The sequence below is a fragment of the Strix aluco genome, chromosome 1 (genome assembly GCF_031877795.1).
Source record: "Strix aluco isolate bStrAlu1 chromosome 1, bStrAlu1.hap1, whole genome shotgun sequence".
In the NCBI taxonomy this organism is placed as follows: domain Eukaryota; kingdom Metazoa; phylum Chordata; class Aves; order Strigiformes; family Strigidae; genus Strix; species Strix aluco.
This window is the reverse complement of record NC_133931.1, coordinates 12,892,618-13,014,513: the sequence shown is the minus strand read 5'-3', so window position 1 is coordinate 13,014,513 and position 121,896 is coordinate 12,892,618. Positions and strand designations below refer to the sequence as shown.

General features: G+C 42.9%; 4 protein-coding genes across 13 annotated transcripts in view; 1 reads left to right on the top strand and 3 right to left on the bottom strand.

Annotated features, from left to right (window-relative positions):
• Positions 1–1,947: 1,947 nt before the first annotated feature.
• Positions 1,948–30,075, bottom strand: ZHX1 (zinc fingers and homeoboxes 1). Of its 7 annotated transcripts, none has more exons than XR_012625893.1 (4): positions 29,812–30,075; positions 28,756–28,866; positions 9,271–12,648; positions 1,948–3,410 (listed from the first exon to the last, which is right to left on the bottom strand). XR_012625893.1 is itself a non-coding variant. In XM_074846346.1 (3 exons), the coding sequence occupies exon 3, from the start codon at positions 12,429–12,431 to the stop codon at positions 9,807–9,809; it is 2,625 nt and encodes an 874-aa protein (XP_074702447.1). In that variant the 5' UTR covers positions 12,432–12,648; positions 28,756–28,866; positions 29,812–30,075; the 3' UTR covers positions 1,948–9,806. The 7 variants fall into 7 exon arrangements, 5 of the variants coding, with proteins under 5 accessions (XP_074702447.1, XP_074702707.1, XP_074702620.1 ...); XR_012625913.1 differs by having other exon boundaries at positions 1,948–2,812; XM_074846346.1 differs by having other exon boundaries at positions 1,948–12,648.
• A 2,479-nt stretch (positions 30,076–32,554) lies between these two features.
• Positions 32,555–72,280, bottom strand: ATAD2 (ATPase family AAA domain containing 2). Its single transcript, XM_074845957.1, has 28 exons — positions 71,993–72,280; positions 65,764–65,906; positions 65,190–65,239; positions 62,671–62,824; positions 61,319–61,406; positions 60,031–60,115; positions 57,010–57,117; positions 56,433–56,532; positions 55,326–55,424; positions 54,348–54,456; positions 54,008–54,123; positions 52,573–52,747; positions 51,222–51,310; positions 50,723–50,882; positions 48,982–49,072; positions 48,232–48,546; positions 46,870–46,996; positions 45,297–45,480; positions 43,549–43,734; positions 42,130–42,262; positions 41,784–41,983; positions 40,377–40,536; positions 39,884–40,006; positions 39,640–39,789; positions 38,045–38,449; positions 36,505–36,629; positions 34,415–34,543; positions 32,555–32,935 (listed from the first exon to the last, which is right to left on the bottom strand). The coding sequence occupies exons 1-28, from the start codon at positions 72,209–72,211 to the stop codon at positions 32,885–32,887; spliced, it is 4,074 nt and encodes a 1,357-aa protein (XP_074702058.1). The 5' UTR covers positions 72,212–72,280; the 3' UTR covers positions 32,555–32,884.
• A 360-nt stretch (positions 72,281–72,640) lies between these two features.
• NTAQ1 (N-terminal glutamine amidase 1) lies at positions 72,641–84,787 on the top strand. Of its 3 annotated transcripts, XR_012625844.1 has the most exons (7): positions 72,641–72,968; positions 73,241–73,340; positions 73,899–73,949; positions 75,995–76,143; positions 76,482–76,606; positions 78,375–78,513; positions 84,492–84,609. XR_012625844.1 is itself a non-coding variant. In XM_074846090.1 (6 exons), exons 1-6 carry the CDS (start codon positions 72,895–72,897, stop codon positions 84,593–84,595), a joined length of 603 nt encoding a protein of 200 aa, XP_074702191.1. In that variant the 5' UTR covers positions 72,643–72,894; the 3' UTR covers positions 84,596–84,787. The 3 variants fall into 3 exon arrangements, 2 of the variants coding, with proteins under 2 accessions (XP_074702191.1, XP_074702317.1); XM_074846090.1 differs by lacking the exon at positions 78,375–78,513 and having other exon boundaries at positions 72,643–72,968; positions 84,492–84,787; XM_074846216.1 differs by lacking the exons at positions 72,641–72,968; positions 78,375–78,513 and adding an exon at positions 73,043–73,099 and having other exon boundaries at positions 84,492–84,787.
• Positions 84,788–97,674: 12,887 nt separating this feature from the next.
• The window catches only part of FBXO32 (F-box protein 32), a 25,725-nt gene continuing 1,503 nt past the window's right edge, over positions 97,675–121,896 (bottom strand). Inside the window, exons 2-10 of one of the 2 annotated variants that reach the window (XR_012625817.1) lie at positions 119,842–119,954; positions 118,084–118,133; positions 117,320–117,412; positions 109,716–109,809; positions 108,649–108,833; positions 104,866–105,048; positions 103,552–103,695; positions 102,632–102,862; positions 97,675–98,815 (exon numbers count right to left, since the gene is read on the bottom strand). Coding sequence is in view for 1 of the 2 variants with exons in the window: in XM_074845797.1 (XP_074701898.1) it covers positions 102,773–102,862; positions 103,552–103,695; positions 104,866–105,048; positions 108,649–108,833; positions 109,716–109,809; positions 117,320–117,412; positions 118,084–118,133; positions 119,842–119,954 (952 nt within the window). In the remaining variant the exon portion in view is untranslated. Of the gene's footprint in view, positions 102,863–103,551; positions 103,696–104,865; positions 105,049–108,648; positions 108,834–109,715; positions 109,810–117,319; positions 117,413–118,083; positions 118,134–119,841; positions 119,955–121,896 lie in introns of both variants that reach the window. The other variant, XM_074845797.1, reaches the window with a different exon arrangement.

The window sequence follows — 121,896 nt, the reverse complement described above, 5'->3', positions numbered from 1 at the left end:
ATTGATCCCTTCCCCAAATCATTGCAAGTGAATTTAGAGCAAAGAACACCACAAAACATACATTAGTGATGCCGTTTTTAACTTCATGCTGTCACTAAGAAAAATGATGAGCCACTTCCATTGCAGGGCTTCCGTGGGCCTCTGCTTCTGCACTTTGTGGGTGCTGGGTGCGATGCTTGCACAGAAATCCTTGCAGCTGGACTTCACCTGGAGGCTCTGGCCAGCTGCTGGAAAGAAACTGCAAGATTGAGAGCAGTTACTACTGCAGTATTATTTGTACCATGTCCTTCAGTTCAGAACACGTCATTATTAGAGTCTATTTTGTGGGCCCTCTTCCATGTTAGTCACTTAAGACAGGCTTCACTGCAATTATGTTTTTTCCTATTTGGCTTTCATTTAGGAAAACTGAAAATCACTAAGAGGAGAATTACTGCCAACACTGACCTTTATTTTCACCCAAAGACACAAATCAACTAGGTGTGACACACACTTTCATTCCCTTTTTCTATCTTTTCTTCCTTCTACCAAATAAGTATTTTAAGGTAACGAACATCAGCTCAGCACTGAGCCTGTAAAGAAACACACATGGGAGAGGAATTAGTCACAATGCTAATAATTCAACATTATAGCAGTAGAAACATATAATATTCAAAGGTTTCATTTTACAGTATATGAAGTGCAGCAAGTCATTTAACAACCAAAGATGTTAGAAACCACCATCCAACAGACTGAAGACCACCACCAGCAGCATTTCAAAGCAACGCCAAGACCACAGGGAGCAGTTTAACATCATTCTAGAGGGGACTTTCTGGCATAAAAAGAAAAATAAGGCAGTGCACAAAGTGGCTTGGTATTTTAAATTCTTAAAAATAGTAGTTGACAGTATTGTTATGAAAACAAATGGAAGATGGAAGGGGCTGGGAAGAGGAGGCTGGGAGAGGGGAAACAACCCACAAAGCCAGCTGGTCTCTTGTGAAAATATCGACTGAATTGCAGCATTTTGGAATTGCTGATAACACTGTAAACAAAAAAGGTAACTGTTTAAAAAAAGGTGACTGTGTGCATAATCCAGGGCTTTTCATAACTCCCTCATTAGCTGACGGATTCTTGAATAAGCATTCTTTCCCCCCCCCCCCCCCTTTTTTTTTTTCACCAAATAGAGTAAAACTATTTGGCCAAACACCAAGCTGTACTGGCTGCTAGTGCTCATCTCCAGGCCTGCGCATAGGTCGCTACTTCAGCTAGGGATGTAATTTTTCAGGACTGACATGAGCTACAGCACAGGAATGATTCTATCGCCTTAAATATCTTTTTCTCAGGCGGGGATAGGTCTGCAGGCACGATGCCGGATCCTGCAGGGAAGACTGGGTCTTGAGCCCTCCAGTTGCAGCCCAACAGTTGAAGTAGACAGGTGTGATGAGTCATGCTGATGCAAGATACAAGTACTGCCACTGGTGGGGAGCTTCTGTGGGTGACAGCAACTCAGGCTCACCAGAGATGCAGAGCTCAACAGAAAGTGCTCCTCTCAGACCCTTCTTCTCTGAGGAAAAGGCACATGTTAATGTTAAAAACAGCCATGAAGCATGATGTCCACCTGACAGGGACTTCAGCAGGGAGGTGGTTCCTACTCGCCCCTACTCTTCCCTCCCCCAAATATTTTAAATGCGATAAAGAGCATCTGCCTTAATGAGAAAAATCACGTGGAAGTCCCTGGCCTGCTGACACAGCAGAACAGTTCAGCAACAAGCAGCTGTACTGTCTCGCACATGAAGCTGACCTCACGCTGGCTGTTCAGCCAAGCCAGTTCTCCAAATTCAATGCATCTGAGGAATCAGGGAAATTCAGTTTTGTGAAACAGGAAAAAAGACATTTGAGAAGATCTGGTTTGTGACATTTTCATACTGACATGGTTCCTGGTTTCCACATCACCTCTTAAAACCACACGCACTCAGTAAAGAGACATTTATTCCATTATTTCTTTTTTCAAATTTTTGGTACAAAGTTTATTTTCAGAAGTTCCCACATGATCCTTTCTTCTACCAGCGTCTTTCAGGATTTTTCTATCTCCGATTTATTTTCTTTATCTGTTGAAGCAAAAGCAGTAATTGCTACAGAAAGCAATAATGGCAAATATTACAAATATTTTACAGCAGCATCCATTTGTCTCTTTGCCTCAAGAAAATAACAAAAATAAATCCAAAGACAAGATCCATACTGCCACAAAGGCTTAGGTTTGTAATATCCAGAAGTATGCTGCGTTCCCATATATGAGTTGTACAAGTCCAGCACAACTTTCCAAGTTTGTGCAGAGCCTGATAAATAAGACACAGAAATATCAGTTATGTTATACTGTTTCTAAGAACTTTTACTCTGTAAAATGTTTGGTCACTCAAAGCTATAAGCTTAATCACATATCAAAGAACACAGGCAATAAAGCCCATCTTACTAGAACATATAGTATTAGGCCAAACAAAATATAAGAGGACAAAATCTAGTGGTCACTGAAGCCTCTTCAAAAAAGGTCTAAAACAGAATGTTTCCATCATGTATCAGAATAAAAATGTACTGTATTAAAATTTGATTTTTTTTTTTTTTTACAAGCTTTTAATCAGTCTTCTATTTACAGTGCAGAACTTCTGCCAACTGCAGTAGTTTAACTTTGGCACAACACTAAGTTCCAATCCTTTTGAGTATTCAAGTCCTGTGTGTGTCCAAAAATTTTCTTGGTTTCACGAAAGATTAGGCCCATTCACAGTTAACCAGTTATCTTGAACTTTTTCAAGAATTGCTTCCCCTTCACCACACTGGGCAGCTACAAAGGAAAGACACTGTAAGCTATTGCATCATTCAAAAGAAACTCTTCATTCTAAACAGTGACAGTATTGTTGCTTCCTTTAACATCACATACACCAGACAGATCACACAGAGGGCTACATACTGGACACCTTCTAAAAACCTTGCTGGTCGTTAGTGAATCGTCTTCCTCGTACTTCAAATACATAACAATGCATTAACTTAATTTCATTTCACATGTCAAACAGGACATTTAAATATATTGCAATATATTATAGAAAATTGCAAAGCGCCATCATTTCTGTAAACGAGATCGACACCTGTTAACTCTCCTGTGCACACGAAGAGCAGTACCTAGTGCCACATTTTCTATACAATATAAAGCCTTCCCAGGTAGGGCAACTCATTTTAGTGCATTTCTGTACAGACTGTAAGCATACATGCAGATAGCCAACTATGCAAAATAGGAAACACTTTTGTAAGTTGGAACTGGAGGCGGGGGGAACATTTTGAAATCATAATGGAGCTCTTGCAGTTGATCATTTCATATCCCAGATGAAGACTTGAATCTTCTGTCATTCTAGCAGATTCTTTAGGGAAAGTTTCATGATAGGTATCTAGTATTGGATAAGCATAAGGAAATACTTTCATCAGCTGGGACACAAATATTATGTGTCTTAACACATTCTAAGTTATGCACCGTCCAATGTTCATATAGTAACCTTATCTCTAAAATACTTGAGAAACCCCAAATCATTTTTAGGCCACAGTATTATAACCAAGGATCAGTTACTTTATTCACCACTGTAGTGCTACCTGCTCTAGGAAAAAAAAAAAAAAGCAAAAAAGAAAAAACCAAAAAGGCCTCACACTTCCCAACAAGCATCAAGTCAGAAGCAGAGGTAAGTACCATTGCTAACCACAACACAAAGGGCTGCAATCCAGCCAGCACACTCCCAGGTGAAGATTCACCTCACCTAATTTCAGATGTCTGTAGTGTCTGTGTCTGCCTGCAAGCCACGTGTTAAGAGTCAACGGAGTTCAGGGTGCAGTTCATCTGACCAACTCCAGGCATGTAGGATAAGCAGGCTTGCATTTGTTAGGTATACTGACTAGCTATGGTGTCTTGCTCAGATGCAGACGAATCCCACCTTAATTCATGAAAAGTGCTACGGGATCCTCAGTTATCACTCTACATTTTACAATGTCATGTAAGTCAGTTTTGCAATGACTATCCACTGAAAAAGTGCAGATGCTCTTCACCACTGAAGGAGAAAAACTCCCAAGAGCTCCAACCGTTAAACTTGAAAATACTGGATGTTACCTGCCTGTGCTTCACAATCTCCCTTTTTAAAAGTGAGAAAACAATACAAAAATTTGAGCTATTGAGTGTGTATACGTAGCTATTGAGGGGATTTTTCACCTTGCTACAACTTTCATTTTAAAATCTTTTCCTACAGGATTTTAATACATCACCAAACCTCAAGTAACTTGACCTGGTAAGTTTGTGTCATGCTACTTGCTAAATCTAAATTACAAGTTTGATGGAGAGTACAGGTGTAATCCAGCACTGTTCAGTGCAGGGAACCAAGCCCTCTACTAGCCCTTCCCATCTCTAGTTTACGCGAGCATCCCAGGCATCATGAACAACTCTCAATAGTTTCACTGCTCTCTAATCATTGATACCATCTTTTCATTACTACTAAATGTAGACAAAATTATTTTCCAAGAAAAAAATAAATTAAATCAAAGAAAGTAGCTATATGTCATTGCACTCTATTTTTGTGCATTCAGGTTAGGGCAGGGATATTTAATATTACAGAAGCTTAAAGATTATCTTCTCTCCTTGGGAGATATGAATATAGACAGATACAGGATTCAGGTCGGGGATGCAAATCGATACTGTCATATTTACAGAAGCAAATACTGAAATCCAGCCTGGATACACAGTACTCCGTTAAGTGCAAAAGGGAAGATGCTCCCCACCTTAAACTACAGCTTGGTTACTCAGCAGCCAGAGACTAGTTGTCAGAGTTACTGCCGTGCTCTCATTTCAGAGGAAAACGGAGGAGGAAAAGTGTCTGCTTTCTGGCCTACGGGGACTGCATAAGGCCATGAATCACTTTGTATGGGCTCCAGAAATGCTTTCTCTGCTCTGTAGAGGAGAAGGGAGTGCATTTGCCTGCCTCAACAGTTCCTTGGCGAGCAGGAAGAAAATAGGCTTTTGCCCAAAGTCAGCAAATCATGCATTAGAAAAATTATTTCATGTCATGTGAGGACATTGCAAGTTTCCTTCCCAACAATCAAAGTTACAGCCAGACACCATATTGCATATAATGGCATGAAAAAACCAGTTTTTAAAATGGTACTGGACAAGGTTAAAAAAGGGAATGGCCTCATTTACTATACTGTATTAGAGATAATCCACTAAATTCTAATCATGAGGTACTAGATATCTTTCCTCTCCTTTGCTTTCAAAACAAGGCAGAGATTTCTATGTGTTAAAAATGAGTGATTGCAATACTTTACTTGTTCTGTCAGAACAAGAGTAAAATTTGCTTTTCTTATCAACTTCTAGGTAACTGAATTCGGCAGGGCAAGCAAAAGTCAAGAGCCTTCAAGCTTCTGCATCTTCCCTTCTTTCCACTTCTTACAAGCCAGCACTCTGTTAGTTCATTCAAGCCTCCAGGGAGGAATAGCTCTTTCTTTTTACAACAAACACTAACCATGGGGTCAGTGAGAGGTTGGTACTGGGAAGACAGCACTGTTTAAGATGGAACTGTGCTCTTTCATTGTACTCAGAAGCAAGAGCAAAACATGCCATGAAGCAGCGTGATACAGTGATGGTGGATGCCTCACCCGGTTGGGACACTGCTTGCTTTCTTTTAACCCTTCTTTCTTTCCATTCTGGCACAGGATTATCTTTATTCTCCCTTTAGCTGAATTCCAGAGACGGCAGTAACTAGCGTCATCAGATCAGGTACTCCTGGCAGAAACAGCAGACGGAGAGAAAAGCTCTACCTTAGCTCTAAAGGAACTGGTGCTCACAGCTGAACTCTGAAACAGTGCTCCCAACGAAGACTGACAACAAACCAGAGGTAAGGTCTGAGCAAGATCAGAGTTTCTTCATCTCACCATCAATGACAATCACTGAAGCCTGGTTCATAACTAGCTCAAACCTAAGAGGTGAAGCTCCACACAAATACAGAGAACATACCACAGGCTCATCTACACACAGTTCTTCACTGAGCAGGGAAATACACAAAACCCCACACTGGACACTCACCCCAGGGTAGACATATTTTCTTGCCCCTTCCCTCCCCACTGTCAACATAGCTCAGTCCAACTGGCTTCCAAAACACCCTGCGGGTGTGCATAAGCTACAGGAGGGAGCCAGGCTGCAGGGGCGTGCTGCTGATGAGCACAGCAGTGCTCAGGTTCATCGCAAAGACACTTGCCGATGTGCTTAAAAGTTCAGGAAGTTTCCTGTATGTAACTGGTAGAATGAGAAGGTGCCGTATCCTCTCCACCCACCAGGCGATTTCTTTCCTCTCAAGTGACTATACAGTGTGCCTTGGGCACCTAGGCAAGGAGCACAGCAGCCTAAGGTTGGCCGAGATGAATCTGAGCTAAACTACTGTTACCAGCAGCTTTGAGTTCCCACCAGCCACAACCACAATTCACAGAGACCAGCATGCTGATAGCTCTTTCCAATGCTTCTCTCCTGTCAGTCCTGACGCAGGAGGTCTCCGGAAGGAGCTTCCCTCTCTCCCAGTACACAGTGCAAATATACACATGCTGTAAACATGAAATAAACTGGTAATTGATGGACTCTGTTTGTTCAAACAGAAATAACAGACAGATTATGAGCAATAATGAATGCATTCAACTGCTTTCTTTAGGCTGAACTCACCCAGATTTTTCTCATCCTTGGCACAACTGAAAGGCTTACAACGTGCATGTAGCCCAAAGGAAATGTGGACACTCTGCATCTCTCATTAGCTGATCCACAGCACATGGTTTAATTTAAATTTTATACTCTGCAAAGAGATGATGATCCTCAATGGGCTGTAAATACTATTCTAACTACTGGAATACATGGAACTGTAATATTTACAGCAACCGAAAATCTGGCCCAGTATACATCAGTCACCATCTCTGACCATTTTACTGAAAGAAGACATCCAATCCAACTATATTTAGTCTGATAAACAATGTATTTCCTCTTCCTGTGTTTTTCAGACCAGATGTGCTAAGGCCTACCATTGTAGCCGAGTGTTATTTAACAGAACACTGCCAAAATGGAAAATTTCCCAGTTTAATCAGATCATTAACTTGGATCTTTATTTTTTCCCATCTTTTAAAGAAGGTTGGATTTAATGCTAACATAAACGCAGTCTCTGCTAACAAAAAATGGAGATATTATGGACAGGTTGCTTGGGTGGGTTTTAGTTTTGTTTTTTTAAAAAGAAAATTAATTCTGGGTCAACCTTAAGGATTAAGGCACTCCAGATTTTGCTTGCTAGAGGCATATTCCCAAGGATTTTAATGATCTGCTTTAGTATTTTTGGAAACTTAAAAATAGCATCTCTCTCCCTACTAGCTTTGTCCTTTCCCACTCAGCAACCACTGATTTTTGACCCCATATTCCCAGCGGAGCTTGAAGCTAATGTAAGTCTTTCTTCTATCTGCTGGCATCTACAACAGCCTCATCCATACCATTACCAGCCAAACAAGAATACCTCCCAACCACACGTAGCAGTCGATGCTGAAAGGGCCAGACCCTGATCTCTCTTACAGCATCTCACATCCAGTCATAAGGAGTCCAATGAAATATGCTGACAACATGTTTTTTCTCCTCCCCCATTCCAAAGTTAAACCAAGGGATTCTTGGCTAGTCCTCTCCAGCACCACTGGCCACTTTGTGCCTCACCAATTTGAGTCTTGGAAGCCAGGCAATAGTTTTATCATCAAATTCGTGACACACACCAAAAGCCATGGCCTTTTTCTTTCCAGCAATCTCAAATAGTCAGAAGAGCTCACCCCAGTAAATGGCTTTCACATACAACATCCTCCTGTAACTCAGGCAGCCTGTTCAACCTGGGAGCAGACGGACAGCTACAAGTGTCCAGAGAGAAAGGCGAGTTAATATTTTTTTCATCAGATGTTTCTTGCTTTGACCTGGGTTTCACCCACTATCAGGCATGAAAAACAGATCTAACATGGGCTCCTCTGTTTCAGAATATCATGACTAAAAGGCCTTTCTTGGTCTTTTGACAGTTATCACTGTGAGGAAGAAAGAGTAATTCCAGATTAGGTTCTTGGAAATGTGGAAACATTAGGACGTATTTTCTCTACACTAATCTGTCTCTCATTGGTCATCAGATGCAGAAGCCTACAGAGGAGATGCTGACAGATGTGCAAAAGGAGGTTGCTAGTATCCTTTCTGTTAGTGCCAATGTAAAAGCAGACAATGCTGGCAATAACAGCAGCACCAATTCATCATCATTATCTTTTGACATCTAAGTATAAAGTAACTTATCCCTAAAAAATACAGACTGATCGTAGCAAGAACACAATCTACTTGTCCTCAGAGTGGCAGTTCCTAGGATGCCAGACATCTGCCTAAACTAACTCCTGTGAATTTGGCCCATTGTTTTTAAGTTGCTAATTCAAACTCAGAGTTCTATGTCTTGAGACTAAATGGCTTTTTTTTCCCCCTCCCTCTGTTTTAAAGACACTTGTTCAAGATGTAAATTGTTCTGTATCAGATTAAACTACTTCTGGCGTTCAGTTCAGGTAGATCAAACCACCTCTAAAAATAAGTGTGTTTCCCCAGCAGCCCTAAGAACAATCAGCATAGTGGTGAGCTCAATCCATTAGGATGAATTTAGGTTAAACATGCACACAAATCATTCAACTGGGCTATCACTGAAGAACAAGTAAACACAAGCGTGTTTATCATTTGTAAGAATCTAAAAGCCATATAACCTCATTTTTTTTGAGAATTAAACATCATGTCATAGCCACAACTTGAAAATCTTTCTTACTAGCACCCGAAGACGCTTTTCGTCTCTGTATCTGTGTATTCTTACAGAACCCCAAGCAACTCTGAACAGCTTTTAGGCAGTTTCCGCCTCACGTTTACCTTAAAATTCAGTGTAAGATTTCAAGAAATTATTCTTTTCAGCTAGAAATATACGTACTTTTCTTACCATTTCCAACAAAGGAAAGAATGCACAAGCTAAAACCAAATGTTACTATCAACTGCATCAAGTCTGTCAGGCATTTAAATTAAATTGATGTAGGATACACTGATTAAATGTAACAAAAAGCATCTTCTAGCATTAGACTCATTCAGTCTAAATAATTATCAACAAGGAACATTTCAGCACAAGTTCTGTAAACCCAAAACACTCTGAAGATACACAAAAGGTGCCAATATCACCTCATTTTCTTAAACCAAGCAATCCTCACCCCTAGGTTCATTTGATTCCTTTGTCACACTTTTCCCCTTCTCTTTTGTTTTGAACTCTTTCCTTAAGAAATAAACCCAGGCCTTGAAACCTTTCAGGTGAAGCGATGTTTGCAAAAAGACATCTTAGGTTTTTGTATTTTCCTCCTTCATGAGCAGGCAATGTTCTCCTACATCAACGAAAAACATGTCTGTGTTTTTTTGGAATTAAACAACATAAGGCAATTAAATATTGAGAAGCAGTCACATGAATGATGAACATGAACCTTCCGACTGGTAATGTGGAAGAGGAGGAGCTGAACTGAATCTGATTTATAACCCCATGTCCTAGGCTAGGCCTAAGGATGTCCATCGCTTGTAGCAAGGAAGCAAACAGTTGTTGCCTGCACAGGTAGCATCTTGCCCGTGTTCTTTTATGTAGAAGGAAAATGCTAAGCAGGTGCTTGCTAAATTGAAGGCCATAGAAAATCATCTGGCTCTTCACCATAACATCAAACCTAATTCATTGGGTTTTGGCCCCCAAATCCCAAATTGCATGTCAATCTGATTTTGAAAGTTTACGCTTAACATGTCGGGGGGGTTCCCAAGTATCACTATCATCTGTTTCTTCCTCATCTTCCTGATCTTCCAGCATTTCATCTTCCTCCTCGTTCTCATCAAACAGCTCTATTCCAAGTTCTAATCTTCTTTGCCTTTCTGCAAACCACTCTCTGACCTGCTCATATCCCATGTGAGATTTGGCTACCAGTTCATCGAGGTCTTGCTCATTAAGGAATTTGTGCTTCATATAGTAGTCCTTTAGGATTGCGGTTCCAGTTTTGAATTTTATGACAGACACACCTCTGTCCCAGCAATTTAACCTCTTGCTTCCTCGAGGTCTCCCCCGAGGCCTCCCTCTCCCCCTCCCCTTTGGTCTTCCTCTTCCTCTCTTTCTCGCAAAGCCTTGGCCGTTCAGACTGTTTGCATTGGCGCTCTGGTAATAATAATACCATTTCAATCCTCCATTTTTCCAAGCATAGCGAGTATCTCCAAACCAGCTCACAATTTCTGATCTTGGGAGCCCAGTTTCTTCTGCCAGCTTGTTGTATTCTTGTGGAGATGGCCACTGAGTACGGACAAAGGAACTTTTAAGCATGTGCAACTGCTCTGGTGATTTTTTGCCTATTTTGCTTGAAGTGGAACACACTGATTTGGTTCCTGCTGCTCCATCTCCCACAGATGTTTCTCCAGTCTCTTCTTTTGAGCTGCCAGCATTGCTCTCATTCAAGTCAGCTCCCTCTTCCTTCAAGACATTTGATTTCCTTCTTTCTGTAAACCAGGCATCAATCTCTCTCCTGGTCAGTTTGGTTTGGGCTCTTAACCTATTCATCTCTTCATCAGTAAGGACAGGGTTATTAAGAAAACTTGCTTGGAGGACTTGCAGCTGTTCAGCAGTCTTCTCTTTGAATTTCTGCGGGTTGAAATCAGGAAAAGCGCTCCATGATGACTTGTTCTGTGGAGTGACTCCCGTTGGGGACTCATTCATTTCATCGCTTGAGTCAATAACAATGGTGGCACACGAATCACTGTTGAGATGAATCCCATGATTATTCTTTGAGTTTCTCTGATTGTAGCGTGTATCGCTGAACCACTTTTTGATCTCTCCTTTAGTCAGGCCCGTTATTTTCATAAGTCTTACAATTTCTGAATCTTGAGGAAACTGATTTTTAAGGTAGCTGACTTTCAATTCTGCCAGCTGTTCCTTAGTTTTTTTTGCTCGGATTCCAAAGGAGTCAGGATTCATCAGCGCGCATTCATTTTTGATAGGCTGAGGGGCTGGAACAGCAGCTACTTGTTTGGTTTCTGCAACAGGCTGAGCAGTGTGAATCTGACTCTTCTGTAACTGTGTTTGGTTTGGGACTCCTGCTACAGTCAAAGCTATTGGGGCTGTTACTGGTAATGTATTTGCACCTGCAACTTGGGTGAGAACAAGCCCTGGCTGACCAACTATTTGGCATGTCTGTAAAATTGAAGGTAAACCATTGCTAGCGGCAGAAATGTGTGCTGGAATAACAGTAATTGTCTGTGGCACAGTATGCACTGTGCCATTAAATTGTTTCCTCCTTGCTTCCTCCACTTCCTCTGGCGTCCAGCTCACACCGTGTTTCAGACGCTGCGCAGAAAACCATATTTTAATCTGTTCCTCTGTGTACTTAGCTTGAGTGGAAAGAACAGTGATTTCTGACATGGTTGGATATGGGAATTTGTTGTAGGTGTTAAGCAAAAGAGGATTGTTATCCAAAGCAGTATTATAGGCTGGAATGCTATTTACAGGTATTAGGACTTTTGGAATCAGGTTGGAGTTCTGTGGAGCTGTAACAGCTGTTATAACCTGTGCCACCCCAGGCTGAAGCACTGGTGCTGGAGTCACCACTGCACTAGCCACATCTGCTGCACTGCAAACAACTGAATGGCTCGCTTTTGACTCAGAAACTGCCGGTGGTGGGTTTTCTACTACTTCTTCAGAGTTTGGCTCATTTTCAGTTCCCTTTTCTTCACCAGCAATGTCATCAACTACATTGTGGAAAACAGCGATACGTTTAGTCTCAGTTTTGTTTTTCATCATTTTCATAATAGGAGTTTTGCTAATTGAGATCCCCGATGAGGGGACCTCAGAAGAGTCGGCCTGTTCAGCGTTTTCTTCTCTAACAAAACTCCCATCAAAAGTGAGATCGTTCACTGTTTGTTCAAAGATTGTCTGATTATTACGTTTCACCATGGTCAATTTAAAATTCTCTTCTCCAGGATGGTACTTCAAATTATGTTCTGAGAGAGCATCATATCTTTTGGTAAGAAAATTGCATTCTACACAAACATAGGATGAATTTAATACTACGTTGGGATGTTCTGAATCCACATGAAAAGTAAACATATTGAGATCTGGAGTTTGAAAAGTACAGTATTTACACTCGTAACCACCTTCTACTTTATTTGTATTTTTCTGATTGTCTGAATCCACATACTCATGAACATCCTCGTCACTTGTTACGCTCTCTGCTGTAGGGTTATCTGCTGGCGTGAGTAGAGGTGGTCCTTCCTCCAAGTCTGATACCATTTCTAGATCCGGATCCTGCTCGTTGGCTAAGACCATGCACGGTGTTGTTGATTTTCGTTTACTTGCCATGCCTGTTATGTGAGAATGATACTGACTGGTCAGGTACAGACCTAGCTTCAAGCTCTTCTTGATTAATAATAATGGCTTTTGGTACTTCAAGTCAGTTCTTGTAAAGTCTCAACATTTATCCCATTAGCAGCTTTCCTTTTGTAGTGCAATCAGTTTAAAAATAGATAGTTGAGGATGAAATGTTGAGAGACACTGTTTTAAAGTCCACATCCACCACCTGTAGCAAAGAAGAGACAGTGGAATTAGTTCAATTTAAAGAGTAATTTCTATTCTGCTACGTATTTTAGCTTAAGGTAATTCGGTCCTTTGTGGTTCAATCTGCCACTGTTCATCCCCTGAAAACAGCAGACCCATTCCAAAAAGAGTTACTTGAAGCTAGTTAAGAAAGGCAAAATCCAATCCACTTATTACAGGCTGAAATTTGTTTTAGTGCGTGTCAATGCACTGAAAGGCATAAAACACAGGATGGTGTAAAACAGGTAACTTTCTGACTGTTTCCCTTTCTTCAGAAGCCTTTTTCTTGGCATGTTGAGGTTAGTTGTCCTATATAACTTTTGCAGTCTTGCCTTTGAACTGCTTTGCCTAAACTATGACAACATTTCTCGACTGCCCTGTGAACTCAAGTCCTTCCTATCACAAACTCAACCCTAGTATGACATCTCTACTACTGACTCTGTCATGTCCTTCATGTCAGAGGTTGTGAAGGGTCCCAGAAAAGGCAGGCTTAAGAGTGTTTTTCTATTGCATTATATATGCAAACATAAGCAAGTGCAGGGCCTTTCTCCCAAGACTGAAAACAGGCAGAACAATGCCTTTTTAAGGCACTTTGACAGACAAAAGATGACTATCCTTTCTTCCTAGCTCCCCAAATGTCATTCTCCAATTGAAGACCAATCCCAAACCAATAAAAGTTGATTGCTAGCACATGGCAATTAACTGAAATCTGTTTTCATGCCTCTATGCATTAACAGGGACATGATTGATTGTGTGAACTGTACCAGAGGAAAAAAGCATTAAAGACTGATATAGCAAGCAGAAGCCAAACAAAATTATGTTTAGAATTCCTTGTCCATTTCTAAGAAATCGAAAGTACCACCAAATAAATTTGAGGCCTATAGAAATTCAGAGAATAAATGTAATCTTAAATAGCATAGACTTGAGAGAATTTTATCCCACAGGGACCAGAACTAGTCTGTTGGAAATGATGCACAAACTTCTGCAGAGGGTTATAAATTCTGTAGTAGTTTTCTTCTTGAAATAAAATCAGACACTGATTTCTCATAACAGTAATCCCATAGGTACATGAATTTTTAGACAGTGGAACATCATCTACTTCCCGAAGTGGGGGCATGCTCAACTTCAAGGGGAATACTCAGTAGCTGTTTCAGAAGGTTTAGAAAGGGAACAGCATGTAACAGGCTAAAAACAGAAGGCCAGCTTTGTTCATGACAAAGTCTTAAAGGAAAAAGAACAGTGTAAAAAGGAAGAAATGCAGTTACAAGAAATGGGAAGGGGAAAAGAAACACTGTTTTCACTGTACAGTAAGATGATTCTTTCTTTTTGATTATAGGAGGGCAGAACTTGTGGGTAGGAAAGAAGATAAATAATTCTTAGCTTCCCATTTTTTCTTCAGGCAAAAGACAAAACTGTTCATCCACAGCTGCCACTCAGTGCTGTTCCATAAGCTGTGTTTTTGAAACTGTATGCCTCACCTCACTTTTTCATAAAAATCCTTCCCAAATGTTTTTGACAGTCACCCTCTGCACTATTTCTGTGCTTACATCCAAAGTGCACAGTCTGACACGATAGGCTTTTTATGCCAAGGATATGGTTACATGGCATTAAGGACACCGACAATGCTCAATAAATTGCGGGTAATCATCATTCCAGGATGGCAATTATTTAATAGTACTGAAGTTGAAAGATACCCTTCTTCCACAAGTTAATGCTGACAGTCTGTAAAACTGCACAGAAGTGTAAAAGATATTTATTTTACTGTATATACAAAGTATGTATTGCACACCATCTCATTTATCTTTGCAGTGAAAGAACCATGAAGCAAAGCTAAATGGATCCATTTGTCTCAGTGTCCTGAGGGACAAGAGGTAGAGCATTACTAACCGTACTGCTTTTTTATGGGGCTAGAGGGCTCTTGACAAAAGAAAGACAACTGCCAAGACTCAATGTTGAGCAATGCTCTTGGGGAAGAACTGGGTGGTATTACCTAATCTTTCTGTGATCTTGAGTAAAATTTTAAAAATGCCAGAAATGCCTGTTTTCAAAAGCTACTTAACAGCTAGTTTTGCTGACTGAAGTTGAAGTCTGAAAAGTGACTGCAATACTCTGCAGTGCCTCATCCCTAGCGCAGCACGTAGGATCTACATGCAGGTCAGCATGAGTGATCATAAGGGCTTGCTAAGGGTCCTGTTCTGGGATGGCACAGAGCACAAGTGAAAGCAACATTTGACCTGACATGCAGTGTTGAAGCACGTTCAAGATAAGGATGGGGATAAATAAAATGGGAAACCTGTCCAACAAATCAATAATAAGTGTTTTTCTCCAGTCCCCTCATTTACCCAATAGCATTCACAGAGCCTCCGAGCCTACAGGTCCATATGCAATTGCAGCACTTGCAGCCGTCCAGCTAAACCTCTGTACCACCTATCTGCTGTGGTTCAGTTGTGCTCATCGTGCACAGGCAGATTATCCTATCCCTCCACTGTTTACCAACGGAGAAACACGTTTCTTTGATACAAGCACATCTCAGAAAAAGAAAGCTGCATCTATGCTCTTCTGACTATGCTATGTAAGACTTTTTTTTTAAAAGGATGTTGTGATTTCAAAACCCTGTTTAATTCAGAGCTTAATGAAGAGCTACAACAGCATTCACTGAAACCTCAACAAAGCGAGATGCTTACAACCCTCCCAGCCTTCTTTCCTCCACAGACTTTACAGAAACCTCTGTTCTCTTCTCCTTGGCGCGCTAATGGGATTATTCCATCTGTACCACCCTGCTCAACATGTTCTCTCAGTTTACCAGGGGATTATGAAAACTCGCACTCAAGTAGTTTATCAAATCAATTATGCATCAGCCTTGTACTTCCTCTAGAACACCTCTCCTGTACTGCTCACAAGAATGCCATGTGGGACCTTGCCATCTATCTTGACTTCAGTAAGGTCTGCAACACCCTGTTCCAGTAGGCTAATTACTCCAGCAAAAAATGAAACCAGATTGGCTTGACATAGTCTGGTTTTGACAAATCCACCTTTTTAAGAACGTTATCACAATTCTCTACAATCTTACACACTGATTTTTAGTAAATTCTTCCTGTATTGTGCTGGGAATGAAGATCCCGTTAACTGATCTGTGCTTCCCTACATGTTCTCCTCCTCTGCTCATGCCTCTCCCTCATTTAAGACTAGGTACTACGTTTGTCTGTCTCAAGTCCTCTGAGACCTTTCCCCATCCTCTATGAATTCCTGAAGATCATCACTAATGGGTCAGAGACTGCTTTGGCTTGTCCCTTACATACTTTAGGGTCAAACACATGACTAAATATTGTTTAAGATTTTCTATTTTCATCTGGACTGTATTTTTATCCCTCGCTGTTAATATTGACATTATATTGTGCATTTTGGTTTGTAATGAAATATTCCAGGTGTTTGCTTTACATTAGAAGCATAATTTTTCAGTGAAAGAATCTGAGGCAAAACTTTCAATTAGTTGCATTCTTGATCTCTCAAGATCAAAATAGATTTATTCTCCACAGTGGAATTCAACATTTAAAGTTGTCTCTATAACAGATTTGGATAAAGATTTATATAAATATTCTAAACGCAGGCAGAAACCTTCTGCCCCTTTTGATTATAGTTTGAGAAGGAAAAGACAAAGGGTTGATAGCAGAAAACACACATAAAAGAATCTGTTTCTAGCACAAATTTTTTACCTACCTCTTCCTTCTCCCAAACAGGAGTAGCCGATGCAGCAAGAAAACAAATGAGATTACAGAAAGTGTTCACTGTGTGTTCAGGTTGTATGCTTTATGAAAAGGCACTTCTCCCTGCTTGCTGTATGACACTTCCATCCAGCGTGCAGGAAAAGTGTGCCAACAAAAAATCCAAACCCAAATAATGTCATTTTAAGAATATGCACAGAGTGGCTCAGGAGAAGATGAAGCAATAGAAACTGTTTCTAACTTTTAAAATCACCTAGATTACAAATTGCCTACAATCTCTCTCAACACAGAAAACATTTTGTCTTCTTCTTATAGCATCTGATTAATCCATGACAACATGCAATTGTTGATCCTTTGTTTAGTCTCCTTCTAACTATTACCATTTATTCAGAGTAGATATATCCACGTCAAAAACTATTCTGCACAAAGCCCAGTGTAGGCTAATCTGCTCTGATCTGTACTGCCTCTCAGCGAGATGGGTGAAGGACTACATTTTATAGTGCCTTTTTCTTCAGTTGTTCATTATCTGCGAAGATCAGGGGACATTACTGCTTATGACTCCAAAATAAAGGCAAATCTCTACCTAAACCCTGCAATATTCACATCTGATCCCTGTTTTAAAATTAGTTCCAGTTCTAATTCAACATGGGAGCAAAACTTGTCAAACTGATTTCAGCAGGACTTCATGTGTTCTACAAAGATAAGGGCATGCTTAGGGTCCTTGTCACATTACAATTTGTAATGAGGGAGGCACGTCACAAAAGCGACTGTACTGCTTGCTCACGCACAGTTTCAGGGTATGCCAAAGCCAGACCCATGCCGGAGCACTGGGAAGACAACACAAAGCCCAACAGAGGCTGAAAGCAGTCTGCCACAGGACCTGCGACTAGGTTTTCTTGGATTCCCCCTATTGCTACTGGTTTTAACGGGTAATGAGCAGGTTCCACCGAAGTAACTTTCAGAATTTCAGGCCAGAAGTGACCACTAAATGACCTAGATTGTCTTTCTCTGTTACAAAATATCCCCCAGGTATCTCTCAACAAGCACAGTAACTTGTGCCACCGCTTTTGACACACAAAGCCATAACCAGTTTTTATGTTTGATCACATAAAAGCTACTGATCAAACGTGACAAGTACTTAACAATCATGGGTGCACTGATGAAGAAGTACCTTTAACATATATGGTGTGAGTCTCTGCTCCTCAGTCACATAAACATTTATTTTTCACATGATCTGGTCACCTTGGTAGCTAAACCTCATATAAGCAGGTTTTGTTTTTGTTTTTTTTTTTTACCACTGAAGTGTTCAATTCAAATTGTGAGCACTCGGTACTTTTAACATCAGACATGTCTCTACGATTATTCTTGAAAGCGAGTATCAGACTGCTTATCATACTTAACAAAATGGCAGCAGAGTTAGGAATACTTTTTTTGCATAGTTACAGCTCTGTTTTGTTTTGCTTGCTGTGCTGTTACATAGAAAAAGGAAAGGAGGAAGAAATAAAATTACTGACATGAAAAGATTTTTAAATGTGTTTTGGGTTGAATAAACATTTAATTCAACCCAGAAAATGTTTCATATTGGCTTTAAAAAAATAGAGCACTAAAAAAATTATTCATTTTAGGAATTGTTTATCAAAAAAGTTTATCCTTAAAACATCAAAACAAAAGGTTTTATTCTCCCGGGATTTTCTTCTTTAAAATGAAATGATCTGGCACAGACATGATTTCACAAAATGTTCCTTTCAACTTGAATCCGCATTTTTTTTTTCCCAGACAAAAAATTTCTAGAGACCTTCGTTTTCCCAGGCCCTAGTCTAGTGCTGGAAATACAAGATCTTCCTTTTACTTCCCAGAGTTTATGTCCCCAGACACCTTTCAGCTTCTTCACAGACCAAAGCAGCAGTCCTACAGATGGTCTCCTTTGCTAGACAGCCCTACTCATTCTCTAATCATCCCTCGTGCTACACAGGAACCCCCGCGCTTTTGAAGGTGACACAGCTCAGCACAAACTGTCTCCCTCTCCTCTCCCCCTCCTCCACTGATTGCAACTAACCACATGCGCCCTTCTCACATTGGAAACCAGATTTCAAATCGGCTGCTATCTACTTTCACTAATATTTGCCTGTCATCATAGCAAAATGGTATCTTCTCAACAGTAATTAAAGTGTTGGGAGCACTCTACCCTTAAACAAGTGGGACTAGGTCTCAGGGATTAGCAACTCCCAACACTTTTATACCTTGCTGCTAGACCAGTGGCATTTGCAAGTGTGCATGACAGGCATAAAGGCATGATCAAAAGCAGGTAACAAAAGATCCTGTGAATTCTACCTTGGATACAAAAATAATTCTGCCATTTTATTTATTTTTTTTTTAAACCGTGGAATGCATTTCTTAGACCTCAGGGCTAGATCCTTGCCAAATTTCAAGTTCCTATGTCAAGTTCCTCTGTCCCTGAGACACAGAGCTGTTCAGAAAAAGAATGGTAATACTGCTTTTACACTGAGATTACCTTTCCTTGCTTCACTCCTTGAAGTTGATTTTGCTCTTAAACCAGTTGAATGTTCCCCCAAAGCTCAATGAACAGAGAACAAAAGCAGTCTCCAAACAGAAACGGTGTGAGAAATTCTCATTTCAATGGTCATAAGAAACTGAAAACAAGGACTTACAATGGACTCACCAGGTGACACTAATACGCACTGCTACATGCTCCACATGTACATACAGACTTGTGTACACCAGGATACAGACCCGTAATTTATGTAACTTTGTTGTCTGGAGAGGTTGTGGAGATCTGCTGGGAACTTTTAAGGAATTTCCATCCTTGGAAATTTTCAAGACTTGGTAAGACCCCGAACAACTCTATCTTCACAGTTAACTCTGCTTTGAGCAGGAGGATGGACTAGATGATCTCCAGAAGTCCCTTCTACTCTTAATTTTTCTCCTCACCATTTCTGGATGTTTCAGCTTATAACTAGAAGGAAGGAGGGTAGCTCAAGCTGCCTACATAAACACTCTCTGCAGGTCTCATCTATCTAGTAAAATACCACTGTGTACCAAGCTAACCTTTTTGAAAAGCAAAGCATTTTTATTTGCAACAGTGACCTGACTCCACCCCCCCTGCTGAGTTCTGTACTGTACTCCATAGATGCTCCCACTGATTTCTGTGGGAGATAATGTCTTATTCTGTGTGCGACAAAGACGGATCCCCCCTCTCCCCCCCGCCATCACGCATTCACAGAGTGGATAAACAGTGTTTACTGCAAATCAGCCCAGTGACAAAAAGAGTAAAAGACAGGGGGCTATAGAGCCTTCCAACTATAACACATGGAAAAAAAAAAAGCTGCATCTCGAAGTATGGTCACCCGCAGAAGTCAGAGAGGTAACTGCGCACTCAAGTTACCACGGAGTAATGAAGGGTCTTAAAGAGTCAGCAGACCAGAACAACCTCAGCCCAGGGCACAGGGAGCCGGAGGTTTGCAGTTACTGTGTTTCACATGTTCTGCTTCACAAGCACTGTTGGATTAAGAGCCCAGCAGTAACGCTGTCCCCCACTGCTCCGGGCTCACCTAAACGAAGGCCTTCAATGCAGCAGCAAAGTAACTCAGTAAGAATCAAGTCTTTCACCAGACTGGTTCCCCACTTCATTGTTATCCAGGCTGACGCCCCAAACTTTGACTGTGAATCTCACCTCCGTGACTTACTTTCCACCAGATGTGGGACCCCTCTCCTAACTGCTCAGAGCCCTGCTGAGGAGGACAACCCCCAGTTTGGGAGCCACTGGCTGAGGTAAGCCAGAGGCTGCACCTTTTGCCCTGTTCTGCTGGAGCTGCCTGTCATGTGAGCAACTCTGCAGGAGAAACACAAACCTCCCATGTTCAGTCCTGGCTGGGAAGTGACAGAGAGGATCACCGAAAACAGACTACCCAGTTTCACTTTTTGTCTCTCACATGCTAGTATAATGGTGGAAAATTAGCACAACAGGATTTAAGTGGAAAGTATGTAGCTAACTAAAACACTGTGCTTAAAATTAATAGCTGTGGGGCTGCTTGCCTTTTTTTTTTTTTTTGCATTTGATTTAAACACCATCAAAAAATCAGATTAGTTCTGTTTTAAAATATAGAGGTCGTTCAAAGCTGCATAAATATCCTAGGGTCAAAATCATACTCTCACTGACTTAAGTGAGAATGGGCAGTAGAATTTTATTTCAAAATACTGTATGTGTTAATAAAAACACATTTAAGAAGCAACAGAAAAGCCTAAAAAAAAATTACACAGCACCAAACAGGATAGCATCAGAGTTGGGGGTGAAGGAAGAGAAAAATCAGTATTATGTTTAAACCTCCTATTATTTAGAGTAGGAAAATCAAAATCAGTTTTAGTTAGAAACACTTTGTTAATTTACACTAACGTGTCAAGAACACACTGAACACGTTCCCTGCTATGAGTAACACCTACCTAATTTACCAACATTAAACCAGTTATCCTCATTAAGAGCACCAATGACTGCCTGAAGTCCTGTTCTAACTGTAAAGAGGTAAGTCTTTATTAATGGGATAAAAGCACTGAGAAAAAAAAATCAGTATTAAAATGGACAGTTGTAGTTCATATAATTTTTTTTTTAGAAGCAAGTTGTCTTCGTTGGAAATTCTTAGTGAAAACACTGAATTAGTGACAGTCAAGGACTAACCTTACAGACAGACATTCACTTTGTAGACATCCACACTGAGCGAAGATACGAATTATTTTCTGAATGACAGAAGTGTCCTGCCTCAAAGCTGAAAAAGCAGGACAGGTTGTTTTCTGTGTAAAATCTCTAATTCAGGTTTGAGCATGAGCTTTGCCAGGGCTAAAACCTTAACAGACATGGATACAACATCACAGAAACAATACATTTCAACTAGTAAGTATGAAAAAGTATCATATTTTGTCTCATTAAAAAAATAGTCACGTTTAAATAAATGTATTCTTCGATATTCTACATACTTATAGAAGCTTAATTAACAATACAGACACGTTATGCTGTTTAGGGGAATTCTTAACTAAATTTTCATTTCCAACCAAATGCAGTTTGACATAAATTGAGAATTACACGAACTAACCATTATCTGAAGAAGAAGATATGCATAATTCCCTGTTTTATAAGAAACTGGCAAAAAGTAAAAATTAATACCCTGAATGTACGTTAAGGACAGATGAAATAAACACTTACCAATACAATTTCTCCCTTCGCAAAACAAAATTTTGCAGACCACCACAGTATCAAACAATGAGAATCATTCACCATTTATGAAAGTCATCAAAAGCGCATATGCAAATCAAGATTAGAAGAAATAATTTAAATCAAGGATCTCTACATGCAGATTTAAATTGTGATTAAATCACCTATTTTAAACCATTTTGAGTTCTATCAATTATGCCAGTTCCCATATATTAGGATTGGTTTTGAGTTAATGCATTAGTTCAATGATAACTGGGGGGAGATGGGAGAATACAAAGATTGGTAAGGAGAGGCAAGACGAACATGTTTAGTGTCATTCTTGAATCAACCAAATTAGAAGAGCCCAGGATACGATGACTGGGGTGTGGTACTCAAAGAGAATGTTTATGAGAGTGTCCAAGTTTAGCATAAGAGAATAGGCAGGCCTGGAAACCCCATGGGAATAAGATGCATCTGTTGTTGTAGGCGGCCCCAGCAAAATGTTACTGGTTCACTAGCCTGGGGCAAGCTTTTTTTTTTCCCCCCTTTCCCTTTTTTGACAGCCAAGTACAATATTAGCTTGCCTTTTTTTTTTTTTTTTTTGCCATCGTCAAGCTGAGGCCGGGTGAGAATATTTTGTGTCTAGACTAATAAATGTTTGAGAGGATTTTGCAAGACTGGTTTATGGGAACTGAATCCACTTTTTGTTTTTCTGCTGGAAAAAGCAGTATTAAAAGCAAATGAGCACCATCATGCATTTGTTTCAAATTGCATATTACAGCACTGCTATTTTGTGTGCAATCAATACATAATTTGGAAGAAAAATGCTTTTAAAATTCAAAGCTATCCCTGAGCAGCTAAGGTTCTCTTGGAAACTGAAGGAGGAGTCTGAAATTATTGTTCTTTTGTTTGCATCCCCCAGTGGGAAAGGCAGCACACAACTAGAAACCACTGTGCTTTGAGGCAGCATGAATCATTAAGAATAAAGATCACCCCCCCCCTTCATTTAAACATTAGATATTAAAACTGAATCTAGGACAAAGGTAAACTAAACACACTCTTTCCTTCCCAACCAGTTACTGGTTAAATAAAATATCAAAGGGACTATATAAATCTTGTAACTTCCTCTACTGAAATGAAAAAAGGTATTTTGCAAAACATGGCCTGTCTAGATCCCAATTACAAGCATCAATTTAATCAGTGGAAATTACTGGGATATGCATGGGCCAAACCCTACATTTTCTTTTTAGTATTTGTTTTGGAGGGCGGGGTATGTCAAGATGAAATGGCTGACTGAGCTTTTCATTTCGTTGTTTTGGGTGGAAATGGCTGAATCTTTCCACACAAGGTAGTGCAGAGAAGCTGCTCTGGTACAAAGCAGTCTTCAATTCCAACCCCCCAGCAAGCTCACACCTTCAGTCCATCTCTCCCAAGTCAGCTCTCTGCAGCATCCGGAATTAAACATTGCCTGGTAAGGAAGAGGGCTCCTGTTCACTAATTCACAGATAGTAACTTCATGAGGATTACATCCCAAAATAGGATATTCACTCATATAAAGGAGCATATATCCACAAATTCTGCCCTTAGAACCAGCTCATGCCCATATGCATCTGGCCTGAACTGCAGTGAAAGTATGGCTCACTCTTTGTCAGTAAGCACATGTGACCACAGAGTGTGGTGTTTGCACCGTCATCATCCACACAAATATTAATATACTGGAAAGCTTTCAAAGCAAAGGATTCTGAAGTAAAATTTCAGTGTATTCAGAAACATAAAACTTCTCCCTCTCTGAACATTATATACAATGATTAACATACGTATTTCTAAAGATGTGCGCATGTGACTAATTCTTTACTATGTATGGAAAGAGTAAACTTACTTTACTTCAATATTACTCTTTTTTCTCACCTCTTTCCTCCTTTCGCTGAAAGGAACAAACAGCTGATATTAACAAGGCCTTATTTTTCCCCTGCAGGAACCCACAAATTAGAGAATTAAAAAAAAAGTGCTACTTGTCAAGAATTAGATTTAAAGTTAATGTTTGTGGACTGTAAGATAAAACACCCAAAGCTGCAATCATTTCACAAAAAAAGTCTATCTTAAATTATTTCTTTTAATGAAATAGAAAAAATAGTTCTTTACTTACCCACAAACTGCAACAAATTTAAGGAAAACTTATTAAGAAGCCAAATTTGAAAAACACTCATAAGATACAAGGAGTAAAGTTGTGTGGGTTTGCATCATATTTTAACAGATAGCTACAGTGCCGGCAGGGATCTTGTACGGGCACCAATTCCTCAAAGTGATCCGTGCACAAAAAACTTGAACTGATGTGATGCTCTAGGTATGATGAACCTTTTGTCAGTCCGGACCCCCACTGAGAAGTCTGGAGGACAGAGAGCCGTAAGTATTCTCACTGCAAACAAGGCTGGACACTGTGCAGTGCTGAATGCTCCAAAAATTCCACCGAAGCTACAAATGTGTTTCACATTGCTGAGAATCCTACTGAGAAACAGAAACCCCTGAGTTTTCACACTTGCTCCACCTAGTTAGGTGGCAACTGCTGCCAGGTGCCTAACTACTCCTGATACAGCTCTGATTGGCAGAGCACCCTCAGCTCCAACTGATGTTGCTGAAGGCAGCTGAGCTAGGGATAAAAAGGCAGTATTCTACTTTGAAAGTACTCTAAAGATTAAACAGGAATCTGGACTTTTTCAAGAAGCACACAGCTGTACCTAAGGTTTAACTACCAGTCTTCTACAGCCCAGGTAGTAACAATTGTTCTTTCCTGACTCCTTCACCATTGTGTCCCCTCTTTTTAGGGCATACAATATTCCTAGATCTCATTTTGACTTAATTACCAAAACAGAGCCTTACACCAGTGCACAGAGCCAATAGCAGAGGCTTAAAATCAACAGCACTTTGACATAGGAAGCATGACCTTCCATTATAAAACAGGGAGGAAGGCAATCATGTTAGTACCATGTTTTGCTTAGGCTAATATATCTCAATTTTTAGGAAAGCCAAGCTTAGAGACCTCTACCAAGACTGCCTCCGACTATACAAACACGCATTTCCATCTATGAAGTTCTTAGCACCTTTGTAAGGTAAGACAATGCTAAAATAAGCGCACTCCTCACCTATAAACAAGGAATCAGCCCTTGAAACCTACACGATTGCCTAATTCACATTGTAAGCTATTTCCTATCCAATACATAGAATCATAGAATCATTTAGGTTGGAAAAGACCTTTAAGATCATCAAGTCCAACCGTTAACCTAACACTGCCAAGCCCACTGCTAAATCAGGTCCCTAAGCACCACATCTACATGTCTTTTAAACGCCTCCAGGGATGGTGACTCAACCACTTCCCTGGGCAGCCTGTCCCAGTGCTTGACAACCCTTTCAGTGAAGAAATTTTTCCTAATATCCAATCTATACCTCTCCTGGTGCAACGTGAGGCCGTTTCCTCTCATCCTATCACTTGTTACCTGGAAGAAAATGCCAACACCCACCTTGCTACAACCTCCTTTCATGTAGAGAGCGATAAGGTCTCCCCTGAGCCTCCTTTTCTCCAGGCTACATATCCCCAGTTCCCTCAGCTGCTCCTCACAGGACTTGTGCTCTAGACCCTTCAACAGCATCGTTGCCCTTCTTTAAACTCGCTCCAGAACCTCAATGTCCTTCGTGTAGCGAGGGGCCCAGAACTGAACACAGTAGTCAAGATGAAGCCTCACCAGTGTCGAGTACAGGGAGATGATCACTTCCCTAGTCCTGCTGGCCACACTATTTCTGATACAAGCCAGGATGCTACTGGCCTTCTTGGCCACCTGGGCACACATATGTGGTTCATAAGATGCTTTGAAGATTCAGAGTGCTGGATGTGTGGAACTTTTATCATAACCATTAGAAAGTTCAAAAGCTCATTTCTGTCCTTCTGTCTGGTGGGGTGAATTTGGAGCTCACAGAACGATGCTGGCCTTGCCAAAGAGCAAGGACAGGTGTTATGCATGCCTCATGACACAGTCCTGTCTGCCCACTGTTTAAACAAAACAGCCAGCCTTCAAGGCTTGCTTGAGCAATGACTTCAAATTGTGGGTCCCCTGGCAGCACGTTAAATTCCTTCAACTCCTAGTGAGACCGATGGATAAGGAGGGTGAGCAGCAGATTGCAAAATGTCACCGGGGAAGGCCAAGTTGCATGGAGTGAACCTAAAATACCAAACTCACTTTCTTAAATGGCTCCAAACACAAGTTGAAGCTGGTTCTTTGGAAGTAGAATGTACTGAGCTCCTTTATACTTGCTAGGCATAAGCAGAGGTCAAGCTGCTAAAGGATTTTTGCAATATTAAGTTCTTTGCTATCTTTGACATCATTTAAGGAGTGCAGAAAGTAGCATATTGAAAGTGCTTCACCATTTTTCCTAAACATTCTCCCATCTAGCCGCATTCATTCCTCTTTTAGTCATCGGCAATTTTCCTAGTTGCTGTGCTTTAGCGTGATACTGCCCTTTTTATATTTTTAACAATATAAATGCATGTGCTACTCTACATTCCAGTTCTTGCCCCTTTAGATCATACTCTTTTCACTTCATTCTACTGCACTTTAACGTCTACTATGATCTCAAAGCTCTTAAGGATAAAAGCGTGGTACACATCTTCCCACAAGCAACAGCAGCAGACTTGTGCTCAATTTAGGCCGTTTTCTGAAGCTGGTTTGAAAGGATCCACTGTAGTAGAGACACAGTTTTATGAAATACGTTACAGTTCATTGAACTCTGAAGATATGGAAAAGACTTGAGTGGACCTTCCGAAGTTCCTTCCAGTTCCTTGACAGAAAGGCAACAGAACTGGAAATGAACCATCAGTTAAAGTGATGCAAGGCACAGAATTGTGAAATGCCATCTGGCTGGTACAGGATAAGGAAATGTATCATTTTTGGTGGCTTCCACCTCCACAGAAAAAGAAACAACTGTTTATGCAGCAAAGGGCGTTGAATGTTTGGAAAGGTACTGAACTAGCCACAAAAAATTTAAAAAATAAGAGAGAAAAAAGGAGCGAAGATGAATCAGAATAAAGACAATAAATTGGAATTAATAATAATGATTCTAATAATGCTGAAAACGTAAGTAATCACATCCCTTTGATAGCCTGAGAAAAGAAGCTGCTTTAATGCCTAATTTGACAATATCAGAAACTTAAAAAATAACAACAGAAAATCGTATTCTTACAGGTATGTATTCACAAAGGTGATGCTACTGACACGCAGTGGGGAGATACAGGAGTAGAACACGAAGATCAACATTGCTGCCTATTTAGGAAATACCAAGTAAACAAAAGAAAAAGGAGAAATGGTACTATACTGAAAACTGCAACACTTGTAAACAAGTCACTGACAACTCGGAGGTGAACCATCTTGGACATTTGTGGATCAATGACCCCACATCTAAAGCACAAGGAGAGGGAATATTGACCGTTAATACCCAGAAGAGAACAGCACGTCCATGCACTCAGAAATGTTCAGAACCTTCCCTCATGCCATGACCCCAAAACTGTTATCACACAGGACTTTAATTTAATAATCAGACACTGAAAAGATCATTCTGTAAATTTTGCAACAGGCTCAGGATTTCTAAAAATTAGAAAACATAAAAATACTGAATTTGACACCACGGAACTCTTGACTAGACCTCTGCTTGCCAGGTAAAGAGAAACCGATCACCAAAATAAAGATTAGCCATAGCTTAGCTACAAGTGATTGTGCCCTGGTGATATTTATTATGTGCAAACAGAATAAAACCCAGTTTATATGTACTGGGTGCTTTAAAAGTTCCAGTTCCATTAAGCTGGAAAAAATCCTGAATTCAGACTTGAGGAAAGAATCCGACTTTAAAGATAGATGACTGTTTTTGAAATAAGACTCTTCTAAAGTCACATCCAAACAAAAGGGTCACCAGTGTTAATAACTAGATGAAGAAGCTAACCAAGATTTAATCCTTTCCCTCAGACTACCTGTAAACAAATGGGGCAAAAAAACAGGGGAAAGCTCAGCCACAGCAACAAGCTTAAGTGAAGTGCTATAGACTGCTCAGTGAAGCAAAAGACACAAGAAACAGTCTTTTCAGTACATCAGGAACAAAAGGAAACCTAACGATAACACAAAGTCCATTATTTGATAGAAATTCTTCAGTACTGAGAAATCTACAAAAGGCAGAACTGTTCGATACACAGCTCTAACAGTCTCCAGTGCTATATTGGTATGCAGTGATAAATACTGTCTGTGCAGATAATAACCAACAGTGATGAAGGACAGCAATCAAGGCTAGGCACCAGGCCACTGGATCCAGCTAAAGCACGCACTGGTCATCAAGGGTGTTGCAAGAGAGGAAATAATCCAGAAGAGAGTCATAAGAAACATGAAGAGAGTAGAAAGAGAGAGAGCCTCACAAAGAAAAGCTCTACCTCAAACTGCTATGTTTTACAAAGACAAGTCTGGGGACAATCAAGAGTATACAGACACATTACCCAAATGTGGTAACAGAGGGCTTTTCAGTCTAGCAAAGACACAAGAACCACTAGCCCAAAGTTAAAAGCAAATCATTTCAGTTATAAAAACCAGCATTTACTTCTAATCGGCTCAGGGGAATTCATTTAACAATACAAGTGAAATAGACTGCCTTGCTGGCAATGTCTAAAGACAGTAACAAAAGGGTTTTCTAAGTGATGTGCACTCACTCAAAGAGGTCCCAATTCAGGGCAGTCCCCTAGCTTGCGTCACGCAGGTTGCTTTAAACAGGGCTTCTGTGAGTACTCACAAGGTTTCTTTTTTTGTGTGAAATCCTTCTAAGCAAAACCAAACAAAAATCAGACTGCTGGTCAAAACCAAGAGCACAGCTTTTAAAATTCCTCTTTCACTCCTACCTTTAATGGAGTATTTGTTTTCACATAACAAATTTCATAACAAAATCCACTTTTTATTTATACAATGTTTATATGCACTTTGACACGCCCAATACACTCTCCCTACTTCTCTAGTGTAAAAGTGGCACCTATTCCAGCTTGCAGACCAAGGGACATCTCAGCCTTCACTATTTCACATGATGCGGTGCAAAGTAAACTTTAACCTACCAGAAAGTCCAACCAGCTCGGAAATCAAGCACAAGTACCTACCAGATAACGTTCACTACTGCAGACACTCTGAGCCCTTTCAGAGATCCAGAACTGCCTCCATTACATGGTTTACTGAAGTCGGTGTTGATCTGCCGTGCTGCACATCCTGATCTAGGGGAGAGCCGAGCGTCAGAAGGCGCCCCAAAACTCAGACACCCCCAGAGGCGTAAACCAGACATCTTCCCCAACTTGGCCTGCACATACACCGCACTGTTCCTCCACACTCGCCCCCGCTCTGCAACGCCACGGGATGCGAGACAACTCCGGAGCCAGAACTTCATGGCTCGTCGGCTGCTGTCAGTCTGTCAGTCAGTCCGTCAGCCCGAGCGCCAGCGGGGGTGCGCGCAGCCCGGTGACACCGGGCGGCAACTCGCCAGCTCCTCCGGGCGCCCCGGGATTGAACTTCTTGACTCTCCTTTCTGACGGACGAGTCAGACGAATCTTCCTCCGCCCTGCGGCGAGCAAAGCCACGCGCAGGCTCCGGGCTTCGCAGCTGGCACAGGGCGGAGAAGGGAAGCGCGGGGAGAGGAGACCGTCGTCGGGCTCGAAGGGCTTTAATCCCCCTGCGGGCCGGGGCGGGGGAGGGCACGGAGCGCTCCGCTGCGAAGTTACGCCCCGGCTCTCCCCCCCGCTCTGCCTCCCGCAGGCAGCCTGGAGCCCGCCGCCCCCGGCAGGCGACACCCCCCCCCGGCCGCGGGGACAGCGCCGGCCGCTCGCCCGCCGCCGCCAGACAATAGGGAGGCGGGCGGGGCGCTGCCGGCCCACCGCGCCCACCCCGCGGGCGGCAGCGGGGCGGCCGCCCCCGCCGGGCCCGGCTCGGCCCGCCCGCCCCCGCCGGCCAGGAGCCGCCGTTGCCCCAGGGAGGCGCGGGGCGGCGGGCGCGCTGGCGCTGCCCCGTCGCCGCCGGTAGAGCACCTGGCCCGCTCCCCGAGGAAGCGGGGGCGTGCGGGGGGCACGCCTCCCCGGGCGGGGGGGCGGGGGTCGCCCTCCCGCCTCCCGGCGACAAGAGCCCCCTCTCTGCCCGCGCCAGCGGCGGCGGGAGACGCGAGCCCCTACCTGACGGCGCCGCTCCGCCTCGCCCCCTCAGCCCGCGCCGCCCGCCTGCCTGCCCGCCTGCCGCCTTCGCTCACGGCCGCGCCGCCATCTTGCGTTTCACAAACTACTGCACTTCTTTTGGGGCGGGGGGGCGGCGGGTGAGCGGGGAACTCCCAACGCCGCCGGCGCCCGGGCCCTCGCCTCGCCGCCGCCCGCGGCACCCACTCGCATCCTCCCGGCGCCTCGCTGCCCCGGGGCGGGTGCGCGGGGAGGCCGGGCAGCGGCGGCCGGTGCCTCAGCCTCCCTGGCAGGGAGCGGGGGCGGAGCCGCTCCGCCGCCGCCCCGCCCGTCAGGCGGCGGACACCCGCCGGAGGGCGGCCCGGCCCCGCCGAGGCAGCGGCCGGCCGCGGGGGGCCTGCCCCGGCGCCGCAGCGCCGCAGCCCGGGGGGCCACCGGCGTCTCCTCGCCCTTCGGCCCGGCGAGGTGCCGACGCGCAGCGGCTGCGGCGGGGAGGAACGGGGGCGACAGGCCGGCAGTTGCCGGGTGGCAGCGGCGCCCTCACAGCCCGCTCCTCCGCCGACAAACTTCGGCTCCGCGCTGGCACCCTCCCGCCACGCACCCGGACGGGTGTTAAGGACAGCGTCGTCTCTAGCCCCGGGAGAGCGGCTCCGCTGCCGCCAGCCCCGAGGGTCCCTCAGGCGCCCCGAGCTATCGCTGAGGGAGAACGTTGCCACAGGCTCCACAGGGGCGAGGAGCGCAGAAGTAACGGCTCTGAGGAAAAAAACACCACCTACCTTTTTTTTTTTTTTTTTTTTTTTTTGCTTTGTTACAGAACTTGGAGAAAGGGGACCTGTTCCTTTAGTACATACCTAGATATTTTACTCAATATTTAGGTAACTCCCAGTGCCTGCTTCTCAAAAATGTTGCGTTTCTACATACTCTTTCTTTCATCGCTCTTTGCCTTTTTAGTTCAGACACTAAAATATGATTGTTTCCCTGAGAAAGAAAAGAAGGTGGCTTATGGGAACTGTTAACGAGTTAACAGTTGGTCATGGAAGATCAAAATTTACACAATTACAATGTTTTTAAAAAACTGCATAGGTACAGTATCCTGTTGAGACTAGCGACAGGAAGGAGTTTGATCAAAGCTTCGAAGAGCAAAAGTTCCAATCCCAGTGATGTTCCTGGTTCATCATTTCCAGTCACTCTGGTTCAGTTTTTGGGGAACAGGGTCAGCAAACCACCCCCACAGTCCCATCGAGAATTGGTGACAGCAGCCAAGGTGGAGATCAAGTTAAGGAAAAATGACGTTAATTCCTATATTACATTTCCAATGGAAGACATTACACTGAAATGCAAATTTTCAATGTCGTTTTTCTTCCTCCTGAGCTTGCCTTTGCTGTATAACCAACACAGCAAGAGTGGGGTAAGGTGCTCACATACAGTCCTTATTTTGAAGTCTTCAGACTCACACTGGTTTTTAAGGGTAAGGTTTTGAATGATCAAAATTATTTTGTGATGGAAGTAGGTAGAGCAGACAAAAAAACCCAACAAGGTGATTCATTTTTTATCAATACCCATCCAAACAATACAGATAAATCAAAAAATTCTGTGTAGTACACTAAGGTTTGGACAAACACACTAGAAAGAAACAAAAAAAAGAAAACTAAAACATACCTAAGAAACCAACCACACACAGAGGGATTGCAGTTAGGCATTCACCATCACCAGACATTCTGTATGTGAGATGACATTACACAAGAGCAATGTATCGTGCCGCTTATTGTAAACTGATACAAAATTTTATTCTCATAAAATTAAGCTTTGCCTATCTATTTTTAAAAAAATAACTCTGTCCAATTAACTGAGAAATGTGCTGCTTTGAAGAGGCATATCAAAACGGGCTATTGCTTTGCTTTTACTCTAAATATATTTATCACCAACAATATATTCACTTCTATGTAATAAGGAGATGAAATTCTCTCCAGGTAACTAGAAAAATAGTTACAAATTAATTCAACTACAAGAAGATCACCTCATCCGCAACTAGCAATTCCTATTAAAATGCTACTCCCCAGTATCAAGATTGTCATTACAAGCAAGAATAAACTTTACCTTAGAAAGTTACAGTGGTAAATCTTGCTTTGTTTCAAGTTAGGCTTCTCTGACTGGCAAAAATAGGCCACAGCAAAAGTTCTTATATTTGTGGAAGGAGTGTTTTTCCCACATTCTTCAGGTTGTTGCTTTATGAAAACCACTTAAGGTGCTATCAGGTAATTAAAAAAAACCTGCCTCTGAAATGTGTGAAGAGGTTTCTAAAGGATTTGCTTTTCATATACCAAAATGAGATGTGGTTTAAAACCGTTCTGTAATCTTGTCCTGGTTTAGCCAGGATAGGGTTAAGTTTCCCCAGCAGTGGGGGGGGAGCTCTAGCCGGGTTATTCAGATAACCCTGTGGACAGAGGTCACATCCGTGCGCGGAAGCAAGATGGGTCTGTTAACACGTGTGTGTGTTGTGCCATCGTGCTTCTCACTGCTGTATTGGTAGATATTTTGCTCTGTTCATTATTATTATTGTTACTGTTATTGTTAAAGTTGTTGTTTGTTGTGTTGCTCTTGCTCTGTTGTATTAAACCTCTCCTTATCTCAGCCCCAGGGCTTTGCATTTCACTCCCTTTGCGGGGGAGGGGCAGCAGTCGCGTGGTCTCAGACCCCAGCAGGGATTAAACCACCACAAATATGCAATGGACTACACAACACCACAGACTATTTCAGAAAAATGTATTTGCACAAGGTGGAAAACAGTCATAAAAGTGTATCAAGTTTTCGATTGTTTTCTTTTAAAGAAAGGTACTGAAATTATCTGGGAGATACTCAGATCTGCAGCATTCCAAAGGCAATCACAGCAGTATGCCACGTAGATACATTTCTATGTATAGGGAAAAATATCAAAGCTCTTAAAAGACTTTGAGCTTTCTTAAAAATTTTAAGATCTATTTGTTTACTATATGTATAAATACGTAGAAGTAACCTTTGTTGAATTACACGCATATAACATGCAATGAAAACATCATAGAGTAGAAGTATGCTGAAATCAAGTTGATAGCTGAGCATTACTGAAGGCTGCAATTTCTTTCTTCATTTCCTAATAAGAAAAAAAGACAGTAGCAGTCAGCATGAATATATGCTTAAGAACCCTGTTTATGTCTTCATAAAAAGAAAGAACCATGTACATACATGAAAATCTTAGTAATACTTAGCAAATACCCATGCTACCACCACCACCACATCTTTCTGTACCCACTAGTAGCTTCAAACACACCCTTATGCATCCAAAACAGAGAGGAGGCTAAAGAGACTCTAATGGATCTGTATCAACAGTGGTTTCAACAGTTAGAAAGAGGAGGCAGTTCCTGAAAAGCCACAGCTAAAAGCTGGAAATGTTATTTTCTGCACTCTGAAGAATTACTTGTTAAAGTCCATCTCTTCATATAGCAGAGCTTGCTCCTGACTGACTTGCACAGTCACTCTGAATAGGAGATATTTTTTTGTTAAAGGTAGAAGTAGAAAACAAAGAAACCCAGACACTTTTAATTTAAGCATTAAAAGTTAAGTCACAAAAGCTTACAAGCCCTGAGATAACGTAAATAAATCCCTTCTCATGCTAAACTACGTCATTCTACGGGATGAAAGAAGGGCACATTTTTCAGGAATGGCCTCCCTGGATCCAAGTAATCCTCACTGTTGCACAATCAGAATGGAGCGTCCGTTCTAACTCTTTACCAGATGTAGAAGAGATTGAGATGACCAGGGCCAAAGAGAAGAGGCTTCCTCTTTTTTAAGGCAGACTGAGAGGCGTAAAGAATTTTATCCCTCTAAGGCACAAGCATCTCAAAGACAACTGGATTCAACGATCTTGAATCTGAAGACTGAATATCCAGCCCATCTAAATGGACTTGATACTGGGAATGCCTGACTGGGACCATGGGTGCCTCTGGAAGGTTTCTGCTGAGTTCTGACAACTCAGAAATCCTCTCTTACAGGAAGAGATCAGAGAATTTGACTCAGCATTAAACCAGCATAGGCAGAAATCTCCCCTTATGTCAAATTAAAGATGCTTGAGTCACGCTAGTTAAAAAAAGGTTACGATGAGACTACAGGAGTCTCAAACTCTTGTTATGTCTCATAGGTAATTTCTTTTCAAGAATAGAATGAGTGCTATATGAAGTATCACCACCTCTGCCTGTAAGGGGAAAAAGAGGAAGCGACAGGTTGAGAAAAGCACCCTCCTTTCATAGCCCCCCGCCCCTAAAAAGGTTCTGGAGAAGCACTACTGACAGCCTGAGGTTAACTGCTTTTGAGAGGGCTGTGTGGGTGGACCCCTTGACTTCAAGTTCAAGCCTTTTCCTGCTGAAACTGCCAACAATTATGCCAAATACAACAATGGTTTTGCAATATGGATAAATGTCTTCCAGACAGAAATGAAAAAAGTCTTGTAACACAGGTAACTAGGCAGTAAAGAGTCATGCTAAGTAAGCGTGATGTCCAGAGTGCGCACGCACACATGCATAACACACACATGCATAACAGTGATGGAAAGTGCTGTAAGACAAGAAAAACGTACCTTCACTAATTTGGTTTTGTCGTAATCTTTCCGATGTTGGTAAATGCAGTGACTAAGAACAGCATAGAGTTTTTCCAAGTGAAATATACTGAAGTTCTCAGTTATCACAGTGACATAATGCAACAGTTGCTGAAGAAAAAAATGGAAACAGCAAGTTGAGAATAGTGCAAGATACTTTGCATAGGCTCTTTATGTTTTCAGAAGCTAAACAATAACAGTACAACACAAGTGACATCCTACTTCCTTATATTGTTAAATAAAATGAGTGACGCTTCAGAGAACAGATAAAATACCTCACAAGATTTAACTGGAGAAAATGAGGGTTTTTTTTCACACTTCAGAAAAAAGGCAGGCTTAAATTTCAGACAATATTTTATTACTGATGAATCACATCAACAATCGTAACTGTGAATCAACTGCTTCCAGAACAGCAGGGAATGACACAATCCACTTTGTTGTAGAGTAGCTGCCACAGCAAAGCCACCATTGCATTTCATGAGAGAAACTGTTGCTGCAATGCAGGGCACCACAAAATGGATCTTCTAGATACAGCTGTGCCAGCTGGAAAGAGAAGCATCCTTAGGGGCTCACCATTACCCATGAGCTGAACGTGTACCGTGCCTACAGCTACTGGCAGAACACATTGCTCAAGTGTCTGAAGCACATCAGGAAGCAAAGTCAGATCCGTTAGCTCCTGCCTTTAAACTGACGAGTGGATAAACTAGTAGAGTAACTCTACCTGTAGCAGACGACCCATGTCTCGCATAGTTGTTTCTGGTAAAGATGTGAATGTGATAATCTCTGGGAAAGCAACAGGAACAAGGGAGTGGCAGCACCTTCTTCCCCTGCTGTGGTTGTTTAGTATCTGTATGGTGTGTGAGGCTGTGAAGATGTAGCTTAAGAGAGCAGCCATACCAAATGAAAATACTACTCCCTCACAACTGCCCGTCATCAAACTCTGCCTCCCTCACATCAGATGCATTTCATGACTGTATTACTCCTTGCAGCTGAAACATATATAAAGGCTCTATCGTACTTACCACCTGTCCAGTGGACAATAACCTCGGAGAACATGCTATTAGTACCCTGACTCTATGAAAAACCTATGTGGCTTCTCTGCATACTCAGGAAGACATGAACAACAAAACCCCCTCCCTGAAATCTGCTTCTTTAGGAAGCCAGCTTTAAAAAGTTAGTTTCACCTCTACACATTAGGTCACAGCTTAAAAACGTGACAGAACTGTGTTGACAAGCCCCTTCACCAAAGGGGACTCCTGTCTGGTCACAATTTCCTAACACAGGGGAAACATCCATGTAATACTCCCTTGCTCATCATGGCAGGTAAACAGCAGCCCTCCTCTGCGCTGGCCAACTTCCAGGACTGCAACCTAGCCATTTTCCTAATTTTCCTCACTGCAATATTCCTTCTTTTACCCTCTCCAATTCATGTAAAGGAACCTCTTTTACTCCCTGCAGCTAGGCCCATCTTTACGCCTTTCCCCAGCTGTAGCCTAGGATAGCAACTTCTCTCCTACAAGGGACTGGAAAATCCTTATCACACTGTAACTGTATGAATGCAAAATTCTAACACTGGATTTTGGTTATTTCAGAAAAGCAGGTATTCGTACTTTAGCCATGATGAGCTTTATGTCAGCCTGCTACCTTCAGGTTTAAAGTCATCACTGCTACAAATAGAGGTCCTTTTCATGTTCCTAATAAATGAAAACCTGTAAGAAACCAAACCAAAACCCCCAAATCCATCATAGAAACTGTTAAGACATCAATAACCAACAGTACCAGCAGGTTGTCAGTGGGCTATTTTAAAATTCAACAAGTCCTCTTAAATTAAAAAATGAGGGAGAGAACCCAGTTTCCTAAAATTTAGATCACCAAAAGCAAGAACAACAGTGTACACCAGGTGTGGAAACACAACAGTCATAGCCCATTACCAGTTCAATTATTTCACAAGCTATATATCCTCCCCATAAATTGTTTTAATTGGCATTGTTTAATTGGCATTTAATTGGCAACTGTACATGTAGCAAGAAAATGTCCTACTTCAGTATTAACAAAATAGAAATTAGACTTACTGTGAGCTCCTGGTAATTGACAGTCACTGGCTGTGTGACAGTTCCCATGGATGGCTCGACACATATCACCTGCTGCTCTTCTACCTGAGAACATCTTGAACGAGTTACAGAGTGTACCCACAAATCTGGAATGACACAAATTTCTTAAGTCAGAATTTCCGTTTATCTGGCATACAGTATCAGTGAAGTATCCTGTACCTGGACACAGTTCTCTCTGGATGACAGAGACAAAACTGTTACCATTTTTTCACTGAGAAATGCTTGACTTTCACTTTCTTTCTGGCAAAAGTCACTGCTCCATAAAAATCAGAAACTCAGGCACAAAAAAAAAAGCACTACAGAAGGCAGGGGAAAAATATAGTCAAGTTGCCATTGCAGCACCGCACAGTAAAACTTCCAAAGTAATTTAGGTTAGGAAACACATCTTACATTGCAAACTTTAGGACATAAGTCTTCTATTCCACATGTGACTCTGGGTCCACACTGCTTGAAGCACAGCTTTTTAGCTTATGCTGCTCATTACTGCTCATACGATAAAAGAAAGTCAACGAGTGTTTTTCAATTAGGTACCATGTGAAAAACAAACTTCAGAATCAAAAAACCAGCAGCTGCAGAAAAACATGAGTTTGGCTAGCATAACTAGAGGGGCATGTAAGGAACTGTGTTAGACTTTGTTTGTCTCAACATTGCTGCTTCACAACTACCACTTCTTGGCCTCAGCATCCTGTTGCTCTGAAGGAGTACGCTTTGGAGGAGACGCAGAGTCCCAGATGAAACCATGACATCTGCTCAAGGCTAGAACAACGACAGCCTTGGTAGTGCCTGCCAAGCTGTACCTGCACGCGAGCTGGGTGAAAAGGAAATCGGGGCGAGGAAGACGTGCAAAGGCTGAAGGCACCACAGGTCGACCCCCCGCCAGCACGACCACCATGAACACCTGGGCGCACGCACATGGAAGACCACGGGGCGGCACATATTACAATGAGCTCCGTGGAAATGGGCGGACTCTGGAGCTGGAGAAATCTTGGGGACTGGGACAATAAAAAGACTGCGTACTCCTCTCTTGTGCATCCCTTTTTCGACGCTTGTGATGCTTGTTACTTGGAGCTGGGACCTCGGCGGAGCTTGGAGCACCATCACCTGCACCGAGCCCGAGCCAATGGAACATCACTGGATCCCTGGTGGTGGTGGTAATTAGCTGCATATCTACCATTTTCTTGCTTAGGGATTCTGACTTTCCCTTTCTTTTCCTCTCTGTCCTATCGCTATTACTAATTGTTACGGCAAATAAAGTTCACAAGGTTATACAGCATCTGATCTCGTTTGTGTCTTAATCTCGCTCTTGGGATCGTTTAAGAACCCGCCCCGATATTGGATCGGGACAGGGCAGCATCATTATGCAAGAAACATTGAGTGCTGGTTCTAAGGAGATACAACAGCTATAACAGAATGGCATTAAAGATGACTAAAACCTACTAAGTAGTGTAACCCTCCTTAGGAAGAAAAAGGAGCTACATGACCCGTTTGACCTTTCACTTACCATTTGAATTTCCTTCTTCCAAACTTTCTGCTACTTGGGAATCCATCACTTCACTGTCATTTCTTAGCTCTGAACGTTCAAGAAGCACGACACTCTCCTTTTCAAAAGCAGATATGGCCAAAAGGAAAATGCTCTCTCTTTCATTTTCTGCCCCAGATTTATTTTCATTCCCGTTTTTCTGTTGTTCTTGAAGTATGTTTTCATTTTCTTCCACCACGTAATCCTGTGTGGGCTCAACTTCAGTCCGACTCACATTAGAAAAATGTTTTTCTGGGGACTCTTCACCGCACTCTACCTCATTTTGATCTTCCGGAACTTTATTCTCTTTATTGAACTGAAAATTCCTCCTCTTTGCCCCAATACCCAAAGAGCCTTTGTTCTTTTTGCGTTTTCTTTCTGACATACCTACAAAGAGATACCAGAAAAAGTAATCCAAAACATTACCCAAACAGTTCTTCCTTCAAAATCCAGCATCCTCATCTTACTTGACTTACAAGGAAAAAGATCAAAGGAGCTCAAGTACCATTGTCTGTCTCCCTACATGTGTCTATAGAGAAAGAGTTGCAAATTAATGAGGTCAATTTGCTATTAGATTTTTAAAGGCCAGCTACAGAATTTCATTCACAAAACCATCAGCTTCAAGATTTTATGAGCAGAAAATTCTTACTTTTGATAGGAAGTATTACTGCAAAGCAAGGTTATTAGGTGAAGTTGCTTACTGTCTTACTACGTGAACTAATCTAGATGAACAGAAAAGCGTTTGGAGACAAGCCCTTCTTCAAATCTGTTTTAAAGCTGTAAACTTCAAAAGCTAAATGCGTGTTGGGCAGAGTTAAAGAGACAATTCTAAGGCAATATTTGCTGGAGAAAACGTTGTCCGTAAACACTTATGCCTCATATGCTTTCTGATTCAGTTAACCTTGTTTAAAACAAAATTCGCATTCTTGCCTTCCAGAAAAAGCCACCATTCTTTGTATTCACGGAGTGCTGCTCAAAGCATATGGGTGAAGTCAATGGCAAAATTCTCAGTCATGCCAGTGAGACCAGGAAACTTCACACTATGTCATGTGCTTTAACTGAGACACCCAAGTCCCTTTATTCTTTCATATCCTTTTCACAGGAAGAGTGAGGAAATCATGATCTTTCCTTTACATATCTATCATGATTGCTCCCCTATTTTTTTCCCTTTTCGCCCTTCAATTGGAAATCACAGGAAGAGAGAGCATAGAGTTTAGCATTTCAGAGCAGGGAAGGCAAAAATGCTGTTTTATATAACTAAGAACTAGTTGATTGTTCAGCAACTGCCAGGTACAACATTTTTGACTTCAAGAGGTAGCAATTTAGGAGCCATTAAATATCAGTTGGGCCATCAAAGCCAGTATCTTATGATGTAAACTAACCACTGTACTTGATCTTCATAACCATACCGAATGAATGATCTCTGGATTTATCTCACATTCTGAAGCAATTTAAAAAATATGAGGACTCTGGCATGAAGAACCAGGCGTCACAGAAACATGTTATGTCACAAGAACAGAGAAGGTACCGTTGACTTTAACACCGTCTCCAAGAAGTCTGAATAAAATGCAACTTGCCTTTAGGGCGGGGTGTACTTGAATTTACAGGTGCTGGTGGCATCTTCATTTTTTCATTACACTTTGGTTCTGTTTCCTTACACCCCGGAACAGAGTTCTCCTTTGGCATTGCACAGCAGTAAGATGGAACATACTTGGAAGAGCTACAACCTTGCAGGAAAGAACAGACCAAAGAATTGTGTCTTGCATTGTTGGTCACAAATACTAAGACAAGTATTAAAGTCCTTAGTGTCAAAAACCATACCTCCTTCCTTACGAGATTCTTTAATTACTTCACAGCATTGTTCAAAATCTTTGTCCAGTTCTGCCCTCACTATGGCGTATGCAGTATCTCTCAAAGTACAAGCTCTGTGCCTAATGAGGCAACCTGAAATTTTACAGTCAGAAGTGAGTATTTTCTACCAGCCAGTGAAATCCTTTATTTTGATCACTTAGAAAGATTTTGTTCTTCTCATAGGTAGGTTCTGAAAGGTTATCTCAGTGAGTATTTTCCACATATATATATATCTCCACATATATATATAACAACATAAGAGTTAATTATTAAAGCAAAAGCACTAGTTACTGATCAACACTTCTATTGCCATTTCATGCCCAAGTAGTTCAACGCTACGACATTAGCAACCTGGCAAGAAACGCTCTCTGTGGGTGTTTAAAATGATCTAATCCCACAGATGACATCTCTCAATTTATACATTTTAAATTTTTCCAAATTCAGGATGAAAACACATCCTCACCTCCACGATCTTCATCTGTGTTGTACTCTAAAGCATTGCTGCAGATTAGATCGATGTCTTTGAGAAAATCTTCTGCAGTTAGGTATTGGTGCAAGTTAATCTTAGTAAGAATGCTTGACAGGTCCATGGGCTGTTTAATAACTCTGTCATAATCAGATGCCTACAAATGAAATAAGTGTGCTCAGAGATTTAACACAGTGTCTACCAAAATTAATTATTTTATTAAAGTCAAATAAACTACTTTGTAAAAACCCCAAATATTTATGACACATCTGAAAACATGGAAATTAACAAGTTCATTTCTTGAAAATAGAAGGGCTACTTCAACTGGCTTTGAAGAAACAGACCAGAAGAGGGAAAGAAAGCAGCAGGGAGGTCAGAAGCCTGTGTGGGGCAGGGAAGAAAACAGACACCCAGAGTGGGATTCATTTCACTTTGCTTTAGAAAATCACAGCGAAGAAACCTTTCTCAGTGAAGTCACCCGAGATTCTCTTTGTTGTTGGAAGCAAGAAAAAGGCTGCAAGAATTACACCTTTGAAGCATCTGTCCTAGACATCCACTTTAGAATGAGTTAACTGGACCCAGACCATTCTTTACCCAGACCGTAAAAGGAGCCTAATGACTAGTTTAGGTGAGGACATCTATGTTTACTTAGATTATTCACATCTCGGAAACTAGAAGTAAAGGGAAAGACAAGTCAGTGGACGCTTAGGGGAGCAGGACTTTGCTGAAACACAAAGCTCTATTAAAACTATAACTGACTTGGAAGTATATGCCCCTGGCTTAGACTTATTGAGGAAATTCAATGAGAAAGAGACTAAGAAGTGTATGGGAGGAAGAAGAAACCACACAGCCCTTATGGTTGATCTCATACCGAGGAGCCCCAGATGAAACGGAGAATAGAATCTTAGCATTTATTTTAAAACTACTGCTTCTACTCCTGTTCTCACAGAAACTACTGTCAGTCAGTGAAAGAGCTTTAGACTTTATTGAAACAGTCCTATAGATACTGTTTCGAATAAAGAAAGAGGTATCTCTGCTTTTCAGTGCTGTAACACCTACATGTCAAAGCCTCTTAATGAGCAAACTGTGTTGACGTTTGGTCTAACTGGCAGTTGGACTAGATGATTGCCGTAGGTCCCTTCTGACTAAAATATTCTAAAGTTCTAAAGGCATTTTAAAAGGAACCCAGGGCTTTCAGTGAATAGTCAAGTAACAGACACTTGAGAGCCTCAAGGAGTCAGCAAAAGCAAAACTCACTTCCTGCTTCTTGAAAGATCAGAACAGTATGGTCCTAAAAACAAAGATAAACCTTCCTATAAAGAGCACACAAATGCTGAGAAATACACAGAGAGAAATTATGAATACACACAGATAAAATGGTATTACAGGTCAACAGTCATTTACCTCCCCTGGGTTAACAGGCTTTGTAAATGCTCTGAAACGTCCATCAGTGGCAAGTCTGTGAGTCACATCCCGCAAGAAAATCCTAAGTTCATGCAGCACATCCTCCTCCTGCTCCTCGAGCTGTCTTATTTCTTCCTCTGTCCGCTCTCGAGGCTTAGGTGGTGGTGCTGCTACAGGCAGTTCCTCCAATTGCTGACAAGCTTAAATCAATCAGAAACTTCTACTCAATTTATGGTACTCAAACACAAGCATACGGAAAATTATTGATAGAAAATTACCACCACAGCAAATACTGTGTACCTATTAACTTACAGCTAGCAAAGGTTTATATGTAGTATATCCTCACCTGCATTGTCTTTTGATGCAGGAGGTTTAGCAGCTTGATTTATAATTAAGTCCTCAAAAAACTTTCTTCTTTCGTCCTTATTAGGCAAGTGGAGTTGGAAAACTTCATATTCATTAATAAACAAGTCTTTTATCTAAAGCACAAGGAGAAAAGATATTACAGATAGAAGGCCACACAAGTTTATATTCTCTTCCAAAAAGATGAGTACCTTTCTAAATTAGACTGAATAATCATCTAGATAAGACAAACTGTGAAAAAGTTATCTTCTTGGCCTTAAAAGGCTGGATTTTCATAGGGTAGCACAGCAAATTACGTATCTTCTCTAAGGAACACCCCTAGAGTTCAAGCCCAGTGAAGGGACCATATGACACACTGATAAAGTGGTGACATTCACCACTCCAAGACTGCTGATTTTGCATTTACCTGCCTTGCTATCCTTTAGTTTGAATCTTTATGGCAACTACAGAAGGAATGGGCAGGGTTCAGCAGACGAGTGTAGGCTTTTTGGTAAGGTGTTTTGGTTTGGTTTTTTTGAAAATTAATTTCAATGAGGTATCTGAAGTTGCATACTTCCAAGTTTTACTCTATTTTTCAATCTCTACTACCACAAGGTATGGAAGGAATTTCAATACTTATTTTAGAAGGAATTTAATAACAGCTTAAAAACTTCTGTAGAAAGTTAAACCGTTTCACAGCCTTTGATGATAAACACGTCTAGCTAAGCACACACACCCCACACCCCCCCCCAGTAACTGAGACAAAATAATCAGAGCAGCATATTCACATGTGGAACACCTTCCTTTAATGCACACTCTAAGATGTCTAGAAAGCTAAGCACGTACTCCTACTGAATTGTGTTAAGGAATACAGCTGAAAATCGACTACCAAGTTACTTAAAGAGAAGTTGGAACGTAGCTTTCTAATTTGTAAAGCTTCCACCTACATGAAGAAAGAGATTGAAATTTTTATGGAGGTATTTCAATTTGAAATGACATTCCATCGTTAACGCTGTGACCACTGTATTTTTTCATCTTTCATTTTCAGTAAAAGCGTTTTTAGTAAAAATATCTTTTTCCCATTTACATGGCAAACACTGTATATTCTTGACTAAGAACATATCTAACCATCTATAAGTCACTGGAATTATGATCTGAAGTAAATTTATACATCTGTCTAATAAGCATAAATGTGCGAGAAGGCGAAAAAGTTGGGTCAAAGTCAATCTCTTTACTCAGAAAACACTTTACACAAATGCCTTCAGCATTGTTTTATCTAAGCAGATTTTAAGAGACCTGGTTAGGGTGCCTGAGTACTAACAGTGTGAATTTGCTTAACAGTGCACAGTACTCCAATGCTTAAAGGATTGCTCAATTAACAAGAAAGTGAATAAAAAATTAAGAAAAGTATCAACAGAAATACCTCGTTCGGGAGATCTGCATGACACACATCAGATGTTGCAAGCAGCAACACTGGAGCAAAAGCTGGAATGTTCCTCAGCAGTGTTATAAAAGTAGCTTTCAGTGTAGCTCCAACAGCCTCCCACCACAAATTGATATGCGAGATGTAAATGACACTCGGTGCTGTTCTCTGAGCGTCTCGCATCAGCTGGTAAAAGAAATTCTTGGATGAGAAAACTAAACCATGTAGAATAGGCCAATGAGTAACTACGTATCAGTCAAACTATCTTATGAAACAGGAGTACATGAAGCCAAAACATCAAAACAAACCAGCAAAAGAACAACTTCTTAACAAGAAGGTAAAATTTTCACTTTGACTCAAATATAGACATTGCTACGCAGATAGAAACAGACCTGAATCTCTGACGGATTTCAAAACTACTTAAGCATAAGATAACTCCTAGAGTTTCACAACTCAGCCGGTGTGCTGGTGTGCCCAAGACTAGCAGGAAAACAAGACTAACCCTTCAGCAAGATGTGTTAGTCTGGGTAAATCGCTACATGACTGCAACGACACCCATTTTCAATTCAGAGTGGGCACATATCCAAGTCAGCCTGGAGCAGAGTCTGAACAAACAGAGACCTATGTGAGAAGATGAGGGCTGACACTGTAGAAGAAGCCTGGTTACAATTCATAATTTCAAGTACATTTTATAAGAGGTGACCTGTCTTTAGCCTGCCTGAATAGCTCAGTCACGCACAGCCTCTCATTACCAAAGGATCCATCAGAACAGATCACGTGCTTTGAAAGACCACAAGCCGTTGCCTACAGGTAGTACCTCAACCACAAAGGAAGACATGCACCTACTGCATGAGGAGAGTGGCAACAGTCCTTTCACATGGCAAATTTCTCTGTGCACCCTTTGGGATTATCAGTATTCTGGGAGTCCTTGTCACAAGATGAGAAGGGCACGTGGTATATCCGCGCAGTGACTAGACATGCTGGTTATAGGACTGCAGATGCAACCATCCCGTAACAAGAAAGGAATTGCTCCTCTTATGCGACAAAAGAGTATCCAGCCATGTAATGTGGCTGTCCTTACTTGTACAGCTCTGAAACGCTGCTACTAAAGGTCAGAATATTTTAATACAGTGATGTCAAACAATGAAATGGATTTCCTTCCTACAAGTAAAAAGGAAAATAGCGCTAAATCTGCTTACATTTAATTTTCCTAGTTAAAAAACCCACACCATAGTACCAATGTAAGTGTTCCATGAATTCTAATGCTTTTACTGCATATACTGCAGCAGGGCAGCTGTATATGTATAAAAAAGAAACACTTCTTTTCCCTAAAACCTCAATTGCTTTACAAATGTAAAAGGCGGCTACAGAAAGTGCATGACAAACAGCCAGGCTGATGCAGAGCCATCTCCTGGGAGCACAGAGTCTTAAGCAGCAATGAAAACAACTTTCTGGATCCCACCGAGTCCGGCAGGATTTCTTGCCATAAGGAGAGGTTTGTTAGCAGCACCTCCCATCTTCCCCAGCTGCTAACAACATCTTCGCTGTTTAATTTGAAATGGAAAATATAGGCATGTACAACATCCTTAGTCAGTGTCATCTGATCTAGAAGAAAAGTGGATTTTCAGACAAAAGTATATGTAACAGCACATTCAAGCCAGGCCAACTCCATTAACAATGAATTTTGCTTACTTTACTTGTTTACATACTGTTCATGTATCTTAGGAGATTAAAGAGGAAACAGATACCTGTGCACACGTTTCTTCCGGGGACGTGCTGCTACTAAACAAGGTGGCTAGGTCTAGTGTATAAACTGGAAACTTTTCCAGGGCATGTATTACCGCAGGTGCCAAATGAGAAGCTTGCCCATATCCTGATTCTCCAGCTATTAAGAACCGTGGCCTGCAAGATGTTGGCTGATAATAAGCATTTCTAGAACAGTAAGGAGAAAGTAAGTTTAAAAATGAAGTGAAGAATAGGCATGCAGAGTTAAAGTTTTTTTTCCTATGCACTTTTTTCTTTTGGTAAATACTCTCCATCTTCAAGCAAATAAGAAGCTGGTCTGTGATCAGGAAGACCATCACAGCCCATTTTATTACAAACTGTTACTCTACTTCCCCTAAGAAAACCTGCCAATCCCCAGCATGTCTGCTCTTCGTTGGGCTCGGTTAAGTACCAGCTCTTAAATCCCACAGGGGGACTGTCCAGCTCAATACACACATGACAACTGGTCAGTAACCTGATATGGGGGAAAAAACTCTCAGCACACGCCAATCTGGATCTCTTCACCGCCCATACACACCAATTCTCAGTAGGTCTTGAGTTTAAGTAACTGTGAGATCTCTGCATCTGTCAAGTTTAGCTGAAATTTGGCTATAGTTACTGGAGATGGTGGGAAGGAAGGGGCAGAACCACATTTTTAGAAAAAAATTAACACAGGCACTGAAACACATTAGCTGTTATCCCAAGTACACAATTGGATCGGTTAAATTACAGCAGTACACTGAAGACGTAGAAGATTTACATTTGTTTTATTCAGTCACTCTAATTGTTTCACTTTGAATTATGCATTAATTTCCCAGTCGTCTTGCTTTATTTGCACAAAACACATTTGTGAAAAGCATTTGCTTTTTCCACCCCAATACTGTTGTACCTTTACGGGGTGAAGTCAAAGATCTAGAGACCTAACCAAGCTCAGCAAGTCCGAAGACTTTCTGGACAGCACAGTGATAGAAAGTGAGAAAAATAACTGACCCTACAGTGACGACAGGAATCTACTTTTTCAACTGTTGGCTTATACAACTTCCACAGTAAAATGTCAAAAGATTAACATCAACTTAGTAGATGAAAGGTACAAAATGCAGACGTCATTTAGGTTTTTCTCACAGTGTTTTAACGAGCGATTTCTCAATTTTGTTTCTGCTACATAACTTGCTACTGGTTTAACACTCTTGAAAGGTAGAAGGGTCAAAAGATGGCTACACAAATCCATAGGGGTTTTTTAGCTAGAAGGACAGACAGCGCATTTCTCTGGTCTTGAGTCTTTCAAGAAATACCATGGGTTAAATCAATATGTTCTAATAGTCTGTTGACCACTGACTTGGGAAAAGAGGGCTGGGCCATTCAGTTTGATGGGTTATGACAGTGTACTCCGTTAGAACATTAGTACCCAGCTGGATCTTCAACCTTGCTTCTTGCAAATACTGATCACTCCACCCCCCCCAACACCACTTTACTCCTTCATCTATCACCCCTCACATCAAAACTGTTTACAGACCCAGCCATCTTCAAAACATAAACATAAAGGGGATAAACATTTACCGGCTGAAAGTGAGGAGGTTTTCCTTTTGTCTACCGGGCATATTATGAGTTGGCTCCTCTTCAAAGATTGATGGTGATTCCTCATTGCCCTCTATCTCATCATCTCTTAAAACATGATTTAAACTGTCTGAAAGACAAGACAAGTTTGTTAACTTTCCTGAATAGTCTATCTCTCACTATCACATTAATAGAGTTTCTAAATCAGTGTTGGAAACCACTTGTATTTGAGGGCAACTGCTGAAAGCTATTTTCTGAAGAGTTCATTCTACCACAGATCTAAGGAGACTGCACAAGTCTCTACAAAGCTGTCCTGTATCCTGTGATTTGCGTAAGCTATTATCCCTCTGTTGGTGAAAACTGGAAGTTTTTTTCTTAGAATAAAGACGATTAGGAACAACTTCTGTAGTTTCTAGCCAACAAGGCTACTTCTTTCTGGAGGAGGTTCCCCCATTGGATGTGGGGCAATTAAGTGAATGCGATGGCCACAGACTTCCATTTGTCTCAGACTAGTAAGTCAGAATATAGAGACCAACACATCTGCTAAATAAGGCTCCTTCCAGATCACTGAAGGAGGAGATAAGGGAAAGAGGGCAGCAGAGAGGGGATGCAATTACCAATCCCCGAGCCTCTCTGCTTTGTTTTGGCTGGTGGAGTTTTGCCTGTTTTCCCAATGCAAATACATCTCCCAGCTCTACTGGGAGCAATACTGGTGGAATATTCTCCAGGAATGAGCATAATAACTAACTATTCACAGATTTCCATTAATCAGGAGTGGAGTGAGTTTATACATTTATTTGCTCACACCAACTGACAGACTAAACCTGATCAGGGCTGATGCAGTCAGGAGCATGAGCTTACATATGTTATGCAAGCCAAGCCCTGAAGTATCCACTCCTCAAACATTCTGATCTCATGTGCAAGTGTACAGTGTGATCCACAAACATTTCAATTCAGAGACTGTGGTTAAAAGTCATAACACCTAAACTAGTATTTAGCTTAAACCCCTTGTCTTGTGGTCCTGACATTCTTCAGACAGGAATTAGAAGCATTCATGTAAAAATACCCTTGTCTCCCCATTTAAACATTTATTTTGAAAGAGGTGCCTCATACATTAAACTTTAGATCCATCTCTAGAAATTACAAATACCATGTTAGCTACTGTCAGAAACAGGGTGCTCTAGCAGAGAACACACAGCGCTCTACTCCAAATGGCGAGTCATTCACAGCTCCCATGCAGCACTGTGCACGTGCATATTATAACATTCTACTATCATTACAGCTGAGAGGTTTGCCTATGTTGATTGCACAAACCAGAACTTTTGCTCTGGCAGAATTTTAATGAAGTGGATGTTCTTCTTGTACCTTGCTGTTGGTCCTTCTTTAGTTCAACCGCTGCATGAGGAAATACTTTCTGTAAGGCTTGTAAAATTTCTGCTAATGTGTTTTCAAGCAGTGGATTTGAAAGAGGGGGCAGCGGTCTTCCAGGTGACGTTACAGCCCTCTGTGAAGCGGGGACAATCTTCCTCATAGCCATGACAAAATCCTTTGCTTTTACTTTAAGAGAAGTGAGATCTAACTGCAGTTTCTCATTACTTTTGTATATCTGAGGATAGCACCGGCGCAAAGCGCAAAGGGCAGTTTCCGCGCATAAGGATTTAATATCAGCACCGCAGTATCCTAACAAACAAAACAAGAATCAAATGTTAGGTCAGTTTCAGGCAACATAGAAGTCAAGGCCAAAGTTTCTAAAGTGCAGCCCTGAAAGACTTTGTATACAGCCCAACATTAACGGTTAAGAGAGAATTTAGAGTGACTGCACTGCGGAGAAGTTTTGTTACGTGGCTTGTAGCTTGATATCCTGCACTTATGAAGCAGCCTCACAGTCAAAACTTTGCTCCCAAGGAAGATGCCTAAAACCCATTCTATGTTCTGACACAAAAAATAAAATCAAAAGAAAAGAAGCATCTGACTTTGTCTTTGCTCCCAAGATGTGCCAGCTGCCTCACCGCCTCACTCTGCAGCAAGGCACAAGAGCTGGGGTACTGCCTGACACAAGCCCAGATTCCTTGGGACTCAGTCACATACAGTAACTCACTTGGTTTTCAAACTTACCAAGACATTTTTCAGCTAGGTCTTCAAGAAACCTGTCCGATGGCTTAGGGTTCCAGCCTCGTGTGTGAATCTTCAGAATCTCTTTTCTAGACTGGAAACAGAATGGTTGCCTTTTAGTTTGTCCCAAGTTTTCTCTTAAAAAAACCTCAAAACCACAAAACAAAACCCAAAAAAACCTCACAATAATACAAATAATTCTCTTCTCTGCTAAACTTTTAAGAATTTTAAAGTTCAGTTAATATGCTCTCTGCTTTTTCAAGCACAACATTTAATCATTCTCAACTTGTTCCTGGGGGTCTGCAGTGAAATCAAATGCATTTATAGCTTCCATAAAAAGTAAGTTTCCACAAGTATAAGACCTAATGATCCTGAGGAAGAACGTGTAGTAAAAAAAAAAAAAACAACTTATATGCAAACAGAGATTTTTCACCTAAGAAAATTCTCTCAAATTCAGCAAAACTTCATGGTGACAGTCTCATTACTTCATAAAATTTGCTTTTCTGCTGGTTCATTAATGGAAAACAGTCCTAGCAGGACATTTCAAATTGCTAAAATTTTAACAAAGAATAATAATTATGACTCAAACTACTGTCACTGATCCAGAATGTGTCAAATGTTGCCTATCCTCATCTCCGATTAGCAAGACTTTCATTTAAGTATTTCCTGGTACACAGATTAATTAGGGCAGATTTCTAGATTTCCACAGCAGGGAGTAATGTATCTGATCTGTTTCATGGCACCCCCTCTCCTGTTGCTGAAAGCAGATAAAAACTGGAGACAAATGTTTGTTTTAAATACACTGTTTAGTGCACTTTCACCAGCCTTCAGTCCAGTTAAGTATTTTATCCTTTTTCCAAAAAGCGCTAATAAAAGAAAAAGAAGTGTCAGTGACAGCCAGAGGAAAAACACAAAACCAGGGTTCCAGTTTTGCACACTGTCTTCACCCCCTCAATACATTTTGGTAGCTATAATACAATATATGATAGTATTATAATTAAATAATTATAATATAATGAAAATTATATTATTATTATTTGGTTGCTATAATATTTTCATTGCTTAGCTATCACCATTGAACTAGAAGCTTCCCAAGCCCTCCACCCGTGCGGCGTCCTTCACCCCTTTGTCCAAATTCCTGTTAATAAGTACCAGGAAGAACGCAAGATCCCCAAATGCTCAGAGGTGTCTCCCAGGATACCCAGCCTGGGAACAACCCAACACAGGTAGAGCCGCTATCCCTTCACAAACCAAGAAGCGAGAGCAAGAACACTTCAGGGTGAAAGTGCCCAAGTGGATTAAATAAGTAAGCAAGCATGAACCGCTTTGGGAACAAAATATTTTCATTCACTCCTGCACCTTGATAAAAGTTTTTGTTATCAAAAATAGAATTCTTGTGTGCACACCATTTCTTTCATTTCCAAGACGAGATAGCAGTAATTTATAGCTAATTCATACATTCAATCTTTCTTAAACATTTGATAGAAGCATCCCATTTTCTTGGCTGGTCACAGTGAAACCAGAACTAATTATAGAACTTTGGTGAAGTCATCTTCATCATAAATATTCAGTACCAGATCTGCCCTCCACAGTACAAGACAGTCTCTCCAGATATCCCTCTTTTGTCCAAGTTGTACAATACTGGTTTCGATTTTAACTGCTCCGTGATACTGCATTGTTACATGGTTTTGTTATAAAGATGGACTCTGCCACATTAGCATTAAGACTGAGTTTAAGTTCTTACCTCTTTATTTGGCAAGCTGAAGAGCAACTCTCGATCAAACCGACCTGGTCTGCGTAAAGCGGGGTCTATGGCATCCAGTCTATTGGTGGCTCCAATTACCACCACCTCTCCTCTGCTGTCTAAGCCATCCATGAGGGCCAGAAGTGTTGACACAATAGAGCTAACAGGAAAATATTTTCATTCACTGGTTTAGTAAATTTTGTTATGTTCTACATGACCTTCTCCAATGATCACCCCGAAAGGACAAGCTTTTAATTGATTTTTAACAGATTAGTGACTCATTTGAAGACATACAAAAAATAGATAAGGTAACACAAGCCTTGTGCTGATCTCAAGCTTAGTGAATTGTTTCCAACTATTGTTTAAAAATCATCAGAAATTTAGTAGCATTGAATTACTAGTTTTCAGGATAAATTAATGTGTCACAAAGTTAAATAGGTTGTGGTCTTCTTTTCACAAAGATCAAGCAGTTTCTATGTAGGTACAAAAAATGTACTACCTATGAATTTGGTCTTGTTTACTGGACCGCACAGGTGCTAGACCATCTATCTCATCGAAGAAAATAATTGAGGGTCTCATCCGGTAGGCCTGGAATGAAAACACAGGAATGTTGACAGAAGTAAACCAGCACTATTTTAAAGAGAAAATGCCTGAAAAATGTTATGGTTGGAAGGTCACTAGAACTAGATTTTTCAGACTAGCATCAGGGATCTCTACTAATTGAGCGAATGGAGTAAGTGGCACAAGTAACAGAAGACAGCAGCCTATGTCAACCCCCTGAGACTGGGTGACAGGAAACAAATCATACCAGTAGTTTTTACAGCTCTTTGGCAACCACTGAGAACAGAGCCAGGACTTAATTCAATTACAGGTTCTGGAAGCAAGCTTCCATTATGAATTTAAATGACCGTGCTTTTAGCCCGTATCTCTTTCCCTCTGATCTAAAGCCACCATATCACAGGGAGGTGATAGTCCCCCTGTACTCTGCACTGGTGAGGCCACACCTTGAGTATTGTGTCCAGTTTTGGGCACCTCAATAGGAGAGAGATATCGAGGTGCTGGAGCGAGTGCAGAGGAGGGCAAGGAAGCTGGTGAAGGGCCTGGAGAACAGATCCTATGAGGAGCGATTGAAGGAGCTGGGACTGTTCAGTTTGAGGAAGAGAAGGCTGAGGGGAGACCTCATCACTCTCTACAACTACCTGAAAGGACATTGTAGAGAGGTTGGTGCTGGTCTCTTCTCACAGGTGATTAGTGACAGAACAAGGAGGGACGGCTTTAAACTCCAACAGGGGAGGTTTAGACTGGACAGTAGGAAAAAATTTTTCACAGAAAGAGTGGTCAGACAGTGGAATACACTGCCCAGGGAGGTGGTGGAGTCACCAACTCTGGATGTGTTTAAGGGTCGTTTAGATGAGATGCTGGGGGATATGGTGTAGGGGAGAACTTTGTAGAGTAGGGCTGATGGTTGGACTCGATGATGCCAAGGGTCTTTTCCAACCTGAATGATTCTGTGATTCTATGAATCTATTCTATGATTCATATCTCTTGCCTCTTGAAACCCTTTTTGTGGCTGTCTTTTTGCGGGGGGTAAGTTTGGTTGTGGGTTTTTGTTTTGTTTTGTGCCAGAGGGTGGGGGTTTGCTTTGTGAGGTTTTCTTGTTTATTAATCTTTCCCAATCACCTCAAGATTCAAGCCCCTAAAAAAACCCACTGAAAAAGGAAACACTGGCAATCCATTTCAGTGGAGGGAACTGACAAAACACGAAAAGGAGTGAACTGTTCTTAAAAATACTGACCACAGAAAATTACAGTTACAATGCGGACAAAACACATGGCACATTTCAACCTTACCTGGTCAAATAATAAACGAAGCTCCTGCTCAGATTCTCCCACCCATTTACTCAGACAATCGGCACCTTTTCTCATAAAAAAGGCTATTTTCCTATCCCCTTGGCTACACTCATTAGCAAGCGCACGAGCCACCAGGGTCTTTCCAGTCCCTGGTGGACCATAGAATAGGCAGCCTCTGCAATTAAAAAAAAAAAGAAAAATATTTAAGTAAGAAAAAACCCATTACAACCCCCATCCCTAAAACGCACAACTCTTCTCTCCTAAATAAAAGACTTCATCTATACAACAGCGGTAACAGCTGAAGTGTAAGAAAAGACAAATGGGATGAAAGTTTTGTGTTCCTACACGATTCAACAAGGCAGCAAACAAAATGAATAAAGAGGATAACACAAATGTACAAAAGCTTGAGAAAAGATCATAGTGTCCCAGAAGGACACTTCCAAAGCTGCTGACAAACCAACAGTGGTGGTTACAGCACGGTGGAGCCAAACAAGAACAAACTTCAGTGAAGGATGAGACTGGGCTGTAACATGAATCACCAGTTCATTTTTCAGTGATGCACTGCATATTCATTCTTGTTTTCACACGAATCAAGATTTGGTAGTAAAGCATTTCATTCTCCATCAAAAAGCTTTAAGTTACTGGATTTGGTCTCCCAGACCATCCATTGCTGATGATAAATGAGGAGGAACTCTAAAGCTGGGAGGGTATTCTGCATTTCCAGATAAACATACTCTTCATCTAAAAAACCCAATACACTGCTCTATCAAAGATAATTCCAATGAAGAAAGAAGCAAAACACTGAGAGATTTTATTTTGATGATTTGCAATAGTTTTAAGTTACTGAAAGCAAAGAATTTAAAGTCATATTTCAATATCCATGATCAAGTTTTGGTGACCAAGAATATATAAAGCTAACAATTAAATCTCTAATCATTTCATCTCATAACGCAGAACTAATTTAGCTGTGTAAGAAGTGGACACATTCTTGTTTTAGCCCAAGCACAAACACACACTGCAAGGTTCTAGTTTCAAGTCCTATCAATTGTAAAATTGCTACTTGAGCACTTGGAAAAAAAAAAAAAAAGAGTCAGTGGGACAGACAAGCGGACTTCCAAGCAACACAGATGACTACCAGTAATTCCTTCCTGCTTGTAAACTAATCAAGTTGACTTGTACATAGAACTCAAATTAAAAACAACATAACCCCACCTTTTAAAGGCAAGACACCTCTAAAGTGTATTCTCGCCACACACGAAATCTTTGAACCCACATGTATTCTGGATTCTATCCATTTTCAAGAAATTACTTTTTGCTACTGCAAAAAAACCCCATCAACATCGCTGAAAATTTTGAAGCATGGAAATATATTGATACCTCAGTCAAATATTCTCCAGAAAACAAGTGAATTATAGTTTTAAGCAATGTCTGTTACCTTGGTGGTTGAACTTTCAATCTTTCAAAGATTTCTGGGTAAAGCAATGGCAAAATCACCATCTCTTTTAGAGCTGCGACATGGTCAGAAAGTCCACCTACGCCATCAAATCGTACCTAAAGATAAATTCAATAGAACACATTTTTGCACGTTAAAGAAAGCTGCGCCCTCAACAAGGTTCCATCAGAAATCACATGTCAGCACAAAGGTAATGTTCTGGGCAGTTTTCAGATTGCTTGAGAGAAAACCATAAACCAAGGTAGATGTAGACAGCACGTTATTGAAAGCTTTTATAAACCCTGGAAACATCTTGCTGAGACAATGAACTAAAAATACTTACCGAACAATCTGTTTGCATTGGATTGCCATCAGAGAGACTTCCTCCAAGTTTCATTCGCTCCTTGTGAATTCTCTTTAACTCATCTTTCCCCAAGTTTAGTGGAAGACACCTGATTTGAATTAAGGAGAAAGAGAAAGGCGCTTTCTAACTTAGGATGCCAATAGAAGATTTTTGCTTTTATAATGATGGAAAGTGAATGTAGAAAACCTTAAGAATGACCATAAACTTCCTAAATAGTTAAATATTCCTTCAAATGGGTTTACATTTAATATCTGTGAGTAAATAAAGGAAAATGGTCACTCCAGACATTAAACCATTAATTATTTTAACAACTCTTAGCACTTACGAATATCCACGCCAGTATGAACGCAAGAAACATTTATGCTGTACGTGGAGACCATGAACTGACCTTGACTCGTGTGATGGAAGAACCCCCCAAAAACACACTCACATCTTTCAAAGATTTTACATTCAAAAAGTTACAGCCCAAGGGGATACTTATTTCAGTGTGGATTAACATTATAAAGGCTGTCCACCACAGCTGGTACTTGCTGAGGACTTTGGGATATACATCCCAGAAGACATTCATGTCTGAAAGACATCAGGCTGAAAACTTATCTGTTAGACTGTCATTAAAATAGTTCTTCTAGAGCATTTGTTATGTAACAAAACCTCAGTCATTTCCTCTATTTATAACATTTTCTGTTACGGTGGTTTTCTGACTGAATAAACCTCCGTAAAGCACAGTAATTAAAACATGACATAAAAGTGTTCCTCCCCCCCATTCCCGCCTAGAAATCAAATTGCTTATTAAAAATCAATTCTAAAAATCCAGTTTTAGAGAGTCCAGTTACAGTTGTCACTACCAACAGATATGATTAGATATTGCCACAGTTTAGAAAGTGTACAAGAGGAAGAGGATAACACTTCACAGTTAGGCAGATGCAAACTCCTCCCAGATTCTCCAATTTCATTAACCTTAAATCTCTGTCACGGCTGTGCTTCCTACGCCTCTCAAACTGCTCTTCGTCATCAGATGAGGATGTTGAATCACTGTCATGGACTGCCTGTCTCCGTCTGCATACATTGAAACAAGCAAGTAACAAAATTGAAGTACGCACTAAGTCATATCGAAATCTAAGTGAATTCTCTCTCAGAATTTACTTTGAGATCTATTAAATTTCCAGATCATTGCACTCTTATGAATGAATCTGATTTCAAGTTACATTACATGATTTTCCTTGTGACAGGAAAATTTAGCTTTTCTGCGGAAGGTAAAATGTTTAACCAGTTTGCAAAATTTCATAAACAGATTACTCATTTTGTCCAATCTCTTTCTCTCACACACACAAACAGAGTTTCACTTAGCATTATGTATCCACTCTGGGAAACATAAACCTTTTTAACTTATTTAAAAATTTGGCTTCAAAAACCCTTCCTTCCATAACTGCCTGCTTTCAAGGATGCAAAACAAAGTGCTTCCTATCTAGCAAGAGACCCCATTCTCCATGCTCTAACTGGTTACAGGATCCAAAATCCCTTTGTCATTACTATTGCAATTTATAATCTCACTTAGCATTTTTCTTGTTTAAGGATAGTTTCATACAGAAACATTAACTGATTCCAGAGAGGAATTAGTATTTGGGTGATTAACAAAAAATTAAAACTTCCATACGGGTTCTCCCTCTAACTCAATTATCTTCAATTTTAAGAAAATAATTTGTATCCCTCAAGATTAAATAGTCTATAATTTTCAGACAGATATTCTGGCTTCAATTCCAGAATAAAAGAATCTCAGTTCCACAATCTCAGCCACAACCTCCATAATCACCTTATCAGTGATAAGGCAGCATCAGTGAAAAGGCAGTAAAACTGCCTTTTAAAAAATTTAATGGCTAATAAGAAGTATAGCCTCCCCCCCAACATTCGTTATCTTTATACCCTCAGACCACAGCAATAATCCTACTATTAGCCTGTAATTACCACCAATACAGAAACCCTTGAAAGCTTCATTCAGTAATGTGACTGATGGCACTATTGATAAAGAAGAACTATCACTATTCTATTGAAGAACTATACACCAACCTGTTAGCTCTTCTGGAAGATCCTTGTGACTGACTATTTCTAAAGGAACGTCTGTCAGGTGAAGACTGGCCCGAAAAATATATCTTACGTTGTTTTGGTTCTGTTGAAAGCAAAGTATTTAGAACAATGTTACAAACAAGTTTAAGAGAAAGCAGGATAGTGAAGGAGGCAGAAAACATGATGTGTTTCCACCATCTCTAATTTCAGAAGTTTCAAGTGATTTGGGGAAGGGGATTTTTTTTTTTTTTTAAATCAGTGCACAGTAGAAGTGAAAAAACACACACCTGCTTTTTAAGGAGAACTGAAGAACACAAGGGTAAGATTATGAAGTATGTTTAGTTACTGTTCTTTGAAGGATACGTAGGTCATTTTTTTACCGAAAATCAACAGTAAGTATGACAAACGGCAACGAAATATCACGTGCACAGGATACATGCATTTAATAAAATTTACTTGCAGAATGAAGGTAAGAAATGTAAATAGAAGTTGAGTGTATGTATAGATATATTTTCATTCCAAAAAAACCTCACTCATATGCAAGAAGTTAGCTTGAAGAGGAACTGTGCACGTAACGTACTTTCCATCGGAGCTTGATAGCGCTCAACAGTTTTCCTCTGTCGAAAGTAGTAACGCTTTCGAGTGTCTTCACCATCACCTTTCGCATCGCTTTCTTCTGATGAAACTACTGTACATTGACATAACATTAAACGGGTTTTAAGTACTGTTGCAAATTAGATTAAAAATGCACTACACAGATGCCTATAGGTTTTACTATTATGTTAATGTTAAGGACACAATAGATCTGAAAACCTGCAAAACGTTAAGACCAATTTATGCAAGAGACATTCCAGAAATCAGAAAACACAGAGGAGCATACATACATTGTTCTGCCCTCGCTCCAATTGCTGGGTGACTTCTAATCAGTCTTAGTACCAACAATTCTGTCATCTCGCTTAGCTAAGATGCAGCTCCTATGAAAACCACTATTTCATAAAGTCATTTCTTGTTCTTTTGAGAAAGTGTTTCAAGGAAATATTTTTAATACTCTACACTGGTAAGACTAAGCATGGTAATCTAGCTCCAAGTCCTGCCTCTGCCACAGATTACATGAGCAACAATGGGCAATGGACAATGGTTTGAACTTCCCCAATCAGAAAACAATGTCAAACACAGACAGTTTATGCCACTAGCTTCTGGAAAGTAACTTGAAGTTTTTTCAAGAAAGATAGTAAGACTGCAAAAAAGCAGAGTATAATTACCTTGCAGGTTCTTAATAATACCCTCTTACCTTCATAGCTGTACACCAGGTGAGGAATGGACATGCTCTGTTCACCCACCCACTTGCTACAGTTAAGTGAATTTCATTCCTTGGAAAGAACTACCCCTTTCATTTTTTCCTTCCCAAAAGGTTGCACCGCTTTCTGAATGCAAGCCATGTTATAGACAACACATGGAAAACTGAAAAAATATTTTGGTATCACTACCATCCCCAGTCGCTGGTACTCCAACACTCCTCTCAAAGGCATGAACTTCTCTGTTTTTCTGCTCCTCTAGTCCTTCCCCTTGCTCCACTGATCTTCTTTACACCAACACTGAAACATTTGCCCCGCTCCTTCCGGGCATGCTTGTCCTTTTATAATTATATTTTAGATTTTTCCTAAATTAAAATTCCAGAGTTTACACTTTGATCACAAATTAATTGCCCCACTCTTACTTCCCATTCCACATACTATCTATAAGGACAAGTCTCTCCTGCCCAACTGCCTGGGATCCACACACCTGAACCAAGCCACACAGCTCCTCCCTCTAGACTGCCCATGCCTTCTATTAAAGCTGCTCTTGCTAAAGCCGTGAGTTGATATTCTCCTAACTACTAATCTCCAAATGATGAGTCAACTGTCCTTCTTCCTCTCCAGTCAAATGGCCTTGACATACCTGATCATGTTTCTTTTTGTTCATGCCTTGCCCTACCTTGGTTTCTTTAGGTCAGCCTCTCACTGGATGACTCCTATGGCTCCAAGTGTTCTCTCACTGCTCTACAAGGAGGTCTGATCACCAAGGTGTGCACCTGGGAGACACAGGCTAGGACGGATCTAATCATAGGCCTAAAAACAGGCCATGGACTGTTCTCTGGCCTGTTCGTGATTAGGAACAAGATCACCCCAGGGCTCACTGACACCTGAACATCTACCCTGAACCTTTTTGTGAGGTTCCATTGCCAGTGGTCAAGTCTCACGCAGTCTGTGTAACATGCACAAGATACTGCCCTCACTGGGTATTGCACAAATCATCTCTTATTCAAGTTCTGATGGTCAGAGAGGTGATCAGGTGTGGGGCACCATCAGTCAAGTATACTGACAAGCAAAGTATTGACATGTCACCAGCCCTTTTTATCCCCCTTGCCCCTCTACTTTCCCACTCTTGTTCCTCCTGAAATTACCTCAACCGCTCCCTTGTCCCGCCTTTGGTTCCTGCCCTAAAGATCCCATAATAAGTCCTGTGCAAACTGCTCTTCCCCTGCATCCCACAATATGTCCCACCCCTAGGCAGTAATCCCTTAGTCCAAAAGGTGATTTGGAGAGCTTCTCCCAACAACTCATCCAGATGAGTTTCACACCTGCACTCTGGGGCTGATGGCTCTGCTGGGACAGTCCTGGGAGGGGCCCAGACAAGGGAGCTGCTCCTCCTTGATTTGGGTTCCTGCCTCTCACTGTGCACCCCTGTGCTCCTCTGGGCTCGTGCATATAGGACTTGGATGGGCTGATGGCCCTGGGAGTAGCCCAGCAGGTTATTATTTGGGCTCCCCCTCCTGCTACTGTCTCTCTGAGCTCTCTTGCGGGTGTGCAGAGATCTATCACAAATCTAACACTTATTTGCTCAACTACTGCCACATCCTTTTCTGTCCTTAAGTACAGTCTCACCCCCTTCTTTTCCACCCTGAAAACTCCTGCAAGGGTCATTGCACTGACTGCCTTCATCACAACTATCACTCTCCTTAAAACCTTCAAGTCTCCCCCCCCTCACTTCAAACAAAAAAATGGCCTTTTACAATTTAACCTTATTCCTCATGGTATTTCCACTGAGTACCAGGATGACAGCTCCTAACTAACGGCCCGGACAGCAGCTTCTACTGACTACTGCTAAACACGAAAAGGAACACTGCTATCTTCTCCCCTGCTGATCTTCACGCTCGGGAAGAGCTTTCCATACACATCTGGCAGCCCACCTGACTTCCGCAAAATGCTCTCGCTGTGCTGCTCAAAACCGTGAAACCTGTCACGCTCGTGCTGTAGCAAGATCGTTCTTTCTCATTCTAAGTAACACCGTTCATTTCTTTGTATTCCCACCTGTCCACAGCCATCTGTTGCCTTTTATCTTGCAAGCATTTTGGAAAAGCACTGATTTTTTTTTTTTTCTGAACACCTGTTCTGAGCTCACTACACTACAGACCTAGAGTCCATGACTATGGCTTATAATGTCAACAGCAATACAGAATGTTTCAAGAGGTGAAAAACACCCAGTAGTTCATCTCATCTTAATTGTTTAAGACAAGGCTTTTGGCTAGAGCACAGTAAAGAAAATCTAAAACAGAACTAACCTACAATGTCATCTGGCTTATCATCTATTTCTTTGTCACCTCTCTGGATTTCTTCCTCTCCTTGGGAGTAAATATCGAGATTTTCCTAATTAAAAGAAACAAGAAATATCAGTCACAAATATGCAGAACACCTAACACGGGCATATTTGGTGCCTCTACAGTAACATTATCAAGGCACTCCATATACACAAAAGATTAATTTAAAGTACAAGAGGAGAGAATAGGAACATCATTCTGGCATCCAGGATTTCAGCACAAGAATTTCTGCTCTAAAATAGGGCTTAGGACATGTGATAGTTAAATACTTCTCCAAATACAAAACCAAAGCGTATCAATCATTTACAGGTTAATAATCCAAGAGTGTGCCAGAACCCAAAAAAAATCAATTCCCAGCAGACAAAAAAAAATTAATACAGGCCTTTCAGAGATGATATACAAAGTACTAGGGACAATTCTGGTTTCATTAGAAAAAACAAAAAAAAGGATTTCAGATCTAAATAAAACACTATGAAAGCAGGCTATGAAGATGTTTAAGAAATCACAGAATCATCTAGGTTGGAAAAGACCTTGAAGATCATCCAGTCCAACCATTAACCTAACATTGACAGTTCCCAACTACACCATATCCCTCAGCGCTATGCCGACCCTACTCTTGAACACCTCCAGGGATGGGGACTCCACCACCGCCCTGGGCAAATGAAGTGCCTGTCATTCAAAAGGACAGCAAGAACTTAATTTAATAGAGCAAAAATAAGAAGAGAAAATATGATTGCTGTGTATAATTTTAACAGAAGTTCCTCTAGGGACAGAGGAGTACTTCAGCTCCCAGGCAAGGCTGGCACAAGAACAAACATAGATGAAGCAAACATTAATGAATTCATTTTTTAGTAAGAATTGAAGTGAAAAGCCAAGACCTAAACCAGCTCTTCGTAAACAGTGTCTATTCAAAAATCGTAAGGCAATTCAGAAAGCGTAGTAGAAGACATGGATTTCAGCATCTCACTGCCACTTCATGGCTTCTGAAGAATCACAGAATCATCTAGGTTGGAAAGGACCTTGAAGATCTTTTAGTCCAACCGTTAAGATATTCCCTCCACCCTTAGAGCGTATCTGTAGCATAACTATAACAGTAAGATATTAAATAATAATTACAGAGCAAAACCAAATGTTATTTTAGACTACACTACTCTTTGGAAGAAGTTATTTCAACTAAATTAAAATTACAACTAGTTTCTCTATGTGAAATACACTGCCTATACGAAAATAGTAAATTAAATTAATATCTTACTACTTCTGTGTTGTGGAACATCTCACAGTCTTCTATCATTTGCTGTCTACGTATCTTCTCCATTTTTTGCAAGACCGCTTCTGCAGTACTAAGATAAAAAGTTGACATGTAAGAGCATAGAGAGATTTAAGAACAAGCTTTGAGGACTTGCAAACATACACTGTTTTCAGGTTTATTTTCTCCTCTCGCTAAACACAGTTAAAAAAAAATCTGGTTTAGTAGGAAAAAAAGACCTCTGAAGATCATAGTAACAAAAAAAAATTATGGTAGTTTTTACTAGCATTTAAGTTGCTCTGCATGATAGCATTAAGTCATTTTTAGTTCACAGCCTTCCTCAGACAACAGGTTGCTTATTCTTCTCTTAACTATAGTTTAAGGTTCACATTGATTTTCCGTGACTATATATGCTGGAAAAAACATCCTGGTGCTGTTACACTTCACAAACCTTTCAGAAAACAATGTCCATTTGGGCTTCACAAAGAGAATTAAGACATGGACAGACAAGCAGAAACACTAGGACTACTTCCCTTGCTGTATAAAACTTTGCTCAGTAGCTTAACTCAACCAAGCGTTATAAAAATATTCCTTAAGCATGGAAGAAAAGTTAATTAAAATTTAAGAAGGCACTTTGGATGCTAAGAAAATGGATTCAGAGGGCAAGTTAAAGCTACCAAAAGTCACAACATAAAGTGATCATTTGGGTTCACAAGACAACACATAAATCCACCCAGCCCATACATAAGAGATGCTCTACTATGAAAATGTCTCTGCACCTGGCAATCCCAAAACAGACACCAGTGACCAATTTAAACGTAAGCTGTGCCCAAAGTCTTTACACATGAAGCACTTTCCAAAGACATCCTCCCACACACACTTGCACATCTGGAAGTCTAAAACAGCCACAAGCACCTACTTCCCCCAAAAATGGGTTCAACAGATTGGCTGTGAAGTAAAAAGGCTCCCACCTTATATAAATCAATATATTAACAATTACAGGACATATGGGCATAGGAGGAGGAGGAGGAGGAGACCCTACCTGACCCACTCCGTCTCACCACTGCAACTGTTGCTAACGACATCCAGAAAGTTCCATGTAACCATGGGGGACCACAACTATGGAGGGCACCTGCAGCCTAGCAACTGTCGCTAGGACGGAATGTTTATGTAGGGGCACGCAGAAATGTCCCATCCTAACCACTGAATACGTTTAGCTCTGGGTGCCAGGAATAGCACCTTTTTCTGCTGTCCAAAGAAGGAGAAAGTCCCTAGCCAATATTATGCCATAGCACAAAGGCTTGCTAATAAGGCTCATTTTAGTACTTTTGCAAGGTGATGAAAAAAAGCCCACTTACTTTGTTATAAGTTTGTCAAACAAAACAGATTGATTTGTAGCGGTGTAATGACTCTGTCGAAGTCTGCAGCTTCGGCGGACTTCTAAATCCTCATTTTCTTCATGGACTTGTTCTGCAGCTTTTGCTTCAGCTCTCGTCCTCAGTGTTCTGGTGACTAAAATGCATTCATATATAAAATATTCTGAGGCAGAAAATACGTTATTCCCCTTTATTTCACCATTGCTCTAGTAAAATGTAAAGAAAATATGCAGTAGATTGTTTTTTTTCTTTAAATACTGAATTGGAAGTTATTGTTGTGACCACAGCATTCGACTTAAATTACTTCTCTTTAAACTACCTACTTAAAAGCATGACCTATATCACAAGTTTTTAACAGACTAAAAAGACACTCTGATGAAAACAAACACACAACTTCCATTCCGTGCAGTTACTTCTTCCCGAAAACAACAGATAACTCCATATAAAGTGGCTTTGCTCCATTCATGTAAAATCGTATCTAGTTTTTTAAAAAATTGTTTATGTGGGAAGTCTGTTCTTAAGATGCGTGGTTTTAGTACACTGTTTAAGCATGCATCACTTTAATTTTCTCCATCATCACACAAAAGCTCTAGAAGGTAAGAAATTCCTCAAGATAAATCCCCAAATACCAAAGAACTCAAACGCTTGCTTGCTTGCAAAGAAAGATCTGCCCAGTACTTACCACACACCATCATTTGCCATGGGTTTGTTACTTGCACTATCATTAAAACAGTGGAGAGGTCAGTGAGACAGTCAGTATAAACACAGCTATGCTTCCATCTCATCATCACCAACGATAAAACTAAGGCAGAGCTCATTAAATAACAACATACATTGCACACCTAGAACTTGAATTACTACACACAAAGTGCATTTCAGGCCCCTTTCCGCATGCAGCCCATGGCTGGCAGGACACTGCCTGGAGCTAACGGATTTTCCCAGCTGCCAGCAAGCAGCCTCGTGGCACCGAGCCTTCCTGTGCTCTCAGCATGGCAATTCAGTTCCAAGATGAAACGCTGATCTTCAGGGACACCTTCCCGATATCAGTGGGTTTGTGCATCTCGTGACTGAATTAACTTACACGTTATAATAATTAATTAAATAGTATAAACAATAAAGATTACAACACTACAATGAAATCAATACTATAGTGTATTACAGTATCATAAAATATTGCAATATATGATAATCTGTTAGTTGGAGACATGGACAGTGGGATTGAGTGCACCCTCAGCAAGTTTGCTGACAATGCCAAGCTGTGTGGTGCTGTCGACTCGCTGGAGGGAAGGGATGTGCCATCCAGAGGGACCTGGACAGGCTGGAGAGGTGGGACCATGTGAACCTCATGAAGTTCCACCAGGCCCAGTGCAAGGTCCTGACCAAGTGTCGGGGCAATCCCAAGCACAAGTACAGGCTGGGCGATGAGTGGAACAAGAGCAGCCCTGAGGAGAAGGACTTGGGGGTGTTGGTTGAGAAGCAGCTCAACATGACACTGCAATGTATATCTGCAGCCAAGAAAGCCAACCGTATCCTGGGCTGCATCAAGAGCAGTGTGGCCAGCAGGTGGAGGGAGGTGATTCTTCCCCTCTATTCCACTCTCACGAGACCCCACCTGCAGTGCTGTGTCCAGCTCTGGGGCTCCCAACATAAGAAGGACATGGACCTGCTCGCGTGGGTCCAGAGGAGGGCCCAGAAGATGATCAGGGGGCTGGAGCACCTCCCTTACGAGGACAGGCTGAGAGATTGGGGGTGTTCAGCCTGGAGAAGAGAAGGCTCCAGGGAGACCTTACATCGGCCTTCCAGTACTTAAAGGAAAGCTGGGGAGCAACTCTTTATCAGGGAGTGTAGGGACAGGACAAGGGGTGACGCTTTTAAACTCTTCAAAAAAGAAGGTAGCTTCAGATTAGAGATAAGGAAGAAATTCTTTCCTGCGAGGGTGGTGAGGCACTGGCACAGGTTGCCCAGAGAAGTTGTGGCTGCCCCCTCCCTGGCAGTGTTCAAGGCCAGGTTGGACGGGGTTTGAGCAACCTGGTCTAGTGGAAGGTGTCCCTGCCCATGGCAGCGGGGTTGGAACTAGATGATCTTTAAGGTCCCTTCCAACCCAAACCATTCTGTGATTCTATGATAATACCACAACATTCCCTCCTATTTGCAAGAAAGATTTTCCATTACTTGGTGTCCTGCCGACTCCAGAAAATCCATGTCCCTAAGAAACCCAAGCTAAGGAACAGATTCTCTAGTGCCTAAGAACAGGCTGGAATTCACACTGTGTTCTCCCAAAGCCTGAAGGGAATTAACAGCATGTCCTCCTATTTGCACTTACCTCTCTTCACAAAATTCATGGGAAATTCACTATCTTGGAGATATCTATACTCACAACTTCAACTGATTGTGGCTCATGTGTTCAGAAGTTTTTGGGAGCAAGTTAAATAGAGTGACCAAATGCAATCATTCTCAGAAACCAGGCTAAAAAAGAATCCTAAGGAATTACCACTACTTACCTTCTTTATAGTCTTCCTTTTTTTGGTCTGAGTTCAGCTTTGCCAACTCTCTACATTAATAAAGAGGACAGAGGAGAGAAGAATTACTGGATTAGAATTATTGTATAGAAGTACTGTATCATATCGTACTGCATTGTATAGTTCCCCCTCAAGACTAGGGAACTTCAAGTTTATAATCCAGTGCTCCACGTCATGCAAATAAAAGCCTGTGGACCACAAGGATTCAGACCCCAAGTCTGCTGCATACTATGTGCAAACAGTTTTATAGGGATGGACATTCCCTAAACCTGCAATCTTTAAGTCTTGGTAGGGCAAGTAACCCTCTCAGTAACCAAAGTGGAGGAGAGGTCTCAAAGGAGTTAGGGAAAGATGCATGTTTTTTTATACAAGCAAAAGACATTTCCTAAGAAGCGTGATTCTAGTTCTAAGATACTGGCACTGACATTAACATAATTGTATTCACCCACAGACTTTTAGCTGTAGCTTTATCATGATGTGACTCATTGTGCATGCTTTCACTTTTCCTTTTCATTCTATAAAGTGAACAGAGATTGGATATCTCGAAATACAATACCTCATCAAGTGTCTTCGATTGACATTTTCACTTAATATTTCCATGCTTTTGTCAAAGCTAGAGTCTGAACAGGGCGGCATGTTTTTTCGCATTGATCTTAAACAGTGTCCCTTGAAATACTTGATTTTGCCAGAGGAAAATTCCTAGGAAAAGAAGGAAATAAGAACACATTTATCTGAACCACATCTGTTGAGCTGAGAAGGAAATTCTGCCTCATTTAGGCAAGTCTATTCTTTTAACTCTCCTGACTCGATAGTGTTACAACTAATGGCAGGCAAGCCTTGGACTGCTTCTATACCAAGAAGTAGATTCTCGGCGGGGGCGGGGGAGGGTAGGGGGTGAGGAACCAGCTTCCAAAGCTAAAGCTCCCCTCTGCCATGCTTTTCTTGTGGATAACTTGAGCTTAATATCCTTTGAAAAAATTATTGCAGCAAAGTCTTTCATATAAACTTAGCATTTAATGAAAAAAACCAAAACCTGTTATCTCAAAATTGGTTCTGAGGAGCAGTCAAGTTTGACCATGCATGTCCTGGGATTAAAAACTACTTCGGAGAGTTTTTCTCCTATTTTTGTTCCATTTATAACTGCATTCAGAGGAACATTAAAAGACTTCCTTCAGGAGGACAGCATTTATCCACAGGAAACCAAAGGAAACTGAAGATACACTTTTTTATGCCTGTTGATCTTGTTCACATTGGTATTGGACCTGGGGGTGTTGATTGACAGCCGGCTGAACATGAGCCAGCAGTGTGCCCAGGTGGCCAAGAAGGCCAATGGCATCCTAGCTTGTACCAGAAATAGCGTGGCCAGCAGGGACAGGGAAGGGATCTTACCCCTGTACTCGGCACTGGTGAGGCCGCACCTCGATTACTGTGTTCAGTTTTGGGCCCCTCACTACAAAAAGGACATTGAATTACTCGAGTGTGTCCAAAGGGCAACGAAGCTGGTGAAGGGTCTGGAGCACATGTCGTACGAGGAGCGGCTGAGGGAACTGGGGGTGTTTAGTCTGGAGAAGAGGAGGCTGAGGGGAAACCTCATCGCCCTCTACAACTACCTGAAAGGAGGCTGCAGAGAGCTGGGGATAAGTCTCTTTAACCAAGTAATAAGTGATAGGAGAAGAGGTAATGGCCACATTTTGTGCCAGCGAAGGTTTAGACTAGATATTAGGAAGCATTTCTTTACAGAATGGGTTGTTAGGCGTTGGAATGGGCTGCCCAGGGCAGTGGTGGAGTCCCCATCCCTGGAGGTGTTTAAGAGTAGGGTCGACATAGCACTGAGGGATATGGTGTAGTTGGGATCTGTCAATGTTAGGTTAGTGGTTGGACTAGATGGTCTTTTCCAACCTAAATGATTCTGTGATTCTGTATTTCTGCAAGGAGGAGTACTACTATTTGCTTTTACTATGAAAAGAAAGCTGTGATGACCATGAGAGGGGGCTTGTTCAGTTTACAACCCAAAGTTTCAAAGTCCACCAAACTAAGTCTCACCCTGCAAAGGGCAGAAAACAGACCAGATTCTTCTACTTCTTGACACTAACTTTACCAAGAGTGACTTCCATTGGTAGTTGATAGAATGATGACAGAAGTGTGTGAAGAAGGTCGCTACAGGAGGGCAACGATGCACGTGCAAGGCCCTTGCAGGGCTGCGCAGTGAGAGCTGTGGCCACCCACTGCTGAAGGGTCAGCCCTGAGCCACAGAGCTCGGCAATTCTGCAACTGTCCGATGGTCTTCTCTTCAGACAGGCTTGAAACACGCCACCCCAATGTTCACCTGACAACCTCTCATGATAAGACAAGCCTCTCTACAATGAAGATTTCAATCACCTTTCCTTTGCCGCTTGTTTTAAGAGCGCCTCTCTTCCTGCTGTTCTCCAGGCTAGAGCCAGGCCTCACAAGATGCTTCCCATAGCTGGTTTCTGAATTGGGGCATCTGAGACTAAACCCCTAAAGACATTTTCTGTTTCTTGGATCCCCTGTAGATGGATGTAACAAGACCTAAAGCTTAATGAGAGGCAGTCTGGTCTGTGAGAGTCACCTTTAACAGTTTTCATCTCAAAGGTTTCAGAAAGAAATCATAACCGAAAGCCTTTCAACTTATTTTTAATTTGTCAGAGCCCTAGGTTTATTTCAAGAAGGCAGGGTTTTGTACATGCTCACACACAGGAGTACATAAAGACTTAAACGAATACTTTCAGCATACATCACTGAGACAACTAGAAAAAAAAAAACCCTAGACCAAGAAATAATGATCTTCTCTCACCTGCAAATGTACTCATAGTATTCCTACAGCTGGTATGACTACGTATCATCCCACAAAATGGGATGCCTGGGAATTACCTGTAATGTTAGGTTACATGATTAAAGGCTAATCTGTGTAAACAAAAGACAGTGGGGAAGCACTGGCGGGCAGAGGCACCCCAGTAACACAGCGCCAGGGGAGCAGCACAGCCCCTGCTCCTCGCAAGGCCATGGCTCAGCCCAATGCTCACCTCTGGGCCGTGGCGGGAGAGGCCTCGGGGGTCACCTAACAGTCCGAGTGAGGGCCTCTGCCTAGAAGAGGACTCACTGTGGGACACCGATCACCACAGTCTGTCCTGGCTTCTTATTAACACTCAACAGTGTTTCTGTCTGTGTCCAGGAGCAGAGAGGTCCAACTGCCAGCGAGGGGAGAAGGGGCTGCACCTCCTCACGGCCTGTGCCATCGCCAGCAGACACCAAGCCAGCGTAGCTGGCAACTTGCTTAAGTTTTGGGAACCAGCTACTGGAAAGGCCACAAGTCTGGTCCAGATACAGGAGACTGGGGGGTCGGAGCCAAGTGCTGGGCTGGGGGCAGCTACTGGAGAGGCCATAGGTGTGGGCCAGGGATTCGTCTGTGCCTGCGCATGAGGTAAGTGGGAGAGCAGGCCAGGTGGGGCCGACGACTAGTCTGAGTAAGCGTCCAAGGACAGTTACAGAGGGACGCACACAGTACCTGTGTGTGCACACACGCATGCACACACACACACACACGGGGTCTGCGTACCAGCAACCGGAGCGGGACTACCAGCCCCTGGGCAGCCCCAGGCACCTGGGGGTAGCTACAGACAGACTGGGTGCCCAACACCAAATAATACAGGGATCCGTATTACATATATGCACCTGTGTGTGTATAATCCCCTCATGGGTTTACGTCCTGATTCAGACAGAGAGGGAAGAAAGATCAGGCCATTTGTAGGGTTCATAGGGCTACCAGGTTCAGCTACTCCAATCATACAGCACTTCCAACTAAGGACAACTTTTTAACTAAGAGGCTTTATTTCTAAATAAATGATCACTTGTGAAATTAGACTCCAAAGCTGGGAACAACTCTGGAAGATTTAGCTTGCTTAAACTCCAAGATACACAAGTTCTAACTCCTGCTTTGGATATTTCTACTTCATTGATCTAGAAGTAAGTATTCCCTGGGAGAAATCTTAAATTGCCACATCAGTTAAAAGATGACTGCAATAGTATGCTTCACCAATATCTGGGCCAAATCCCAGACTGAAAGAAGAACAAACACTAAGAGAATGTCAGCACAGATGTTAGGGGGAAAAAAACAGTATGGTGACCCGGGAAATCTTTCTATGTATCCTTAAGCACTTGTTTGCTTTTTTCAACATATTTTTTATGCAACGTTCACAATACAGTACCTGTTGTATTTGTTATCCTTTGTACTGTCTTTTTACTTTAATTTTGGTTCAAATTAGGACACGGTAACAATGTATATTGCTAACTCTGACCATCCTTCATTCATAAGAAGGCATCCCAGTTCAGTGGGATGGCAGACACCAAGAACCATGAGGTTAACTCCAGCAAGCTTCCAGCAGAGCAAGAGTAACTATCAACTGTATCAGGCTGAAAAAACACACTCAAGAAGTGAAATTCAGTAGAAGCAAATGGCTCAACTGGAAAGATAAGGCAACTGGATGAAAGAATTTTCTAAGTATTTCAAATTTTGAAAGCATTTCATATTTCACTACTTTTCTTGTGCTACAGGAAATGACTAACAATTATTTCTAAAAAGTCTTTTTACAAAAACTGTGTTTAGCTATCTGGCATCCCTGAGGAAGTCACTCTGTGTTGAAGTATTGTCAAAACAGATAAATGTGCTCAGGCAACAAGGCTGTGAGCTCTAATGATGAGATCCATACACAGACAAGTCATGAAGGCTCAGCCTGGAAAAGTGAGAGTTTCCACTTTGTCCAGACAAAAAGGGAACTTTGGAGCACACTGCCCTCAAATACAGGTCACGACAACAATCTGGTTCAGCCTGAGGAATTACACCAGGGTTAGAGACCTGCAGACACACAGCTTCCAAAGGGACAGTAGCCACTTTGGATCTGCCATGGAACTTCTTGGGACTGGAAACTTGGAAGAGGATACCCCCCATCAGATGCTGGTTTACCTTAGACCTCCTGCTGTATGCTCTTTACTCGCTATGAATTAAATAAGCTGAATAACTAGAGATAAACTGCTTGCTGATATCAGAAAAACTGCAAAAGCTGCCACCACACCAAGGCCTTGCACATCAACAAGTTAAGAAAGAGGCATTACGACTTGAACATGTAGCTAGCACCAGCATCATCATCTCTCTCATCCAGGGCCCTTCCGCATTGTCTCTGCAGCTAAAACACTCCAGCAGACTCCAGCCACCCTACAAATGTAAAAATGACTCCATGCCTCAAAGCATGCAAAAACGGGGCGGGGGGGGAGAACCACCTTACAGCCAGTTTCAAAATGATGATTCTGGTTTGGTTTCAGTGAAATGTTTACATTTAGCTTCCTCATTCCTGTTCTCCACGCTGAGAACATGTGCCAGCTGCTTTACCTGCCTAACTTTGCACAGCCTTCCCCCGCACACAATGGGCAGCAGAATTCCCTGTAGCCTCTGACAACCGTTTCTAGTGTAGACTGCAAAAGCATAGCAGTGATCTTTAAGCAGAATCCATGACTGTTAGCAAAGAAAAAAAAAAAACCAAAACCAAACCCGCCAAGGATTTCTTCCTTCTTAGTTCATTAGTCTTGAAAATAATGAAAAAAAAAAAAAAAAAGACTCTATACAACTGAAAATCCTGAAAGAGTTCTGCTGGAAGGAAACAGAGTCCACTACAAGCATCACTCAGAGGCAGAGGTCCCGTGAAGAGCAGACCACTTCTGAGTTGGATCTGGTCTGCCTTTTTTTGTCATGGAAGCAAGACACCCTGCTGAGAACAGCCTGACTTGGAAAGAGCAAAGAAGAGTTTTAGTTTTTGAAGGCTACGTTAAAAACAATGAACTCCTCGAAGTGAAATGGTTTAGTTATTAAAGTAGCCACACTGAGAGGCAGATAGCATGGATTACTAAACGTCCTTTATCATCATGGAAGTTGTCTCTTTTCTAGATGAAAAATTATAGAATATAAAAATATAGATTATCATTAAAATTACAGATTATAAAAAGCTTAAGTAAAGTTTTCATCCTTTTAGGTTACGGACATAAGTGCTTTGAGTACAAATTAGTCCCAACTTCTAAACTGAGCTTTGCTTTTAAAGCATCCAAAGCAGTACCTAGATACACTTGACTAAGAAGCATTTCACAGGCACTTCAGGCCAGCTAGAATGCAGTTATAGGTTTCACATTTTTTGTGTTGAGCGCTGGTTTTGATGCATTTTTGTCATCAAAACAGCAAGTGCTGTGTAAGCATTGCCACAATTAAAGCAAAGCGGGCTAGAAGATCTTTTGAAGATAACTTTTTACCCGAGATAACAAATTTAATCAAAATAAACGGGGAAGGGGAAATACAGATAACACACCAAACCATACGGGGATGCGAAAAGTTTCTATCCCCAGGGCAGCAGACGAACCAGGCGCTGTGCCGAGCCCCCCTTTCGCTGCAGGGCGACCAGAAATGGGTGGCGGGGCTGGGGGACGGGACCGGACCGGCTGCGGTCCTAGAAGCTTCCTCACACGCAGCCACGCAACCGACCGCAGCTGTAGGCGCTTACCCGAAAGACGAGTTTTTTCCCTGTTTTTTCCTCCACGTGACAGCGATCTCCGGCGCCTCTGCGCGGGGACTCGGTTGCCCCCGCTCCTCGCAGCAGCTCTCGAAGGTCCCCGGCGGGCACCAACCCCCCCGCCCTCGGCGACGGCTCCCCCGCCGGGCCGAGGCCCGTCTCCCCGCGGAGCCGCAGCCTCCCCCCCCGCCCCCCCGCGCCCCGCCCGGTGCTCACGGCCTCGTCGGTTCTCCTGGTCTGCCGAGATCTCGCGGCCCTGGTGGCGGCCGAGGCGACTCCGGAGCGCGTCCAGATGCGGCGTCTGCTGAGCAAGGGGGACTCTAAGGAGATGAACTCAGAGCTGGAGTCCATGAGGTCGAAGGGGGGGCGGCGGCAGCGGCTGTCGCGGGCCGCCGGGCCCGGCATGCGGGCGGCACCGCTCCGGAGGACCACCATGGCCGGGAGCCGCGCCGACCCCGCGCCCGGCTCCGCCGCCGCCGCCGCCCGCCCGCCCGCGCGCCGCGGGGTCACCACTCCTCCCCAGGATCCCTCCGCCTCGCCGCCTTCCTGTCTTCCTTCCGCCGCCGCGGCTGGGCCGCCCCGCTCCAGCGGAGGCGGCCCCGCGCCCTCCACCCGCTCTGCCCCCGCACTCTCTTCCCTTCCTCCCCTCCGGCAGTTGGTCCCGGCCCTGGTGGCGGAAGGACACGCGCGGTGCCGCGCCCCGTCCAGAGTTTTGGCGCGTCAAAGTTCAAGCGCGTCGCTTCACAGCGCGGGATTGGCTCGGTGGCGCGCGCTGGGCCCGCCCCTCCGCCGCTTCCCGCCGGTAGGGGGCGGGGCCGCCAGGGCGGCGCTTCCAGGAGCCGCGCTCGCTCTCGCTCTCGCGCTCGCTCTCGTTCTGGTGACGGTGGCGGCGCGGCTCCTCCTCGTCCCTCCGCGCCCCGCCCGAGGGAGCCCGGGCGAGAGGGGCCGCGCTTCCCGCACCCCTGGCCGCTACTCCGGCGGGGCCCGGGAAGCGCCTGCGGCGAGCCGGGATGGCGGTCCCGCCGCCTGGCCGCGTTTCCTCAGGGAAGGCGTAGCCGGTGGCTGCCGCCGCGCCCGGCACTTCCTGCGCCGCCCTCACCGCCCCGCTGAGGCCGGCCATGGCGCGGCCGGCGGCCGCCTACGAACCGGCGGTGCCGCCCCGCCCCGCCTGCGCCTACACCAGCTGCTACTGGTAAGGGCCGCTAGGGGCCGGGGGCGGGGGCCGGGAGGCGGGTACCCCCCACCCCACCCCACCCCACCCCACCCCACCCCACCCCACCCCACCCCCGCAAGGCGCCGAGGCTGGAGGCTTCTCCTAAACAGGTGTGTGACCTTGGAGAACTCCGGCCACAGAGGGGATTTACACCGGGCGACTCTGCAGCAGGCATTGCCTCTCGGCTCGCTGCTGTTCACAAGAAGTGGAGCTGGGGGAAAAAAAAAATAATCAATTCTTGTGTCTTACAGTGAAGAAAATGTTTGGAAACTTTGTGACTACATCAGGAGTCAGGATCAATACCCTTTAGAAGAATTCTATGCTGTTTTCATATCCAATGATAGGAGGATGGTGAGTCAGTGAGATGTGATCTGAATGTGGCTATGGAGAGATTCAGGCCTTTAGACCGCAGCCCAGTGTAGGTGAGTTGTGGTCCCAGGCCTAGACCACAGCCCAGCCTAGGTGAGACGTCGTCCCAGGCATTTTAACCACAGCCCAACATAGGTGAGAGGTGCTCCTAGGCCTTTAGACTGTAGCCCAACCTGTAAGTGAGACGTGGTCCAAAGCCCTGTTGGCTCGGAGGCACGCACACCACACCACGTGAGATTTTTTAGTTATCTGATGCACTCAGGACCGTGGGAAGAGGCGTGATGTCACTATGAGCTGTGGGTGTAGTTGTTCCCTGTAATCTGTCAGTTTAGGAGGATGATTATATTGTGCAGCCCAGAATAGTATCTCCAACTTCATGCTCCTGAAAGTTAGAAACTAGAGAAAATTTTCTGACTGCAGCACAGATGTAGAGTGATGAAGCGGGTAGGTTAGCAAAGAACCGACCAATTAACCTGAAATTAATCTGTATTAATCTGAAAGGTTTTATTCACTTCAGATCCATTCACTTACAACTTTCAGATTCCACTCTGGAAGCAGAGATCGGGACATGGAGATGAGCCTGTTGTCTGGGTAAGGCCTTCTCTTCTCTCTCAGTAATTTCAAGTGCATCCTTCTGTAGTTGATAGCTGCAGGATCAGACATGGGCAGTGTCACCCATCTTCACTGTAACAAACTGTTATGTTTATGTTCCATCTGAACATAAAGAAACACGTTTTTACTGTGAGGGTAGTGGAGCACGTTGCCCAGAGAGGTTGTGGAGTCTCCATCCTTGGAGATATTCAAAAGGAGATGGTCCCAGTCAGCTGGCTCTAGATGTCCCTGCTTGAGCAGGGGGTTGGACTAAATGATATCCAGAGGTCCAACCTCAACCGGTTTATAGTTTTGTATTAATATTTATTACTCTTTTACAACAGATTTATAAAGAACCTGTATCTGGTGCTCCTTCTTGCCATTCGTAGTAAATTAACAGTGAGACAGTCAGTAAAATGTACAGGTGACAAACCTTAATGTTGGCAAGAGTACGTAACAGATTTGTGAAAATTATTATCTGAATATTGTTGGGGCTACCAGGTTTGTAGAATTTGAAACAGATGTCTGTACTTATAAGAAGTAGATGGGTGAAAATATCCATGTAGGCCTGACTGAGGATAGAAAAATATAAGCAGCGTATGTATTCAGTGTCAGCAGTTAAACTGACCCAGTGGTCAGTGGTGGCTTTGGAGTGTCATTTGATCAATTAATGTAATTGAGTAATTGCCACTACAGAATTCCTTTCAAGTATGTATCATTACAGAGTTCTTTCAGTTATCTGGCATGGAAAAAACTATTTCTTGTGGCAATTTCTGTTTCTGAAATTCTTCAAAATAATCTGCAGACTTCTGAAACTCTGCAATTGCTGAATCATTCATTCTCTCCCAAAATATGGGTATATTTATAGTACACAAAAGGGTTTAGTTTAAAAAGAGATCCAAGTGTTGTGAAAATGATCTAAAAAGGAATAGGAGAGTCAGGAAAGGCCACCACAGAATGTGGATTTCTCATGAAAATTAATGGATTGAAAGGTGTTTTAACTTTGATGGTTCTGTGGATCGTAGGATATGCAAAGCTTGTAGTTAATTTTTCTTACACTCTGTAACAGATTCTTCTAAATATTGTTGCAAACAGTTGTATATGTGTATTAGTCTGGCAAAATAGCTTGCCCAAGAGCTTTTCCATTCCAATCCCTTTGTGGATTTATTTAATACTAAAAGTGTCAAAAGCCGGTGCTTCAGTATCTTTTTGTGAGTGGATTTAATGTAAGCTTTAGTAAACTGTTAACAGCTACCTTCAATTTAATTTTGGAAAACAGCAGTGTACGAACCTGACACCTAACATAAGTAACCACAGTGTCTCCAAACCTCCACCACACCTGTGTTTCTTGCAAGTTAAGGAATAAAACTGCACCTCATAGCCAAATGTCAAGACAAAATAGTTACCTTGAAGAAGTGTGATATAGTACCCACAGGCATTTTTCTTCCCTGCTTCAAGAGGTGCTACAGGAATTCATCTTGCTCCTATGGTCCTCTTGATCTGAGTTGTTTGCTCCTTTCTCAGTGACATGCATTTTTTTCAGCTGCTTCTGCCAGCTAGACACTCAGGACTCAAATCCACAGATCACGTAACTGCAACAGGTACAACATCTCTTGTTAGAAGAGATCACTAGATAATGTTAAGCTATTATCATGTATTGTTGTGAGCTTTTATTTAGGACTGGGTCTAAGCCAAAAATGCTTACCCCATTCAACTTTTGCCTTTTGGTGCGGGACCTGAAAGACATTTGCTGTTCTCTTAGGAGTAGCATCCACTTTAGTTTAGCTGTTGAGGCTTAAATCAAAGGAGGCTGGAAAGGAAGGGGGAAAATACCAAGGTTTCTTGAAAGGCGCAATGGACGAGACAGGCATTAGGAAATCTCTCTCCTGGTGCCAGAAATGTTACAGGCTTAATACGTGAAGGGCAGAAAGCAGGATTTAAAGAAAGGATCTGTAGCTTCTGCTTTTAGGAAGCATTTTTTTCACTCCAGTGGCCAGTTTCTCATTAACAGTTGTTTAACTAATGGCAATTACCCTTCTTCCCAGGACTACCATGTTATTCTACTTCATGTTTCCAGCGGGGAGCAAAACTTCATTTATGATCTTGACACAGTGTTGCCGTTTCCGTGTCCTTTTGATGTGTACAGCGTGGAGGCCTTTAGGTTGGATGACAGCCTTCATCCAGAATTTCACAGGTGACAACATAAAAGATAAAGACTCTGAATGTTATTAAATGAAGTCAAAGTTGAAGTCCTCTTTGTGGATGCATAGTGACAGAAGATTTTTGCTGAACTCCAGTAAAATAAATGCACTATCTATTGTTTTTCTAAAACTCTTTATCTTAGTCATAAAAAGCCCTTTTCTTTCCTACTGCAGTTTCTTGTTAGCTAGTTAACTGCTTGGCACGATATTGCTGATTTATGTATTTAGTGAAATTAATGCTCCTTGATGGGAGAAAGGGGTTCTTGTTCCAAGTGACTAATGCAGTGTTGTATACACGCATCTTTTGATAGAATTTTGCATTATTATTTAGGAAAATCAGAATGATTCGAGCAGATTTGTACTTGAAGACGTTTGCTTCAGACAGATCTCATATGAAAGATGCAAACGGGAGATGGCAGAAACCTCCTCCTTCATACCCTTGCATTGAAACTGCAGGTAAGCTGCCAGAGCTCCCTTTTCCTGCCTACAGTGTTGAATGACATAGTCCAAGACACACACCAGAAATAAATACGCTTCCATAACATGTGTCTGGAAGCACATCCAGCTCGTTTCTTATTTCATCTGGAAAAAAAAAAAATAGGGCTCTGAAGCATTTGGCACTTCCTTTTCTGAACATGTAAAGTCTAGCATGCCTCCTGGCATTTACCATTATCAAATGTTAATTACTGATCTTCATAAACTGAGCAGAGAATGAGTTAAGTAATACTGTTCTCTCGTAGCAGCAGGGAACTGAAGCAAAGAGGCCAAATAATTTGCTTAAGGTCACAAAGTGAATTTTTAACACACTGATTATACCACACTTTAGCTGGCAGGTCCCATCCTGCCAGAGCCAGTTATTTTGACAGGAGGCAGTTTTCAGGCTCTGCTCAGTGTGCTGGGTTTGCCTGCACGAGATGTTTGAGGTTTTCCTACTGGGTGAATGAACCTGAGGACACTTTAAGGCGAACTAGCATGTCAGCAAATTTTTCCCCAAGCCTTAAGCCTCTTTAAGTGATCGTCTAGATAACAGCCTCTGGGCTAAGCAGAGAAGTAGAGACTTGCCATCTCTTCTATTTTGTAGAACTGCTGAAACCATTCTTATCATACCGCATTTCAGTTTATTCTGATGTGCTTGGCAAGCTGGCTAACATTTGCCATGTGTGTGTTTGTTTTCTCATTTTCTTCCCAGATGGAGAAAAGTGTGGTGAAATTTTGCTTTGAAAGAGTTTTCATATTATTGCTCTGCATGTTTGGTTTTGTTGCTTTTTTTAATAATGCAGTACTGCTATGTATTTATGTTAGAGAAGGCAGGGTCAAAGAAACAGGTTTTGTGTTTAGGTCCACGTTTACTGTGGTTTTAGGTTGCTGGGAAGTTAATTCTCAATCTTTGCTCTGGCTTCTAAGGAAGCTTGGTGTTTCACACTGGAGTAGAAATTAATTATGAATGTGGGCAGGAGCATGGATGTAGTCTTCACTGTGAAGCTTGAGGTGTTTTCTAGACAATCCAGGTTATGAAGCCCCTTAAACTGAAGCACCTATGAAGGTTATGAAGCACCTGTGTCTTGGTCCTTATCTCCAGTAAGGTTTTATACCAATGTAGTGTAGTGAGTGGAGAATGCCTGAACTGCAGTTCACAGCTCACTGTTAGCTGGAGTCTTCTAGGTGCTGAGGATGCTTTGCCTGCGGAAACCTTATTGTTGTGATAATTGAGAGCTAATGACACTCTGAGGAATATAGATCAGGCCAGATCAGGAAGCTGAAAAAATTCTACTCAAATGAGAAGACTAGAAAACATTACTTGTGGGTAGTAAGTTACAGAATGACTCAAACAGTTGCAGGTGTGTACATGTACCTCCAGCTGTAGTGAATGACTTCATAGCTGCAAACCCTGTAACTCTCCCTTATCTGTCTCACTTTACTGAGCTTTACCTCTGTGATGAGCAGCAGCCACATGGTCTCAACCCAACCTCCAGATTGTCTCTCTGATGTTGGTAGATAGTGAAAGATCATCCAGTCCAACACCTGCTCAAAACAAGGATTTCTTAGTGCTCTGTCCAGTCTAGTCTTGAACACCTCCAGGGTTGGAGATTCCATCACATTTCTGGGCAATCTGTTCCACTATTTGATCATTGTCACAGTAACAAAAAACCCCAAAAATTCCTAGTATGTAATCAGAATTTCTTATGTTCCAACTTGCTTTTTTTGCTTCTTGTCCCGTTGCCAGGCTCCTCCAAGAAGGCTCTGGCTCCATCCTCTCTGTGTCATCAGATCAGGTAGATGTAGACAGCAGTAAGGGCTCCCCTTTATCTTCTCTGTTCAAGACCGAACAGGCCCAGTTGTCTCAGCCTCTCCTTGAATATCAGGTACTCCCGCCTCAAACAACTTGATGCTTCTCTTCTGGGCTCGCTCCAGGATGTCAATGTTTTGTTTTGGGTTGTTTTTTTTGTACTGAGGAGCTCCAAACTGGACCCGGTATTCCAGCTCTGTGCTGATGTGCTCTGGTCTTCTGGTCAGTTGCCTGAATGTTGCAGGTGAAAGAAACTGATTACCCTGCACCCACTGAAGGTGGAAGGTCCTTCACGAGGTAGCTTCAAGATCTGGGTCAGAAGAGGCATAGATTGTATCAGAGCTAGGTTGTCTAGTTCAAGTTGTCTTTCAGTCAGTACCAGTTTTTCCAGCTTCATTTTTTGTCTTCACTGTATTCACTTGGGATATCTTGTAACAATGCTTCAACATGCACAGTGCTGTAAGTCAGCGAGGAGTCTGGGTTTAACTGTTGCAGAACAATCATGTGCTGTGACTTTTAGTTGAATCTAAGTCCTGTGCTTAGTAGATGAGCATGTGTCCTGCAGGGTAACATACAAGTTTAGAAAGCATTGCTGCCAACAAGTGGAACTGGTAATTCTCTTTCTTCAGAGACTGGTAATGTCTCAGCACGGTTTTATCAGGCAGAAAAGTGCCTTATTTTAAACTTGATGGAAAGCTGGGTGGCAGACCTTTTGTTATCATGAAAGAGCCAGGGTTATTAATGTTCACGTCCATGCCAAATTCCACTGCAGATAACTGTTTTCTCCCTGCCGTTTCACTTAGAGTACTCTGCTTTCCATGATAATTTGTGTTTGCATAAGATTAAATTGTTTACATATTTCATGTTAGAGGTAACTGCAATTTAATGACTGACAGAATTGACCACAGATTGTTTTAGTATCAGTTTATTTGTGAAGCATAATTAGATCAGAGCATTATTATTTTGCTGTCATTTAGAGTAGCCAAATTCCTAAGCTCTTGAGAAGATGATTACAAAAGCATACAAGGCTTTTATATTAGTTCTGTACTCTGTGTGTTGTCTTTGATGTTAAACAATGCTTGAAGACTAAAAAGATACAATAAAAATGTATCAGTCTCTTTTAATGTATGAGCATTGTGCTGTTAAAAAGACGTGCCCATGAACTCTTGGTTTTTAAAGATAATCAGCACTCCACTACTATTGTATTGATACAATTTGCTATGTGTTAAAGCATATTAGTTACATTTATATACACTGCTCTCCATATCCCACTTTAAAAGACAAGAATGGTACTCTTGGTACTAAAATATCGCAGAGCAGCTGTTAAGCCTGGATGTAGCACTTTGGAAGAGTAAATTCTGTAGTATCTAAGTCAGATGCGAGCTAAATAAGGACCATTGGTAGGAAAATGTAATTACTCAGTGTGGAGCTAGGACAGGATACTGGGGCCAGTGATTCTTTTTATGAAGTAAACCAGGAAATGTTTAATGACCATGACATTCCTTTTGGAATTGAATTGAGGCATCTCTATCAGTAACCAATGAAGCATTTTTTTTCTTACCACTAACTCAAAAGGAATCATTCTTAAACTGTACTTGTGCTGCTCATGGAGTTGCAAAATAAACCTTCTAAAACAAGCTTATCTTGAGTCATAAATTCCAGTACGTGCTTAAAAAAATTGAAACTGCAAAACTGGGTGATTTTTTTTTAAAGACCTTAGCATTATTTTTTTAAAAAAACAAACAACCCCAAAACAACCAACTAAAAAGCCCCTCGAACTCCTCAATATCTCATTGGAACTCACATGTTTAGTGGCTCATTTTGCAACTGGCTCAGCTCTAACTGTTTCCCAGAGCTAGGCCTCTGTGTTTCTTACTGGCGTTGCTCTGGCCTCTGCTCTGCTCTGCTGCTGTGCATGCCAGGAGAAGCTGGATAACCTAACTGGGTGCATGGTGCTTTCCCTATCCTCAAAGCAGCTCTGCTGGAATAAGCATACCTGAGCTGCAGCAGATTCCCTCGGTCCCATCTGGTTGCCAATGGCCTCCCATTGAAAGAAAACAGGGGCAAGTCTAGTGTTTTGTTCAAATAATAAAAATTAAGAAGATACAATTTGGGACATAGATTCATCATTCCAGTGTTGGCAAGCCCATCCTGGAGTTTTCTTTTAAGTCTTCTCTCCACAAATTAATGAGGCCTGATTCTGCTTAGTATGAGTCCTGATGAGATCAGCTCTCCTTACTGCAAGCCTGTGTAAAATACAGCTTGCACAGTGCCTTTCAAAATTACTCAGAACAGATGGTCTTATGGGTTATACACAACTGTTAGTATCAACTCTTAACACTGAAAAGCATTGGTTTGAATTTCAGTTCTCCCTGGGTGTTTGGTAGCACACTGGCAGGGTTGATTCGTAAAGGCTTTTTGTTCTTAGTATTATTAAAATCCCTGGTAGTTGTAAATGATGGGGTTTTGCTTGTTTGGTTTTTTTGTTTTGAAGAGCATGAGTAGGACAGCTGAGAAATTCTGGAGGCATTGTGTATGACACATCTATGTAACAGAAGAGCTACTAGACAGAGGCCAGGCAGATGTCTGCAGTTTCTTTCTGTATCTCCTGAGGTGGTGGTAGGATCCTAGTGAAAGCAAAAAAGGAGCACTGCTACAGATACAAGTAGTTCATATGCATTTCATGGGAACCTTCTGCTCCTCTCATTTGAGAATAAAACTCCGGTCTATCAAGTTACGTCCTTACTTCATGAGCCGTTATGGAAGTAAAGAATCAATTCGGGATAGAGCCAGTAAAAATACATCTAAGGTTAGAAGTATTTAAATTCTGTGAGTGACTTATTGAAATTACAGTGCTTTCTATGAAAGATAATTTAAGGTGACCAGCTTTTGTTTTACACTGATGGACCAGCATGGTTTGTGCAGTCAGGTATGTCTCTGCTGTGGGGACAGCACCCTCTAGCTGAGTGTGGTAACAGCCTGCAAAAACACTTCTCTTCCCTCCTCAGGCAAGGGAGGGGGATCAGAAAAGAACTGTAAACACCTACGCAAGTCTCTGAAGAGCCCAACTTTCTAAGTATTTTAGGTGCCCCCAAGGTTAGGCAGCAGCAGAGCTGATCTTGGAGGCTTTGCTTCTGACTCGCTCACCTCCAGCAGCCCTTCGGCAGCTGTCATGCAGTTAGTCCGAGGTCTGTGAGCCAAGCTAAGGCTTGGCTGAAGTATTGCTTTCTAACTACTGTTGGCAGAAGCCACAAGTATCATGGCTAACAGTGCCATCTGACTGTGTATAGCCTTTTATTTTGTCCCTGCTCAGGGCAAAAGGGTCAGACTTGATTAAAAAGATAAAATTCAAGAATCCCAGAATGTGCCAGCTAGGTGTCATTGACAGTGTGTGTGCATAACAAAGTAGGTTTGGTCAAAGAGGAAGATCACCTCTGAGCATGCACAAATGCAAGCTAGTGTAATAGCCACAGCATGTGAGGAGGACTGCAAGTATAATGTAAATCTTTAAAAAAAAAAAAAAAAATTCTGCTCCTCTGGACCTTGCATAAATGTTATATAAAGCATGCTTCTTGATTTTGTGGAGAAATCCTCTTGGTTTGTCAGCTGTAACATCCAGAGGTCTCTCCTGTAAATTCTGGTGTTTGTTACTCTTCATCTGCTTCAGGAAGAGGACTTTGTGGTGTTCTCATGCATTTTTGCAGAGCTGTTTCCTAAAGCTGCAAGGTCTAATATAATATGCATGACATTCAGATACAGCACACGAGTAAGAAGAGTGGCATAGAGATACTATTATCTCCTGAATTGAATAAAACAGGAGAGGTCTCACTATGTTTTTTCCTATGGATAGCTCTCGTACTGTTTCAGTGCCATCTACTGACCGGCTCTTAGACCATCTGCTCTTCACAGGAATGTTCCTGTTTGCTTTGTTAAAACAATTTTTCCTTGCATTAACCTTCTCCGATGGACTGTGTTATGCTCTGCCACAGTCTTTCTGAATTTAAGATAGTATTTCACTTCCTACAGACATTGTGACAGCAACTTCCAAGTTGCTAACAGCAGCAGCTGTGTTTTCAACTCTACTGGAGCAATCCCCTTTGGGCTTCTTTACCATTCATAGAACAGTTTTATGAAATTATTGTTCTGCTATGCTCAGTGCATATAAAGCAGGGGATTAGTTATCTTTCAAATCTTAAACTCTATGAAGAATCACATCAATTTTAAAACAAAAGCATCAGGGAGGAAAAGGCAAGTTGGGAATTGGAAACAGGCTTACCAGTCTACCAGCAAGCAAGAGCTGTTATCTGCTACTAATTGTTCTTGAGCTACAACAGCAAATTGGACTTGTGCTATTTTAAATCCCCTCATAGTCAGGCAGAAATTGGTCCTGTTCTGCTAGACTCACTTCAGCAGTAGGAAGACGCTTGGCTGAACGTAAGGATTTTCAAATGTGCAGAGCCCAAATAGGTTAACAAGAAAAGAGTTAGAGGCCAGACCTCGGAAGTGGTGAGAGCTGGGATTAGGCAAATCACAAAGCTGTGCCATAGTGTAGATGTGGTGCAAATAGAGGGCTTCAGGGGCTGGATTATGACTGGGACTCCTGGGTCTGGGATTCCCAAGCATTGTCTTCCGTTCCTCGCTTACGCTGTCCATAATGGTAAGCCTAATTACACAAGCTTTTTGCAGCTGAAGCAAATTCCATCCTATGGATTTTCTAATCCATTCATTAGAGCCTACTCTTGTTTGGTTCTTAATCCTTAAATGTGCACATGAATCATCCATGTTAAAATAAATACTTAAATATAGCAGGAAAGCTATAACAGTAAATCCAATGGCTCTCCCACTCTGTTCTTTAAACTCATTCTCTTCCAGTTTTCTTTTAATGGGCATTTTAAAAGATTATTTGCGCAGATCGTCAGTGAGAACATAAAACAACAAACCCACGGGTGTTTGTAGTCAGAGCTGAATAGTTTGAGGAATGGGAAACCTCTGATCAGCATGGTTCTGAGCCAGCAAAGCTTGTACCAGGCCAGCTCTAGAAAAAGGATGTACAAGGCACCTAAACCCAAAACTGCACACCAGCACTTTGCACTGAGCTCTCTGGGATCCATGAACGGGACAGAATGGTTTCTACCTCTCCTGAGAGGGTCAGAGCAGATCAAACTCCTGGAAAAGAGCCAGTCATGCTTACTTTTCTCCTGAAACTATGGCAATTAACCTTTTCCCCCTCTGACTTTATTCAGTGGTTCAGGAGACAAAAAAAAAAAAAAAAGTGTTTGCCCCTAGCCTATGTTTGCGCCCTTCTTTGCCTGAGCATCCCTCTAGGCTCTGGGCTGGGTTATGTCAGAAACTTTCTCCTGTTTGCATATTCTGGCCTTGCAGTGGGCTGGTGTACAGCAAGGACAAAGTTCAGGGCTGGAGAGAGCAAATACAGAGCAAATACTGTAGCCTGAGGAGTAACAAATTGTAGGTTTGCCGAGGGGCTGATTGCTTCTTAGAGACACTGACTGCTGCTCTGATCCAGTTCCTCTGTAGTCAGTGCAAAAGCTGACTCAGTTGACTTTGGTTCAGAACTTAATGGGGGAATAGTATCTCCCCTGCTTTTGAGTAATTGGATTTGTGTGGATATAGGGAGACTACAAGCACCTGTTGCATTGCAGTTCCCTGTGTTGGTTGTTTGCACTCCGGTTCTCTGACACTACTGAACCCTTCTAGGCTGCTGTTGCAGGGGAAAATCTTACTCTTTCTTACACGTACTAGTTTCTAATGACTAAAGGTGTTTAGTGATCCGGTAAGGTAATTATTGCCATGGGCAGAGAGAGGGATCGGGGGCAAAAGCAACATTTCAGAGACTGGAAATACGTGTTTTTGTAGCACCGTACAATTTGCAGAATCTTGCTGGACTGCTACTCTGCAAGTGTGCTATGAACTCTTTGCTGTTTTGAACTGAACTATCAAAGAGGGTTTTTGGGGCATTTTCGTGATAGATGTATACCTGTGCTACAGAAGCTGCATCAGAAATTTAAATATTTCCCTTTCCTGGTCCTTTTTTAGACTCCAAGATGAACTTGGATGATTTCATCAGTATGAATCCCAAAGTGGGATGGGGCTCAGTGTTCCTCCTCCCGGACTTTGTGCATCGATTTGGCAGACAGTGATTACAGCTATTCTTTGGAAGAACAGTGAAGTGAACAAAGAAGTTCTCCCTGCTTCTGTTTTGAGTGGGTGTGTTTTGTTCTGCTGCTCTTACACTGTATGGTTTACATTTCTTTACATGGAATAAGTATTTGGGCAAATAGAATACCCAATCAGAAATACCATGAACTGAATAAAAACTTTTATTTTGATTATGTAAGAATGAACTTGGTTTTTAATACATCAAATCAAAGGCAGACTTTCCACCTTAAGCATATTGCTTTTCTATCTACTGTGCCCAAATTGAAAAGAGCATTTACGTGTTGTAAGAAAAGCTTTTGGAAAAATACATGCATAAAATACTGAACAATGTAGCTCAAACTGTTAAATGTCGCCATATTTTAGAAGTGAGATACTTTAGAAGTGAGTATATTTTCTTTACGTTATGATTTCTATCACTTACATAAACAGATGGTGCATCTCAGTTTAGTCACTAGCTTTATCAATTAGGCTTATTTAGCAGAAGCCTAAAGGCCAGACCCACAAAGGGAACAGAGTTTTGGCAGTACAATCTTAAAGTCCCAGGCACTATGTAAAACCAGGTAAGTATCTAGGTTTCTGTGCTGTACAAGGGGAGAATTAAACGCCTGCCATTTCAGTTAAATTGTTCTTGTGCTGATGGTTGCTGGAAGATGCAGTTGCTTTTCCTTTTTATGCTGGCTGCACATTCTTACCTGCCCCTGTGTGCTTGCACTTGGCGTTTGTCTGGTCCCATGGTAATCCAGGGTAGGAAGCTAAACCGACAGAAAGAAATAAGGTTGTTTGGTTTTTTTCCTGCCTCTTAGCTCCTTGAACTGGCTTGCCATGAGGTCAGCCAGCTGCTCTTGCTGCTGTAAGGAAATCTGCAGGAACATATGGTTGGGGGGAAGGGAATGAGAAAGTCTGCCCCGTACAGGGTCGCTTGCTGCTGAATTTCCTTCGAGGTGATATCAAGCTGCATCCTTGCAGGGGAACCCAGGAAAGCCATCGTTTTGATTTGGAGGTTTGGAGCAGTCTCCCACGTCTTAGAGAGCGTCTTAAACATGGGATTACAGAAATAGGCTAAAATGGGGTATTTAATTCTCTGGTTTTGGACCTGGTCTACTTTACATACTCGCATATCATAGAATCACAGTCTGGTAGAATAATTCAGGTTAGAAGGGTCAAGTGGTCTCTAGTCCAATCTCCTGTTCAAATCAGGTCAGACCAGGCAGCTCAGGGCTTTATCCAGTCGGGCCTTGGAAACCGACAGGGATTGAGACTACAATAAACATTTGTGATGGACTTCAGTCTTGGTGAGGAAAAGCACAGTAACAGGTGTTAAGTATTAAGGGATCATTTTATTTGTAAGTACAGAAAAATAAAAACTTCAAAGATGCTTATATATGTATATTACTGTTATATAGGTGTATTATTATACGCATATTCTATTGCTGTATCTCCCATCAGTTCCAGAGAATTTACTCAGCAGGTTAACAGCAGAGACAGACCATTGAATGACTGGGATTGATTCACTTCATCTCTTTTTCCGTATTGTAAGGGCTTGCTGAATGTAGAAACTTACACTTTCTGTTGCCAGATGCAGCACAGCTGCTTGGCTGTGCAGATAGGATGGTACCACACGGATTTCTTGGGTGCCAGCACGGACTACGGATAGGAGGCCACTTGTCAGGGCACTTGTCTGCAGAGCGGGAGAGTTGATCTGTAGTTTCTGTATCTGAACCAGCTTCACTAGATGAGATGGAGATGATGGAACTGGGGATTCCTGACAAACTGGTGCTCAGAGCGTTCCTGTGAGGAGGCAACTCTGGGTTTGACTAGATACACCTCCATAAAAGGTCTGATGGTGGATGAAATGGCAGCTCTTTCTGCATGACGCTGATGTGGCAGGCGTGCTCTGAATGAGCGAAGACCTTACTGGTTTTGAGCGATGTCAAGACGGTTGTGAATGTGCACAGCAGCAGAAATTTGTCTGCTCAGCCCTATATAGATGCTAACCCAGTGCCCAGGCCATTGCATGCACTGCCCAGGTTAGACAATAGCAGAACTGAGAATTTGAAGATCCATGGTTTAGCTGAATGGGTTATGTTAAGCACTTTTTATCCTTCAAGTGACTGACTCTCATATACACAGAGTTCCTGTTTGTTGCTTAACAGACCCTTTAAGTTGTTGCAGAACATTAGGTTCTCATCCCTCCCTACTTGAGTATGTCATTTGATTTAAATACTGAGCTGCCATCCTCAGCTAGTTTCCGGTGACTGAAATCCATGACACACTCCCTTTAGTGGGGCTCAGACAAAGGAATTTGCCTGATTTAATCTAGTTTCAGGATCGAGGCTGTTAAGAAGGAGAACAGTCACAACCGTTATTCAGAATATACAAGTTTAAAAAAAAATCAATGTGAAGATAGTCCTTTTTCTCTCTGAGCATTCTGAACAGATGCTTAATTTTACATGTAGCAGGCTGGGTGTGTATGATGATAGCTTTTCTATAATTAATAATCTTTTTGTAGCTCTTGTAAAAAGTTGTCATTCCAGAGGGATAGGTAATAGCCAGAGAATTACTTCTTTCAGTGCTGAGGGTGTTGATATTGTGGTGCTGTCTCTGTTGCCCTTCAAGCTTCGTGGCATATCATCACCATTTCAGAAGGTGTACTGTCAGGAAGACAGAATTCAAGAATACACCAAGTGCTCATTTAGGGCTCCAGATACAAAGAGGAGCTACTTGCTTCACCATAATTAGCAGAGACCAGCCCTTTTTCTAATGCTGGTAGCCTCGGTGTCCCATCAGATGGACTAAGTGAATTCCCTCCCCCCCTTTACTCCTTTCTTCGATTAATGTCCTGACTGTTTTGGGAGAACTTGCTGTGTTTAACTTTTCTGCTGTCACCTCAGACCTGACGTGTGATGTGTCCCCACCAGCACAGTTTACTCATTGAGCACCACAGTAAGTTGCAGGCAGAAGACCAAAGTTTGTTGCTGAATGCCTGCAGAAGCAGAGTATGTCACAAGTACAAGCAAAGAACTGCCACTGTAAAGCTGATGGTGAGGAGGCAGCTTCTGCCAGACATCACAAATTATCAGCTCTGTGATCATTGATGTTTTTAAGATTCAAGCGACTTTCTACCATGAACATACATACGTATGGGGTACACCATATGGCAGGGCACGACTCGGTGGTCCTCAGGTACAGCTCCAGGCTGGCCAGTACAGCCACCCAAAGTGGTGCTCTAGGGAGAGCCTCACTCCTTCATGCAGGGGAGCTGGGCTCGTGCTACTATGACATATGAAATAAAATGAAAGCCGTTACTGCAGAGCTGCTTTGCTGGGTGCACTGGCACTGCAGGATCAGCATGTGCTCACCTATAGCTGTCGATAGCCCTTGAGACTTTTAATCTTCCCTGTGTCCAGATGACTTCCCGATGTGTCCAGCACAAAGATGTGCTGCTTATTCACTTTCAGTACAATTATCTTAGTGCTTTCCATTCCATTTTAGCCTTCTTTACCTTGTCCTTTCCCACAGTGAAGTCTTTCTGTTGTCCAGTTATTACTACAGTATGTAATAATACATTGTGCGGTGGCTTTTTGGACTAGGTCACCCTTGAGTCAGGCACTGAACAAAGTGAGGAGAAAACCCCCCCTGCCCTCAGGTCAGTTACTCACAATTCCACGGTCTCCCAGCTTCTGTATTCTGCTGGTCACTGGAAATTTTCCAACACTTCTAGACACATTAGGGCAAGACTCTGATAGCCTTAATACTCATAATGGCAGGATGTTCTATCTCACGGGTAGTTCTCGCCTCCATCAGACTGTTGATGCAGTAAGCTGGGACACCCATGTCTCTCCTGCCTTTTTCTCCTCTTTGCTGCTACTTTTCAGTTAACAGTACAGTTTACTTAATAGCTAACCTCCTTTAGTCACCTCTTTGGGACTTTAGGAAAAAAAAGGGCCACATTTCTGGCATGTATTTGCTTGATCAGCTCATTTCTGGAAACATAAATGTCCAGGTCTTGAGAAAATACCATTTCTCAGTTGGCCAGCAGAGAGAGCAGTCAGCATTCGGTGGATGTGCAGGTTGGGACACAGCCAGAGTCACTCTCCTGCACACTCGGCGCTGCCAGTAGCTGTTACAGTTAAAAAAAAGATTCTGACAGCAGTGCAGAGGTGATCTGTATCTTGCAAGGCTGCAGCTAATGGGTTATGTGTTGCCCTTGTCTGCCTAACTCTCTAATGTCACTGCAAGTCCTTTCTGCACATCAAGGACTATATGTGAGCATCATCAAAGCACCTACCAGTTTTTTGGGATCTATTCAGCATTCACAATCCCTGCTGAAATGGGTGTTTGACACCTTAGATTATCAGACTAATCACTTTGCTATCAATATGTGGATTTCAGGGGCTAAATTTAGGCACCCAGGACATTGCAATCTGATCTGTGCTATTAAATAAACTGCAGAGAGGCACCAGGGTGCATTTGTATGAATCAGATTCCAGGATGAGAGCCCAGGTTGAGACATTTTGAGCTGCATGGCCTCCGCTCCTCAACCCCTCATTGTCCAGCCAGAGCCTCATGCATGCGCTGAAGCACTGTTGCTCTCCAAACACCTACTGTAAAATGGCCATCTCTGGGGTCCACTTTTCTTTTGTTAGAATAACTTTGGTCCAAATTTTTTTGTTTTATGGTGCTGTAGTTTTTTCCCCCACCTTTTCAGCAAACATGGGTTGTGGACTGAATGACCTGAGAAAGCTGTAGGGAATAGGCAGGAGGTGTGAAAATCCTGCCCTGTCCCTGCAGTAGTCACAGTTACCTCCCACCGGTTGCCTTGCAAAACTGTTACTGAGACACCATCCATGACCCAAGTGACGGCTGTCCCCTGCAACTGGCACGAGCCACACTGCCAGAGGAGAGGACCAGCATCACTTCACACATCACCTGGCTGAGCAGATGGCTGCGGGTTTGTCGGGGTTGCCCTCCTATGACACTTTGGATTTGCAGGCTTGGAGAATCTCATCTCCTCTTTGAGGTGAAACCTGTCTGGACATCTGTCTCTCTTCAGGTAATTACCTACTCAGAAATTTGAGGGAGGGAATACTGGTGATTTTCTTCTCCCTTCTGGCTTCCTCCTTATGCAGGAGTCGGCCCAGTTGAGGCCAAGGTTAATGAAGCATACCCGGACAGTGAGTGTCTGGAGACATCTGCTCAGGTTTGCTCAGCAGCTGCGTGCAGCCTTCCCCGTGGAGCTCGGCTCTTGGTGAAGGTTTTCGTTTGTGATCATGGAGTCAGAAGCAAAGCACTCCATACAAATGCAGCCTTTCAGCAAGTTAAGTGCAGCTGCAGTAGTGGTTCTGGAAAATCTCTCCAGTTTGGCCTAAGATAAACAAATATGGTTGCTTAAGTATCCTCAATGTTTCCTTATACTTACAGTAGGAAATACCTTGGATACTGAGGGCAGCTAAAACAAATCTTACTTAGTTATCTAAGGCCTCTGGCAAGTCCCTAAGTTTCTGAGTGAGCTAAGCCACTTCCTAGGCATGAGGCGTACCGAGCTTTGTTTTATAGCGATAAAAATAAGCATTCAAAGTACCTAAGCTCTGAACTGTCACTCACAAGGTCCGAGGAAGTGGCATTATTCACCTGAAGCTCATTTTGAGTGTCTGGCGCTGGTGCAGAGGGAGATGAGCAGGGTGTTTCTGACAAGCTGGATTCCTGACATTATATTACTTAAAAGCAGGAAACGTTCATTTGGCCTGGTTCAGTGTCATACCGGCCTTCCCATGCAAGGCTATATCTGGAACTCAAACACTGCAATAAGGCAGGAATCATTATATGTTATTTTTTTTAAACGGCCTACACAGTAAGAAGATGGTAGTTATCTCAGCCTTCCCTTCTTTTTAGTATGCAATTGTGGCGGCGTGCTTCCCACCGTCTCAGCTTGGCTGCTGAAATGGCAGCACACCAGCTCCACGCTTGGAGCCATCCCGAGAAAATGTTCTGCTGCGGCTTTTAACCATTTAGCTGTAAAGCTCCCTTCGCTTCCACCATTTCTAACTGCTGGGGTGAAGCAAGGGTTTCCAGTCCTTGTTTATAGCCAGTGTAATCAGTTTGGCTATTTATACTGTACTCACCACAGAGCACTTTGCTGTATGATATGGTCACAGTTATATTTATACCAGTGTAAAAACAAAGTCATCACAAATCGAGGAGGCGACATTCAGAGTATTTTTTCCTTGCTACGTGACGCTGTTTCTTCGGCAATTCAAACTTTTATCTGGCAAAGTCATGCTCCTAGGAAGAAAATACAGCCCACTGTAAGTCAGTAATCCTACCAGCATTTATCTGCACTTGTGTTTTTGTCTTGCGTGAAGTAAATGCAACTATTTAGTCAAGTAGCTTCTACCAGCTGCTACCTCGGTATGAATATGCAGCGCTACCAGCGAAGTCCATAGAGTTGTCTTTTAGTACAGCTGAAAGAAGAGTTTGATCTGCTCTGCCAGAGGTACTAAAAATACCTTTTAATATGCTAAGGTATGTGTCTGGCCAGTTGTTTTCAAATGCATCATTCCATGGAGTTGCTTCAAAGTAAACGGAGCCCAACCAGCTGGGTCCTAAGATGCAAAATAACCAGGGAACGGCTGCAGGGGTCAAGCCTCTCTCCTGGCTGGAAGGCACAGGCACAGCACTCCCCCCTGACCTTCCTCCTAGCAGGAGGTTGGGAAGAAGGGATGTGGAGGGGATTTGCAGTGCCCTACCTGCCATATTTGTCAGAGGTGTTTTACTGAGAAGATTGTTTCCTTAATCCACGGTCTCATTTAACTTATTTGATAATTATTATATAAAAAACCCCAGGTTAGGTGTTTTTGAGATCTGGAAGGCCAAATGAGGGCCTTCTTTCCCACCAGAGAAGACCCACACACGGTCCCAGCAGCTCCCGCTCACCAGCCTCTCCAAGCTCACACCATGCATGGAGGCAGAGCACCGGCCTCCGAGCTGCTGGCAGAGGCTGCGTGAGCAGGGGCGAAGCAGCTGCCCTCCCCAATGGCTGCAGAGCCCGAGTGAAAGAAACCTTTCTGCTGTTGTTCTCTGTGGCCTCGCTCCTTTAAACCACTGTGAAATCCACTATGGAACAGCTCAGCCCAGCCCTGGCTGCACAGGCCTCAGGTCCCCAGCCCTTGCTGGGGACCATGGCGTCCCTGCTGCTGGCTCCCTGCAGGGGCAGTGCAGGTGGTGGAGGTGGAAGGACATTACCACCCCACTCAGGATGCTTGCTGGGTTTACAGAAATCCTCAGAAATGGGGATTATTTGTGCTCATTCAATGAGCAAATGCCCAGGCTTAGCTGGTGGAGATCACGATAAAAAACCCACACATGGAGCTTGTCCAGTGTTGAGGACATCTGAGGCCTGACACATGACAAAAGCACATGTGTGGGGTCCAAAAGAGACATTTGCTATCTTTACTGTCACTTGGTCTCATCTGAGATGGCATTGTTGTATCTCGCAGTAAGGTCCTCTGCCCTGCCTGAATAGTGCAGTAGAGCCTGCTCCCAAATAGCGTTATAACTACTTCTTGCTGCTGCTGCTTAATGCCGTTTGGAGAATGATCTATGGAGCTCCAGTGGTATAGCCATTAGCACGGCTGGATTAGCGAGTGGAAGCTTTGTTTCGAGCTTTCTGTAATAAAATACTGCTGTACTGTGGCACACAGGCTAGTTAGGGTTTCACTGCCAACTTGAGAAAATGAGGGCAAAGGTTGATTAAATATTAAGTGGGATGCAAGATCCCAGCTGATGCAGTTCATCTGGTAACCTGAGGATGGGCTGGAGGTAAAAGTGGCTTCCTGAGATACCTGAGAGGGTACTACCATCCTGACCAGCAAGAGGAGCTTTGGGGTTCCTCCATCAGTTTCCAGTGCCAAGAGACCTCTGGGGTAACATGTGTACTCATGGAGAGGGATCAAAATGAGGACCCTTGGAATACCAGTATCCTCTTCTATTTGGATTTCCACCTCCTCCGTAAATAAAACACCATTTCTGCCTGTGTTGGACTGCCGAGCAGGCTATACTTACATCAGGCAGAATATATTAATGAAAAAAACAAAAGGGGTTCGTGATTAATGCAGAAACATTCCTTCCCCACCACAGGATGAGCCATGTCCTAAAGCCTCTCCTTCAAGCAAAGCTGCTGCTGACAAAATTATTGACCTTCCTTATACTACAGAGCAAGGCTTCTGAAAGACAGCTTTTATTAATTGTGTGTCTGTACGTCTGCACATGCATGTCTGTGTGCCTCTCTATGCGTATGTATATAGACGACCTCTTTCACAGCAGCATGTTTTGCAGTGGGTATTGCCTCCCGTGCTTGCTAAACTCACCTTGGTATTAGCAATGAGCAGCGTTGAATTCTCACTGCTCCCATTAGCATTGGCTGTCCTGAGGAGGACCGGCACCTTGGCTGCTGGTACCTGGCCGGGTGTAAAGGCTGCGAGGGCTCCTGCTCCGCTCCTTCCCTTGCTAGCATGAGCACAGGCAAGTAAATCTGGATAAATCAAGGCACTTTCTTTTCTGAGGCTCTTAGGCCAACGTTGTACTGCACTCCTAGTGATTTCAGTTCCCCTAGTCCCCTCCATCCCATACCCCCTTGGAAACATTTAAAGATACTTTTTTTTTTTTTTCTAATATAAGCTGTGCCAAAGCTTGGCTCCTTTAGGAAGACAAACTGGCAGTGGAAACATTGACAACTATACAGGCAAATATTGTATTGCTTAAAAAACTTTATTTAGATTGCTCCATTGAGGGGGGAGTTGGTTGTTTGTTGTTTTTATTTCTTTTTGGATGGTGCTAAAGACACCATAAAATTAGCTACAGTGTTATTCCAGTGATTTGTACACTTCATGTGCCTTCAAAATTAAAAGCAACCATGATAAAACTGAAGCAAATAAACCCGAGGAGGACCTAATCCCTTTCCTCCATGCTCCCAGCAGCCCCTGAAGCCAGCGGGGTCCCAGGAGGGCAGGGCCGGCAGGGCCCTGGCTGAGCGGCACGGAGGATCTTTGCGAAGGCTTTGTTGCTCTGCCACGGGGATATTAATTTTTCAGGCCAGCTGACAGCATGTGCGGCGAGCGTAAACATTTGGCTCCAGCAAAGCGTTTGCAGACAAGGGAGGCAAGTTGTGCACGAGATAAACAGGGTCCTTGCGATAGTGCCCAGCTGGGCAAGGGCTGTCTCCGGTGGGTGCAAGCGGGATCGGGTGTGAGAGCCCACAGCACCCTCGGGGAGAAGCAGGCCCGGGCAAAGATGCAGCCATCGGTGGGAGGACAGTGGTTTTGCAGCGAAGCAGGGCACTTGCCTGGTGCCTCTGCAGCCTCCTGGGGCTCCCAACCGCTGGCTCGTCCCAAGACCCTGGGCAGGGTTGAGAAAGGGTTGAAAATACGCCGTTGGGGGGGCACATTAGGGGTCTGAGGAAAAAGCTCAGAAGCAGTATTGAAGATGCTTGTAGTACCGCTTTTGATCGTGGTGTGTTTTGCATCCAAACAGCAGTCATTTTGCAGGGGGTGGGGAGGGATAAGTGGGTAAAGAGCACCCAGGTCTCCTCTTTCCGAGCAGACCAGCTGTCCACATTAATTCAGGCTTAATTCCTGCTCTGGGGTCATTGCAACAGTCTTTTAAAACTCGGGTCCTACCCTGTATGTCGGCAGACAAAGTGGGATCACTGTGCTGCTGCCCAGGGTCAGTGAGCCTGCGGGCTCTTACTTTCCTGAAGGGCCATGTGAGGGAATTTTGCATTTTTGCAGTCTTTAATTCAAATAAATAACTTCATAAATATTAAAAAAAAAAAAGACCCTGAGGCCTTAGGCAGCCTGAGGAGAAGGGGTGTAAGGTGCTGTTACACCCAGGGGTGTTACAAACCCACTCTGCCTGGCTCCATATGCCGGAGGACGGGTGGTGGGTGGTGCGTCTCTCTTGCAGCTACCACACATGCGCGTGCACGTGTGTGAAACTGGCTAACTTGACTTTTTTTTTCTTCTGAATGTTCAGCATAAGCAGGGAATAATAAAATGCAACTTTTCTGCAGGGACTAGAGGAAACAAATTACTGCCTGGGTGTAGCTGAGGGCAGAGTCTGGCTCATTATTTTCTGTGAAATAATTCCCACGAGGCCTTGTGGAAACCCAGCTTATTTTTTTTTCTTCTCATTTTTCTGCTTCCTTAAACTTTCCAAAATACTCTGCTGTAACATATTTTCCCCAGTCACATGTGTTAGTGAGGAGAGAAAAGGTTAAATTCTCCTTTGGTACTATAATGTAATTCATTTCCTGTTTTTCACAACTGTCTAGACACAGATCTAACGAGCATTAACCCTGAATCCCACCATTGGGTTAAAAATAGAGGCTTTAAATATAAAAGTGTGTGGTAAGAGAAAGATTATAGGTTTCTACCTACCACCAGGAGCCAGCTCTTTTAAAGGAGAACCATTTAATTGTCTATAAGCAAGGAAAAAACACAAATAAAGTGACTTCAGTTTCAGAGGTTTAAAAAGGCTCCTGGTTGCTTTATATACACCAGCAACACAGGCGCTGCTGAGCTGTGGCATGGACAGGTTGATTCCCCTTCAGGAGTTATATTTGTCTGGATTTACACCTCCAGCTATATCCATAAAAGAAAGAATAAATTCCACTTCAGCGGGAGAGCTATAAAAAGACCGGGAGAAAGTAATTTAAGAGATAACCCATGCTGAAAACCGTTGTCAGGTTCTGGTGGGAAACCGATGGACAAAATGTCCCCTAGGCCCAGCTGAGGAGGGTGCCCAAATCCCAAGGGGAAAAGTGATTACTGTGGTACCAAGAGGCACCTTGTGTTAGGAAGGCAAGGCCACAGTGCATTGGGTCCTAACCTACTAAAGCATTTAAACGTTTGTTCAGTCATGACCAGACCCAACAGGACTTTCATCAGTTTAAGATGGATTATGGTTGGGCTGGACATTGGCCCTAGGTTAAACCTGGCAATTGCCCTGTGGGTGCGTATCCTCCTCTGACACTCTTCCCACAGGCTGGGCTGCTGCACCAGAGTGGGAGGAAGGAGAGAAAGAGATTTCTGGCCTGTAATGTGAGCTAAATCCCTCACAAAAGTGCAAGTTCTGCCTGTGGAGGAGAAGCAAGGAGAAAACAAAACTGCAGCTCACCCCAGCCCAGCGCTGGGTGCAGGCAGGGAGCGAGGCAGCTTCTAGGCCATTGCTGCCAGTTTGTCACACACACTGTGCCTGTCAGAGATTACCCACAGAGACATCATTTTTAATGTACTTCACAAATAAAAATATAAGTCTATAAGAATAAGCTTAACTCAATGCTCTGTTAAAGTAAGTCAAAAATCATGGTGTTCCGTGGAGAGGAGGAACTTGCATTTCCTGCACTGACTGTGTTTCTCTGTCTGTACATGCAAACCCCACAGGGTTGGTTGTTTATTTATCCTGTGAAGCTGGGAGTGGGTGTCTTTCCTGTCCCACCACCCACTTTCAACAGTCACTTGAAAGCAGCAGAACTCCTGGGGGGGCCAGGCCGGACCTGCCACCTTGGCCACAAAACCTGCGGGTGCTGCTTCCTGCATTCAAGGCCTGTTCTGACCAGGACCAAAATGATCCAAGGAAAACATATTAAAAAGACATTAGTTTGTCTGTTTTCTACTAAAAAGCACAGTATACTATACACCAAGAATGGCAAGGGGTGAACTGGTGTCTTTCCAGCTTAGGGAAGGCCTTTGAACCCACACAAGTTATTTATAGAGCCTTTTAGAAAACAGCGCTCTCCCAGTTTCTGCAATTTGTATGACAGGAGCAGCTCAGGCTTTGTCAAAAATAAAGCAACCCCCTACATGATTGACTGGGGTTCACCCCACACCACTTGTAAAGCAAAACTGAGGATTAGGGAAAGTTGGGGCAAAGCTGAGTCATAATATTTGTTGTGTAAGTAGTTTTCAAAATGCTTTTTCCTCAAACTCTACTTCTTTATTAGGCTCTAAGACAGACAGTGAGGGCACTTCAAGGAATTATACAGGGTGACTTGTTATTACTGATCAAGGCAGGACCTCATCCATGCCTCAGGCTGCCCCTCCATCTATCCCCAAGTGCTCTTAAAGGGAGGTGTTAGCAGCAATAACATGAAGATGGGAAGAATTATAGACAGACCTCATTGACCCACCCAACACATTCCTAAAAAGATCAAGTATTCCCCTTAAAGGATTTAGTCTATTAAAATAAGTAGAATTTAATATTTTCACAAAAGTTTGAGTAAGAAATGTGTCTTTAACAACAGCTTTTTCATCCCCTTGTTTAAAAGGTTCTGGTGATCTCGTAGACTGTCTCATGTTTCCAGAGACTTGTGTCTGGGGGTGCAACCCTCTAACTATAGACCTGAGGCACAGCGTAACTACCAGACTTATGAAACCACTCAAGCATACCTTACTTGACAGTGCAAATGAGATTAAAACCAAAGCATCTGCATTTTGTGCTTATTTTTATAGCTGGCATAGCTTTCATGAGGCAAGTGATCCTGTTTTACCATGTTAAATTCTCCTGTTCCAACCCAAGACACATTTCTTGCCTTTTCAACTGCTTTTCCCCAATTTACTGGGAGTCCATTCAGTGGCCTCCTACTCACATTTCTGCTGAACAGGAGCCTGGGTCAGACTGTTGCAGTGCTGACTCTAACCAGATACAATTGTAACCAAAAAAAGATAAAAATCAACATCACTTGGATAACATGTCCGGAAAAACAACATTTCTGTAAGCCACAAAAGTTGGAGTTGAAGCTACTAGACCAGTGTGAGCACTGGTGATCCCTTTTGGGGCAACAATCACTCTCATGCTTTGGGAGAGTACAGATGCATGAGCATCATGTGAGCACCGCTTTTGCTAGAAGTGAGGGCTCCATTCACCTCATTTTCCTTCGAGGTACAATGAAGCAACAGCCACCTGAGTTCTGGATGTTCCTGCAGAAGACTTTGCTTACAGTCACCAGAAGCTCAAAGCTGATAAGGTCACCAACTTGGAAGCAACGAGACGACCAACTCTGTGGTTCACATTGTTTGAACATTTATTGCAATTCAGTGTCAAAAATGTTTTTTACAAAAATACCTTACTGTCTGCACAGAACAGCTGTAAAAATCAGAGTTGAACATGCAAGGGAAGAAGAAAAAAGTGTGCAAATTTATAATGGAAGGATTTTAACCACACAAGAATATTAAACAGAAATCTTATATAAGGGATGCCTTTCACTTCATATCATCTCTAGTTACAACTTTAAAGAAAAACAAAACAGAACACACGCTCTCTTCCATATATAAGTAGGTATTTATAATTACTGTAGATTAGTTCCTAAAGATGAGTGTATTTGCTATTTCAAATTAAAATGTTCTCTTGGTAGCAGACCTGTTAGCATTCTTTGCAGCACATGATGGCTAAAGAAATGTGAGTTCCACGCTCGGTTGCCCTCCCAGGAGAAGCAGCAATGCTTGGTCAATGGAGGGGGAACCTCTCTGGTGTTCAAGGTACTAACATACTAGAGACTGCATGTGTCAAGGACAAGATGGATTTGTTCCCCCTAGGGTCAGATCCTGAAAAGGTGATTTGCTACCAACAAAATCACTGGAGGAAGACATGGGATAGAAGTCGGGTGCTGGTAAAGACACTCACATAGCCCAGCAGCCACACGCTGGGAGCTCTGTGGTTGGCTGGCCACATATTCAGATCCTTTAACAAGCATCATTATAAGCAAAGAGCTGAGAAAAGCAGCACAAGCAGAACACCAGAGTCCCAAACCTTGTAAATAGGGAGTCTTGATCAGCCATCAGTTCCACAGGGTCTATGTTTCTGCAAACAGGCCAGCTAGGAAGAGTGGCATTTTAATTTAAAGCTATGTCTTTTTGGCAAGGTGCTGATCTATGGGAAAGTTGTGCCACAGGTTTGTAAGAACAACTGCAGAGGACAATGCCGGTTTGCTGTACTGAGCAGGAGATAAGCATGAAACAGCACATCTGATTTATTAGCTACATAACAGAATTTGAAATGTTCCTGTCCTAAATCAAATTTTAGCTACTGAGGGCCAAGGAATTTTCTGGGCAGAAAAGCTGGTTTAGTACCTGCATATGTCCTAGAAGGTGATAGCTTCTCAAGAGTAATTGAAGTCAAACAGAAATGGGACACAAACAGTTCAAAACCTGGAGGCAAAGAAAAATAATAAAAAAAAGATATTTCCATATACAGAAAGTGGCAGGGTGCAATTAAATGTTTACATATAAAGCAATGTCTTCAGAGCAATACAAGTTTTCCTAATCACTTTACAAAATAAAAGGATCTAGAAACGCCCACAATTAAAAAAAACCCAAACAATATAAGAGGAGGTACACACGTTTTATGATCAAACTTTACCATACCATAGTTAGTATAAATGGCTTAAGGTATGTACAGCTGAAATTGTGCCTCTTGAAGTGGCTATCACATTGAAACAAAGTCCAAACACCTGCCTCTTCTAGAAAGCTGAACAGAGATCTCTGGGATCTCTCCCTTCCTAAGCCTCCTCCCCTGCATGGATCTATTTTTCCCTCTTCACAGCACCACGTTCCACACTGTTGCACTGGTTAACACATCCTCTGAAGATAATGAGATTTCTCTGGATATGCTGGCAGGAGAAAAACCCCAAAGAGAAGAAAAAAAACCTCCTTTTCTAGCATAAGAACTGATGCATGTCTAACGGGCATGCATCAACTAACTGGAAGGTGAAATGCTGTTTGAACAGAACATTCTATTTCCAAAACACAAGTAAAAGTCTGTTTTCCCTTTACAACAGCTTTGCCACAATTGTCTTAAAATAAAGAGGTCCTTTTTGTGCGAGAGCAGCCTTAAACCATCTTGCTGGAAGCCCGTTATCACCGTCAGTTTTGTTACTCTGCCATCCTCAGCCAAGCAGATAACTTTGCATTGCTAAAATACTGATCGCTTTGTTTATAAGTGGTTAGACTAAGGTATTTGGGTGCAACAGCATTTCATTTTAAATAGAAAACAGGAGTATTGAATTCACTACAATATCTCCCTGTACCAGCCACTTCAGAAACAATAAGTCTCCCAAAGAGACCAAGATCTTACTTGACAGTTGCTGTAGCAGGAGGGTAATGACTGAGGCAGTAACTGAATGAGGCTTATTCTGTTTCTTTTTGTTTAGTCTGTTTTGTTCTCTAGTACAGTAGTTGCTTGGCTTTCTGCTGCTTTGGACACTGACAGCAACATCTCAGGACCTCACACAAGCAACACACAAGTGTCTGTATGTATTAAGAAATCATCTTCAGCACTTTGACTCTTTAAGATTACACAGTGCTAAAATAAAAAAAACCCCTCTAATTGAAGTAAGTTTTGTAAATAGGAGCCTCAGCTGCACATTAAGTATGTTGTCAGCATAACCCATGCTCTCTGGGCAGGGGACATAGAATAAACTCTTCACTCAAAACCAGTGAAGGGCTGATAGAGGCAATGACTAGAGCCAAGACATTCCCAAATCGCAGCTAAACACTGAGATTTTTCTGTCTTGCTGTGCAGGGAATGCACTAGACTGGATTCAAACCTGAGCTTAAAATTCACCCAGTGTCACAATCTCACAGTGGATGCGTCATCTGCTAAGCATGGACTCAGATTAGGCAGAACCCCCAGTATTTCATACCGAAATACTGTTGCCTCTCCATCACAACATGTTGGCTCACTATGGGCAGCAGAAGCAAGACTATGAAACAAACCAACCCAAAGTCAGAGCTGGAAACAGAAGATGTCAAGGGGCACAGGTCACCTCACTGCTAGACAAAGGAGCTACAGGAATCTCCAAATACAGTGGAAATGCTTTACACACTTCACTTGCAGGTTTCTGTCCTTAATGTCCTCATACACCAAGCCAGATTTTAGCCTCATCTACCCACTGCCATCAATGCAGGAATGAAAACAGAAACTGGCCTCTTCCACTCACAAACATCCCCCCAAACCAGCACAAGTCCATTTTGCCAAGGTAACAGCTTTTAAATCACTTTCAGTTGACTTGAATATGATTAGCAGGCTTACGCTTTCCACCAGCAGTCAAACTGATGGATGGGGCATCAACACCCAGATAAAGCTCCCTATCCTGCACGTGTTTTCTCCTCATCTCTGGAGAGTGCTAAGCTCTTGACCATGGCTAAGGGTGGCACAGGCTCCCAGAGCTCTCTGGAAGAGCAAAAGCTTGGATTGCTGTTGGAAGGCAGGAGAAGGGTAGTTCTTGCCAGCATTTTCCCCATTTTCCTCCCCACTTCTCCACCGCTCCATCTAGAGGCAGCTTTTTTCCCTTTTTGCATCTCTTCCAAGAGTATGCAAAGTGATTTGATTTAGTTTGCAAAAATGCAAATACTGTCAACTATTTTAAAATATAAACAGCTGCAGAAAAGTGTTGAAAGCCAGTTATAAAAATGTAAAAAAAGGAACAGAATATTTAACAATAATTAACTCAAGTAGTTCTTCCTGAATTGTCCTGAGTACTCCTCTTCCTCACAATTCTTTGTACATAGTCACACACAACCTACTAAATATTTACCCTTCTGAGGTATCCTGCTTACATCATGCACAGAGAAAGTGCTATCCAGGAAATCTACTGGCAAACAGCAAGAACTTTCCACTGCAGGTTTTCAAATTGTTATATACGAGCTGGATTCTTCTAGCTCCACTATAAGGAAAAGTGAAGCATTGTATGCAAAAAAGGAGACAGTGATCCAGATCATGGCCACTTACTCCACAGGACTGAAAATTTAGCTATAGGCTAGTGTAAGAAGATCCCATAAAGAAGCTCAGCACTGGAAGTGGAAGGGACTAGGCTGGGTCTTTGCCACTGGCATGGAAGAATAACCAAAGATGTCAAGTGCCATGTTGGAAATTCCTTGCTTACCACAGTCCTGACTGCTGGTTTTAGGAAAACGCTGACCAATTTCTTCATGCTGTCTCGCTCATCACCCTAAACTCCAGTAGTCTGAAATTAAACATGATGGTGCCAGTCTCCAGTGAATAAAAACCGCATCATTTCACTAGATTCAACAGCCCAGTTCTCCCTATATTTTACCAGCTCCAAGATGACAGAATTCACTTGACAGCAGTGGGAATACAGAGCAGCGTATATGTTGGAAAACATGGGCTTGAAGAACCAGATTCTAACCTCATTTGGTATTTCAACCAGTGCAATTAACTCCTAGTGGAGTTGATACGAATTTACATTGTGAGATTAAATACAGTCCTTTTTTTCTCTATAACAGAACTTACTCCCTTTTAGACAATCTTCATCCTTGTGGCTTCTCTTTTCCCTTTTGCTTAGTCTTTCATAAAACCAACAAATTAAAAGAGGATGGAGTAAAGTCTTAGGTATTTATATGGTGCCTATCATCTAGGCATTCAAGCACTGAGTAGAGCAAGAAAACTAATGTAAAGAGGTAAGCATTAATACAAGAAAAGATGCTTACTATCACAAACATTTCCCTTTAAATCATTGTACAAAATACAAAAGTTCACATTGTACACTGGATTTTTGTTTGAAAGGTACTCAATCTATTAGAGGTAGAAAGTGGTATGTTGCGATTCTCTCGCAAGTAGGCTAGAGTTCTATCCTAAGTATTTCAGAATGTGTCCTTTTTAAAAACATAGAAGTATTATTAAACTTGTCACAGGGATATTTTTCATAAATATTTTTAAAACATCATATTTATAAATATGTATGCTAAATAAAACCAGATGGAGGAACAGTTCAACAGTCCTAGCCTCATATTGCTTTCTCTCTATTAGAAACAAACCAAAAGAGTTCTCAAATGGTTGTGGGGCAAATTCATTTTTAACTTCTAAAAACAAAAAAATGAAGTTTTTTGCCCTGTATCTTGTACTCTGATCATAAAAAAGGGACTCTGTACAACATGCTGCATTTATACACCAGTCCTGTGGAAGTCTGTACTCCTTAAGTGCTGCGCATCAGTGAGCAATTTCACCTTTTGTCTCCAAGATCCTCTTGTTCCTTGACTCAGGAGCTTCGAACAAACACGAATATTTACACTATTTACAAATGGAGTGTCCAAGCTCAGTGGCATAAAGTGTCCTGTAAAAATCACGTAAGCTGCAGTGACCCAAGTTCAGAACCTGAACAAGTTGATAAAGTCTTGCGGTGAAAGAGAGGTGGAGCAAGACTCTGGGTTGTTGGCTGTGCAAGGGTGATCAGTACCCTGGGAAAAGAAAAAACAACTCCATTTAGAGAGACTGCAGAAAGGGCACCAGAGCATCAGCCAACCTAGCACTGCCCTCTGCCAGACATCCTGCTTGCAAATAGAGCAGAGCCCAGAATAATATTTCTACTATTGCCAAAGCAGACAGCTCAAAACTGGGCTTCGTATTTTAGGGGCTACTGGCAAGTCATGGGCAATAAAATCAGCAAAGATCCAATTCATTTTTTTCCCCTTTTCTGACGGAAGAGAGGCTGGAGCCTACCATCAGCTACAGGAGTTTAACTCCAGACACATGCCTTGGATATCACCACAGTGGCCAGCAGATTTTTGTCCTGGGCTGTTTTGTAGCCATCAGCTCTCGCTCCAGTTAATTCTGTTGCCAAGATCTCCACCTCCATGTAATGGGTAGAAGTAGTTGCTGGCAGTGCTAAGATAATTTACTGCAGGCAGCCCAAGAGCATGCCCATCTCCCTCCCCTCTGGCCACTACTCATGTTCAATGTAAAGATGGGATCTCCGAAGCACAGAGGAGAAAGGGTCTTAACAGTTGAGGGAGGATTAGGATGTAGGAAAACACTAGGTTATGCAGGCAAAGAAACTGCAGCACCCTAAACCAGCTCCAATCAGAGGAAGCACTGGGTGCCCTGTGGCTCCTGCCCCAGTTGTGTTTGTCCCACCAGCACTTCATACCTTCCAGGAGAGGATGTGGCAGTGCCTGCATAGCTGCAGTGTGTCACCATACTGCTCCTTCCGTGGGTAACACCTTATGAGCTTGAAGTACATCTTTTTCCAATCCAGTTGTCCCTTGTCAGATAAGATTAGCCGTTTGCGAATCTTAAAGGAAAAATAATCATAATTGTAGCAGGTCAAAAAAATTATCTGTTCTTTCCAACTCACATTCTTCTCTTCCTCACTTAAGTGTCATCCTTGCCGCTCCCATAACAGTTCCCTTGTAACACCAAGAAAATTCCTGCTCTGAATATCCAGCTATAACCAGTGTCCTGACGGCAACAGCCTCACCTGATACCATTATCAGGGTCTATCCTCATTTCATGAACATTACTGTATGAAAGCCTGAAACCCTGGGAGCAATTTTAGCCATTGCTTCTGGCTGGCAGGACAATGAGTATAGGTGCATTTAACAGTTTCAGAAGTTAAAGTATTTTGCTTCTTCACGGATTCTAAGAGTCAGTGATTTGTCACATTAGCTTGGGAGACACCCATCTTTCTTTTAGGGTTCCTTAGTTGCAGACCTTGAATTTGAATTTACTTGTTAAGAGAAATAACTTCCCCAGAGTCACTTCCAAAGTCAGATCGAGAGTGAGCACATAAAGCCAAGTCAGCAGAGAAATCTGGCACATGGTCCCTGAAGTGCAGAGATCAGATATAAACATGCCAGACATTTGCCCATAAACAGAGAGGGGGATTTTTGTTTGTTTGTTTTTAAGTTTAGAAGACTCCAGATGATTACCAGCCTGCAAAGGGCCAAAGATGCTAACACAGGTACAACGTGGGTAGCAGCAGGGCTGTTTTCCACATACTGTCCTGTCACTCATGAAACAGCTCAGAGGGGATTTCTTGCTCTAAAGGGCAAGAGAGTACGACTCATTGCTCATGGACCGCATCCACAGAGATTCTCTGCAGAGATTCTCTGCAAGGGTGTCAGTCCCTGGGACATGAGGGTGATTGCTGGAGCTTGCCTGCACATTTTCCCTGCACACATGGGGCGAGGAGCAACTGCATGACTTGCAGTTGTTACCACCTGGATTAGGGTTGAAGTTCACTGTATGACTAATTCCTCAGGCTCCTATTTCAGGAATTGTTGCTGTGGCATGCCCTCATGAGCACAAAAATCTCTACATAAATCATCTACACAGCCATTCTCATGCCAGCCTGTGTTATTAGCTTGCAGCACAGCCTTTAGATCCAAGAGATAGTCAAGTAAGAGTGTCCCAGCCGTGTGTGTTCACTTGCTAGCGGGGTACAACAAGCAACTCCTTGTACCTGTCTGTCCGTGAAGTGGTACTGGCAGAGTTTCTTCCACAGCAGTCGGTCTTCGCTGAGCACTTGCAGGTCAGGAGCCACCTGACCGAGGCTAACCAGGTCTCTCCCATCACTCAGTCGCTGCATGATGTTCAGTTGTAAACACAACGGCAGGTCTGTGAAAGTGGTTCCTTTAAAGGCAGGCTGGAAGAGACAGACAAAACTGAGCTCACAGGAAGCTGAAAACCCAAGCAATTCTAGCTTGCAGTTCAGTTACTGCTTTTTAAGCTTTGCTCATCACATAGAGAATAAGCAGCAGTTCTCTCTTCTGAATAAGGAGATATTTTACATAAAGATGTTTGACCTTCTGCCTCAGAACAGTCTGAGATATCCACAAGGAAGGAGACACGTATTTGTATTATAGTAGTTAGAAGTAGAGTTGCAGTCCTTCTCCCCTTTTTGTCTGCCCCATGTCCATACTCGTGAGACTGCTCCCAGAACCACCACCACCAGCAGGACATTGGCTACATCATGGTATCAGCTCTTAACCATCCAGATCTCTCTACCATGAGGGACATCAACATTACTTCTCAAGTTCAGCCTCCTGTTACACACATTGCTGGGAATCTTATACTCTTCTGACATGTGTTTTAGTTTATGTCGTCACAGGATCCTGCTGTAACCGCAGCAGTGGCTGATGAGTACCCACAGCAGGATTTTTCCCTGCATGGCTTCTCAGGTCACTGCTGGCAAGGCTAATGTTTCCTCTGCGAACACCCGAAGGACCTGCCCCTTCCCCATCAGCTGCAGTCACGGTTTTCCAGGCTGTTCAGCCACACCAAAGCACATCCTAGACTAAGGAGCCCAAAGCCACCTTCACCCCACATCCACCTTTGCCTGGTCTACAGAGACTGTTTTGCAAGTCCGCATGGCAGCACAGCTCCAGGACAAATTGACAATGATGGATCTGCAGGTCCTGCACTCGGGGGAAATCCAGGGCACAAGTGGGAGCAAGGCATCAGCCAGGACCACAACCTGGGCTCTGCTGCTCCAAAACCAGCCCCAGCCTTATTAAGGCAAACAGCAGCTTTTAGGATTGGGCCCCAACAAAGAAACAATGTTAGACAGATGTGCCAAGTTTATCATTTACCCTGCACAGAGATGCTGCTATTTTAAGTCACAGAGTCACAGCACCCGTCTCGCAATTGGCAGAGCTATTAACTGTTTCAAACAAGAAGCACGTGGACTGCCATCAGCAGGGGAACATTGCATGAGGCTGCTTTTAATCATACGGTCCCACCTCTAGCCACCCTACTGCATATGAAACTCCACAGGCACAACAAGTATGTCTGTACACAAATAGCTCCCACCTTCCCTTCAGTGCCCCAGTGACCAGCCTGCCTGGACCACGCAGCACTGCTTGGTACCTGCAAGGACCACAGCTTTTCAACCAAGGCATCATTTTTGGCCAGCTCCACCAGCAAGACAGGCCTGAAACAACCCCTCCAGGAGGAGTGAACAGTCTCTGCCATCTCCAGAGGACATTTCTTCCCATGACAGCTTTAACGCTGCATGCTGACTGTTAAGCTAAGTGCACTGCCTGGCTACATATAGATACTTCCTTGGTACAATCGAGAAGTCCAGACTCAGCACCCATCAGTGCAAACTGAGGTCATATTTTGGGGTAGGAAGAATGCACTGGAGCCTTGGATTACCTCCCGTTGATACCCCTTGCCAGCCTGTCTCTAGCATTCTCCTGCACTCTCTCTACATAAAAGCTTTGCTAGGGCACAACAGACTAGACTAAGCTCAGAGGCTCTTGGGCCAAAAAACTCCCAAAGCTCATGCTTATGTCCTATTTCTGAAGAAACCAGTGTGACTCAAGCAAATCCTTACAGATTCTGAGTCAGGGCCAAAGACTTATCTGCTACTTCTTTTCCCTCAGTACTCCTTTCCAGGACTTTTCAAACATTACTTTTTTTGGAGAAAGAACACAGATTAGATCAGAGCAGATCAGTAAGCTGTCACTTTCTGGACAGATTTTTTTTAAAGCAGCTCTAGCACACACAATATTTTGCAAGTTTGGTTTTTTTTTTTTTTTTTAAAAAGGTTTTGGTCTTGGCTGTTGCAAGACATCCCCCCCCCACCAGAAACACCAGAAGCACCCAGTGCGCTGTAACTGGCTACAGAGCTGAGCTTGTTCTTCCTTCCTCTAAACTCAGCTGGTTTTGTTCTAGCTTGACCTGGAGTCATTTTCAGTGGTGTGAAATTTTTTTTGCAAGCTTAACATCTATTTTATTTATTTTAGAAAAGCATCTGTAAACCTACATGTAACTAAGTATGCATAAAAGGCAGTTCCATTCACAAGCAGTATTTTGATGCACTTTTGTCTAGATAGGCAGAGTTCTGTGAAATGCTCGTCTGTGTTTTATGAGCCCTTAAAGTAGAGGTAAAAACCCCACGTTGTACTACTGTGTTGAGCAGCAGGAGGAAGGTCCTGACCTGTGATGCACTCAGGGCAGCAAATGCCTGGGTGGAGCTGACCCTGGTAGTGCCCAGGCACATGACAGTCCCCATCTCGCAGACCTGCTGTGCTCCATGAGCCACCCCACAGTTGGGCCACTGCTTCCCCTGCAAGGCAAAGGGAGCTGCAGCCCATCCCAAGAGCTGGACACCAGAAGGGACAGCAGAGGTGGCGCAGAGACCACCATCAGATAAAGCACTGCTGCTTTTGCAGATCTTCAAACTCCCTGGGACCTCCCAGAGTTCATCATCTCCTGCATCCTGTTGCCTGTTGTTACTCTAACTGAAGGGTAGGAAATTGTTTCCTGGCATTCCCAGAGAACACAGCCATGTAAAATGATGAAAGCACATCCTTTGCAAATGGGGTTGACCCACCAGGGAAAAAGGTGCTTTTTATATTCCCTTGGGCCATGGCTTGGTCTGCCCAAGTGGGAATTTCACAGTCCAGTTCACTGCAGAAAATCCTACAAGGATCACAGCAACACAGAAATCAGCACTGGGGGAAAGCTTTAGCACTTCTGTGGAGTAAGTATCCATTCAAGGTGAGCAACTGCTTGTAGGTGTTGCTGCTTGAGCAGGGGGGATTGGACCAGATGACCTCCAGAGGCCCCTTCCAACCTCAACCCTTTTGTGATCCTGTGAAGTGGAGCAAGTTCAGATTTGATTCCCATGCAAAGCCAGGTTAGGAATTTATCAGCTAATGCATCTCCTTCCCATCCCCACAGACGCTGTTGAAAAAATAGACGTTGTGAAAGCAGGACTTGTCTGGCTGGAACAGGCAGCTCCAGACTACTGGAAGAATCACTGATATTTTCAGCCAGGAAGCATGAAGTTATGCAGCTATTTGGAAATTTGCATTTAATTTACAGATTAAACAAATCTTAAAACCTCAACTATCTGATAAACAAGTTTTGAAGGCAGCTTCTCAGTTTGAAAGTCTGAAAGACCAAGTTGACTTTCCATAGTGAGGCCTAGTCTCTGAAGACTCTCAAGAGGGGGAGATGGTTTCCTGCCCATCTCTGTTCGCACAGCACTTCATGGCCATTAAGGAGTCAAAGCCACAGTCTGTGACCAGTAACAGGGAGCATGATCCTGGGTTGTGTACACCGAGTTTGAATTAAGGGACACAAGTAATGCTACAAATGCATCCAGTTTTGGCAACTCCAGGTCCTTCCCCAGCACTCTGTGCTTGCAGTGGGATGCAGTCACCTAAATGAGAGCTGCTAAGTGAGGTTTCATGAAGGAGCCACATTATTTCTAGCTTTCAGGATTTGTGCTTACCCTGGTGATCTGAATGTTGTTCAGTTGCTGCTGCCAGTGGAGAATACTCTCCATCCTGTGCACCCACATGTTGATGTTTCCAACCAGGACAGACTTGCCGACTCGTTGAACTAACGTGCAGAGGGATGTGTAGAGGGTCTGCAGCAATTCTCGTATTAGCCTGATGTTCTGCTGATCTTCAAGGACTTTGGGAGAACAGTAAAGGTTAAAAATGGGAACTGCCCAAATCCTTTTCTGAATCTACATGTTTCTCAGGCAAGTCATCTGCTATAACCTCACAGGCCAAGAAATTCAGCCTGCACTCTTCTTTTTAGAGGAAAGCACTTAAACATTAGCCAGGCATAGCAGGTTAGACAGCAGATGGAAAGAGATCCTCCCAGGATAAGCAGATGAGGTATCTGCCCTTTCTGCAGCACTTCCCATTTCCAGCTGCTGGCAACCAGCCAGTTTTCCCCTCTGGTATGTGCAAGAGGTTATCTATATGCACCTCTTCCCCATCTACCCCAGCTGATGTGCAGGGAGACAGCTCAGGATCTCCTTTCTCATTATGTATACATGCACTAACAAGGTGCTCTCAATTCCCAGGCTTCAGACAGAGCTAAAGCATCAGGGAGGGAAGTACCACATCTCAACCATAATTCAGCCCCCCCAGCAGGTGAAGACAGCCCTCGAGCTTTCCTTTCCTCCAGAGCAGTGGGAGCACTTGATGATGCAGCAAACTGGTGACAAGGCGGCAGCAGAGACTGCAGATGTGCCAGGCTGGGGGCAGGAGCAGCCACCTCTTCTGCAGTCAGAAATAGGACTCAGTAGGATGCAGAAGGGGTGGTAGTGAGGAAAGTTGGAGAAGGAGGAATCGCCTCTCAGATACCTACCAGAATTCAGACATTTCTTCCCACTCCCCCCTACAGTCCTTCACTGACGGAAAGTGGAACTGCACTACAGAAATAAGCAGTGGTGCCCCTCTTCACCCATCTTGCATTGCCTGACTGTTCTTGAGGATGTGGTTCACACGGACTACACCAGATTAAATCAGACGACTCCTCCCCCTCACTGTTTCCGTTTCTTACCTTTCTGCACCACTTTTTCCAAAATGTTCATGTAGTTTTTCTGGGCAATGCCACTCAGTGACGTCAGCTGAGACTTTGCTATCAGCTCCAACAGCTGTGGATAAAAATAGAAGTTGCAAGCCTTAGAGCACAGAGATACCTTTCTAATCTTGACTCCTGGTCACATGACACAGCAAAACAGTCCAGAGACTTGTTTGCTGCTTGAAAATAAAAGGGAGACAGAACGACAGAGCAAACTAATGCAAAGGGGGAGGAGAGCAGAGGCCAAATAATTAAACTCACACACACAAAAGGGGTGGGGAAAAAAAGGCATTCTAATGATCTTCAGGGGGAAGAAAAACTTGATTTCATGGTTCAGAGATGCAGAGAAACCACAGAGCAGTGCTCTGACTGACAGCATCTATTCACACCAAGGGAACAATAAACGGCCGACGTCACTGTCCTTCACTGGGGCATAAACAAGCACTGTCATAAGGGAACACGAGCAAATGCCTGTTTGGATGGGAATATTATTGATGGAGCATTAATGAGAATCAGACTCCACAATTTACGTCAAACTGCTGGGTTGCATGGGTTTTGTCAGAGTGCTGTCGCCATGACAGAAAGGTTAAGTACTATATTAAAAACAAACTCTCCCCCCCAACAAACCCCTATTCCCCCAAGGTTTCCTCCCCTGTTCAGCTCTTACAGCTGCAACACCAAACCACCTTTCCTTGTTTGTCCTGTTTACTTGTTAACTGCCCCTAATGGAAATCTCACTTTTACTTTCAATTAGGATTTGCTTCCCAGCACTGATCTCCTGACTTGTGTACATGCTGAATTTGGGCTGCAGTTGCTAAAGGAAGCATTTCCCACGGGGAAGATGCCCTCTCCTTCCCAGCTCTCTACCACCACAAGAACAGCTGTGGAAGTTTCCTACAGATCATGCTCTGCAGAACATGTGGCCTATGATCTTGCAAGCCTTCCTCCCTTCCCCCAGCATTATATAAATACACAGACTGTCCACGTGTCAGTCCATTTGTTTTGGATGTACATAGCCTTCTGTTTTAATTTAGAAAGGAAAGGAAAAACCTTTTATGCTACAAATCAATCAACACGTTACCGCATGACTAGCTTATTAATCCTTTATCATCTGCAGCTACGGTATCCTGTTGCTGGCACTGCAGAGAGTCCAGAGAAGGTGCAACTACTTGTGTCAAGTAACTAAGATGGCTTTTGACAAGACTTGATAAGTCATGAGCTGAACTGTTTGCCCCGCTATAAGAATGACAGGAATGCACCCAAAAAGTCACCGGCAGCTTGCCATGAAGCGGGGAGCTCAGGGAGGTGTATTACTGCAGTCGCTCGCCTGCTCTGCTCGTCTGGGCCGCTGGCATGTGACTGCCAGTTAGGAGCAGTGAAGTCGCCTAGAGTGACCGATCGCTTCTTCCGTTTAATTTCCACGCCAACACCATCATCAGATGGCTCTGAGTTTACACTCTATTAATATCTTGCACCTCTCGCATGACCGAAAGAAAACAAGATGAAAAAAGACTCGCACTAACTCCTGTGAAGGGCAAGCTGCCTGTTTTCTTGGCTCATTTGGGGGAAACAAGAGATGTAGGAGAGCTGGGTAATATTTTGTGCACAGGCATTAATGGATCTTCTTGCTATATCAGCTAAACTGAGACTGCAATAACTAGATACTCTTAAAAACAAGGCAGCTTGCAAGATGCTTGGGAAGTTTTATAGGTCTTTTTTTTTGAAATACTGAAGGAATAAGTAGAAGAAAAAATAATCAGTGTCCTGAAGTAGTCTGTAATACTCTGCTTACACTAAACTATTTAGCCTTCAGACCTTTGATTATAGTGATCAATTTGCCAGACTCCATCTGTACATTAGGCACACATGCACCCAGATCAGCTCTTCTGTGCACAAACAACTGCTGTCTCCAGATTGCACCGTTCTGGAACTGGCACAGAGACAGCTTCCTCCAGGCTGGGTGTTAGCAGTGTTGTGCCCTTTACTGAAAACACCAAAAAACACCCAGTGATAAGCATCACATAATGCAATACTGTAAGAGCTAGACAGCAGGGCCATTCTTTAAGAGGAACAAGGATAAAAATCTCAGTTCCCTGAAGAACTTTAAATTGGTACAAAATTAATTTAGTCAAAGGTACAGATTCAAATTTGCCTTGTCTGTGTTTATCAAGGTTCAATTTATGTTCAGTGAACCAGCTCAGATATCATGTGTCACCTCCCTTCCCCTGCAGCAATAAACACAGGATGAAATTCCATATGAAAACTATGTTGTGAATACTTTGAGGACTACTCCGCTCCCCAGGGACCACTGGCTGAAGTGACTGGCTAGCCCTCCAAATCAAGACATTTTTTATTCTTCTCTGCTCATATAAGACATAAAAAACAGGTAAGCAATACATCTGTGCCCCACATGCTTCAGTGCATTGAGGGTCTTCGAGTGTTGGCACAGACCCAGCAGAGTATGATCTCAGTTAACAGACTGCCAAACTGGGGTCTACAGCATTATAAAAAAAAATAAATCAATGTTGCCACTTGCATAATACAGACTAAAAGCAGCCTGATGAATTCAGATTAATGCTGAGTAGGGTAAAAAGGCTGGAGAGCTGCAAGCGTGTGTTATGATGCAGTTGTATTAAGTCCAGCCCACGCTCAACTGAGAGGGACAGATGGTAGGAGAGAGTGCACAGGAAAAGGTTAAGAGAAATTTTAAAAGGCCTGCTTTTCAAAAATACTACGGGATTGCATTCCAGCCAATTTTAACTGGAGCTGGGAAGTCTGCAACACCTCTGGAAAACAGGGAATTAGATCCCAATTCACTCTTTCAGCTCCTCAGAAGTTGAAAAAGGTGACCTGGTAGCTTCCCCTGGAAATCCTTCCTACCACCTCACTCCTATTTTATTTGCTCTCAGAGGTCTGCCAGAGCCATGAAGAAAAGGCAAGAGATGCAGTGGGCTATTCCAGAGCCTATGCAAAGCTGGCAGGAGGCAGCATCTTCCACAACAAGGCAATAACCTGCTCACCTCCCCATGAGCATGATGGGGCTCCTGCTCAAACCCCATTAGCAGTTGATGTAAGCAGTTGGTGCAACGAGCCACTTAGCTCCTGGAACAGAGCAGGTCCTCCTCCCATAAGCACAAGGGGAAAAAAAAAAAGCAAACAAAACAGTGCCATGTGGCAGGGAACAAGGGCCCGTTTCAGGGCCATGAAAACACTGCTCTGCACCCATGACTACTGTGTGCAGCAGTGCTTAGACCTGCTACAGCCAGATGGCACTTCTGCCACTGTCTCAGTTCAACACCAGGGTGCACAGGCAATTCATGCCCCAAATAACCCACAGCTAGGGGCTTACAGCACACAGAGCCAAAAAATCCTCAGCAGGCCTGTGGCACCGAGCAGGAGGGCATAACTTTGCCTTAAAAAGGGAAATTCTTTGTAATGATTAAAATCACAAATTTGAAACCACTGAAGTGTAAATCCCCCTTTGAATAACCCAAACCAGCTATAGGGAAGCTGAACTGCATTGTCCTGGTTTCAGCAGGGATAGAGTTGATTTTCTTCCTAGTAGCTGGTACAGTGTTGTGTTTTGGATATAGTGCAGAATAATGTTGATAACACACTGATGTTTTAGTTGTTGCTAAGTAGCACTTATCCTAAGTTAAAGATTTTTTCAGTTTCACATGCTCTGCCAGCAAGCAGATATATAAAAGAAGCTGGAAGGGAGCATAGCCAGGACAGCTGACCCAACCTAGCCAAAGGGATATTCCATACCACAGAACATCATGTTCAATATATAAACTGGGGGGAGTTGACTGGGGGCAGACCACTGCTCAGTCAGCAGGTAGTAAGCAATTGCATTGTGTATCACTTATCTTTTCTGGGGTTTTATTTCTCTTATATTGTATTCCTTTTCATTATAATTGTTATATTTTTATTGTATTTTATTTTGTTTTTAAACCATTCTTATCTCAACCCACAAATTTTGCTTCTTGTTTTTCAATTCTCTTCCCAATCTCACTGGGAGGGGGGGAGTGAGTGAGCAGCTGTGTGGTGCTTAGTTGCTGGCTGGGGTTAAACCATGACATGCACCCTGTGAAGATCCATAAGGTGCTCCTGGTTGGGGATGTGGCTCCTCACATCTGATTGCTTAAACTACTGTATTGCAATGAAAAATTCCTTCTCTAGCCTCTGCTTGCTCTCACAGTCCTTCACTTTGTGGCTGAAATGTCACACTGGCTTTCAGCTGGGAGGTAGAGCAAGAGCAAGGCAAGTTATAATGATTTACAGTGCAGGTGCTGACAGATCTCCATGAGACAGCATTGAGCTGATACTCTTTCACCACAACATAAATCCAGGACTCCCAGAGCTAACTGCTATAAAAACTTAAGAAACAAATTTAAGAGACTACTTTAACAGGCTGCACACTATCTAGATCATTTTATTCCTGAAGAGCTGTGCCCATGTGGCTTAACCTGACCTAAGCTTTTATGATCAGAAACAGCACCTTCCCTTGAGACATTACTACACAACCATCATATGACAAATCTCTTTGAGGGAAACAGCCTGCAAAACCTCACTGTCATCTGAACAGAGTGTTCCCGAAGGAGAACCAACAACTTCTGGGCTGCAGACACTTTTGTCTCTGCTCATATTACTTATGCTTGCAGAACGCTTCCAGTCTTTTCATTAAATCTGACCATAAGACCAGAGAAACTAGGGCTCCTTCAAGACCAAGAACAGTTTGGGTCCTCTGGGTCAATCACAAACTTCCTTACTAGCTCTAAAAAGGGACCATTGTCCTGTAACAGGTAGGCAGATGCTGTAGTTTAAAAGATCAACAAGGACCAAGTCATGGCACCAATACCTATACTTAGCACTTCCAGCACTATATCAGCAGACTGTCAAGACAAGATTGATGTTGGAGGAAAATTTCTTCTGCTTCAGTTACATGAACTCACTGGTTACAGCTGATGGTATTTGCCCATGAAGAATACTTGCCAAGCTTCTTGCTGCTCACTTCACTTGAAGGAGGTGCCCGTTTTATCAGTGCACCATTAGGAACCCCAAGAACTTAGTTTAGGTATATCTTAAGCAGCAGACACTTATTGTACAACAAAAAAATCAGCACTGAAGACGCTGTAGCACTTAAGTTCAGAGAAATTCAGAAAGGAATGCTTTGAGAAAGGCAAGTTGATGTTCAGCCTGAAAGCCCATTCTGCTATCAGCAGTGATGTAGCTTATTTCTCTATAGGGCAAGTTTGGGTGTAGCCAGCAGAATCCCAAGCCTGCAGCTGTTTCTTTCCCCACAGACATACTCATGTTCTCCCCCAGCCTCCAACTCAACTTTCCTCCTTAGAAAACAGTTGCTTGATGAACTAAATAGTGTGAGATTAATCAGATACCCTGAGCAACGGGTGGAACTAGAAAGAACAAGGGAGGGAAGGGAAAAATGTTTTGCCTGCCAATGTTCAAGGCATTTTCCATGTGACAGATTGCTCATCTATGTGCTCTAGGAGGCCTGCAATTTGTAAAGGACCATGAACAAGATCCACATCTAGGCAGACCTTTTCATGAGTAAATCTGGCATGTAAGGCATTTTGTGAGCTACTATCCACCGGAGACTTGGCCGATACAAGCCTTTCATTTTAAGACATCAGTTTTATATTTGATCCATGGTACCAGGTTTAATATCTTCTTTCATCTGCCAAACCACAAGTCAGCCTCAATTAGAAAGCTTCATACTTCTCAGTAGCACTGTATCCTTAAAACTACTGGGGGGAAAACTACTCCTAAAAGCTTAGAAGAGAGGTAATTTGTAGAAACAAGGACACATGCTGACTTCCACACAGAACACTGATATTTTGGATACACAGCAGATTTGGAATGCTTTTATGAAGACCTCAAGGGAAAAAGGAGGAAGAAGGTCAGCTTGAGCCTCCTCACCAGACCACACCATCTTCACTAAAATTTGAGTTTGCTCTTCAAAAAATTCAATGTGGCTTTTGCTCAATCGTTGCAGTCCTATGTGAAACACCCACCACACTGGGCTGAGCAGTAGAAGCTCATCAAGTGTCACAGCATGACCTCAGGCCATGCTTAGCAGAGGTCTCTGGAGTTCTTCATTTTCATAAGACAGGAAGTCTGTCAAAGGGATCTCTGGAGCACCAAATACAAGTTTTATTCTCCTCTATGTTTGACTAAAGGGTTATAAGCCTTGGCATGAAGTGTTCCTTCCTCAATAATCCCCCTGGAGATGACACAGCTGTGTGTATATATATATCCAGTATCAGAAAACACTGAGTACCTCAGCACTGGTGATCACCTTCTCTGCACAAGCAGGAAAACAAGTTGTCCCAGAACCAGCAGACCTAGGACAGCCTGAGTTTCCATGGACTTGTACCCAGCTTTGCCTCCCCCAGCATCCCCACTCCCTGCCACCACCCCTGCAGGGGGACACCCAAGTGATTGCCAGTGCACTTCCTGCACAGCAGGTGGGTAATCACTCCCAATGCCCATACCCCTCCAGGGGTCCTTGTTCACCTAGACAACAGGTGAATAAACTAAGGTGAACCTGCTCAGATTATTTCTTTAGACACTTTTCATGACATTTGACTTGGCAAAGGGAAAGCAATACCAATGCTGCTTGCTTCAGAATCTAAAACCTGAACAGCTGGTGCCTCACCAGTGATCAACTGTTGATGAGACATGAAAAGGAGCTGTTTATAAACAGCCTCAAGTTATTAACAGATTTCTTTTTAAGCTTATTGAATTCCAAACCTTGATAAGTGTTTTGAAATTCGAGATCAATTTGCAGATCACATGTGCATAAACATACAAGCATCTGCAGCCCTCAGGACAGTAGCTCCCCCAACCACTACCACCCCCCTTGGCCACCCAAAACCAAAAGCGAAGCCCTGATCTGTTATGCAAAGCCAAGAACATGGGGAACCTGAGGCTGATGACTCCTTCCTACCAACTAATGGTGTCAGGACTAACCAAATGCTTCACCCACTGAAACTGCTGCCTGTCACACAGAATTAAGAGCAACCATGATCCTTAACAGAGAGCTTAAGACCAGTGCCTCTAAGAGGTTCAGCCCATCCTCCCATTCCCAAAATGCTCAGCTCCCCAGAGTCTCTCCTGTATCACTTCAATGGAGACAAAACTCCACAGCCTGTGCAAAGAGGTCCCCCACTGCTCTGTGGCCTCTGCAGAAAGCCCATACTCCTTTCAGGTCTACAAGAATCACATTTAGAAGTTGAACTGAGAACTCGGGAATTAGAAACTGTCTACTGGGTTTCAGAAGTGAATTTCACAAACGAAAAGTAGTAGGAATGCTAGGCTAAGGACAGCCCATCGTCTATGTTACCACCACCTCCCTCCCTCTCGATTTTAACAGATTGAAGAGGAGGTTTTGGGCATCTATCCACACAACTTTCATCAGTTACTTCATGCAGCAAAGCCCAGCACCCCCACTTGCATGTTTGGACCTCTCTTCTTTGCCACTGCTTCCTATCATCCAACTAGTGCTCAGTTCAGAGCCTCCACCACCATCACAGCAAAATAAACCCTGGCCTTTCACTCACCCTCACGACATAGTTGAATCGCCTGGAGTCCAGGATAGCACTGGAGAAGTCAAGTCGGTTGAAGGCTTCTCCCAAGGTGCAGTAACCATGGCGCTGAGAATTAAAAACAGTCTGGGTCATGTTTTGGCAGACATGAGTCCAGACAGCACCAGGAAGACATGACACAGGGCAACTCAATATAGCAGGCTAATGGATACAAACCATGGGACCAGGTCAGGGCCAGAGGAGGCAGGCCTGCCTCCTGCAGAGCTGCACTTATTGACGTCAAGAGTGGGCATGGCCAATGTAGATTATTGTAGTTTCCCAAGAGTGACACAAGCTCTGCTCATGACCCATGAATTTATGGGTGAGAATGAGCCACACATTCCCGGGGTTCAATATATAGTGCAAGTTCAGAGTGGTCTCATACGGCCGATTCTCTCCATAAGCGCAAGTGAGCCGTTGTGATGAATTCCAATGATTTTCCATGTTAGGACTGTACTGGGTAAAAGCCAAGAACAGTATTATGGCTTGGTCTGCAATTGGCCTTTTTTTTAACTGAGGGAAGCAAACAAGTCATATTTTAAACACATGTACAAAGCCTTGTAGAGCAAGCTCTGGCTCCCCGATTGGGGCTTAAAATCATTACTGAAATTCCAGCCACAAGCCAGATCTTCCACTTATCTCTTAAGAGCTTCTGCTGATTTATATCAGCACAGGATATTCCACCGCTTGGAAAAAACAGCAGAAAAGGGAACAAAGAACATATCTACAGAGACACTCACCTCTTTTGTGCTCCCCTTGTGAACATAGATCCACTTCTCCTGGTGGAAATCTGTTTGGACAAAGACATTTTGCTCAGTTAATCTTCCACCTTCCAGAGGGCTGGATCTCTGTTCTACTCATAACACACTGCCCTTTTAGTGCAAATGAAGTTATTTTGTGTTTACACTGTCACATTTGAAACCAAAACCAGCAACTTGCTGAGATGCTTTGTTTCCATACTGTTTCATTTGAGACTGAAGCCCTGAGCCTTAGAAAGGGCTTCTGTTTCAGTGACACAGCTCAAGACTGTAAATGTTTAATCTGCCAAGCACAGATATACCATAGCACCTCCTCTTCTTTGGTCCCAGACAGTAAGCATGGCTGACAGCCAGGTTTTGTTGTTATTGATTTTATTAACTATTCATTACCTTGGTTACAGTCTTGGGATTGAATGTCAAATTTGAAGTTGAGCAAAAATGTCATGAGACACCAGGCATGTGGGAGAGCGCTTTTAGCAGTGAGGTCAGGCTCAGAGGAGCATGCTTGTGCTTGCAGCTAACTTGCTAAAAAAGAAAAAACTATTTGGGAACAAAATTTTCCTATTTCTAATTGCCCCTCCCTTCCCTCAGAAATGGGAGTTGTCCCATCCACTCCCCAAAATAGCTTCCCTGTACCCACCACATGCTGCTAACTTGGTTTGCAGAAAAGCCCTTACTGTAAGCAGTTATGCTGCTCAATCCTTCTCTCACCCCATTTTCACATGGGCCTACTTCTAGCACACACTGGCAATTCAACAGCTAATGTAAGAAAAATTTTTCTCCCTGTCCCGTTAGACTCCTTTCCTTAAAGGAAATACTGTGCTTCTGGAGTCTTTTTCCACCTAAGGGTGAAGCAATGTACTCCTGCCTGGTACTGTGAGCCCAAGGACAAACTCAGTCTCAGTTACAGGCATGCAGACCCTGCATCAGGCTCTTTTAAATAGTAGGTCACAGCAGAATCCAGCCAAAAACTGTCATGGTAACATTTGTTTGTTCAGAGAACCGAATGCACTGAGGGGCCAACTTTTGGCATCAGTTTCCAAAATCCTGGGGGATGCACAATGAGCTAATAGCAGTGTGGGAATTGTAACTCATTTCCTCTGTGTATGTTTACATTTGTAGCCTTCACATCTAACTCCATAACCTATCTTGCAATCAGACCAACGCAGACCTTGCTGTCCCTGCAGGTTCCCCCAAGTCCTCCCAGTGTGCCATCTGAGACCCTGGCTGCGTGCTGCGCATATAGAAAGATTTCAAACCTTCCATTGTTTTGAGCGAGCAGAAATCTCATTTCATTTTTCACGCACTCTGCGCACAGAGATAGGATCAAAGCTCACATTCAGGCTTGTAGCCTCCAGTAATGTAGATTAGTGCTCAACATGCATATGGAAGGAAGAATAAATTTAGCCTGTTGTGCACAAGGAAGTCTACAGGGGGAAAAAATCTGGAACTGGTTCATTTGAATGTACCATAGGAAAAAATTACCCTCCTTCTGACAAAGACAAATGACAAAAATTTCAACACAACAAGCACAACTCCTCAGAGCAGGGATTACTAACAGGGGCATAAATCTTCACATTAAACTGTATCCAAGTTCTCTACTTAGGTCAAACATGGGCGCAAAGCCCTTCAAGACACTCTGGAAGACTCTTCACACACTATGCAAAAGCCATAGATATGAAGCATTTTCCATTCTCTTGCTGCAACTTTTAATAAAAGAAGCCCAAATAGACATCTTACATTGAATCTTGGCTTTGTTATTCAGCAGGTCTTTTTTTCTCTTCTTGGCAGCAACATCATAGTTCAGGCTGTTGAAGAGATTCTCTTTGTTGTAATCATCCTTTTTACAAAAGCTGTGAATGACACAAAGCAAGGATTCTGTTTATTTCTGAGGTCTGCTGAACACTATGTTTCCTACAAGGAGAGAAAATACACAGGTTTTCATTGTGAGCTTCAAAGCTGCCTCCTTGCAGGCTGCTCTCAAAAAGTCTGCACGCAATTTTTGCATCCAGTAATGGTATTTTTAAATGGGCCTCTGGTGCTGCATTTCTGTGCTAGGTAAGACGCCCATAACAGACAAGGAGCAGGTAATACAGATTGCACAGTTAGTGCTGGGACACTGCTGGGCAGTACCCTTTTCCTCCTTTTAACCTGTTTCTATCCTTAAGTAACACCATATCCTCCAACTGTAGGTGGTAGATGCCTCTGAGCCAGTCAGACTTCTACGAAAAGACATATTTAGACATCTCTGAGAACATATATGTATGCACTCAAGATATTTATTAACAAAAGACTCCCTACAAAACATTCTTTCAAGCTTACAGGAAAAGCTCAGCTGAGGTTCAGACTTGGCTGGTGGTTTTCCAAACCCCACACAGCAGTGACTATACAAATTAACAGCTAGGATCTCTTGTCCAAGACTACCCATCATCTGCTTTTGCTGGAGCTTTGCTGTAACTATATTATTAGTGAAGGGAGCTTATAACCCCATATTTTCTTCGAGGGCAATGAAAGACTATCTATAAAGAGGCTGTGCATTAACATCTCCACATTCTGCAGATCCAAGCAGCAACCTGAAACTGAGAAGCCCCTGGGCAACCACAGCGTAGATCCCTGGGGGTGGCAGGGAAAGGCAGCACCCACCAAGAGCTCTCAGCAGAGGCCCCCCTGCACACAGCATACAGCCCAGAGCTGCGGGGATGCCTCACAGGTGCTGGGGAGAAGCCAAACAATGCATCCAGGAGAACGAAAGAGCCACCCTCACTGCTCTAGCAGCTTGCAAGGGCTGGGAGAACGGCTGGCTGCAGGTCTAAATTCAAAGGGTCCAGGCACCTCACTGCACCTCTCAGCTGCTGTGACTGGGACACCCCTGGAGCTCTAGCATGCACTGAAACACGCTGCTGCTCACAGCACTGGGCGAGCTTCCTCTGTCACAGCCACAAGGACTCTTACACAGCTAGGCTGCTTCCTCTACAGACTTTGTGTTCACACTGTTTAGCCTCAAAAAACTAACACAAGCACCATACTAACTCACACCAACAGCTATTCAGCACAGGGTCCTGCAAAGGAATGTAACCTGCAGACACGGCTCCTTATTTCCCCTGTTTGCTGTCTGTCAGCGTGACAGCCACACCACCAGCATACACAAGTGACATGACCAAGTCAGAGTTTCAGCCCCATCAGGGACCCAGACCTCCTTCAGCAGGGTCCAGATGGGTGTTCTGGTTTGGCACCTGCACATGGCCCCAGAGGTGGAGGAAATCTCCCCCAGCTTCAAAGCACCATAAGCTCCCCCTTCCCACTCCACATGCCCCCTCATAGGGCATCACAGCTGCAGGGAAGGCACCACTCCCACGGGCTCCACCACAACACTGCAGAGGGAGAACAGCAGCAGCAATGCAGGTGGACAATATTCACAGCAACAACAGCTCGGGGAACCAGACACTTTGATCAGCAGGAGCTGGCTCAGAACAACCCAAACCTGAGAGCAAAACATCTCAGCTGCACATTTCCCCCATCCATGCTGCTTTCTGCTGGGGGGACCAAAACCTGAGAACAGAGTATGGCAGTAAGGAAGAAGCAGTTTTGAAATGTTCAAGCTCATATTTTATTAGGGTTACACAAAACCAATAATGGGCCAGTTTAACATGCCCCATGCAGTTGCGGAATCCAAGCCCAAGAACTCAAGACAGATCTGCTTTAAATCTTACATGTCAACAGCACACCCTTGACTGTTGACTTCCTACTGAATGACTGTAATGTGAAACCTCCATAACAACAGCAGTGGCCAAATTC

What these genes read in the sequence shown, in the direction of transcription:
- ATAD2 (XM_074845957.1), bottom strand. Translation starts at nt 72,211, where the DNA reads ATGGTGGTCCTCCGGAGCGGTGCCGCCCGCATGCCGGGCCCGGCGGCC. An exon ending in TGTTCCACAACACAGAAGTA is followed by an intron (nt 60,116 to 61,318) that starts GTAAGATATTAA and finishes TCTTTTAATTAG; the next exon opens with GAAAATCTCGATATTTACTC. An exon ending in AGCCGTGACAGAGATTTAAG is followed by an intron (nt 54,457 to 55,325) that starts GTTAATGAAATT and finishes AATTCAAATCAG; the next exon opens with GTGTCTTCCACTAAACTTGG.
- NTAQ1 (XM_074846090.1), top strand. Translation starts at nt 72,895, where the DNA reads ATGGCGCGGCCGGCGGCCGCCTACGAACCGGCGGTGCCGCCCCGCCCC. An exon ending in GCCTACACCAGCTGCTACTG is followed by an intron (nt 72,969 to 73,240) that starts GTAAGGGCCGCT and finishes TGTGTCTTACAG; the next exon opens with TGAAGAAAATGTTTGGAAAC. An exon ending in CCCTTGCATTGAAACTGCAG is followed by an intron (nt 76,607 to 84,491) that starts GTAAGCTGCCAG and finishes GTCCTTTTTTAG; the next exon opens with ACTCCAAGATGAACTTGGAT.
- ZHX1 (XM_074846346.1), bottom strand. Translation starts at nt 12,431, where the DNA reads ATGGCAAGTAAACGAAAATCAACAACACCGTGCATGGTCTTAGCCAAC.